Below are 144,179 nucleotides of genomic sequence, written 5' to 3'. Positions count from 1 at the left end.
CATCTTTATCCTAGCCCCTGATTTTCATTACAGCACTTATCACTATCTAAAATTGTCTTAAATTTGTGTGTTTACAATTTATTTTCTGCCTGCCCTTTTAGAATTTAAGTTCCATCGGAGGAAGGAACTTGTCTGTCTTTTCCCCACATGTATCCCAGGACCTAAAACTGTACGGACGCTTCCTGAGCCCCCACTCTGTACCAGCGCAGGGATAGAAAGGAGAACACAGCAGAATCCCGCCCCCCTTGAGGGGGCCACAGTCTGCAGCTGCACTGCAGTGTGAGGGGGTTTATGACAAAAGGAGACACGGGTGTCATTAGGACATCAGGAGTGCTTTCTCACTAGGAGTGAGATGTCATGAGGACATCAGGAGTGTTTTTCTCACCTAGGAAAGTCAAGACGACATCCTGGGACAGAATTGAATTCATTTCATTTCAACAGTTATTCTGGGCCAGACCCACAGTTACAGAGTGGATGAGACCAGTGGTCTACTTCCTTAGTGCTGGGATCACCTAGAGAGCTTATTAAAATGCAGATTGGTGGGGCCCTAACTCCAGAGTTTCTGATTCCCTAGGTCTGAGGTGGGGCCTGAGAATTTGCATGTCTAACAAGTTCCCAGGTGAAGCTGGCATTGCTAGTCTGGGGACCACACTTTGAGAATCATTAGATCGGACCATTTCCTTGCCCCGAACCGCTATGAGTATAGCTCAGCACAACGCTGTCTGCCACTTGCTCTGATAGAAATACAGGCTGACGATGTGAGAGGGGGTCACCCAGCTCACTAGGAGAAGAAGGAATCAGAGGGGACTTCTAGGAGGAAGTGGCACCTGAATTTAGTTCTGAATAATGAGCAGGAATTACTAAGTCAAAGAAGAAAACTAGGAAAAACTTGAGGAAAGCAGCTAGAAGCATGATATGATTTTAAAAAGTAAAATACATTTCAATATTGCTGAAGCATAAAGTGTAAAATCAAGATTAGCTGAAGGTGAGACTGAAGCAAGCACCAGACATAAGTCTCTTCAAAGATGAGCCGCGGGGGCCGGCCTAGTGGCGTAGCGGTTAAGTTCACGCGCTCCGCTGCTGGCTGCCTGGGTTCGCGGGTTTGGATCCCGGGTGTGGACCTACGCACCACTTATCAAGCCATGCTGTGGCAGGCATCCCAAATATAAAGTAAAGGAGGATGGGCACGGATGTTAGCCCAGGGCCAATCTTCCAGCAAAAAGAGGAGGATTGGCAATAGTTGTCAGCTTAGGGCTAATCTTCCTCACCAAAGATGAGTCGCAAGAAGCCAGGCTGAATAAGAGCAAAGTAAACATAACACACTTAGAGAACTTCAAAAATTATGGCCAACACTACAGTGAACAAAGGTGGAGGGAGAGGGTTGTAGGGAGAAATGAGTTTGTAAACAAAGACAGAAGTCAAACCATGAAGGGTCCCGCCTTGGGGCTTTGTGCTTCCTGTTTCCTCTGCCTAGAACGTTCATGTGAAGAGTTCCATCCTGCAGGCACTATGGTGACTGTTGAATGATGTTAAACAGGAGTTAAGCATGATCAGTTTTGCCTTTTAGAAAGATCCCTGCGGCAGAGACCTACAGCCCTCCACCAAAGATTTGTACTCCCTGTTCTTAGTATCAGCTTGTTATTGGGAACCAATTGCCCAGCCGTGAACTCTATTTCCCAACATTACCTCCCACCCGCCCCCACCACCACCTTGTGTCTAAGTGGAGCCTTGTGTCTGAGTTCTGGCCATCTGCAGACCTGGCCCGTGAAAGCTCCAATGTGAACTTCATTCTGTTTTTTTTACCCCACTCATAGGCTAGAAGTAAAGGAAACCAAGGTCCCAGGAGATTGCAGAGCCACAAGATGGAAGGAACCTGGATCCCTGAATCACTGCATGACAGTTGACCACAAAACACTCAACTAAATTCTACAGGAGTGAGAAATAACCTTCTAAGGTGTTGAGTCCCTGATATGTGGAGGGTTATTTGTTACAGCATCTGGGAATATCTTAAAACATCCCTATGGCCTTGCTACAATAATGGACTGGAGGCCAGCAAGGCTGGAGAAAGGAGATTAGTAAAGAAGTTGTTTAGTAACTGGGGAAAAGATTATGAGAAACTGGAGCAAGTTAATGGCAGTGAGAATGAAAAGAAGAGGATGGAACCTGATCACAACTAAGTACAGGGATGAAGGAGAGAGAGGGGTCTAGGATGATGCTCAGGTCTCTGACTTGGGTGATGGACATAAGCAACAGAGAAGGATAGCAGGTTTGGGAAAAGGGTGCTTAGTTTTATTTGGGGCATTAGAGAAAATGCAGGTGGTTGTTCCCAGTGAGCAGCTGTCCACATGAACCTGGAATCCAAGAAGATGGCCATGATTATAGATATATAGATTTGGTAAAAGATGAGGCCAAAGATTGTCATAGCTCTCAGTTGCATAGAATGAGTTGAGAAGAGGGATGAGAACTGAACCATGAAAAAAATCCACATTTAAGGCATGGGAGGTGAAGAGGAGCCTGAGAGAAGACGGGGTGGAAACCACCAGAGAGGAGGAAGGAGAACGGGGGGAGTAGTCTCAGGAAACCAAGAGAAAATCCCTACCAAGGAGACTGTGGTATAATAAAAAATAAATATTTGGTCTTCGCCCATTTCTGGCACAGAGCTCTGAAAACTTTTAGAACTTATTGCCTTTTTTATGCTAATGAGATAGCTCATAGTGGAGCCCTTAGATAGCTTCAGGATGGGGGCTGGTGGCCAGAAAGATCAACCAGGTAATTAGAGGGTTAGAACTTTCAGCCCCGCTCCCAACCTCTTTGGAGGGGGGAGGAGAGATTAAGTACGTGGCCAACGATCTAATCAATCGAGGCTATATAATGAAGCAGTCATAAGAATCTCTAAACGATGGCGTTCAAGGAGCTTCCAGGTTTGTGAATATATCAGTGTGCTGGGAAAGTGGTGTACCTGGAGAGGGCATGGAAGCTCTGCGCCACCTCTATCTCTCCCATTTGGCTGTTCGTGACTTGTATCCTTTATAATGAAGTGGTAAACATAAGAAAGCATTTTCCTGAGTTCTGTGAGTCATTCTAGCAAATTACCTAACCTGAGGGAGAGGTTGTGGGAATTCCCTAATTTATAGCCAGTTAGTCAGAAGTACAGGTGCCTCCTGGGACTTGAAACTGGTGTCTGCGGGGCGGGAAGGAGGGCAGTCTCATGAGACTGAGCCCTTAACCTGTGGGGTCTGCGCTAACTCCAGATGGTTAGTGTCAGAATTGAATGGAATTGTAGGAGACCCAGTTGGTGTTGGAGAATCCAAGAATTGATTTGTGTGGAAAACCCCACACATTTGGTGTCAGAAAAAAGACATCACAGAGATGGAGACGTCAAGGGCCACAGAAACATCAAGAAACTCAAATGACCCCATTAAAATTGACACTAGGGGGGCCGGCCCAGTGGCGTAGCGGTTAAGTGCTCACGATCTGCTGCTGGCGGCCTGGGTTCGGGCCAGTCTTCCTCAGCAAAAAGAGGAGGGTTGACATGGATGTTAGCTCAGGGCTGATCTTCCTTACCAAAAAAAAAAAAAAAAATTGACACTAGGGAACACATTTGAGAGTGATTCCATAAAATGACAGGGTAAAAGCCAGAATTTGGAGAGCTGTGGAGTTAGTGGGAAAGGTGAGGACAATGAATGTAGTAACAAACCATAAATAGAGGGTCGGGTATGCCAGCACTGCCTCCAGATGTGACATGCTTCATTTCATTTAGTCTCCATTTAAACCTATGACGTAGTGTCACAATTCTGGAGAGGGAGAAATGACCCTCAGAAAAATCTAGCAACTGTCTCAAAGTCCTACATTTAGTAAACGGTTAGAATTTAAAACCAAGTCAGTCTGACTCTAAAACCAGTGTCCTTAACCAGTATACCATGGTTGTATAAGTAGAAACCCAAACGAACCTACAAATAAACTACTAGAATTAGTGAGTTTAGCAAGGTTGTTGGATACAAGGACAACATATCAAAACCATTTACATTTCTAAATATCAGCCATTAAACATAAAATAGAATGTCTAATATGATACTCTTTACAATTGCTTCGAAAATATCAAAGTTAGGAATGAATCTAACAAAGAACATGCAAGTTCTCTCTGCAGAAAATTGTATGACATTATTGAAAAAATATGCTTAAAAATCTAAATAAATGGTGGGATATACCATGTTCATCGTAAAAATGTCAATTATCCTAAAATCAGGCCATAGATTCAATGTGATCACAAGCAAAATCGCAACAGGATTATTTGTAGAAACTGACAAGCTGGTTTAAAAATGTATATGGACATAGAAAGAGCAAAAAATAGAGAAGGTCATCTTGAAGATAAACAAACTTGAAAAACACGTTATCCTGAATTTCAATATTTATAAGGCCACAGTAACTAAGACAGTGTAGAACTGGTGCAAAAATACATAAATAGACAAATCGCATAGAGGAGAAAGCTCAGAAGAGACCCACTTCTCCATGGCTCTGCCGAGCAGTGAGTGGAGGACAGGATTTTCAATAAATGGTGCGAGATCACTTGAATACCCATATGCAGAAATAATTACCCTTAACTCCTACCTTCTCACAATACTCAAAAAACTCAATTCCAGGTGGGTCATAGTTCTAAATGTTAGAAGTAAAACAAATAAAGCTTCTAGAAGATAACAGGAAAATATCTTTATGCCCTCGGGTAGGATAAAATTTCTTAAAGTTAAGAATTTCTGTTCACAGAAAGATACCATGAAGAGAATGAAAGGCAAGCCTCAGAATGGGAGATTTTTGTGCTCCATATAACCAAAAAGGGCTTGCATACAGAACGTATTTTAAAATTAAAAAAAAAAAATCTATAATCAATAAGAAAAAGACAAAAGGGCTGGCCCTGTGGCCTAGTGGTTAAGTTTGGCACGCTCCACTTTGGCAGCCTGGGTTCAGTTCCTGGGCACAGACCTACACCACTGGTGGGCAGCCATTGGATGGCGGTGACCCACATGCAAGATAGAGGAAGACTGGCACAGATGCTAGCTCAGGGAGAATCTTCCTCAAGCAAAAAAAAAAAAAAAAACAGAAAATTGGTCAAGAGACTTTAGGCACATCACAAAGACAATATCCAAATGGCAAAAAAAAAAAACAAATGGAAAGGTACTTGACCTCCAGGAAATTTGCATTAACACCATGATGAGATATCACTACACCCTGATAAGAATGGTTGAAATTTTTTAAACTGACAATACCAAGTGGAAAGAAGATATAGAGCAATGAGAGCGCTCCTAACACAGCCTGTGGGAGTGTAAATTGATACAGTTTGACATCAGCTACTAAAGACAAACATACACCCACTCTTTGACCCAACAATTCCACACCCAGATTCAGAACTGTGTAACACGAAAATGCACTGTTAAGAATTCTTGTAACCGCATTACTTATAATAGCCAAAAACTGGAAATAACCCAAATATCCATCTAGAGTAAAGTGGATAAGTACACAGTGACACATTCATTCAACGGAACACTAGATAGCAATGAAAACAAATAAGCTATACCTATGTGCAACCACATGAATGAGTCTCACAAGATATTGAGTGGAAGAAACCAGGTAAAAATGAGTAAATGCAGTATGAGTCCACTTACATAACGTTCAAAAAACAGGCAAAATATAGGGCTTAGGAATACAGTTCCTTGGTGTAAAGCAAGGACATGATTAGCACAAGTTCAAGAAGCTGTTACCTCTGAGGATTAGAGAAGTGATGGGAGGGTGGAGGGGAGCTCCTGGGGGTAGCTGTGTCCTACCTCCTGACCCAGTGGTTGTCACCAGGTGTGCACCCTTGATAAATCATAAAGAGGTAAGCTGTATGTCTTTGTGCATCTGAAATAGATTTCAAATGTTTTTTTAATTTTTTAAAGATATAAGGAGGGCAGAGCTAGGGAAGGGAATGGGAGGGGTGGATGGGAATGAAGCAAAAGTTGCTAAAAGGAGAAAAATAGAAGACTGTGTGGAAGAATTGCTGAGTGTCACCTATAAGCCAACCACTGTTAGACAGCATGATTGTAGGGCTACCAGTGTGTATGTGTGTGCACATGTAATGCTATGGGTGTGTGTGCATGAGTGTGGGTGTAGGTGTGTATGTGGATGTGTGTGAGTGGGAGGGGGTTGTGGGGGGTGTGAGAGAGATTCTCTTCAGCATCAGTGAGGAGACTTTGATTAAGGGGTGGAGAAGAAGAGGAGACAAAGGACCAATGTTGTGGAAAAACAAGGGGGCCCGGGGGTGAGGAGGGTCAGCGTCTCCGTGAGTGTGAGTGAAATAGCGGATCACTGGGCCAGGCTGGGGGAGAAGGCAGCCCCTGGAGATGTACCACGGGCACCCACATCTGTCAAAGACCGGCCATCAGCAGTGGCTCTTAGGCTGTAAGTAGCAAATTGGCCCTTGTCTCTCTAAGGCCGAAAGTAAGTGTCTAAAATCAGAACAAAGTCATTCTTTCCCATGTTCCTAAAAACCTGAAGAATTTCAAAGGTAAAATCAACATTTTTTTTAAGAAATAAACCATCAAAATTGAAAATCAAAGTAGGCCAAGTCTTTCCCAGGCAGAGGGCCTGACCTGCTACACATTCCTGGTGTCTGGTTTCAACTAGGCACTCACTGCAACTTGGCAAACCTTTGCTTCCTTTCTCGGTGACGTTTTGGCACATTCCCCACAGCTCCAACCTCTGTGAGCTGGGGATTCTCCTCCCTTCTCTGTCTGCAGCGGACTCCCCACCTTGCCTTTTACTGGAGGCCGTGGACATGAAGTGGGCCCATTCCAACTTAAAATGCCTCCGCCTCAACAGCCTCCTCTGAGCCTATCTTCCTGCCTGCCTGCCTGTCTGTCCTGTCATCAGAGGTGTGGTGGCCTGAGGAGAACTGGGACTGGGGAAGTCCCATGAGGTCCTGGGGAACAAACACGGCGAGGGTCTAGCCAGGGGCCAGTAGCTGGTGGACAAGTCTGAGCTGAGACGCACAGGCTGGCTGAAATTTGAACAGTGAGGACCAAGTCAGGACCAGGCAAAGCAATGTTTGAGTCAATCAGGCAACAGAATCAGAGGTCAGACGGGAGCCAGGGACCAGGAACCCAATACCATATAGGAGTACAGCATGTGAGTTCAGAGCTTGAACATCAGTGTCAGGTGGTGCTAGGTTGGAGTCCTGATTGTGGCATTTGCCAGCTGTGTAACTTTGGGTTAGTTACTGCCCTCTCGTGGCCCCACTTTTCTCTGGCAAAGTGGGCATTGGATGAGCATGGGGATGGGGATGGGATGGAAATTGGGATGGGAGAGGGATGGGCGTGAGGATGGGATGGGGGTGGGAATAGGATAGGGATGGGGATGGAGATGTGATAGGGATGGGGTTGGGATGGGGATGGGCATGGGGATGGGATGGGGCTGGGAATGGGGATGGGGATGGAGATGGGCATGGGCATGGGCAAGGGGTAAGGCAAGAGGATGAAGATGGGCATAGGCGTTAGGATGGAATGGGGATGGGGATGAGATGGGGATGGGGATGAGATGGGGATGAGATGGGGTTGGGGATGAGATGGGGATGAGATGGGGAGGGCATGAGCAGCATGGGGATGGGGATGGGATGGGGAGGGGGATGGGCATGAGCAGCATGGGGATGGGGATGGGATGGGGAGGGGGATGGGCATGAGCAGCATGGGGATGGGGATGGGATGGGGAGGGGGATGGGCATGGGCAGCATGGGGATGGGGATGGGATGGGGAGGGGGATGGGCATGGGCAGCATGGGGATGGGGATGGGATGGGGAGGAGGATGGGCATGGGCAGCATGGGGATGGGGATGGGATGGGGAGGGGGATGGGCATGGGCAGCATGGGGATGGAGATGGGGATGAGATGGGGATGGGGAGGGGGATGGGCATGGGCAGCATGGGGATGGGGATGGAAATAGTGATGACAACGGGCATATATTTGGGGATGGAATGATCATGGGCAGAAGCGAAGACCTATGGGCCAGGCAAGCCTTCAGGTGTGAGAAGCTGATCCATCTATGTCCCAAAAGATCCTGAGCCCGCCAAAGGCAGAGCCCAGCTCCTGGTCTAGGCTTGGCCCCTGGCAGGAGTCAAATGAGGAAACAAAATGCACGTGTGCATGAGCAATATCATCAGCCTCACTTAAGTGTTTGCTGCCTTTTCAAAGCCAGCCTCCTGAGGCCGCTTCTCTGCTGGGTGGGTCTCATTCCCGACAGTGACGGCACCAGATGCGGGGGGTATTAGCACAATTTCGTAGCTTAGTAACAAGTCCTGGGACGGAGAGCAGTTGTGCTGACATCTATTTTCCGCTCTTAGTCCCACCCTCCTCATGCCTCTCCCGTTCAGCCTCACTCTCTGCCCCCTCACCAGCATTTTCATAATGTCCCTCTCCACTGCCCCCTCCCTTTCTGCTTTTAAACATTCCCAAGTCTCCCTTCCTCTAAAAAATTCTTCCCTTGACCCCGAAGCTTCCCTGACTTCTATTTTTCTCCTTTTCTCTGCCAAAACTCCCCAGGGAGTGGCCTGTACCAGCTGTGGCTTTTTTCCTCACTCCCCAAAGCCCTGGAGCCTGGCGTCCATCCTCGAAACTCTGTGACCGCCTCTGGGCAGGAAGGAGCAGAAGGCATAGCCATCAGGAGGCTCTAGAATGTGCAAGTGGGCGGGCACATACACACACAGATGTACACACACAAACACACTGGCACTCCCACAGACACAAACATACATACATAGGCACACACACAGAAAAACACACAGACGCATACACAAGCACATGCACACACACAGACGCACACACACACACACACAGAGAGATACTTACAGAGACACACACCTACACAGAGACATACAGCCATGCAGACAGACACATAAACAGAGAAACACACAAACGCATACACACACAGGCACATATATGCACGCACGCAAACACACAGAGACACACACACACACACCAACATACAAACATACACACAAACACACACACAGTAACTAACTAACCCATCCCAATATGGCAGCCAAGGGGCTCTCACTTTGATTAGGGGAGATGAGGAAGGAACCCCAGGACCATCCATTGTTCAGCTGGAAGACTCCAGACCCCTGATGGTGGCAGCACCAGGAGGGCAAAGCGAGGATGCTAGAATTGCTACACCTAGCGGTGGATCTGGGTTGTATGCAGCCTGAACGGTCCACGAGTGGGGACGAAGCCATCTTTGTACCTTGCACAGGTCCCAGCTGTAAGCACTCGGAAGACATCCCTGAAATCACGTCAGCTGTGAAGGACGGGGACAAGTGCTTACCAGGAGGCCTGGAGGAAGACTGTGACTTGGGACCCAGAATCTCAACTGTGCAGGAGCCAGCTCTCTGACCCCAGGCCAGTCCATGACCCTCTCCCTGACAAGTGGCCAAGTCTGAATTTGGACCCAGGAACTCTGGCTTCCCATGTTCTCACCCGTCTTCGCCTTTCTGCTTCTCTCATACTGCCTCGATGTAGCTCAAGCAAGGGCGAAACCAGAGCTGCCAACGTGGAGAGCATGGCCTCTGGGGGCTCTGGCCCCCAGAAACAGCCCCCTGGGGTGGCTGCCTGGTGCTGGGCCCAGCCTTTGCCAAGCAGAGGCCAGGAGGGGAGCGCCTCCTCATCCGCAGAGATAGGCTCCTCTCCTCTTCCCCTCCCCCTGTCTACACCACAGCACCTTCATTGATCATAAAGTTTACTAATTGCTATTTTTATTTACTGACACCTTTTATTCCCTGTTCTTAATTATTTTTAAATAAGCAACTTGAATACTCACTATTACTTTTTAAAAAAATCTATTGTCTGTGTGGCTGTTAATGATCTTCTTCCCTGTGGGTTCTTAATAGTAAAGGCATTTACCCATCCTAGCCTAACGCTTCCTTGGTCCCGAGCTCTGTCCAGAGACCATGCATCTCTGGGGGGGAGACGACATAAGCCTCCGCGCTCCCCCACCTCCAGGAGGAAACGTGGGTATATTTTGCGTGCATTCGTTTTGTTTTCTAAGTAGAGTTGTCGCCCTGACTGCACAGTAGAATCATGTGACCATTTTTAAAAACATAGCCATACCCAAGCCCCGTGCAGATGAAGCTGATCAGAACCCGGGCGGTGAGGTTTGGACATCAGCATGTTTTACAGAGTCCCCGAGGGCCGTGCAACCAGAACTGGGAGCCACCGAAGGAAAAGAATGCCGGAGACTCTGGGAATCCTCAGACAAGCAGAGGCTCCTGTGAAGGGCGGGACCTCCCGGTGTCTGGTCCCTGGTTTTTACTTTCACCCTGGGCTCTCCCCATCAGGACCCCTGGTGTTCCGGTGTGTGAAGTAGGGTCCCGCCCCGACTGTTACCTGAGAGGTCTCTGGATTTCCCCATGCTTCCTGCCGTATCGTGGTGCTTCTCCTGTCCAGTGCTTATTTTTTGTCTGCAAATGTCCCCAGTGTCCTCGATTCCACTTCCCACTTCGTCCTCTCTTTGCTGCTGCCAGCCATCCTCTCTCTGCCGCCCTCAGGTGGTCCAGGAGCCTGCAGTCAGGGGTAAATGGGGGCATTGTTACGTCAGCAGTTGCCATGCTCCCCGCCCTTGACTCTTCTGCCCTTGTTCTCTTCCTCCTCGACAGTGCAGTCTGCTGCAAGGGTGCAGTCTCCTCAAATCCTGATATTGGAACAATCCTTCCCGCGCCCATGGGGAACGCCTACTGTGTGCCGGGCCTTAGACCAGGCACATATGTGCATGATTTCTTTCGGCATCTCTGATCCCAGAGGAGCAGGTGAGACACTTGAGTTCACTTCATTTTAACACACACTTTTTCTGCTCCAGACCTGGCCAAGTACAGAGATGGACGAGACCAGGGGTTGACTTCATTAGTATCAGAATCACCTAGAGAGTCTATTAAGTTGCAGTTTGCTGGGTTCCACCCCAGAGGTCTGATTCAGCAGATCAGGAGTGGGCCCCAAGAATTTGCCTTTCTAACAAGCTCCTTGCAGCGCTCTTCTAAAACAAGATGCTCTTTGGATGAACTGGAGAGAGAATTGCTGTCACCAAGAAGCTGTTGGGAATCGGCCCCCTCCCCCTCCACTCCAGTGACCTGTCCACATTCACAACGGGGGCCACGTGCAGCTTCTAACCTCGCCTGCAACCCCTACTCTGAAAACTTCTCCAAGATTCAGGAAGGACCTGCACCGAGCAGGCTGGGTAGTCTGGTGGTTTAATTGCCGATGTCAGCTTGGGACAGCTTCTGGAGGCAGGCTGGACTTCCACATTACAGATCCCTATTCATCACACCCCACTGGTAATTCCTCTGAAATGTCTTTTTCAGGATCCGTTCTTCTCGATCCCCCACCCCTCCAATCTCTGTCCAGCCAGGAATCTAAACTCCCCTGGCCTCTCTGCAACCAAAGCGAGCACATCATCTTCCTCGAGACCATCAGCAGTTTCCTGTTATCTCGTCTTCTTCAGGGTTCTCTGGAATCTTGAGAGGGAGGCACATGCTGGAAAAATCCCAGGACTAGAAGGCAGAATGTCTGTCTCTCTGCTGCAGCGTTATCACTTAGTGGTAGGAAAATGCACATCAGATGTTCCCCAACACGACATCAGCTCTCCTTACTGCCCACGAGCCAAAGCCTCGCTCCAAGTCTTCCTTGTCGCTATCCTTCTCCAAAAGCCCTCCTCTACCCTCTCCGTTCTCCTTCTCTCCAGGCGCCAGGTCCTCTTCATGTCCAGTCCCTCACTCCCTTCGAATCCTCTCCCACTCTGTAACGCCCGCATAAGCAGGACTGTGCCTCGAATCTGTCCTCGGGCATCATGAAAGACACTCCAAACAGGGGACAGAGCATGTGTGGCCTGGCTGTTTGGGGATGCTGTAGGGCATGCATGGGCAAGGAAGAAGATGACATCTGAGAACGTTCTGTCCTCTCTCCTGGCAAGTCTAGGGAAGTCTGTGAACATCTTTGTGTGCAAAGGCCAGGGGCAGCCTGGTGTGCCGTGGGGGGGTGGCAGGCCACCTACCCCACATTTCATGAGAACCTCCAAAGGTGCAACCCTTAAAGCCTTCTGCAGCTTGAAGTGGCTCTTTGAGCTGCTTATAGGCCTAACGTTGCAGGTGACAGGAGCCAAGGCTCAGCTGGCAGCCAGACCCCTGGACCAACCCGTTAAAGAACCATTTGGGAGTGACATCAGCCCCGCCACCTGCCAACACACAGACAGTGCTTCAGAGGCCATGATGCTAATCATGTCTGTGTCTATGTTGTTCATGGCAAGACTCCAAGCCTTGCAAAGGAAATTTATAGACTGAGTTATTTTCCTCCCACGGGCTTGCCTGGCCTTTGTTGGCTTTAGGGAGGTGCATTTTTCCCTCCTCTGTGGGCAGCAAATTCCCCACGAGTCAGCATGATGTGCATCTGGACTCACGCACCAGCTCCTATCGGCTGTGAGAGGGATGGGCTGAGCAAGTGTGAGCCTCTGTGCCTCCCTGATGCTGACCAGCCCTGAGGTGCCCCGTGGGCTTCCGAGGTCCCTCAGTGCATCTCGTTGGCCTCGTCATTGGCACTCCTTGTGACCCCCCAAAAGGCAGGGTCTGAGCATGCCCCTTCCATTCATTCAGCGCAGAGTGAGTTAAGGCACCTGGGGTTCAAGAGCTGGTACCTGGCCCCCCATGCATGCACCCTGTGCCAGGTACTGTTCTCAACTCTCCACACACTGATGCAATGTTCAGAACCTTCTACATGGACCTAACAGGTAGGTTCTACTCTTCTAATCCTCGTTTTAGAAATGAAAAAAGTGAGGCACAGAGACGTTAAATGAGTTGCCCATGGGCATGCAATTGATAAGTAGAAGAAGCAGATGTGCAAACTCCAGAACATACGCCACTAAGGAGGGGAAACCCAGGCGGTTCTCTGCATCAATTCAGCGTGAGAACCCACTCCAAACCCACAGTGGGCTTGCCCAGACCCCCAGCTCCTCCCTCTCCTACACTTGCCCCTCTTTCCCCCTCCCCTTTCCCCAAATCACTGGCTACGTGGACTCAGACATCTTTTCGGCCTGCACACTCAGGTTTTCTATGAAAACTGAAAAGAAAATCAGGGAAAAATCAAAGCTTCGGGTCGGAAGTCTATCAGCTCTCCTTCTGGCCCCCAAGTTGCCTTTCTGGATATTAAACATCAGGACACATCACGCCCTCCTAGTAGGGCCCCCATGGCCCTGCACCTCCAGTTGCATAAGTCCATCTTCAGATGGACATCTGATCAAATCAGACAGTCTATTGCCTGGCCTCCGACCCATGGCATGGCTTGGAATAAAAAGAAGACGGGCCAATCCACCAATCAAGTTCTCTTGGGAAAGCAAGTAAGAGGAAAACAAAGAACTGGTTCTTGGCAGCAGGATCCCAAGCTGAAAGGCTGCCCTGAGTAGCATAAAGGTCATGAGAGGTCACAGCAAACCCAAATGAGGCCCACACATTGCAAGTGGTTGATGTGCCTCTTAAGTCTCTTTTATTCCCAGGTTCCCCTTCCCTCTCTCATTTCGTTTCCTTATTTGGAGGAGAAACTGAGTTTCCTAGTCTGGATGGTGCTGATTACACCTCCATAGTGTCCTTTAACTAGTTCCTCTGTCCCCTGTAGATTGGGCCTAAGATCTAGAGCCTCGACCAGGTCCAGTTTTGCTTTTCCATAGACGGCATTGTAAATATTGGGAGGTACGTTATGCCTGGTTGTCTCTCCTTTTGCAATGTTAGCAGCTGTGGATGCTTGCTGACTAGAAAAGTTATTTCATCAGCACCTTCACATCGGTAATATTCTATCATTCCTTCTTCATTTTTTATTCAGAATACACCCATAAGGAGACACTTCTTGTCAACTTGTTGGTTACACTGAGGTGAAGTTCATGGGAAAAGCAGGACAAATCCTGGAATTTTTTTTCCTTATTTATCAGTTTTAAAAATAATAAATTGGATAATTTGCATGCTCCAAATTTATTGGTTTTTGTAATGGACTTATGGCTTTAAATGTATTTGAAGAGTTTCAATCCATTGCAGTTCTTATTCTTGTGGATGCTCAAATTGTCCCATCTCTAGCCAGTCAGAACCCAGTCAAGCCGGTTCCTGGGTCCTTTTGATATGACCCTAGAAGTCTTGGATAGCTTCCTTGCTATTTTTATGACAAGCTGTTCTGGGTTCATCTACAACACGACATAAGCAATTTCTCTGAAACACCTCTTCCTTTGGTGGGCAAGGATTTTTGGGAGCTGAACAGAGAGTCACTCCCACAGCTGTCTTTGGCCACATCCTCACCCCTCCTCAAGTGTTCCCCACAGGACCTTCATGCGGAGCCCACCCAGGGACAGCCTTACATACCCCATGGGATCTGTAGATTTCCAGAGATCCATTGCTGTGCTACAAACCATGTTTATTTCACTTACACTTTTGTGGGTCTGGACTTCAGGAATGGCTCGGCTGGGCAGTTCATCTCTGATCCATGAGGCCTCAGCCAGGGCAGCTGGACTGGAGGGTTTATTCCCAAGACGACTTCTTCATTACATGCCTGGCACTCTGGTGCTTCCTGGTCTCTCTCTCTCTCCCTCCCTCCCTTTTTTTGCTCTCTCTCTCTCTGTAGTGTCTCGTCCTCCGGGCCTTTCCATGTGGTTTGGGCTCCTCACCAGCAGGGTGGGCCCAGGGTAGTCACACTTCTCACATGGTGGTTGGCTTCCAAGAGGCGAGAAGCAGAAACTGCGAGGCCGGTTAAGGGTTCCTCCTGGAACTAGCATAGCGTCACTTCTGCCATATTTTATTAGTCAGAGGAGTCACAGCCCAGAGTCAAGAGGGGGGTGAAATAGATCGCACCTTCCGATGGAGGAATGACAAGGACAAATTGCAGAAGAGCAAGTTGTTGTGGCTGTCTTCAGAAAATGAAGTCGGCCACAGTAACTGTGCATGGTCACAGCCCTGGGAGTCGTTCACAAGAACACTTTCCCCTGACTCATCCACTCAACAGATAATTCCTGAATTAGGCCAGTAACTCTTGCTAAGGACTTTATACGGAATTTCTGAGAAAATGAGAAAGGTTTGGAAATAATTTTAATTGTTTTAATTGAATTTCCCTTTAATTCCCAACTTATTTTTTTTAAATCTCATAAAAAGCAGATCTTGCCTATCTTAGGCAAGCTCCAGTATCACCTCCTCTAGGAAGCCCTCCCTGGTCTCCCTTCAGGTATATTGTTAGCTCCCACAGCACCTTGTTCACACTAGCAATGCAATGCTTATGTCTGACCTGTAGCTGAGTTCACATCCATCCCAAATAAAGAGTACATTTCCCAACCACCCTTGCAACTAGATGGCCATAACACTAAGTTCTGGCCCACGAAATGTAAGAGGAAGTGGTACGTGCAACCTTCAGGAAAGGTCCCTAAAGAGAAGGAGTGTACCTTTATCTTTTCCTTTCCTCTTTCTTGCTGCCTAGAATACAGACATGATGGCTGGAGCTAGAGCAGCTATTTTGCACCATATGATGACTTTGAGAATGGAATCCACACACAGCAGAACAACAAGATAAAGAGCTTGAATTCTTGACACTGTGGAGAGCCATTCCCACTCTGGACCTCCTATATCCAGGTTTTTACATAAGACAGAAATGAACTTTCATCTGGCTTAAGCCACTGTTTGAGATTTTCTGCTACTCATAGTTGAACCTAACCCTAGCTGATAAAACATGTATCAAGGGGTGAAAAGAGGCAAATGCAATGTGATGCTTCTCCACTGACCTGCGTACAGAACTTGTAGCTATTGGTGGGAAATTCCAATTCTACCATTCTTCCTCTACTTCCCGGCGGGAGAATGGGCACCTGAAATAGTAACATAATGGCCTAAAACTGAATGAGTCTAGTGACCTTGCTTATAATGTCAAGAGTCTGGAAACAAACTAAATACTGGTCAACGAGGGACTGATTAAAATACAGAATATCCACATAATGGAAGGTCTAGTCTCTATTTAAAGGAGTGAGGCCAATCTATATGTGCCATGATCACAATACATATTTAAGTAAAAACGGCAAGACCTTTAAAATACTAGAGCCCAAGGGAAACCAAGCAAAATCAAAGAAAGTAGGTTATAGATGAAACAGACAGCAGAAGTGGATGGGTGTTGAAGCTGGGTGATGGGTACGTGAGGGCTCATTGCACTCGTCTATCCAGGTGTACGTTTGAGAAAATACTGTAACACAAGTCAAAACAAAGACAAGACCACATGGTTCTGAGCCTTGTTTTTATTTTTGTGCTTTTTGTTTTCATTTTTTATCAAAAATACTTTCAAAGGGCTGCCCTTGTGAAAAAAATGAAAGGAATGAGAGGGAGTAAATATACATTTAAATGTTTGAATACGCATAGAAGATTGGTCTCTGGAATGCTACGAAATTCTGAAATTCCAATGGCAACTGAGGAGGGAAAGGAAGACCATAGGCCGGAGACAGCAGCCCTGCTTTTCATTCTGAGGTCGGTTTTACCACGTGCCTGTGTGGCTTATTCAGTATAGAAAAACTAATTTTTACAAGGAAGCACGGGAACAGTGACACTAATCGTGCGGTTAGTCTGTACACCTTGAAGTAAGTAAGTAAGAACTCTCACCACCCTCACCCTGCCCCCTTCGCTTCCTGTCTGGCTAACTCAGAACCAACCTTTAAGTTTTGGGTCAAGGGCCATCTTCCACAGTGGGGCACAGAACTCAAGAGCCTAGAGGAACAGGCTGGGAACATAAATCTCCCAAAAAAAGGAGCTTCATTGATTAAGGAGCGGTAGGGGTGAGGGCCTGCCTAAAGGTGTTGAATTTGAAAGTTTTTACAACATAACAGCAGCCCCAAAACATATACGTGTAGACCAGGTCTGGCTCTTGGCTCTAAGCTGCAATCCTGCGAAAAAGCCTCGCCTGCCCTCCACGCTACCCACCCCACAGAGAATTGCTTGTTCCCTTCACTGTGCCCCATGGCCTTTTGACCACATGTCTTTCCATGCACTTATATTGTATTATAATCATTCATGTTCCTATCAGATTGTAGCTCTTTGAAAAATTAATGACAATTATTGCCAGCCTTTATTGAGGGCTTATGAGGGGCCAGGCAATACGCGAAGAGCTTTACGTCTGTTATCTCTCTTGGTCCTCATAGCCACCCTAGAAATTAGGTACAATTTTTTAATTTCCATTTTTCAGATGAGGAAACTGAGTCTGAGAGAGGTTGACTACCCCGCTCAAGGTCAAACAACTAGCAATGAGGTGGGCGGGCAGAACTAGGATTTGAATCCAGGCAGTTGGGCTCCAGAATCTACCTGCTTATCCAGCACTTTATTTTGGAAGACAAGACTTGTGTCCCAATCCTATGGGGAGATTCAGTGCCTAGACTCTAGTTTAAATAAGGCAAACAATTCAATAATACTTTATTGGGCAAGTACAACATTCAAAGTTTGCTTCCCTGCTGCCACAGAGGCAATTACCGGGGTCATCTTCATGATGTCTCACCTGACCCACAAGTCCTGCACTAGAAAAACAGCTACTATGTGAGTAAACCTTGACAACATTAGGCCAAGAGAAAGTAGCCAGTCACAAAAGACACCATATTGTATGATTCCATCCACGTGAAATGTCGAGAATAGACAAATCCATAGAGACAGAAAGGAGAATGTCGGTTGCTAGGACTGAAAGAGGTGAGGAGTTGGGGGGACGCTGGAAGGGTTGGGAGGTGACAGCTAAAGGCTATGGAGTTTCTTGTTGGGGTGATGAAAATGTCCGAAAAATTGACTGGTGATGGTTCACAACTTTGTTAATATATTAAAAACCATTGAATTGTACAATTTAAATTGGTGAATTATATAGAATGTGAACTATATCTCAAAAAAAAACTATACCTCTGTCTAAAAAGAGAAAAATATCTACTGAATTATCTTTCCAAATATATGCCAAAGATTAGATGAGAAAGAGAATAGATGAAAGATAGTTAATAAATAACAGATAATGATAAATTAGATAGCTAGCTAGGTAGACCTGTATCTAGATAGATAGATCATAGATACATAGATTTAGACATGTTTCTTGTTTATTTTTTTCCTCATGTTCTCCCTTCCAAGATCAGCAACCTGAGAGAGTGGAAGATCTATTAACAAATCCTGAGAGTTACAAAGTTATTAAGAAGACGGCAAACAGCAAACACAGAGCATTAAACACTAAGCCGTATATATACACCAGTGCTCCCTCCGCTAGCTCCTGCAGCACTCTCTTACCAGTTCTGACATCCCAAACCGTTTAGATTGTCTGTTACTTCTCTTAGATGTGCCTTGAAACCCCCAGCTTTGAACTGTGTTGTCATGTTGGAGCTTACAACGTATTTAACCCAGTCAACCTTCAACTTTCAACACAAGGAAGAATACTCCAATACAGTTATCCAGAATAGAAGGCAAACCCATAGGAATTTCTTTTACCTTTGGAAAACTTTATGTAATTTATTTTGCAAGAGGTCCACATACCTAATTCCATCTTTCACTGGCAGCTATTAATATGAGTCTACACTCCCAGAAGAAGCTCCAGAGCTACACAGGGTGCTGGTGGAGGGAGAGGGAGGAGAGAGACAGGAAAGAGCAGATTCTCTGAATCAAGAGTCCTGGAACGCTGAGAGGAAGGGACTCTGGTCAAGCCTACCTCAACTGTGGACCCTCACTGACCCATCGACTATGGACCTCTACCCTTCAACAGCCCCCGGAAAAAGCGGGAGGAGGAACTCGAATGCCTCATAAGGGGTTGGAGGCATGAAAGCAAAATCTTGCCCCATGGGAACTAAATAAAACCTTTCAGGGATTTCCCTACGAGCCGAGCAGTGGTGTCAGTGAGACGCTCCAGAATGCTAACCGTTCCCAGCTGCATCAGGCACGTTCCTGCTGTTCCTCCCCCGGGCGTGCCCTCTTCTCCTTCGCTACTTTGCAAAACTCTACCCATCCTTCAAGGCTAGCTTCACCTCTGTGAGGCCTTCTCTGTTCCCATCACACAAAGCTAGTCGCTCCTTCTTTGAAGCTCCCCTAACACAGCATTCATACTCACCTCTCTGTAATAGCGTTGATCCTTCACGTGCCTGTTTACAGTGGGTCAACGGCTTCCTAGGGGTAGCAACTGTGTTTTAGTTACCGCTACTTCCAAGGCTGGAGGGGCTGGCAATGTGCCTGGCACACCTCCTGCTGTGCATGAGTGAATTATGATTTTTTAGGAAAACTATAATTAATTTAAAATAGTGCAATTATGTTGCACTGCACTCTTAGTATATTGAAAAGCATTACCCTTTTTCAAGACTTTATTTTATATATGGTATATTTTATATGGTATATATATTTTATATATATGGTACAGAGATTTCCCGTATACACCCTGCCTGCACACATGCATAGCCTCCCCAGTTATCAACATCACTCACCAGAATGGTACATTTTTTACCAAGAATGAACTTACATTGACACATCATAATCACCCATAGTCCGTAGTTTACATCAGGGTTCACTCTCGGTATTGTATATTCTATGGGTTTGGTCAATGTATAATGACATATATTCATGATTATAATATCATAAAGTATTTTCATGGCCCTAAAAATTTTCTGTGCTCTGCCTGTTCATCTCCCTCCCCCATTCCCTGGCAACCATTGATCTTTTTACTGTCTCCATAGTTTTGCCTTTCCCATAATATCGTGTAGTTGGAATCATACAGTTTGTAACCTTTTCAAATTGGCTTCTTTCACTTAGTAATATGCATTTACAGTCCCTCCACATATTTTCATGTCTTGATAGCTCATTTCTTTTCAGCGCTGTATAATATTCCATTGTCTGGATGTATCAACATTTATTTTATTTGTGTGTGTGTGTGTGAGGAAAATCAGCCCTGTGCTAACATCTTCCAATCCTCCTCTTTTTTTTTTTTTTTTGCTGAGGAAGACTGGCCCTGGGCTAACATCCGTGCCCATCTTCCTGCACTTTATATGGGACGCCACCACAGCATGGCTTGCCAAGTGGTGCGTCAGTGTGCACCGGGATCCGAACCGGTGAACCCCGGGCCGCCGCAGCGGAGTGCACACACTTAACCGCTTGCACCACTGGGCCTGCCCCATGGATGTATCACGGTTTATTTATGCATTCATCTACTGAAGGACATCTTGGTTGCTTCCAAGTTCTGGCAATTATGAATAAAGCTACTATAAACATCCATGTATAGGTTTTTGGGTGGACCTAAGGTTCAGTTCATTTGAACAAATACCAAGGAGCACAATGGCTGGATCATATAGTAAGAGTAGGTTCCACTTTGTAAGAAACCACCAAACTGTCTTCCAACATGGCTGCACCATTCTGCATTCCCACCAGCAATGTTTGAGAGTTCCTGTTGCTCCACATCCTCGCCAGCATTTGATATCATCAGTGTTCCAGACTTGAGCCATTCTAATAGGTGTGTAGTGGTATCTCATTGTTGTTTTTATTTGCAATTCTGTGCTGACATATAAAATGGATCATAAAAGCATTACTCTTTCAATGTAAGCATCAAAAATATCACAATGAGCTTAGAAAATTGTTTTCTCATTTCTGCTTTTTATGGTTTCAGGTACCCTGAAGTGGCCTGTGGCTCTCTTGACCTTCAACAGACCCTGTGCGTATATCCAAGTCCTACACAGGAGGTGTCCAGTAAATAACACTAATCAATTGCTACTTCATTGCAAAATTCCTTTAAGGTGGACCAATGCCAGAAGATGGTGGTTTTTCTATGGGAAGACAAACTTGATACTTTTCCATTTCTTTTCCGGCCGTAGATTGCAGGACACTCTGTGCCCATACTTATCCCATAAGGTGTGTCTCTGCCTACTGACCCAGCACAGCAGCAATCTCTTCCTAGCGTATTTCTCCTGTGGCTATTGAACACCTGTAAGCCCCAGGCAGTAAGTGTTGCACTTCCAAGCACCTTGTGGCACAGCAGGAAGGGTTTAGGTTCTGCCTTTTACTAACCTGGAAGTCTTAGGAAGGTCCCTTTCCTTCTCTAAGAGAGCAATTTTTTCATTATAAAAGAGAGGTCATAATAACAGCTGTCCTATTCACTTTGCAAGGATGCCTTGAGTGTCAGATTAAAGAATGAACTTGGAAATGTTCATAAACTGTCCAAAGGCCATTTAAACGTAAGAGCTTTGCTATCTGCTTCTCCTCTATCAGTGGATGAGCCGGGCTCAGTATGGAAAATAGTTCCATTTACATGCAAAAAATATTTGACATAGAATATACTCACCTCTATATGAAGCAAGAGCTAAATAATGACCAGGGTAACAGGGAAGCCCAATCTCATTGTGTAGCAGGCAACCTTTTTTAACCTAATCCTTCTTTTGAAAAATGAAAATATGAAATATATATATATAATTCCTTCCTTTAATGTTATTTGAAATTTCAAATAAAAAATAACATAAATTAAATATCATGATTCCAGTACGATCCCCTACCCCCCTCCCCAGCTGAAAGCCACTCTTAAGGTTATCAGCTATTTTCAAATGGGGGATTTATAATAATAGCTAACATTTATTGAAAGTTTATTGTGTGCCAGGCCCTGCTCTAGACATTTTACGAGTGCTAACTCAATAACTAACACCCACTTTATGAGCCACGTACTCATACTCCTCCCATTTTACAGACGAAGAACCTGAGGCACAGAAAGGTAAGTAATTTGCTCAGACACACACCTAGAGGGTGGCAGGGCCTGACTCTGAGCCCCTAAATTCTGATGGGTTTAACCAGCTGCCTGACAAAGCACTGATCATTTGAATCAATTTCAGTTTGGTTTTCCTTCAACAGTGGATAAACATTTTGGGGTATCTACAGATTGAGCTGCTCCCACAGGGAGCCCACCTGGGAACAGGGTGAAGCAGCAACTTCCAGCAGAATAGCTGCTCGGGGGGCACTGGTTCTGAAGCCCCCTTCTGGGACCCACTCAAACCCACAGAGGCCTCCTGTGTCTAAACAATCCCATGAAATTGGTATTCTTTTCAATGTTCCTAGATGAGAAAACTGAGGCCAGCGGGACTGCTCAAACAATGCAGCTGTGAAGCAGCTAGACCAAGATCCACATCCAGGTGTCCGTGGAGTCACAGTCTCTTCCCGCCTCACCTCATCCCCATCCCAGAGAGAGCCTTCGAGATTCCCAGGGCCATCCGTAAACCTGATCAGCCCTGGGTAAGAAGCTGCTCTGAACTCACATTTCCTGGGACGGAAAGGAGATCATTTCTCTTTTCCTGACAGCCCAACCGCCCTCAGGGGAATCAACCTTCGCCCAGCCTGAGAGCCCCAAAGACTTTTCAAGAAAAACTTTAAACACCCTGTGTTTGAAGCATTTGTTACATTTCCAAAATGTTTGTGCTCCATTTAATGGCTTAGACTTTTTCTTTTACAATGGAGCTAAAAGCTGCTGGATGAAAAAGCACAGACACTCTCAGGGTATATGCTGATTTGAGGTGCAGAAAGTACTGGAAATAGATTAAACCGTCAAGATTATGAGAACAACAGCAACCAAAGATTACAGCTAAAAGTCAGACTCATTACTGGACTTTGTGTCCTTTGGGAAGAAGGTCTAGGTGACATAAAATCCGGAGGAGGCGCGGTGAGAGAGAGCGGCGCCAGAGCAAATACAAATGCGCGGAAATGACAACAGGAAACCCAAATCGGGAAACTCTACCTGGGCGTGGGCAGGATGCCATCCTCATCCACGGCTGCGGGGAGAGCGTCCAGCACTGGACCGGAGGAAGCCAAGGCCGGCCCAGGGCCCCCTTCTGGGAGAAGAAGAGCAATGTGACAAGAGGCAAAGGAGAAGCCAGGAGGTCACCGTGGCGTCTCTCGATCAGGAGCTGCACAAGCTGGAGGCGAAGGCAGGCCATGGAAGGACCGGCACCCACACCCTAGGAGCCCGATGAGGAAGACAAGATGACCCACGCAGAGCTCGGAGCACAGTGCTGTCACCCCAATAAACATCCCAACACGAAAGTAAGACCTTGTGTTCTCGCTAAAACATGTGCTGGGGGCTCTTTATGGTATTGAACTGGCTTCCCCAGAATGAGGTGGAGACTCTGCTAACACCCCTAGAACGTAAGCTCCTTAACATCCAAGTCTGTTTCTCTCCTTCATGGTGGCATCCTCAGCACCCAGAGCAGTGCCTGACACGGAGAGATGCTCGCCGTTCTTCTGTGGACTCCAGCTGAAGAGAGAAGTCAGACGTCATTCATCAGTTCAGTCCCCGGTGCATCTGTCACAGGCGAGATGCCAAGCTGTGGCATCAGTGCCCCATGCTGGGCCAGCCCCCAACTCCAGCTTCTGCTCCTCTCTTCTTAGAGCTCGAGCTGCTGGGCTGGGTGACCAGCAGCCTGGGGCGAGATTTTAACAGCATCCCGGTAAATAAGGAGAATCGCTTTTAGGGGGCCCAGTAGTGGTCCAGTTAGGTACGGCGTAGCCTGGGATTAGCGTAGGAGGAAGAAAGCACAGGAGCTGTGAGACGTTCCGTACCATAAGGGTGGAGAGGGAGAAGAGAATTACACAGACGGGATTCATGTACATGAATTCACGCACTCGTGTGTGTGTATATATTCATGGTATATTGCAGGCGATATATAGTGCCGCCTTCTTCCCTTCAAACCCAGTTTGTTGTTTGTTTTATTTCTGGCCTCTTTCCCCCCAATTACATGCAAAAATTGTATGGAAACAAATGGAAATTTCTGCTCTTTATTTGATGGCTCCTTGGAAGACGTAGGATCTGCTTCATGGAACTGAAACATCAAGCATGTAAAGGCTCTGAGCTGCAAGCGATGTGTTATGGCCTGAATTGTGTCCCCAAAAAAGATGTTGCAGTTCCTAACCCCTACCACCTGCGTATGTGACCTTATTTGCAAATAGGGTCTTTACAGAGGTACTCAAGCTGAGATTAGGTCGTTAGGGTGGGCCCCAATCCGAGACGACCGGATTTTGAAGCCGCCCGGTTTACTGTACTTTGTTACGACAGCTCTAGGAAACACAGACGGACACTGGTGAAGCAGAAAGAGCGGTGTCATCACAGCTCCACTTCTCTCGCTTTCTCTAACCCTGCTTTCCTCACTCTGGGCTCCGCTCCCGGGCAAGCTGTCCGCACGTGGTGGCCCCCAGAAGCGACAGACTCACAACCTTCCAACCTCAAGTCCTCTCAGGGGAGAGCTTCTCTTCCCAGGAATTCCCACAAAAGACCTGGAATCAAGTCTTACTGACTTGTGTCTTAGGGGTATGGTTAGCCCCCGCCACACCCAGAGTGGAGTGAGGGCTTTTCCCCAAGGAAAACCAGGGTTCTAATCCAACAAAGGAGGGAAATAGATGCTGAACGCTAGGTAGGCAAAACATAGGAAGGTGTCTGGAATACCTTTTAATGTAAGGGATTCATGCATCCATTCAATCAACAAGTATTTATTGAGTGCAAGGCGTTATTCTAGGTACGTGAGATACATCAGTGAGCAAAATGGACAAAGATCCCTGCCCTCCTGGAGCCTAACTCCAGAAGGAGAAAGAATAAGTCCCTGAAGGCCAAGGAAATCACTGGGGCAAATTCAGGCAAAATCACTGTGCCTGCCATCTTGTGGGCTCTGAATGCTTGTTGAATGAATAAATGAATGGAAATGAGAGCAAGTGGATCTGCCAACTGAATTCCAGCTACCTCTAAAAACCCATGGGGACAGAGGATTGTGGGACTCCCAAAGGCTAGGTAGGATGGGACTTCAGCAGAGATAGAGGCGAGTGGATCCCTGAACCCCAGGAAGGAGGTAATAAATGACATCATCCATACTGGAGAACCTAATGCCTAGTGATGTGACATTCTGTGACAGACATGTGGAAAATGGACACACAAAACCCCTATTACAATGATCCTTTCATGGAGCTAAAACTGGATGTCCCTTAAATACTGTTTTTCTGTTCCTTCAGGAGACTCACCTCCAGGCTGCCCCACTGTAAAAAGAACTGTGCTTATTCCAAGAGGAAAAAAGAAGAGCGTGAAGTCACCCTATTTTGCAATCAGGATTCTTCAACAGCCAAATGTGTTTAAATCCAAAATGCTCCCTCCCTGAATGAGATCACGGATGGAGTGAGTACTTGCGGCTGAGTCGATGAGCTTTCAGAAAAAGCAGAATTTTAAAATAACAGCCTCAACACGTGCAGTGCCCTCTGAAATTCTGAATCATCCACAGTGCCTTTGTTTGCTTTAATCCAAGGACAAATATGATGACCACTAGTGGAGACTTTAGTGGGGATTTACCTCCTTCAAAATCATCAGGGAGGTTTCATTCACTTGTTTATTCACCCATCAACAAATACTTTTTGAGCACTGTGTCCAAGCTTGAGAAAGAATGATCAGCAAAAACAGACTCAGTTAGGGGCCGGCCCGGTGGCATAGTGGTTAAGTTTTCGCATTCCCCTTCGGCGGCCCAGGGTTCGCGGGTTCAGATCCCGGGCGCGGATCTACGCACTGCTTATTGGGCCATGCTGTGGCGGCGTCCCAAGTATAGAGTAGAGGAAGATGGGCCCGGATGTTAGCCCAGGGCCAATTTTCCTCAGCAAAAAGAGGAGAATTGGCAACAGATGTTAGCTCAGGGCTAATCTTCCTCACCAAAAAAAAAAAAAAAAAAAAAAAACAGACTCAGTTCTGCTCTGATGGAGCTTATGGCCTATCCTGGCTTGCAGTTTGTATAGCTTGCAGACTGGCATCAATCCATCACAAATAAACGTGTAATTTCAAGTTGCATGAAGCATAAATGTGGAGATTTGACCCAATTGAGAGGATCAGAGAAGAATTCTCTGAAGAAGTGATAATTCAACTGAAATTTAAAGGATTGAGTAGAAATTATCCAGTGAAGAGAAAGAACAAATTGTTCCAGAAGGAACAGAATGTACAAAGGCTAGTAGTGAAAAAAGCGACCCTCAGCATGTCTGAAATACACAAGGGGGACACAGTGGGAAATGAGCCTGGAAAAGTTGTCAGGGACAGACGTTGAGCAGAAGCCACACGAAGAAGCTTTGTCTTCATCCTAAGAGCAATAGGAAGGCATTAGGTTTTAAGCAAGGAGTGATACCCTCAGATTTGTGTTTTGAAGCTGTGGTAGATACAACATGGAAAAGAATGGGAGGGTCAAGAAGGAAGGCAGGTAGACCACTGAGGAGGCTATCGTGGTAGTCCCTGTGACAGCTGATGAACTGGGACGGCGTGGAGGAGGTGCAGAGAAGACGACGAATTTGGAATTGTTTAGGAGGTCAAAGCAGCAGATCTTGCTGATCACTTAGAATTGAGTGTGAGAAGGTATCAAGGCCAACTCCTGGGTTTCTGGCTCATGTAATTGGATGATTGATGGAACCATCCACTGAGACAGGGCACACTGGAAGAGGAGCAAGTTTTAAGGAGAAGTTATTTGGTGAGTTTTGTTGTTGTTGTTGTTGTTTTAATTAATAGACTTTATATTTTACAGCAGTTCTAATTTTACAGAAAAATTGAGAAGAAACTACAGAGAGTTCCCATACACTCCTCTCCCACCATGTATCCACCGTTGTAGGACCACACAGAATAGTTTCCCTGCCCTAAAAGTCCCCGTGTTTCATCCGTTCATTCATCCCTCTCTTCCCCAAAACGCCTGACAACCAGTGATCTTTTTACTGTCTCCATAGTTTTGCCTTTTCTAGAATGTCATATAATTGGAATCGTACAGTATGCAGCCTTTTTGGATTGACTTCTTTCACTTGGCAATATGCATTTAATGATCCTCCATGTATTTTCATGGTTTAATAGTTAATTTCTTTTTAGTGCTGAATAATATTCCATTGCCTGGATGTATCACACTTTATTTATCCATTCATCTACTGAAGGACATCTTGGTTGCTTCCAAGTTTTGGCAGTTATGAATAAAGCTGCTATGAACATTCATATGTAGGATTCTGTGTGACAAGTTTTAAACTCATTTGGGTAAATACCAAGGAGCACAATTCCTGGATTAAATGGTAAGAGTATGTTTAGTTTTCTAGGAAATTGCCCAACTGTCTTCCAAAGTGGCTGCACCATTCTGCATTCCCACCAGCAGTGAGTGAGAGTTCCTGTCGCTCCACATCCTCACCAGCATTTGGTGTTGTTCGTGTTTTAGATTTTAGCCATTTCAATAAGTGTGTAGTGGTATCGCATTGTTTAACTTCCAATTCCCTGATGATGTATGATTTTGAGCATCTTTCAATTTGCATATTTGCCATCTATAGATCATCTTTGCCGAAGTGTCTGTTCAGATCTTTTGCCCACTTTTTAATTGGCTTGTTTTCTTATTGTTCAGTTTTAAAAGTTCTTTGTATGTTTTGAATACAAATCCTTTATCTGATACATCTTTTGCAAACATTTTCACCCAGTCTGTGATTTGTCTTTTTATTCTCTTAACAGAGCCTCTTGCAGAGCAGAAGTTGGTGAGTTTGATTTTGAACTTGTTTACCTTGAAGAGCCTTTGTGGCATCAAGGGGCAAATGCCAAGCAGGCGAGCAAAGTCCTGGGACAGGAGAGAGCATGGTGAGTTCCAGGAACCCAAGGAAGGGAGTGTGGCTGCAGCGAAGAGACAACGGGACACAGCCAGTCTGTGCAGGGTCCTGTGGGTCTGGGTGAGGAGTTTGGTCTTTATCGCACCGAAGAGTTAATTCCTGAAATTCTGATGAGTCGCCTTTGAAGCCAAGCCTTTCGATTCCAATAGAGCCAAATTCCCTTCTCAGAGGCAGTGAGGCAGTGAAGAGCAAGTCACATCACAGTGTTTAATCCAGTGCCTTGGGTTGAAGATGTGTTTAATCAATATTTGTTGAGTAAGTGAATTAAATGTCTAATAAGTTGTGTGGCATTTATATAAATATCCACAAGATAAAGTCATTGATTTATTCAAGATATATTTCATGAGTGACTAGTATGCACAGTACCAAACACTGTACTAGTTTCTGTAAACAAAAAAAAAGATCACGGCCTCCCTGGAGCTTACATCCTTGAAGGAGGAAATAGTAAATAAAATACAAACATAACAAGTGAATTGTATTGGATGCTAAAGGGATTGTCAAGTTCTAGGAGAGGAGGAACTGTGAAGCAAGGTAAGGGAAGTGTCCGTTTATGATGTTAAATAGAAGGCCATGGCATGCTTCATTGATGAGCAAGATTTAAACAAAGATTTGAAGAAGGGGAGAGAATAGCCATGTGGATGTCAGGGGGAACAGCATTCCAGAGAGAGAGAATAGCCAGTGCAAAGGCCCTGAGGTAGGGAAGTGCCTGGAAAGTTCAAGGAACAGCAAGGAGGCCTGGCAGCTGGAGCAGAGAGAGTGAGGGGGAAAGGAGTAAGAGATGAGATCTCAAGTGACAGGAGGCCAGATCCCATAAGGTCCTGTAGGCCAATGTGTGGACTTGGACTTCTCTTGAGTGCAATGGAGAATTGTTGCCGGGTTTTGAGTGGAGGAGTAACATGATGTGGCTTGCATTTTAAAAGGATCCCTCTAGTCTGTTAAGAAGGATGGGAGGAAGGAGACGAGTTAACAATTGCAGTAATTGAAGCAACAGATGACAGTGGCTTCGTTCTAGATATACACGGAAGAGATACTCGACAGCTTTTCCTGACAAATTGGATATGGGTTGTGAGTGAAAGAGAGAAATCAGAGATGACTTTCAAGGTTTTTGACCTGAGGAACTGGAAGCATAGACTTGCAATCAACTGAAATATGAAAGGATGCGGGGAGAGCAGATTTGGAGTGGACGTGGATGGAGTTCAGTTCGGGAGGTGTGGAGTTTGAGATGCCTTTTAGAGAGCTAATGAGTAGAGACGTCGAGTAAGCAGCTAGAGAGAGTCTGGAGTTGGGAGTCTTAGTACGTAGAAGATAACCCATGACACTGAGTGAGATCCCCTGGGAAGCGAGTGTAGATGGAGAAGAGAATCATGGACGGAGCCCTGGGGGTCGTCAACACATCGCTGCTTACCACCTCCACTGCTACCAGCTGGTCCAGAGCCCACCCTCGACTGCAGTTCAACAGCCTCCAGCAGCCTCCCTGCTTCTACATTTGCCCGCCTTCGGTCCATTCTCCACACAGCGGCCAGGGTGGTCCCATTAAAGTCAGGTCCCACCGCTCCTCTGCTCCAACACCACCGTGGAAGACAGCGAAGACGTCCGCCAACGGACGAACGGAGAAACAAAATGTGCTATATCCATACGATGGAATATCATGCATGCATTGTCTGGCACTTGTCCTGAATTGTTTATTTTGTAATGGAGTATGAATTACAAATAAATGCGTTAAAATAAGGCAGAATAGGTTTGGTAGACTTGCATGTTATACTTCCAGCTCTTGCCAAGGTCTTGTCTACTAAGATGTGGAACTCATAAGCAGCAATCAAGGTGCTCTTTTAATATGTGATTAAATAGAAACAAGATCAGCAATAGCTTGGTTCTCTTTCCTGACTGCTGCTGCACACAGCACGCTGTGTCTTTCAAGGACGTAACGCCAGGTTCTTGCTGAAGCTAAAATGCACTGTGCCATCGTGGGCTGAGATCAGCTCACTCCTTCTGACTACGAGTGGTGGTAGGAAAAGAACTAAACACCACTGCAGGAGCAGGGAGGTATTTATATTTATGGGCAACGGTCTTACAATGGTTTTTTTTCTCACCAAAGTATCAGAATGTCACATAGAAACTCATGTGTGTACTAAACCAACTTTGCCTTTCCGCAAGAATATATTTCAAAAATTGATATGTTTTTCATTAACAGGAAAGGGATACCTTTTAAGGTAAAAACTCACAGCACAGCCTCTTGGTTATGCCTAATTTTGTCAGCTAGTTTCAATCATCTAACAAAATTGTTGAGAAAGAAACAAACAGACCATATAAAATGGCATACAATAACATAGCAGAATTTGAAACAACCAGACAGAATGAGGGGCCCCCAAGTGAGAAGAAAGCAATTTGGCTTCTTAGCTAATTATATGCACTAATAGATTTCCATTGGGCACTCTGGATTTTAAGAGTTCATTTCACTGCTGGATCACATTAGAGGTATTTCCAGACTCTTCTCATGGCCAGGATGTACATGGAGGACTACAACAAAATCAGGAATCAGAGAACTTAAACTCAGTCTCTTCCACTTTCTAGTTTCCTTTGAATACTCTGAGCTTCACTTTCATTACCTGTAAAGTGGAGATAATAACAATAATTTAACCCCAAAAAAACTGTTCTATGAACATGAGAAAAATAACTATAAAATATAAAGAATTATATAAGTACAAATATTATTATTAATCTGAATTGACTGGAAAAAAAAGAATTAAAGTGTGGATACAGGCCACACCACGGAGGAACCTTGAAAACATTATGCTAAATGAAAGAAAGCCAGCCACCAAGGATCCCATATTATATGCTCCATTTATAAGATGTGGCCAGAATAGACAAATCTGCAGAGACAAAAAGTAGATTGACAGTTGCCAAGGGTGGGAGGGAGGGAGGAAATGGGGAGTGATTGCTAATAGGGAAGGGCTTTCCAAAATTACACACTGAGGATGGTTGCACATCTCTGAATATACTAAAAGCCATTGAATGGTACGGTTTAAACAGGTTAATTGTATGGTACGTAAGTTGTGTCGCCACACAGCTGTTTGAAAACCCTGCCCTGACTCCCCATCACATGCAGATGGAAGCCTTGTCGTTCGAGGCCCCCATCCAGCTCACGCTGTCTGATCTCTGATCTCTACTCCTCTTACCTCCTCCTCGCTCCTCCCGCCCCAGCCTTCTTGCTGTTCCTCAAACGTGACCCTCCAGACTCAGTCACTTGCACTTGCTATCTCTTCTTCCTCCGTTTATCTGCATATTTCACTACCTCGCCTCCCTCAGGTCTTCATCCAAACGTCACCTTGTCACCTTGCCTGCAAGGCCTTCCTTGGCGCCCACACCTGCCTATGGGGTCAGGGCCCTCCCCTTCCCGTGTTCGGGCTTCACGACCTTTTCAGCGTCTAGCCCACTGTATACTTCTCTGTTTTGCTCACTGCCTGGGTCCTGCCCGGAAGGTAAACTCCATGAGGATGGGAACTGGCATCAGCTTCGTTCACTGCTGAATCCACAGGACCTAGGAGAGAGCTTGGCACCCAGAAGGCAGTCAATACATAAATATATTTTCCACGAAAACACAGTTATCTCTGTGTTCTCCTTATGTGTACCTTCAGATTTCTTTTCTGAGGTGCTTTTTCCTTTCCTGCAAGTTCTCTACAATGAATGTGCATTATTTATACAGTCAGGGGAAAAAATGTTATATAAGAAAAAAAAAATCTTACCACTGTTCTCCACTGCCCACAGGATGAAATCCTAAACTCTTCAGCAGACCCTGGCTTCCCTGAAAATGTAAGCTCCCCATCCCCTCCTTGCCTGGGCCAGAAGGAGTCCTGTGTGGCTCTGGTTCTCTAAGATGAAAGTGAAAATTTTCTGAAACAAAAAGAAGGGGTTTCCTTTGCTTATAAACGGTTAAACATGCTGTGTCTTATTTCATTTCGTTCTGTTTGTTTCACTAAGAGCCTTCAAAATACTTCTGCGCATGGTGGAACTCTAAGAAGGCCACACAGCAGGCAACGCTCCCTGACTTATTTGACCCAGGAACCTGGTCAAATCTGGTGGCTCATCTCCCATGGAACAAGCCTTAGGAACACCGCCCTAGTCATACAGGAGTCCTGGCAATCCAGAAGCATCTCATGCTCTCTCAAGACGCTGCTGCTGGAATCCTCACCCTTCCCTGCCTGCAGACCCTACTCTTGCTTCAGAACCCAGTCCAACAAGGTCTGCCCGTAGAGTCTTCCCTACCTCCAGCTCTACGTCAGCGTCTCACTCTTCTGTGTTTCGACAGAACTTTATTTATATGATTAAAGCCCGTGTCACAGTTGTTGCTTGAACTGTAATCAATTGTTTAAACATCTGTCTCTAACACTAGACCGTGAGCCCCTGGAGGGCAGCAGTGGCACCTCCACCCCCTAGATTACCCAAGGGCCCCGCGTGCTGCTGGGATCTGGGAGCATTTGTGCTCCTGGAATGGAGCCTCTGCAGGCAGGTGGGCCCCACGCCGTGTGGTGAGCAGCAGGAAGCAGGCTGCAGAGGCATCCAGGCACCCACCCTTTCAACTCTCCCTTCTTGGCCTCTCTGGCAACTTGGGGGTGAGTGTCTCCAAGGTCTTTTTCTTAGTTATTCTCTTTCTTTATCTCTGGAATTTCTTAAAAAGGCTGGTTTTTTTCCCCCAGTTTTACTGAGATATAATTGACATATAACATTGTTATTAGTTTCATGTGTGCAACATGATGATTCAACATTTATATATATACATTGTGAAATGATCACCACAATGTCTAGTTAACATCCATCACAGCACATAGTTACAAATTTTTTTCTTGTGATGAGAACTTTTAAGATCTACTCTCTCAGCAGCTTTCAGATATAGAATACAAGTATTGTTAACTATAGTCAACATCCTGTACATTATGTCCCCAGGAATCATCTGTCTTACCAGAAGTTTGTACAATTCGACCTCCTTCACACATTCCCCCCACCCCCCCCACCCCCTGCCTCTAGCAACCATCAATTTGTTCTCTGTATCTATGAACTCAGTTTTTCTAGATTCCACATATAAGTGAGATTATACAGTATTTGTCTTTCTCTGTCTGACTTATTTCACTTAGCATAATGCCCTAAATGTCCATCCGTGTTGTCACAAATGGCAGGATTTCATTATTTTTTATGGCTAAATAATATTCCATTTTATATATACACCACATTTTCTTTATCCGTTCATTTGTCAGTGAACACTTAGGTTATTTCCATTTCTTGGCTGTTGTAAATAATGCTGCAGTGCACATGGGGGTAGAGATATCTTTTCAAGTTAGTGTTTTCATTTTCTTTGGATAAATACCTAGAAACAAAATTGCTGGATCATACGGGAGTTCTATTTTTAATTTTTTGAGGAACCTCCATACTGTTTTCCACAGTGACTGCACCAATTTACATTCCCACAAACAGTGTACAAGGGTTCCTTTCGCTCCACGTCCTCGCCAACACTTATCTCTTGTCTTTTTAACAATAGCCATTCTAACGGGTGTGAAGTGATCTCTCACTGTGGTTTTGATTTGCATTTCCCTGATGATTAGTGATGTTAAGCACTTTTTCATGTACCTGTTGGCCATTTGTATAAAAGGGTTGTTTTTAAATCAGATGATCTGGGTTCTGGAATTAACCTGGCCTGGCTATGATCATGTCATATTGAGCCTGACGTCTTCTACCAACTTATTTGTTGGCAAAGGATCTGTTTAGAAAATAAAAACTGCCCACTCTGTGGAAGGAGGGTTGATCTGCTGGAAAAACCACTGCACTGGGATTGGGGAAGCTGACATTGGAGCCTGAACAACGTCACTAATATTGTAAGGGTTTGGGTCAATCACTGAACTCTTTTGAGACCCTAGTTCCTCAATTCTAAAATGAAAGGCTCTCAGATTCTTAACAGCTCTAAGACTAAAGGTCAACTTAAAAGGAATAGCCCTCAGGGTATATATTTGCTGAGAACTTTCTTTTAAAACAAAATGACCACAACGTACCATCTCATGCAGTGAAGTTCCACGGTCTCCACCATCATCGACAAGAAAAATCAGACGGGATTTTCATCCCCCTTGCCAGTCCCTTCCAAGGCGGCCTTTGAGGAGGTGTGCAGTAATCTTCCATCTGGACAGGACATTGGTGACTCAGGTGAGAGAGGGTGGAGTGTGCCTTACACCCATCCTACACCTCCTCCCTATGGGCAAACCAGAACCAGAGAGCCCATTCGTAGGCCAATTTAGAACACGTGGTCCTCAGATCCCACCAGTACCCTCTCTGCATCCAGGCATCTTGTCCTGATTTAGTCTGGAAAAAATGGTCACTATAGCAATGGCTCTGTTCCTGCTACAGGGAGGAAGTTCATGGGGAGAATGAGTCAATTCTTCCTGGACTTTCAGGAGCCTCTGCACAGAGGGAGGAGAACAGGGAAGTGGAAACAAATAGAAATCCTGGAGAGACAGTCACCAAGCCTTCGTCATAGGGCCATTTGCTAGGACCCTCCCTGCAGAGCAGTGAAGGGCCATTGATCAGGCTTCGGGAGGGAGTGGCCATGAATGGGTGACATCTCAGGCAAGGGAATGCACAGACGCTGTGCTGCCTGAGATAAGAGGCTCCTCAGGAAGTCTGAGTCACCTTGGGCCGACTCTCTTTCGAAGCATGGAGACCTCGCAGCAGCGCAGCCCGGAGGCAAAGCCAGCGCTTCCTCCCAGCTTGGGGACCCTGGGAGTCAGCATTTCCTGTTGGTGTCCTTTGATCTAGGCAGCCACCACCTCTGGAAAGTTTCCGGCCACCCTCACCCATGCACCGTAAGCCTGGTGTTAAGAGGTCTTTGTCTCTCTGCTCATCTTGAATTTGTTTCCTGTGGAATGTTCCAAGCCCCTTGTATCACCCTGTACCAGGAGTCTGAACATTCCAGGGTGGGAGAGGCCTCGTGTTACTCATGCTTCCATGTGATTTCCCAATGGAGGATCCAGAGACCTGAATTCTGATCCAAGTCTACAAATACTGACAATCATGCCCCTCTTGAAGCCTGACTTCCTCATATATCTAATTGGGGGTGAGCAATTGGATGGAACAATTTGGGAGAACAGACTTTTAGAACTGGAATGATATTAGGACCTTTATGCCTCCTGCAAAGGATTTGATACCTGCTAGCTGATGCCTACCATTCCATCACTAGATGGAAAAGAAATACTTTAAGCTGTTATCATTCATGTACTCTTTAGGATAAATGAAGGATGCCAGAGCATTTCTGATGGAAGGAGAACTAACAGTAAGTTACACAAAGGCACTGATTCCCTCAAGGGTGGAGTAAGGCCTGGCGAAGGCTGGGGAAGGGGTGAAGCACAGAGAGAAGACTCCGCTTCACACATTTCTTAGGATGTGGCCTGAGTGAAGGGACTTTCAGAGATTATGACATAAGGGAATACGTGTTGGAGCAAAAAAAGTGTGGGAAGTCTACCAATCCATGCCGACTTTCCCAGGAGGAAGACCATGACCTCAGCATCTTACCAACGTTCCCACAGCTGGGAGCAGTGCCCACTATCTCAGCTTAATAGATCATGACTTTGAGCAAGCCACTCAACCTCTCGAGTCTCAGTTTCCTCGACTGTCAAATGAAGATGACAGCAGGATTGTGAGAAATAAATGAGACTATACATAGTATGTCTGGCAATTGTAAGTGTGCAATAAATGTTAGCATAATAATAATAGCAATAATAGTAATTATAGAATAATAATAATGCCACTCAGTTCTCCCAACAACAAGCCCTTCCCCCAGAACTAACAGCTAAGCCATCCTCCTAACCAACACTCTATAGCCTTTTGTAAGATTTTTCAAAAATGGAGGCAGTATAAAATAGTCCTTAAATGAACCTAACCTCAATTTCTCACATTCCCGTTTCCCCTAGACCTACCTGTGGTAAAGATGGAAAACCACTGATCATGATCCTGCCCCCTTTATGGCAGTCACTGTGGGGGTCGTTCAAAGGAACAGCAATGCTGGATCCCCCCACAAATGGACCCCCAAACTTCCAAAGAGAAATGGGCATGGTTGTGTGGCCAGACAGCAAAGGGGGCTGAGGGAAATGGAGACAAGTGTGTTCCTGGAGGCCTTTCGCAGGAGGGAGCAGACCACCCCCACCCAAGCCTGGCTCTGGCTCAGAAGCTAACGAGCTGGAAGAGGGCCAGCTGCTGACTGGGGACGACAGCCTTGTGCCCTCCCAGGCACCAGAGAGCGGGGCACGGGGTGCAGGGCCTGTCCCCGGGTGGCTGCCAGAGTCAATGCTGGAGGCCAGCGTCCACTGCTGAGCTGTTCTGCGCCTGAGAGCACTAGTCTTTGTCAAAAGAATGGATTTGTGGAGCTGAAACCCCACAGGGCTTGGGCATTGTGGACCTGTCTGTCTGCATTTCAGCTCTGGGCTTCACCCCCCTGTGAAAGTGATTCTCCGGTCGCACAGGCGTCCAGAGCGGAAAGGCAGCAATATGCAGCCTCACCCTTTTATGCAGACTTTTGTGAGATTCTGGGCAGAGCCCTGTGCTGGGGGCAGTGGGGAGTTCACAGGAATCAGAAAACCTGCCCCAGCCTGCAGGGGCCTTGCTGTCCGTCTGGAGAAGGAGCCCATAAGCATCTGAAGTAACAAGAAGAAAGGGCTGCCTTCCTTGGGCTCTATCACCCTCACCTCAATTAACATTATTGACACTAGGTCGGCCTTTCTTAAAACGAGCCTTGAAAACCACACTCCTGGAGGCCAACAGACAGGAACCTGAAGATGGTAATGACAACGGTGCTATCCTGGGAAAATGTCCTGAAAACAACCATTCACTACATTTCTCACATTTGAAAGATAAAACTAAGTCAGGGTATGTGCCCAGTAGTCGTTACAACCTAAATTGTCAAACCTAACGTCTGGGTACAGGCCACCTGGACTGCGTGAGGTCATTCATCTCGGCTAACGTTCATGTGATGAGGTGCAGTTTTTCTCCACTAACATCGTCTCATTCTTGGCAGGTTATTTCCTATAACGTGTAGCTTGCTTTTTTGTTGTTGTTACTACGTCTCATGGCAGAGCCCGAAAGCACACAGCGGATCAAGGGGTCAGGAGCAACTCACCGTGGAATGAAAGCAGTGGTGGCAGCAGTGACAGAGGATGTGCTCAGAATAACACGAGAGAAACACAGACCACGTCTTACAATAACATAATAACCACTGACTGCGAGCATGAGCCCAGTGGGAGTATAGACTGAGAATTTGAAAGTACTGTGACTAGTAAATCTGCAAAGTCACTGATTTCCTACACACTGCCAAAAGAAAAGAAGTATGTGAATAGGAATTAGAGCGATTTATATCTTATCATTGAATTTCATTAAAACAATGATCCATTCCAATCTCCAGTGGATTGTCAGTTAAGAAACTTTATTAAATCATTCTGAGAAAAAAACTAATTTTGTCACTAAAGGTAAAGTAGAGACCAAACTATAGACACATCATTCTAGGTTATACTTGAGTAGCAAGGGAAGTCCACATTATTTCTAAGATGCTGGGGGAAAAAAAAAAGACAAAGATAATGACAAATGTTGGGCTTAGAATAAAGCCACATGCTTTTATTTTAAATTATCAATAACTTTCTTTATCAGATGATACTACTGGGCACCATAGTATCAGTTTGTAAGAGCAATTACTACTGAATGTGACAGCCAGTGTTTTCATTTGTAATTTGTCTAAACCAATGGTTTTGGGATCAATTTTGTGCCCCACCCAGGGACATTTGGCAATATCTGGAAATATTTTTGGTTGTTATAGCTGGAGAGGGAGGGTGGGGGGAGTATTACTGATGTCTGTGTAGAGGCGAGGGATGCTGCTAAAATCCTGCATGCAAAGGACAGTGCCCACGACAGAATTATCTGGCCCAAAATGTCAATAGTGCTGAGACTGAGAAACCACTAAATGCAGAATATGAATCAGCTACGTAGGTAGATAGAGAAGGAGAGAGGCGAGGAGAAGAGAGGAGGGGAGGGAAGGGGAGGGGAGGGTATGGAGAACTTGAAGACTTTCTGTTCTGTTTTTTTCTTGAAAATCCACGCTACAAAAGAAGAGATATTGTTGTTAAGAAAATGATTATTTTCTGATTCATGATGTCCGTACAGCACCTCAGCCTCCACGTGACGAAGAATCAGACATGCGTGCAGCCACGCCACATACACTCTGCCTGAAGAGCGGAGGCTAGGCCAACAAATCTCCTCCCATCATGACTCAGTGTTGCAGTAAATCATGAAAACTGTGAATATGGTCAATTTGTGGTCACCGAAAGTTCATCTTTTAAGCTTGTCTTGTGAGGAAATGAGCCCGAGTTCAAGAGTCTCCTTTTCCACCCTGCAGAATGCAGGCACTCGGGGGGAAAAGTACTTTCTTGAGGTTTTGGAAGGAGTATTTCATCTTAAATTTTTTTTTTTTTTTGATGAAAATTGTGTCATGAAAGACCATTTTCAGGATTTCACGTAGCTTAGGACGGTGGTGTATCTCACTGATATGTTGAGGATGAATTTCCAAGGCAAAAGCAGCACTCTCACTTGGAGGAAACGGAGTGCAAAAGTGGGGCTGCTGCCTGCCAGGGTCCCAGAGGGCAGCCCTGCGCGTGCTCTCCGCTGTCAGGTTTCCAAACGCATTTGGGGGCTCTCTTATCCCCCTACTTGGGAGTTTTGGAGTTAACCTTGTGGGAGGGGACAGGGTGCCTTCTAAGGGAACTTAACTCTTTCCTTCTTCATCTTTCTCTCCTCCATACCAAAGAGTTTCTGATCCTCTCTTAGGTGAGAATATTCCATTCCCCACTGGGAAAGTGGTCCCCAAGAGAGTGAAGTAGAGACTCCCTCATGGGGTGCCCAGGTGTCTGACTTCCTCATAGAGCCCTGCACACCCCCGGGGTCAGGGGAGTAGCCACGTGCTTTGAGGGGAGCAGGCAGGGTACTGAGAGCTAGCGGACCTGAGATCCGAGGCCCAGAATGCCGAAGTACGTGCAGTAGGGCCTGCGTGACTTGAAACCTGAGAGGAATAAGGATACATCGGTGGGTACCAGTGTGGACTGCAACAACCCTAAGACTGATGCTCCTCTCCACTGGCCTCTGCCCACGGTAGATAATGGGTGCCTGGACTCAGATACCTTTCTGGAAAGACAAAGGAAGTGGGAGAACCCTAGCCTTGAATTTAAGCAAAAGACACAGAAAATTCCTAATGTGACTAAGTGTACTCTGATTTGACAAGGTTGTGTTTTCTACTCTCAGGTGGAATTGAACCTCAGAATGGAGAATCTAATGATGCTAATTATACTAATATAATGATTTTAATAAATAGAGCTCCTTTTCTTGCAAAGCCGAGTACAAAGTCTGAAAATGTGAGCTCCCCTGCACTCCTGAAAACTCAGTGGAAACGTGGAAGGTCGAAGGAAGAGGTGGATTTCTATCCTACAGAGGAGGGCAAGGCTCAAGAGAGGGAATACTTGTCCTTGAGGCACCAACATCAGACGATTAAAAACCCAAGCCTGGGGACAGCTGTTCCTGCATGGCTTTCCCCCCAACTTTCCCCCACAACTTCACATGCTCGATGCACTCACCAGGACACACTAGGAGAGGGGCACGCTAGGAGAGCACTGAGAAGAAACATCTGTCACTTAGAACATTTCCTTGGAACAGATTATTTGGGCACTTGGGGTCTCCAGAAAACATTAGAATTTCCTTTACAGAAAGCAGGGTGAAGCCAGGAACTGGAAAGAGGAGAGAATTAGAGGTCAGAGTTCCAAGGAGCCTGCAGATTCCTCTCAACAGAAGAAAACAAGCAGTTTCAAAGTCATACCTCGGAATTTCCGTACAGAGGCAAATCCCCAGAAAGCTCCAGGTTAACTCTGTTGAGGGGCAGCCATGGCCAAAGCAAGTCCTTCTCTCTTGGTGGGTGGGAGGGGGCATAAGTATACAATCCCAATCACTTTCAAAGCCATCCTTTAAAGCTTACTCCAAAATTAAGCCCACATTCACATGAAACAACAGCCTACAAAGCTCATCAAATGTTAGAGCTGAGAAGTGCTTCCAACATTATCCAGTCTGGCGACCTCATTCTGCAGTTGAGGACTCAGAAACCCAGACATGACATGCCCTAATCTTTGTTACCAAGTTAGGTATCGAGAATAAAACTCTGGTCCTCTAATTCCTAGTGCAGACTGCTTTTATCCATTACCACCACTTTTTAAAACAAAACCAAAAAAAAAGTTGAGCTTTTTGTTTCCCCCCAGTACCGGCCTTCCCCAGGATGACAGCAGGATACAATACGGAAGTAAAACATGACAGTGTGACCTAGAGGGTGGGAAGGGGGCAAGGGGCTCCAGTCTGGCGGGCACTGGCCCCCAAGGAGAAAGAGAGTTGGTCCCAATAGTCTGGAGCAGTGGTTTCCAAATGTTTTGATCACCTATCATTGAAAAGTTTGAGCATTAAATTGTAGACATGTACTACTATACCAATATAGTATATATATTGAAACATGTACACTAAAAGATAGAAAATCTTAAAAGATATTTCTTAAAAATAAACTTTAATAGAAGTTGACTTGGTATAGGCTAATCACTATAACAAATATCCCCCAAATTTCAGTGGCCTGACACCATAAAGCTTATTTCTTGCTCCTGTCAGAGTCCAATGTTGGTTGGTCAAGGGGGTTCTGCTCCTTGCATTCATTTCAGGATTCAGGATCCTTCCATCTCGTTGCTCTTCCCTCCTCTAGGGCATTGGGGTCCTCTTCATTCCACCAGTGGATGGAGAAAGAGAGGGAGCCTGGAGGATTGCACAGTGAGGGCAGCGCAGGAAGTGGGGGCGGGCAGTAAGAACCAGACCTGGAAGGGGCAGCATCACGGCATCATTGCTGCCCTGATTCCATTGGTCCAAATGCAGTCACGTGGCCCTAGCCAACCGCAAAGGAGGCTGGGAAATGTAGTCTAGCTTGTGCCTGGGAGGAAAAGGCAATGGGCTTTTGTGAACACGTAGCAGATTCACACAAAAGTTCAAGTCTCCCCACTCCCTGCTTATCCCCGAAGAATAATGAGCACCTTGAGGGGTACATGCTTACCCACTTTGAAAACCATTGATCTGGAGGACTAGGGGAAGACTAACCCTGTCACCCCGCTTCCCTGTCCCACAGAACAGGACTCCCTGAGGAGAGCCAGATTTGGGGTAACATAGGAAGCCATTAATAATAGCTAATATCACTGAGCACTTACCCTGTGTCCAGCACTAACATCAATTTACATGCATTAACTCATTTAATCCAACAAACAACCCAAAGAGTTTGATGCTGTTATAATCCCCACTTTTCATATGAGGAAACTAAAGCTCAGAGAGATTAAGTAACTTGTCCCAAATCACACAGCCACAGGGACAGGACTTGACCTTAGACACTGGCTCCAGAGGCTGTAACTGTCAGCCAGAGGGAAAATGAGAGATTAACCCCCACACAGAGGCCACACTAGCCCCATCACAGGGCATCCTTGCTCTGGTGGCTGTTAACTTTCCTGAGGAAAACCTCTCACGGGCAGAGCCCCCATCTTGTTCAGGGATCCAAACTGAACTATGGCCCCAGCTTCAAGAAAGAAGGAGATATGTGCCTTTTCTGCCTCTATTTTGATTTTTTTTATTGTCTCACCTATAAAACCAGCAGGTTACCATTTGTTTTAACCAATTTGTATTGGATACCATCTGAATGGGTATAAAGTGTGAAGTCCTGCAGTGCTTTATGGAACATCATCGGCCCATCTTGGAGCACTGCAAGGCTCTATCACCCACATAACCCCATTGAAACCGTACAGCAGTCCTGGGGGTTCCTCTCCCCACCCTGCTGTATGGGTAACGAAACTGCAGCACAAAGAATATAAGCGACTTGGTGAGGATCACAGAGCCAGTCTGCGGCTGAGCTGGGAATCACGTGACTCCAAGTCTCAGCTCTTTACACCTCCTTCCGCCTCATCAGAGAGAAAGAAAGGGTACGTAAGCCAAGGAGAGCTGTGCTAAGTGGAAAGAAAAGAAAGAGGGCAAGTGAGGGGACACAGTCACGGAAGGTCCAACAATCCAGACTCGACAATGTATGATGATTATTATGGTAGGTTCTTAATTATTTGACTTCTTTGAACTTGCAAAATCATTTTTCATTCTGTAATTTATTCATTCATTGTTTCAATAAGAATTTGTTGAAAAATTATCATGTGTGAAAATATCTTGTAAACTCTTAAGGATATATGCAGTTATTAATTTTTAAGCCTTATGGGAGATGCAAAAGATGCAGAAGACATGATTTTTGTCCTTAAGGAGCTTATAACTTGTTTAGTCTATAGTACACGTTTCTCCTAAGTTTCTTAGACCAAGACTTGAGCGTCCTCTAATAAAAATGGGAAGGTACAGGATGTAGCTGAAGCCTTTCTGTCTGGGTCTTCCCAGTGTCTCTCCCTCTTCATCGCTGTCCCATCCCATTGACTCACTTCAACTTGGGATTCACTATGATCACTAGATCCTTTTCTTCTGTCCTCTACTGCTCTTGAAGTTCGTTCTGACCACTTGGAGATTATTTCATTGCATATCCACAATGCCTACCTCCCCAGCCTTGAGCTGACTTTAGCGACCTATTAACAATAGTTTCTATTTCATCCAATGTGTGACTGGGGAAAGAGGGAAGCATCACATCTGTGGGACCGCTGCAGGAGGCCTCCAATCAAAAGCCTCATGACTTGTTACTGATAACCCTTCCTCAGGGAGTCCCCTGGGGACGGTAAGGCAGAAAAGATGACCTTACCAAAAGTCAGCTTTGCCTGCCTCATAGCTCTGAACGCTTTCTTCCACACAATCCCACCAAAACACAGCCTTTGGGAGCAGTAAGAGGATGATGAAGTTGTCCACGATGCGGCAGCCAGCTGCAGTGGGCTTGAGATGCAGACAATGTGGTTTAGGTGGAAAGGTATAAAAGAGCAGATTCAGGGGGTGCCACCGACCTGAGAACAGGTGTGACCCCTCAGTGGGCAGAGCTATACTCAGGTTGGCCTAGCTCCTTTCCAAACCCAAGACACCCCCATCTCCCTCCGTGTCCTTCCCCCTCCCACGTCCTTTCCCACCCAGAGCGGTCTCTGGACCTCATTTGCCAGTTGATCACGCGGCCTGTTAGGCACTAAGTAGTGAAATCAGTCAACTGTTTTCATCACGAAGGCCCAGAAAAAAATTAAAGATTAAATCAAACTAGGGGATGGGTGGGGTGGGTGATGAAAAACAGATATTTTCTGGAACTGGACCCATTTAGCCTTACCTATTAGTCACCCACAGAAGCAACAGTATGTCAGTCTGTAAATCGACAAAGTCTCATGCAGAGGAGGAAAGTGGCAGGCCTCCACCCCTTCCCTCTTTGTCCCCGCCTAGGAGGGACAGTGATGCCAGTAAAAGAGGACTGGCAGGCCCAGAGCTCTGGGGATCCTGTCATGCCATCCTTTCTTTGGAACCCTCTGGCTCACCACTTCCTTCCTCCAGGCGGTGTGCCCCGTCCACCCAGAGCGGACGTGCTGGGGGCTGGACTGGCGGAGAGAGGGGCAGAGGAACATCTTTCCCAGTAACAACCCCAGGGCTGTTCTGCATCTTCTCTGCCCTCTTCCCTTCCCTAATATTTCAGTCTCCCTTCCTCTCTCTCTCTCTCTCTCTCTCTCTCTCTCTCTCGCACTCTCTCCTAAGGAGATGAGATTCAGATTTGTGGGCTGTTGTTAATGCATTCCAGATGCCAGAAGAAATCTTGGCCCCTGCTCAGCAGCTCTTCCGCCATTAGGCCTCTGCCCCCACCCCGCCCCACGCTCAGCCAAGAAGGCCACGGAAAGAAAACAGGCAGGCTAGCGCCATCTGTTGGCAGCAGCCTGAGGCTCAGTGACAAGGAGGCGGATCTTAGGGTGGGGCTGGAGGTTTCCCGTAAGGAGCTCAATTCACCAGTCCTGGGTGGAAGACTTCAGTTTATCTGATGGAAAGTCCTTGAGGCAGAAGCTTTCGTAAATTAGAACGCTTCAGTCCTCAGAAATGAACAAGGAAGGGACTAAAGATTTAAGGAGCGTTTGGACAACCCTCTTTGACTCATTTTGCTATTTCGTTATGTTCTATTTAAAATTTTTCTTTCCGTCTTTCAGTCTGGAGCCCAGCTGGGTTATCTCTAATGTCAGTCCTCTGAAGGGTGGAGATTTCTGCATCCAATCTTGTGTTACACAAGATAAGCCAAGAGAAGAGTCGGTGTAAATTGACTAGGAAGTCTGTGGCTGGGTGAACTCTACTAGGTGGAGGAGGAGGGCGATTTAAAGTAAAGGAAGCAAGTGGAAATAAACGGTCCTCTCACTGCAAGGAAAGAGTGGCCTGTAGGCCCTTGACGTTCTGGTCAAACAGACGGAAATTTTTCAAGATGGTGGATTATGGCAGTGTTGTGCAAGGAGTGGATCCAGAGTCCATTGGAAGGAGGGATGGGAAGGGGTGGGAAGGGTTTGGAGAAGCACAGGAACGAAGCCCCAGAGCCAGGGAGCCAGGCTCAAGGTGGGGCTGGGTGAGGAGCACAAAATCCTAGAAGATAATTTCTCAGGGAAAAGGATAAAGAGCCTGATCTCCCGAGAGCAGAGTGTGCAGCCCTGGCAGTGAGTACACTTCGTCTAGATATGGTCCTGTGTCCATCAAACCAGGCCTGACCAAGGAGCCTGAAACATCACCAGGTCCTGGGCGCTCCCTCCCCGGCCAGCCCAGGACCCCGGGGTCCAGCTTGCATAGTGTGAAGTGTAAAGGGCTTTTTGTTCGTACATTTTCAAGAGGGACAAAACTTTGTAAAGTGGGTTTTTGCACCGTTTCTTCCTTGTCTTCTTGTCAAAGAGACTGTTGCCTTTGCCGGCTTGTCCCTGTGCTCTGGTGATACAGAGAATGCAGGCAGAAAAGGCAGAGAGGCGGAACTGGTCTTCTGGTTTTTGTTTCGGGACAAGGCCAAGAATGACTCGAGTGGGCATATAAAGAAGGGGGGCTGCCTCAAGAGGCGCGCTGTGCAGGCTGAGCTTTTGACGGGGCTGATGCGGAGGCGTTGGGAGTGGGGGAGATGGACAGCGGATTTGGAGATCAGCTGCAGTGATGTGGGAGATGCTGAGGACGGCTCAGTGAGAAAGAAGAGATTTTTAAGGTGATTTGTCGTGCATTAAGAACTACCTCCCTTCCCCACCCCACCTTTAGTGGTTTCTTGAGGAACTAAAACTCAGAATGACTTTCAATTGCTTTTGTGCGGCGAGGAGAGACAAGAGAGACTGCTGTTTCCTTGAAATCAGCATCATGCACAGACTTGGCCACATGGGCCCCCAGTTATATGCTGATTACACATTCGATGCATATATGTTCTGTCGACGCAAAATAACCAATAACCATTCTATAGGTAAGAGAAATAAGGTGAGTTACTTGAGCCAAGTGAGGATTATAACCTGGGAAGGGCTTTTCCAGAAAGGAAGAAAGCGTTCCGGAGAAGCATGGTTTTCAATAGTCATATCATTTTAGAGTAAAGAACATACATTAAACATGCCCAGGATACATATTCATCAAAGTTTCAAGGAGGTATTCAGTTGCAAATTAGCAGGTCAACACGACCCTGATGTCAGGAAGGGACTAATCCGGGTGTTACCAATAGGGCATTACCAATAGGGTGTAGGAGAGGAAGTGTGCATTCTTATCTTAAGAGAGTGTATTCTTTACTTCAATAGTTAAAACAGATGTACAATGTATGTTTGATAGGCCATAAGTCAGGCTTCTTTAGTTCAAGCCGAATCAGTTTGGACCCCAGTAGTTACCCCATATACCTCAATATGTGAGAATCTCTTGACAGTTTTCCACACTGAAGAGCAGTGGTGATAAAGACAGACAGGGAGCTATAGTCTCAGACCTTTTTTTTTCCTGTACTATTTAGAGCAAACATCTCTAATGAAGCAAAGAAGAAAAACCAAATCTCTGTCAGTTTCTTTATCTGGACTGTGTGTCTTTCCAAGACACCTGGAAATCTTTGGTCCAAGGTGCATGACTGTTGATGCGCCTGTGGGTGGGGGTGGGAGTTGGTTAGTCGGCCTGAGGCTGTCTCCACCTGTCTCAGGCACTGGAGCATAGTGGTTAGGAGCACAGGTTCTCCATCAAGACTCCCTGGGTCCCGGTCCCGGCGCGGCGACTGCTTCCCTAGACGACCCAGGCTGGTCACGTCTCCTCTTTGTACCTCCAGTTCTTTATCTGTCAGGTGGGGATAGGAGTCGGTGTCAGGATTAAATGAGTGAAGAGGGGACGTCAGCACAGTGACCGCCGTATTGTAAATGCTCACTAAGTGTTAGTTACAGCTGGGAAGGAGAACTATTTCCTGAAAGGGACAGGCTCGGGGCCTTAGTAAATATCTGTAGCTTGACCTTCCCGATCAACCCAGAGGCCACCTGCACCTGTCCCATGGGCTGACTGCACCCCTCCATCGGGGAGCTCCTCTGTTGGGTCCAAAGCGTGTCTGAGTTGGGAGTTATGAGGGGCCTGGCTCCGTGTCCTTAAGCTGACCCTGGTGCACTCTGACTCTTCTCCACCTCCTGGAGCAGCCCTCCACGTGCCCCTCATTTGGAGGTGGGGAAGAGAGGATGCTGGCAGACAGTTCCAGGCAGCGGTGGTCTTTGTCCCATTCACAGAGCCTCTGGAAGCAATGGAGACACATCACCAATGTCCACTCAGACCCCGTGTAAGTGCTCCACTGTGTGGGCCAGGGCGGCTGCGTCCTGCTCAGGCCCTGCAGTTGCCCACATGCCCTGCTCCGACCTGGCCAGCAGCTCCCCTCCCGTTCCTCAGGAGATTGGGCTCCAACTTCTGGCTGCTCTTTCCATGGGGCTCAAAAGCCCCAGTCACCTCCCTGTGGCTTCCCTGTTGCTTCTCACCACACCCAAAGCTCCACCGCCTTAGTGAGTCCTGCACCTACATTGTGTGATGTTGCTTTGGGACCAGGAAAATGACCCAATAATGAGCCCAATGATAGCTTACAAATGAGTACAGAACACAGCATTGTTGTAACATTTTAAAATATTTGGGATATTTCTGGACCTACTTCTTGGTCATGTCTTTTACAGCCATTTCCTCCCTTGAGTTCCTCCTGCCTCTTTCTAATGTGAAGGGTCAGTTCTCTGCCCAGCCCCAGGTTCTCACCGTCTAGACAGCACCCTGGCCAGTGGGGTGCACTCACCCCGGGAGAGGCCGAGATGAGTCACTGCAGTGTGGTCAGAAGATGCTCTAATTTGACTTCTACTTGTTTTTATCTCATTTTTTAACTTCTGTTTTTGCATGTGTTTTAGATTTTACACAACAGTGCAGTAATAACTGTTTATGTTTAAAAATAAATGCACAGCTCTTGGGGTGCATGCTCGAACATGGAGGTGCACAATGTTAGAGGTTTGGTGACCTCGGTCCTGGCCCAGAGGTCCTGTCCGTCATTCTCTGATCTGCCTCCAGGTGGTTTTTCCTGCTTCGTCAGCCCCCAGAGCAGCTCTCCTTCCAGCCAGAGTGGTTTCACCACCTCTAAGAGTGAGAAGGACCGGGCACCAACCAAGCATCAGAAAGGACCTGGAGGCTCAGGGCTGAGCTGGCATTAACCCTCTGGTTGCTGGAATGGGAAGGTCATCAGGTTCCCGTGGATGGAGGGGGCAGTCCAGTGTCAGGGATGCACTTGGGTGACTTGGGGCAACTGCTGGTTACAACTAGTCGGGAACTACTTCGGAACGTTAGCAGCCAGCCGTACTGAGCATCAACTCCCCCTGCAGGCACACCCTTCCTTCCAACAGGTGGTTCACTTTTCAATCAGCGGCACCTTCGCAAGACTCTCGGTCCTTGCTTATACTGTTCCCTGAGGGTGAAGTGCCCTTCCAACCTTTCTCTACCTATTAAAATTCCACTCATCCTTCAAGATCTAGTTCAGATTCTCCCTCCTCAGAGAAAACCCTCTAGCGCTCCCAGTGAGAACTAAATACTCCTTCCTTTGCTCACACTGCAGTCTCTTACTTAGCACTTACTGTGTCGCATCCATATGGTGGTTAGCTCTTGCCCTCTCTCTCTCTCCCCTCAACCCTGAAGAAACACTGTAAACTCCTTGAGAGGAGAAACTACTGTATTTCCACAAACCTAAGATGTAAACCAATGCCATGGATTAAAAAAATGTATTATTTCACATACCTCTAAGAAAGAAAAGAACCTGTCGATAGACTCCAGATTGTAAGACAGGCTCTGATTTCAGATATGCTGAAATTTAAAAAGAAATAAAGCGCTACTTAAAATTAATGAAATGTGGTACCCAGTTTGTATATGCGTTATGGTGTCTAGAACAGCGTTTTGCATGCAGTACGTGTTCAGGAAATATTTTTGTGTTCTTTGTTGGAAGTAGGGGAGGAGAGCAGGGGCCGGAGGAAGGTGAAGGTGAGGATGGAGGGAGCAAAGACTCAGCTGAAATTTATGAAGCCCTCCTCAAGCGTCAGATGTGTCTGCTCCTTGTGGTTCAGGGGACGAGGTTGGGGCTAAGGGCCCAGTGATCCCCATCAGAGTTCCAGCTCTGAGATGGCCTGATGTCGCTAGAAAGTCACTTAATCCCTCTGAGACTCCCCATATTGAATGATGACAACAAGTTAGTAAAAACTAACATTTACCGAGTGCTAACTACATACCCGGACTTTTATTAACATATTTTCTTTTTTTTTTGGTGAGGAAGATCAGCCCTGGGCTAACGTCTGATGCCAATCCTCCTCTTTTTGCTGAGGCAGATTAACCCTGGGCTAACATCCATGCCCATCTTCCTCTACTTTGTATGGGATGCCGCCACAGCATGGCTCGACTAGCAATGTGTCAGTGCACGCCCGGGATCTGAATCGGTGAACCCCAGGCCGCCGCAGCGGAGCGCGAGCACTTAACCGCTTGAGCCACCGGGCCGGCCCCAACATATTTTCTTAAAAAATGGAAAACCAGTGTCACTGGCCCTTTTTATTTTAAGAAGGATAATGGAAGAGGCAGCCACAGGTCACGTGACCTTGGACAGGCCACTTCCTCCATTTCATAGCTAAGGAAACAGGATCACAAAAGTTAATCACAGGTACCTGGTCTACATTAGAGGTGTTTTATGAAGACAAAATACAAGACCAAATGTCAAAGAGCTTTGAAAACCGCAGAGCCAGACAAATGTGAGAGGTTATTATGGGCAAACAATGACATTACAGATTTTACAGTGCTCAGTGCCCTCAAGAACAAGGATCCTCTTTCAACCCAATGTATCACCATAATAGAGACAGAGTCCCCGATCCCAAGACGTAAATTTGCCCCAATGGAAGCCTTCAGAGAACACCAGAGTCATAACTCATTAATAGAAAAGCATCCTAAAAGGCTCTACAGCTTCCAGGAACCTAAAGGAACTGGTTTTAGGTCTTGGAGAATTGGAATCATTAAGAGCCAGTAGAGGTCCTGGTAGTCCTACAATTTTAGGTCTCTGCACAGCTAATAAGCTGGAGAAGAGAGGGGTTTTTAACTGGTCCCATTTTCCCATTTCTCTTTATTCTAGTTAGAAAATTGTCCCTATCCTTCTCCAAATCAGAATAGCCCTGAGTTTACAGAATGGGCTTCCCTGTCTCCATCTGCTGTCGAGAATACCACTGTCATGCTCTTCATTTCCCCTTTCAATAGTATCTTGTGACTCTGGAAAAATAATTTACTTGCAATATCTAATATGTAAAAGTTAGGCAATCTGATGTCTTTAGAGCTTAATGTCAGACAAATTATAGGAGTATGAGGAAGACTCAAGGAATTGGAGATGATGGTTTCATTAGTGGTTATTTAGAGCGGTGGGTCTCAAACTATAGGGAGCATCAGGATCACGGGACCACTTGTTAAAACACAGACCACTGGGCCCCATCCCCAGAGCAGTTGCTTCAGTAGGACTGGAGTGGATACCAGAATCTGCATTTCTGATAACTTCCCAAGTGCTGCTCGTGCTGCTGGTCCTGGGACCCCACTTTGAGAACCACTGACTTAAACAAAGGTTATTGGAAGAGCCAAGAAAGACAAACCACTGATGCTTCCTCTTCTGTTTTTCTTGGGATGCCCGTTGTTATGATGGTGAAGGGGCTGGGGTTAGGAAGAGACTGGGGAAGACACTGTAATACTGGACAGGGTGATGGGTCTCACTGTGAAATCTGCCAAAGTTTCTTTAAGGCAAGCTGTATACTTGCCCTGGCAGTCTCCTTCAGTGAGCTAGAAATCGTGAGAGCTAAGGTCCTTCTCGTAAGACCAGGCTCTGTCTGTCTCCCTGGGGTCCCAAAGGGACTTTCCCTGACAGGACTCAACAGGGCCAAGGCTCCAGGGGGAATTCACCAGTACCAGTAACTATGACAGTGTCCACACAACCATGCAACGCTAAGGGGTTCATGAAAAAGGAGATTATATTGTCCCATCTGGTGGTACCCAGCCCCTTGTGCATATTGACTGCTGGATAAACATTTTATATATATATACATAAATTTTAAATAGCCCATAGAAGATCAATGAGTCATTTTTCTTAATGCAATATAGTTCAGATTTGGAAATACTGGTAACACTGCTTACCCATTCCTAAAGCAGCCATTGTCTTTCAAGCAAACCAGTCCTACTCCCATTACCAAACCTAACTGGACCAAAGGAAGGTGCCAGATTAGGAACCACACGGAATCGAGAGGGAGACGAACCATCTACTCCCCCGCTTGGGGAGGCTGAAGGAGAGGAAAGAAAGTAAATGGACGGTGTGAGACCTCAAGTAGACGCCCTCTCCTCCCGGGGCTTCATTTCTTCCTCTGCAAAGCGAGGGTGCTAACTCTCATTAGTTCAGGAGCCCTCTGGCTCTGACTGCCACAAACACAGTGACTTTCTGTTCTTGCACATGCCACTACGTGTCCCCTTTTCTCTGTGCTATGCTAGGAACCTGCCAGATCATCAGATTTGAGTTGGGGGGTGTTGGATGCTCAGAAGGACTGAGAACAGCCCCTAGGAAACCAAGGCCAACTTCAGACTGTACGGTCAGACTCAAATGGCAAGGAGCTGAGACAATGTGACATTGTGGAGTTTAAAAACACGCATTTTTAAGAGCCTGGGCTTACTGAGTCAGCGATCTGGAACATTCTCAAGAGACTAAAAATATCCCAAGACTGGACTGAATTTTAAACTATGCTTTAAAAAACTTTCTGTGTGAAAACAATTGGGCATTTCTTCTTTAAAACAGTTATGCATTTTCTTCATTTAGATTTTCACTCCTGGAAATAATAAGAAATATAGAAAGGGTTCAAGCTTCAGACAGGGGGTTGAACGTCATGGCCCAAAGGGCCATCCAGTCCTAAGATTCTATCCAGAAGACTAAGATTCATGACTTGAAATCTCTCAAATAATTTACACTATCACAGCAAAGAGGTAAAATGCTCTCTCTGTTCCTCATGACTGATGGTTGGAGGATTCTCTTTCACAGCATCAATTAGCAGCACAAAGGGCTCTTTTCAACCAGGAGTTAGCATCTGCCAAAAGCTTCGTTCTTGGTGTTGCCTGTCTTCCCCCAGCGAGAGAGGAGCAGGAGATTTGTACACATCTGAAACAGGTCAGATGTACATGTGTATACCACCACCCCCTCCTCCCGCGCAGCCCTTCCCTAATTCATACTAAATACATTTGGAGACACAGGAAAGGCAGAAGTTGATGGTACTGGAAACTGAAACAGATAAATCTCTGCCTGAATCTCAGCATGAGACAGAGGAGCTGGAATGAGAAAGTGCTTCTGTGATTTTCTCAAGTGTGCTCTGAATCCAGGGGCAGAGAGTGAGGGAGACCCAGAGACCCAGGGTCTGTCACCAACCAGAAACCCACAGTCGCTGCTCCCAGCCGAGAGAACTTTCCTCTCAGCACTCATGGGGGCAGCCCCTGACCGTGGGCTTAGTGCTTAGGAGCAGAGGTTGGACCCTAAAGGTGAATAGACCATCAATCACCGGCAAACACCGCCTTTAAAGCTAGGAGAATCTTCTCTCAGGTTGGAGTAGGTTGTTCATCCCTCCCATCTTCCAGTCAGCGAGGGCTGCCACAACAAAATACCACGGACTGGGTGGCTTAAACAATAGAAACTTATGTTCTCACAGTTCTGGAGACAGGAAGTCCAAGATCAAGGTGCCAGTATAGTCAGTTTCCCGTGAGGGCTCTCTTCCTGGCTTGCAGATGGTCGTCTGCTTGCTGTGTCCTCATACAGTAGAGAGAGAGAGAGAGAGACAGACAGGCAGAGAAGATAAGCCCTCTGGTGTCTCTTCTTTATAAGGGAACTAATCCCATCATGAGGACCCTACTCTTAGCACCTCATATAAGCCTGATTTTCTCCCAAAAGCCCTATTTCCATATGATTTCACATTGGGGGTTAGGGCTTCGCCATATGAATTTTGGGGTGGGGGGGACACAATTCAGTCCATAGTACATCCATGTAACATCCATTTATGGAGCACCTGTTACATGCCAGACCTGGCTGGGTGCCAGGGCTATGGAAATTAATAAGACACAGATCCTGACCTGAAGGAGCTCCTAGTCAGTAGCAGCACGAGGGTAGACAGATGATTGCAATTCAGAGCAGGAGTTATGATAACAGAGGCACGCAGGGAGTGCTATGGGAGCAAAGAGAGCCTGAGAGCATCAGAGAAGGCTTCTGAAAGATGTGCATCTAAGCTGAGTCTTTCTTTTTCTTCATTTTACTGGATTTTTTATTATAAAATTTATAATTGTGCCCAGTATAACAAATAGAATAATATGAAAGTTTATTTTAAAAAAAAAAGTATCAATCTTCCCCACTCTGCCCACGGCCCCACCCTGCTAATATAATCAAGGCTGACAATTTGGTCTGGGCCTTTGCTCACTTTTTTCTGTGCTCTTAACAAATAGATATGCACATGTATGGAACACACTGCCTATTTTTTAAATTTTGTAATAAAGATGCAATTGTTCTGTGCACATCACTCTGTGCCTTGCCTTTCTCAGTTAACTCTGTGCCACAGCCTTCCCTCTACAGTGAAGCACCTCGGTCAGACTCGCTCTCTCTAATGAACTGCACCCAGAGTAGCCATGTGCCTTCTAGCAGATCTGCATAGCATTAAAGCAGCAATGCATTTTCTTCATTTATTCATATTTCTCATTCAATTTTGTTTCAATTAGCAATCTCACTCTTCTCAGCTGAGTGATGAAAATCTTGACAGAATGACAGATAGCCATCCCTGACTGAACAGACTTGAGGAGGCGTAAGAAGCACGTTCGAAGTCTGGCTGCTTGACAGGCTCAGCAGTGCGACAATTCTGAATTCACACCTTTCATGGCCAACGCCGTCCATTAACACGGTGACTTTCACACCCCAGCTGAAGTCTGGGGAAACATACCTGAGCATTTGGTGTGGACAGGAGAAGACGGCAGGTTACCAAGCAGAGGCTGCAAGCCCTCTCAGCCAGTCCCTTCCCCAAGCAGGTGGCTCACAGCAGGGCAGAGCAGGCTGGGCGCCCGGGGTCCAGGCGTGTCTGCAGTGCTGTGTGTCTGGTGTGGCTAACCTGTCTGGATAGGGAGGCGAGGGGCACTCAGGGTGCGGGCTCCGCCCACAGCAGTCGATGTAACAGGCCAGTCCACGTGTTGAAGCTGCCACTGTCCACAGTGGTCTGTCCGGAGTGGTCAGTCTGTCCGAGGCAGTTAGGGATAGACCTTACATTTTATTTCTCCTGGAGCTCATTACAGGCTTAGATAAAGTCTTCCGCTTTGGCCGGGTGGGGCTACCAGGCTCCCCTCGCTGTTGCTGGAACATGAATCCCATCCCCGCTGGCAGTGTTCCTCCAGCCTGGCCCAAGCCCACACATCCAGGAAGTGGTCGACTTGACCCAGGCTGCCTGTTCTTGGCAGGCTCACTAGACTACCTCATCCCAGTCTTCACTGTGCCAGTATGACTGTCCGAGTGACGGCAGGGGCCGTGGAGGTCAGGAGACCCTTGGCCATAGGCATGGATGGCCTGAGGGTGTGAAAGTCTGGAGGAGTCCATGGAGGTTGATGAGGGCTATTAGGACACCATGACTACTACAGTTGTGCACTAGCCAAATAACAACAGTTTCAGTCAATGAGGGACCACATATATGATAGTGGTCCCATAAGATTAGTACCATATAGTCTAGGTGTGTGGTAGGCTATACCGCCTAGGTCTGTGTAAGTACACTCTATGATGTTTGCACAACGACAAAATCGCCTAACACCATATTTCTCAGAATGTATCTCCATCATTAAGCAACATGTGACTGTACTGTTCTTGTTCACGTTTGTAATCATCAAACTGAGGCTTAGAGCCATTGAGTGACTTGTCCAAGATGGTGGACAGAGCCAGTAAACCTGGAGACAAGACTCAGCCCCAGATGGTCTGACTCCAAAACCTGTGCCTTTAACCACCATGCTCTCTATCCATAAAAAGGGCAGAGGTGTTTTTCTCCACATTTCAGCTGGGTGTGGTTTTCACAAGACAGAAATTCCGTGTTCACAAGAAAACCATATCTGTGATGTACATGTCGACAAGGCCAGTGACAAATAAGGAGGGACACTGTAAAATAACTGCATATGTTTCTAAACATTGATTTACTTGATCTTGAAAAATGAATCTTAGAATTTCTGTAACATGTAACAGGAAACACATCACTTCTCAACTTAGTCCTGGATGTTACGATGTTTGTAAGATCTGTACAGGTGTCTGAGGATTTCTTTACTCCCTTAAAGAACTTTATGGACTCTCAAGCATTTATTTATTACTTTTGAGAATGACAAAAAAGGCCAAATTGTATGTAATAGAAGACAGAGAACATGAAGGAAAGAGGAAAAAATTGGAAATCAGGAGCACAAATTCCAGTCAATGGGGAAATAGACGAGCTGACATCAATACGGCAGAGGGTAAGGCAGGCAATTTCAGGTAAAACCGAGAGAGTCCCACACTGTAAACTACTGGGGTCAAAGATGAAACACATGAAATAACACAGGAAATCCCGTCATGTTGGGAGGGGTTCACTCCACTCCGCATGTAAGACTTCTACTGGGTTACAAGGGCCGCTTCCTGGAAATACACCTGCAACAAAAAGCTGCAGAGAACAAATACCAGAGCGCAACTGAGCCGTGGGATCCCCTAAGGGAGCCGGGCTCTCGCATGGATCAGACAGCCTCTGCTGTCTCTACACACGGCCGCAACGGACCCTGCTCGCGCCCCACTCCAGCCCCCGGCCCCCAATCCCCTCAGATACTTTTTACTGTGTGGGTGCATCCTGTCCTCCCGCTTCACTGGGCTTTTTCCTTCCAACAGCCCACAACTGCAGCTCTTTTTTGGAGGGCTGCGCTTGGGCTCCGGGATAAGCCAGAACAGCGGGAATCTCCATCCCCCACAGTGGGCGTTGCCCTTAGCCAGTGATTGATGGCTGGGAGGGAAGAAAACTCAGCTCTCTTGCTCCCAAAGACAAACTCAAAACTTACAAAGGCCTAACTTACACTCCTCTTGCGGAATCAGGCTGAAGTTACCCCCATGGGACTTAGCCTCAAGTCACACCCTCTCCCGCCCTGCTTCTCCCGCCCCTCTACAGGTCTCCCCTGGAACCAGGAATGAGTCGCTTGCACAGAATCCTCATCTCAGCGTCTGCTCCTGGGGACCCGACCCATGACAAGCACCCAGGTGAACGAAACACCGCGCCAGGCACTGTGGGGATTTGCCACCCAGAGTAACCTCCTCTCTACATTCAGGAAGCATATGAGGCTCCTTAGGAGGCGGAGACGTGAGCTGCATTAGACATGACTTTTACACTGAAATGTCGCCAAAGTCATTTGGATTCAGAGAAGCGTGAGAATGGAGTATTTTTTAGATTGTTTTTGTTTGTGGAAAACCAGAATCTAGGAAGTCCAGGTAATAAAAGACAAGTCTCGGAACACCACACCAAGGAGTTGAGACCGTAATTATCCTAAAACCCAGCTTTCATCACACACACACCCCTTGATATTGGGGTCTCTTATTGTCTCCAGGGTGGATTGTGGACATGAGCTAGACGAATTACAGGCATAGTGAGGCTCAGGGCCGCCCACAGTAGGGCGCTGGTGCAGAGGTGACGGCAAGAACGGAGAAGAAATACTAGTGACCGATGTGAAGGAAACCCAAGGGGTTTAGTAACTGATGTGAGATGGGAGGTGGGGGAGATGCTCAGCGGACGAGTTTGCTTGGGCTTGCCATAAAACAGTACCAGGGACTGGGTGACTTTAACAAGAGAAATTTATTTCCCCACAGTCTGGAGGCTAGAAGTCCAAGATCAAGGTGTCAGCAGTTGGTTTCTCCTAAGGCTGCTTTCCCTGGCTTGTAAACAGCCGCCTTCCGTCTGTCTACACGGTCTTCCCTCTGAGCGTGTCTGTGTCCTAATCTCCTCATAAGGACACCAGGCATCGGATTAGGGCCCGCCCTAATGCCCTCGTTTTACCTTATTCACCTCTTTAAAGGGCCTATCTCCAAACACAGTCACATGCTGAGGTGCTGGGGGTTAAGACTGCAACATACGAATTGGCGGGGGGGGGGGGGGGGGGGGGGCACAATTTAGTCCCTAACAGGTAGCAATAGGACAATGAGTTTGGTTCCAGAAAGACTGAGCTTGAAGTGATGTTTACATATCCAGCAGGCTGTATTGCAGGTCTGGACAAAAGTGCAGGAGCGCGGCCACGGTGGCACACGACTGGGACTCGGGCGGGCGACTCGGCGCGGGTAGCGCAGCGCGCAGGCGCGGCCTCTCGCCCCAGGTGCGCGGGCTCGGAACCGGGATTGCGTCCGCTCGCCGAGCGCTTGACCCAGCCTGGTGAGTCAGTTCACGCCCGGCAAACTCAAACGAGGCAGCTCTGTCAATGAGAGCGCTGCCTGTTTAATAATGCACCCGCAGAGATTCCTGGGAGCGTAACGAGTGCCCGTCATTACAGGACACGCCCTCCTGTGCACTATTCGGATTTCTCGCCGGGTGCCCATCGCTCTGCGCGGATCATAAGCTTTCTGTGGCCCCGGGACGGTGTCCTGCTCGATGTCACAGCCCCGTTCATTCATTCCTGAATGCATCTTACTGGTGTTTGTGTCCTCCCAGCGTCTAACACAGTTTCTTGCAAAGAGCAGGCGGCCAATAAGTATGTGTCGATGGTCATGCAGGGGAGACGGGCCTCTAAGAGGTGAGCGGTACAGCAGTGAAGAGCACGGGCTCTGGGTCAGACTTCCTGGGTCTGAATCCCGTCTCTACCAAGAACTGGCAATGTGACCCTGAGTGGAATCAACTGCTCTGTGCCTCAGTTTCCTCATCTTGTCAAATGAGAGTGATATTTACAATACCTACCTCTTAGAGTTGTTATGAGCATTAAATGAATTAGATATATTAATGTAATTAATTTTATAATTTAAAATTAATATGTGTAATATATAAATATATTAAATGAATATAATATATATGCCAGCGCCTGGCACATGGTAAGCATTATATAAGTGCTGGTGATTTTTAATATCCACTATGTGCTTGACACAATGCCTAGGTTGTCTCATTAAATCTCCCAACACGTATTTGAGGTGCATATTGCCATCCCTACTTGAAGAGGAGGAAGCCACCGGCCGGCTGCAGCTCAACTGGTAAGTGGCAGAGACAGACCGTGAGCCCAGAGCTGTCTCCTGCCCCTTCTCTTTCTACCACACCACAAATTAGGCTGAAGATAACCCTCAGCCAAGAAGAATGTCCCTGGCACTCACAGAGGGCCCCACAGGCGCTAGGAGTCAGAAGGTGGGGCTCTACCCAAAAACAAGAGGTTCAGAGATGTGATCATGTCCCAACTTCTGCCCTATATGGTTGTAGCCCTGTACACTGTATCAACATCACATTCAAGCTCAGAGGCTTTTTCATTTACATCATCCAGGAGGCATTCCTAGCATTCAGTGCCCCCAAAATGTCCCCCTTGGTGCTCAGCCAAACCGTCAGCGGGCCGGCAGTGCCCACCTAGCTCCTGCGTCTGGGCAGCAGATGACAGTGGGCTCCCCAGCAGCTGGTCCAAAACATAGATCTTGACCAGAACGGGTTGTTACTGCGCCTTAGAGAATCCTAAGCATTCCTTCAGCCCCAGGAAGGCAGATGGTTAAACTGTCAGCACTAATTCTAATTAATTAGAAGCGATTGTCTAGAATCCGTGTTTCCCTCAGCATTTCATGGCTAAGACTGAGCTCAGTGGAGAAGAGCTCCATGGTTGGCTAGTGATGTCTGCCAGGGGTACAAGAGGGAGAGTAGCACAGGAGATGCATGTTCGCCAACCCTTCTTTAGGCCAACCCACCACACATTCACTCAGGTGTTGGGGAAGCACCTGGGATCCCCGTGATTTATTACAGGGGACATGAAACCATGGGTATGACACAGTCCCTGCCTTCAAGAAAAGGCACACAGAGGTGAGAAATCAAATAAAAATATAAATACAAGTGATGTGTGGGGGCAATTGCTCTATTTTAAAACCCTATGTGCTCTATCTTTTTTATGGGGTGGGGTCTTCAAGGACTCTTAGTTTTCTCAACCCGCTTTAAAAACACAGTCAGATGGTGTCACCTGCCTCTTCTAGAGGCCAAGCTATGAAAACCAAGCCATAAAAACTTTGAGAATGGCCCGGATGGCATTGAGCTAAGTCGCCGGCCCACTGCGGGAATACCTTTGGCCGTAACCCGGCATGCTTGTTCAGTCCCTTCAGCAGCCCGCAGGGCACGGCGGCCACTCGCCTGATCAACCACAGTGGCTAGAAAGTGTTTCCTTGGGCTTAGCCAAAAGCCTCTTCCTCTCATCTCCATCCAACCATCCTAATTCTGTCTTTCCGGGCCATACAGAACATGACAGGCCCTGCTCAACATGACAGTCTCTCTAAGCTCTGAAGACAGTTTGCAGGGTTCCCCTGAGTCTTTTCTACTCCCAGTTAAATGGCCCCAGGTCTTCCACTGTTTTCCAGATGACCCAGTTTCAGATCACCTAACTTACCCTGGGCTGGCTTCTCGGGATCCTCTTTGATCTCCTCAACTTAGGGAGGCTGCTAGACTCTCTTTGGGTTCCTCCTCCTTGATCCCATTGCCAGAAATTGCCTCCAGGCAGAAAGTCAGGGCGATTATAAGGCTCTCATCATTTATTTCCCTTTTCTCAGGAACCACAGTCATGCACAGCCTGTTGTCCAATGCCTGAAAAAAAGTTATTTTATGTATCTTGTCCAGCTTTCTAATTGTTTACTATGGGGGGTTAAATCCAGGCCTTGTTACTACATCATGAGTAGAAGTGGAAGTCCCCACAGCATATATTTTTTCCCTACACATTTATCATTTTGAAAGTTATTTCTTATCCTTTGTAGAGGCCTGTCCAATTTAGCATCTCACCAGCAATGCGTCAGAATGCCTGGTGCAGGAGTTCTGCAAAGACTCCTTTATGTCGGAATCTCTGTCTGTGTATTACCAGGCACTTGCACATATATTATCATTTAATCCTCACAATTCTGTGAGGTAGGTATTACCATCCCCATTTTTCAGATGAGGAAAACAGGCTTAAAGAGATTCGCAAGGTTAAAAATGATCTGGCCCCACATCCAACAAGGTAGGCCTAAATACTTAGAGGGTGAGACCAAGTAAAGATGCAGAGCTCTTGCCTCCAAGTCTCAACCTCCTAAACACATACATAATATTACAGTTTAAATGGAAAAATGACTTCACCTGAGCAAAAGAGCTATCTAAAACTCCAGCCTGATCATGTTTCACTCCCATGTTTCATAACTGGGCAAAACGGACAACTCTCTTAAAAACGTATAAAGAATCAAACAGACTCAAGAAAAATAGGCTGAACAGACTAACAACAATAAAAGTAATTAAATCAGGAATTTAAAACACACACACTCTCCCACACATCACCATGCCTAGAGTTTGACAAGCAGGGTCTACCAAACACTCAAGAAACAGATAATCCACATTTTGCACAAATTGTTCCAGAGGAAAGATAAAAGAAGAAATACGCCCAAACTGATGTTATGAGGCTAATATAACCTTGATACCTTCTCACAGAGAAAACACTAGGCTCAAGCAGTTGGTCCAGTGACATGACCAATCATTAATGAAACAGTGTTTCCAATGTTACACAAAGACGTCTATAATATAGGGAAAGAGGGAATGCCTGCCAACTCACTTTACAAGACAATCATACCCTTGATTTCAAAACTCGACAGGACAGTTTGAAAAAGAAGAATTTCAGATCAATCTCGCTCATAAACATAGATGAAAAAATTTCTTTAAAATATAAAAGCAGGGGCCGGCCCCACAGCATGGCGGTTAAGTGCACGCGCTCCGCTACTGGCGGCCCGGGTTCGGATCCCAGGCGCACACTGAGGCACCGATTGTCAGGCCATGCTGTGGCGGCATCCCGTGTAAAGTGGAGGAAGATGGGCACAGATGTTAGCCCAGGGCCAGTCTTCTTCAGCAAAAAGAGGAGGATTGGCAGATGTTAACTCAGGGCTGATCTTCCTCACAAAAATAAATAAATAAATAAATAAATAATAAAGTAAAATATATAAGCAAACCCAATCCAGCTATATATGAAAGTGGTAAGGCGTCATGAACACATTACATTTTTCCTGTAAATGTAAGGTTAGTTCAGCGTTAGAAAATTACTTCATATAATTCACCACTATAAGAGAAAAACAAAATGGCCTTCACAATAAATGCAGAAGAGATGTTTGATAACATTCATCACCCACTCCTGACACAATCTCTCAGCAAGCTAGGAATAGATAGGAACTTTCTTATCTCGATAAACAGTATCCACAAAAATCCTACAGCAAATATCATATTTAATGGTAAAATGTTGAAAGCATTTCTTTTAATATTAGGAACAAACAGGGTGCTTGCTATCACCACATCTTTATAACATTATACTGGAGTTCCCAGCCAGTGTAGTAAGGCATAAATAAATAAATAATATAAAAATTGGAAATGAAAAAACAAATTTGTCTTTATTTGCAGTTTGTATGATTGTCTACATGAAAATTCCAAAGTATCTACACAAAAACCCTACAGTATGTAAACTTAAAACAAACATTTAGAAAATGTGATTGTAAAAGATAACATTGATGATAGCAACAAAAATTTAAAAGTACCTAACAATAAAGCTATCAAACATATAAAAGTTCTCTATAGAGAACATTATACAAACTTTATTAAAAAATTCAAGGAATGAAGAGATACACAATGTTCATAGATCAGAAGATTCAATATTGCAAAGATGGGAATTCTCCAAATTGGTATGTAGTTTCAGTAAAGTTCTAATGAAAATCTCAAAAGGATTTTTGTACTAAACAAGTTGATTCTAAAATTTATCAGAAGAAGGCAAAAAAAAAAAAGCACATAGTACTCCTAAAGAATAAGAACCAGTTTGAGGGAATGTTCCTTACAAGATTAATAATTATTGTATATAAATTTATATTAACTAAGTTAGTGTGGTATTGGTACAGGGATATTTAAATGAAAAATGGACATGAAAACAGGGCCCAGAAACAGACCCTCATACATACAGAAACTTAATTTATGACAGAGTTGGTATTGGAGATCAATGTGGAAAAGATGGACATTTCAATAATTGGTTATCTACATTGAAAATAAAAAGAAATTAAATGTTATGTTAGTCAGCCATGTTGCTGCGATGGTTCTATATAACAAACATCCCCCAAAACCACAGTGGCTGACAACAAACAACATTTATTTCTTGCACACAGGTCTATAAGTCAGCTATGGCCTATATCAGTCAGACTCAGGTCTGCTCCACATGTCTCTCATTCTCTGAGGCAGGCTGAAGGAGCAGTGGCTACTTGGGACACGCACTTCTCACGTTGCAAGTAAGGAATCCAAGAGGGTCCGCCAAGCCACACAGCACACTCGAAATCTCTTCTTGGATGGGGCATACCTTGTATCTGCTCACGTTCCATTCACAAAGCAAGTCACATGGCTAAGTTCAAAGACGGTGGGAAAGTGGAGGATATTCGGCTACAATGAGACAGGGTGAGGGCAGGAAGAATTATGAGCAAATAAGACAATTTACTACAGATCCCTACCTCACACCACACAAAAGAGTTCATCTTAAAGGCTTAAAGACATAAATGTAAAAGACAAAGTTGTGAAACTTTCAGAATATCTTTATATCCTCAGGGTAGAAAGGGATTCCTAAATATGGCACATAAAAAAGAAACTATAAAAAAATTGACAATTCCAACATTAAAATTAAAAACTTCTGTTCATCAGAATTTCAAAGTGAGACAAAACATTTGCAATACATCAATGGCAAAGGATTAGTATCCAGAATATATAAAGCACCCTTCCAAATAAATAAGAAAAATAGACCTGTGCATATGGCAAGCTTGGTATTTGACACAAGTGGCATTACAAATCAGTGAGAAAAATCTGAATTATTTGGTACAAGGTGCTGAGGCAATTAGCTGTCTATATGGGGAAAGATAAAACGAGATCCCTACCTCACACTATACCCCAAAATAAATTCTGGGTTATTTAAAAGCTAAATATGAAAAGCAACAATTTATCACTTTAAAAGAAAATATGGGGTATCATTATGCACTACTTAAGGAAAGGAGTGTTTTAAACGAATACGGAAAAGTCAAGTCATAAAAGGAAAGGTTGGTAAATTTGACTACATTAAAAAAAAATTTGTGTAAGTCAAAAAACACCCTAAACAAAGTTATAGACTAGAAGAAGATATTTTCAACATATGTCACAGACAAAGGATAAATATCCAGAATATTTAAAAGATGTCCTATACGCACCACAAAACACTGCTGCAAACCTGACACATCTGGGGAACAACCAGATGTCTCCTGTGGTTGTAGCACAGAGTGGAGTGTGTGTGTATGTGTGTGTGTGCACGCACCTGCATGCTGTTCTCCACACCGTTGCACAAGTAATTCCTGTGACTTAGAATGCCCTTTCCCTCTTCCTGGAGTTGGAAAAGACTTCATGAAAATTAGTATTGCCTACATTTATGCTTCTCTGGTTCATTTTACATCCTCTATTAGACAAGCTTTAAAATATTACAATTCATTGTGATTAGTATTATATTAGTCTGCTTGGGCTGCTTGGACTGGCTGACTTAAATCACAGAAATTTATTTACCACAGTTCTGGAGGCTGGAAGTCCAAGATCAAAGTGCCAGCCAATTCAGTTTCTGATGAGAGCTGTCTCCTTGGCTTGCAGTTGGCCATCTTCTCTCTGTGTCCTCACATGGCCTTTCCTGGGTGTGTGCATGTGCAGAGAAAGATTGCTCTCTTTCTGTTTTCACAAGGCCATCTAACCTATCAGATTAGGACCCTTCCCTTATGACTTCATTTAACCTTAATTACCTCCTAAAAGCCCTTTCTCCAAATACAGTCCCATTGGTGGTGAGAGCTTCATCATGTGAATTTGGAGGGGGACCCCATTCAGTCCTGGCAAGTATTCTACCTCCCCCACTCCTGTTTTATTGAACATGTCTTTGAAATCTGTACAGTCTTTGAGCATCTGCCACAAGTCCACCTTTGTCCTAGGGATTAGGGTGTCAGGATGAGTGTTGGGTTGTTGCCAGGCTATTTCCACAGGTAAATCTAAGGAAGGGGGTGAAAGACAGGATTCTAGGAGGCAGCATGATGTGATCCCAGAGAGAGGAGAGAGGAAAGGATTGGCAAGTGTTCCAAGATGTATTTAAACTCTCATCAAGTAGGATAGGACACCTTTCTCTTTGAGGTGGAGGGAGGTATGAAATCAGATGCTCAAGAAGTCTCCCCAAGGGAGTGCATTTTTAGCCTAATTTTTGGTAGATGCTTCCACCTTCTGGGTGGTGTCCAGCACCCTGCCTCTCTGTATTTTCTCAGAAGGGGCTGCTGGGCCTCCGAAGGATGCTCACAAGGCTAGTCTTTCAGTGGCCATAAGTGCCCATAGGTCCTCAGTTATTCACTCCTACCTAACCGTGGCAGGGTTTTTTTTTTTTTTTTGCCTGAGGAAGATTGGCCCTGAGCTAACATCTGTGCCTATCTTCCTCTATTTTGTATGTGGGTCACTGCTACAGCATGGCTTGATGAGTAGTGCAGGTCTGCACCCGGGATCCAAACCTGTGAATCCTGGGCTGCCGAAGCGGAGCACACCAAACTTAACCACTACACCACCGGGCTGGCCCCACCTTGGCAAGTTTTGCTGCTTGAAAACCTTTGTGCCTTCGTCCCAAGAGACAGAGTTGGAAACAGCATCAGGAGCTGGCAACAGGTGCCCGCAGAAACCTAAAACAGAGACAGCATACGCACAGCGTCCTACAGGTACCCCCGCCCAGCCCTTGGTGGTGGCAGCCCTGCCCACCGCCCCAGCTGCCAATGACATCGGTTGCTTCACCTCCATCTCCTGCTGCTCCCTCCAAGGGCCCCAAAGAAAGTAATGTGTGATTCGAGAACACTGAGAGTCTGCAGCCAAGCCCAGGTCGACAGTTGAAAACAGGATGCGTATGTTCACATTCGCCTGGGTGTTAGAGGGTGGGAACACACTCAGTAAACGCTTACTGAGTGCCCCCGGGTGCCCGGCCCTGGGCTTCACTGGGAAGATAAAGCTCACCATGAAAGATGGGCTCCCTGCTGTCATAGAATTTACAGACAATAGGATGAGTGTGATGTCCTATTGTGTGATATTCATGTGTCAACTTGGCTAGGCTGTAGTACTTATTTAACCAAACACTAACCTAGGTATTACTGTGAGGGTATTCTGTAGACGTGGTTAACATCTTCAGTCTGTTGACTTTAAGTAAAAGAGATTACCCTCCGTAAGGTGAGTGGGTCTCGTCCAGCTAGTTAAAAGGCCTTAAGAGCAAAACTGCGAGTTCCCTGGAGAAGAAGAAAGTCAGCCTCGAGACCGCAGCATGAGCTCCTGCCCAAGAGTTCCAGCCGGCTGGCCTGCCCTACAGATTTTTGACTTGCCAGCTCCCACAATCGCATGAGCCAATTGCTTGAAGTAAATCTCTTTGTGTATGTGTGTATATGCATACTAGATGTACATATATATATATAAAGAGATTTATTTAAAGGAATATATCCTACTGATATATAAATATAGAGGTAGGGATAGAGACATATATTTCTCTCTCCTACTGGTTCTGTTTCTCTGGAGGACCCTAACTGATACAAGGAGACTCACGCATGCACAAGGAATTGCTAGGCAGTGTCCTAGCACTATGACTCGGGAAGCCCCGCACGTGGTACTTCACAGTGTAAGCCCAAGTCAGACTCTTCAGGTCTGAATCTTGGATCCAGCATGTACTAGAGGCACCATGACCTTGGGTCAGTTGCTACATTCTCTAAGCCTCAGTTTCCTCATCTGTAAAATGGAGATAGTGTCTCGCTCATAGAGTTATTGCAAGGGGTCAAAGAGGTTAAGTATCTTGCCCAAAAACACACAGAGCTGGTAAGTATGAAGCCAGGATTTAAACTCAGGTCTGCCTACCTCCAGTGTGTGTACCCTTAACCCTCTGCCATGTCACCTCACTCCTTGGGAATTACACTTCACCTGTTTGTTCTTTAACAGACACTTTTGCCATCGACAGACCATGTGGTGTTACAGCTTCAACTCTGCTCTGCAGAGATGCCTCTTACCTTTGTACCTGTGGCCCAATCCCAAGGCAGAATTCCAGGTTTCCATTGCATTATGGTACTTGGAGGTGACTGTTGGCTTCAAACCCAACATATCTTAAATTCAAACTCATCATCTTCCCCTGCCGTTGACAAGTCCTGGTTTCACTTTTCTCTAGTTGTATGACCCTGGGAGAGCCACTGACCCTCTAATCTTCAGAGTTCTCATTTGTTTAATGGTGGGAGGAGGGGTGGTGGTGTTTGACAATATGAGGATGGCAGACCCATACCACGTATAGTTCCTATGTCTCTTTGTGTCTGCAGTGCCCGTCTCCGCGTCTGGTACAATGTAGGCACTAAATATATTACTGTACTTATTCATTTAGCATCTATTCATTAATCAGCACTGATTTTAATTGCACAACAGGAAACGTGGATTTACTCCTAACTCACTATTTGCAGGCTAATTTTCCAGGAAAATCATCATTTCCCATTAAACCAAGGTAATAAGGAACTACAGTAGGGCTGTTTCATTTACATTTTATGGTGGTGTATTGCCATCTAGTGGACAATGCACAAGTTAAAAGCAAAAAGAGGAAAAGCACAGGCAGAGAAAGGCAACATCCTAGAAGAAATGTTTACAGTATGAAGACTGATCCATAGCATTGCTGGATTTCAACAACTATCTGAAAAGCATAAATAACAGGACGTGTTTTAAATGTAAAATAAGTTATAAATGAACACTATAGCAAATGCCCAGTTCATGATCTGTGATCTCTAACTCATTCTAAGCAAAATAAAAAATAAGAGAACCAGCATTCTTTCCTTTAACTGACTGCTTGGCTCTGTTGGATTCTTCCACATCATATATTGGATGGGGATCTGAATTAAAGAGAAGCCACTCAACCGGGGGTTATAGTTCCTGACTTCTCTACCTTTAACTAGCTGAGCAACACTGTTTTCCTTTCGGAATAAGTTACCATTCTTGAGTGCTTACCATGTGCCTGAGACTATGCTGAATATTTTACATGGATTATCTCATTTAATCCTTAGGAGTCCCTTTTCTCCCTAAAAGGGTAGGTAATCGTACTTATGACTCTCAGCTTAACTGCCTCATCTGTAAAAATGGGACAACTGGCTTCTTCAAAGTCAAAACCAGGACGTAGAACTGTATCCACAACCCAGGTCTGCCTGAATGGAACACAGTTCTTCACGATTATATTTACATACAACACCTCCTGCATTCCAAGAATGTCGTGAGGATGAAACAAGTCATGGAAAACACTTTTTGGAGAAAGCACAATGTTTGAATGCTTATATAACAGAATGTTAACACCATGAATAGGTGTAAAACGTTTTCTATTCTATGGACAGCCATTCACTTTACGAAAGTATTCAGTAAGGATTACTTGTTCTCAGTAGTGATGTCCCCTTTTTCATTCCTAATTTTAGTAATTTTAATCTTCTTTTTTTCCTAGTCAGTTCTTTCCTTCCATTTACTTTGGGTTTACTTTGGTCTTCTTTTTCTGGTTTCCTAAGGTGAAAGATTAGACTATTGATTTGAGATCTCTCTTGGTTTCTTTTTTAAAACTACTTTTTTAGAGTAGTTTTAGATTCACAGCAAAATTGAGAGGAAAGTACAAAGATTTCTCATATACTCCCTGCCCTACACGTGCATGGCCTTCCCCATCATCAACATTCCCCACCACAGTGGTACATTTGTTATAATTGTTGAACCTACATTGACACATCATAATCACCCAAAGTCTATAGTTTACCTTAGGGTTCACTCTTGGTGTTGTACATTCTGTGGGTTTGGACATGTATCCATCATTATAGTATCATACAGAATATTTTCACTGTCCTAAAAATCTTCTGTGATCTGCCTATTCATCCTTCCCCCCTACTCCAACACCTAGCAACCCCTGATCTTTTTACTGTCTCCATTGTTTTGCCTTTTCCCAAATGTCATATAGTTGGAATCATACAGTATATAGCTTTTTCAGATTGGCTTCTTTCACTGAGTAATATGCATTTAAGTTTCCTCCATGTCTTTTCATGGCTTGATAGCTCATTTCTTTTTAGTGCTGAATAATATTCTATTGTCTGGATGTACCACAGTTTAATTATTCATTCATCTGCTAAAGGACATCTTGGGTGCTTCCAGTTTGGGGCAATTATGAATAAAGCTGCTGTAAACATCCATGTGCAGGTTTTTGTGTGGACCTCAGTTTCATTTCATTTGGATAAATACAAAAGAGCGCAGTTGCTGGATCATATAGTAAGAGTATGTTCAGTTTTGTAAGAAACCACCAAACTGTCTTCCAAAGTGGCTGTACCATTCTGCATTCCCACCCGCAATGAATGAGAGTTTTGTTTTTTAATATAGGGGTTTGTAGTTATAAATTTCCCTCTAACCACTGTTATGGCTGCATCCCATAAGTTTTGGAATGTTTCATTTTCATTAATCTCAAAGTATTTTTTAATTTTCCTTGTGATTTCTTCTTTGACCCATTGGTTATTTCACAATGTGTTGTTTTATTTCCACGTAGTTGTGAATTTCCCAAATTTCCTTCTGTTGTTGATTTCTAATATAATTCTATTATGGTCAAAGAACATATTTTGTGTGGTTTTAATCCTTTTAGATTTATTGAGGATTGTTTTATGGCCTAACATATGGTCTTTCCTTGAGAATGTTCCGTGTGCACTTGAGTAGAATGTGTATTCTGCTGTTCTTGGGTGGAGTGGTTTACAGATGTCTGTTACATCTAGCCAGTTTAGAGTGTTGTTGAATCCTCTATTTCCTTGCGGTTCTGCTTAGTTTGTCTATTCACTATTAAAAGTAGGATATTGAAGTCTCCAGCTACTATTGTTAGATTTCTTTACCACATCACCTTTCAGTAGCAAAGCAATTTAGTTTTTCATTCTAAATAACAGTTACTGTTATTGAGTGCTTACCATGTGCCTGGAACTATGCTGAATATTTTACATGGATTATCTCACTTAATCATTAAAAAATTATTAATAGTGAATCATTAGTAATAATAATTATTGAATTGTCTATTTTTCCCTTCAGTTCTCTCAGCTTTTGCTTCATGCATTTTGGGGCTCTGTTGTCGAGTGCATAAATGTTTATAATTGTTATGTATTCCTGATGGATTGACCCTTTTATCAATATGTAATGTCCTTCTTTGTCTCTTGTAAGAATTTTTTTTGTCTTAAAGTCTATTTTGAATATGTCATCTTACAGCTTTCTAATCTCATGGGTTTTTTCTTTTTTTTTTTGGTGAGGAAGATCAGCTCTGTGCTGACATCTGCCAATCCTCCTCTTTTTTTTTGCTGAGGAAGACTGGCCCTGGGCTACCATCCGTGCCCATCTTCCTCCACCTTATATGGGACGCCGCCACAGCATGGCTTGCCAAGCGGTGCGTCGGTACGCGCCCGAGATCTGAACTGGCCATCCCCGGGCCGCTGCAGCAGAGCACACACACTTAACCGCTTGCGCCACCGGGCCGGCCCCTAATCTCATGGTTTTTAATGAGAAGCAAGCTTTCAATGTTACTGAGCACCCTTCCTATGTGATGGGTTGTTTTCTCTTGCTATTTTCAATATTCTCTCTCTGTCACTGCCTTTTGACAGCTTGACTATGATGTGTTCAGATGTGGATCTCTTTGAGTTTATCCTACTTAGAATTTGTTGAGCTTCTTGGATGTGTAGATCAATGATGTTTTTTTGTTTTTTTTTCAAGTCTTTCATCACATTTGGGAAGTTTCCAGCCATTAATTCTTCAAATATTCTTTCTGCTCCTTTCTCTCATCTTCTTCTTCCTTCCTCCTTCTCCTTCTCCCATAATACGTATGTTAATATGTTTGATGATGTCCCACAGGTCGTTTAGGCTGTGTTCACTCTTCTTCATCCTTTTGTCTTCCTGCTCCTCCAACTAGTAACTACAATTGTCCCATTTTCAAGTTTTCTGCTTCTTTCATCTGACTGCTCCAATCTGTTGAACTCCTCTAGTGAATTTTTCATGTCAGCTATTGTACTTTTCAGTTCCAAAATTTCTATTTGGTTCTTTTTTATAATTTTTATCTCTTTACTGATATTCTCATTTTGTTCATAAATAATTTCCCTAATTTATTTTAGTTCTTTGTCCATGGTTTACTTTAGCTCTTTGAACATATTTAAGACAGCTGATTTAAAGTCTAGGCTTTAAATGTCTGGGCTTTCTCAGGGATGATTTCTGTTGATATTTTTTTTCCTCTGTAAGAGCCATATGTTCGTGTTTCTTTGCATGTCTCATAATTTTTTTGTTGAAAATTGGACAATTTAAATAATATAAGGTGGCAACTCTGGAAATCAGGCTTGTTGCCCTCTCCCTTTAAGTTTTGTCATTGTTGTTGTTGCAGGCTTTTTTAGTGACTTTCCTGAACTAATTGTGTAAAGTCTGTATTCTTTGTGATGTGCAGCCACTGAAATCTCTACTCAGTTATCCTAGTCTTCAGATCATAATAAAATAGGGATTTCCTTAAGTACCTGAAACAGTAAGTCTCCCACCCTCTGCTGAGGAGCTCATGTGTATTGTGGCACATCTTTAACACTCCAGTGGTTTAAATTCTGCCTAAGCCTTTATTTCCTGTTTGTGCAGAGCCTCAGGATTATCCAGGGCTGAGCAATTAGGGCCTTTTCAGGTCTTTTCTGGGCATGCAACTCCTGCACATGCATATGGCTTTCTACATGTTGGGGAATATGTTGGAACTTTTCAAAGCCTCCTATGGACATCTCACTCCCCATATTTTTCTTTTAAGTTTGTTGACCAGTCTTGTTTGCCCCAACTGGTATCACCTCCTCAGACAACTGTGCTATTCAAACAATTGCCACTGACTATTTCCAACAAACAACCTGGGGATAGGGCTTTTCTCATTGAGTCAGATTAAAGATAAGCCCTGTGATTGGAACTTTTCTAGGGAGTTGCCAGACAGATCAACTAGTGACAATTCTCTGAGGATGGGGCTTCTTGAATACCTCCAAACCTATTTGGGAGAAGTCCACACTATTCCAATGGCTGCTAGACTGCTGGTTTTCACAGCTACTGTGGTTCAAGGTTGCTGGTTTTCAAGGCTACCACAGAGTTGAGGGGGTGGGGTGGAATCAGAACAAGTTAAACCACAAAGCTTATCATTCTCAAAGAGATCCAACTATTTTTCTTGAATATATGTTCCTCAGACTGTTACAATCCTTTGGTTAATTTCTGGAGTTTGAAAAAGTTGATTTTGACAATTTCTGCCAGACTTCTCATTGCTTTTATGGAGGATCAGATTTTTAGAGATCCTTACTCCACTGTTCTCAAAATGCTTCTCCAGGATTTCTTTTAATAGAAAGTGGGATACATAGGATTTCTCTTAAATTAATGCAAGCAGCATATATTGAATTCACTTAGGATATTAGACATTCCACCTATGGTATACCATCCAAATGAGAAAATCGTTTAGCTTCTCAAATTTCATAGTAGAATGTCAGCACTGGTTTCCAAAGTCTATGGCATCCCCCTTCAGTAAGCAACAGATGGATAGACAATATAACATCTCAGCCACATTTTTTTAAATCAATAGAATGTCTAACTGTAATATAAGAGGAGAAATAAAAGGAAGTGACTCATGGTAATATGAAATTAAATGACCACAACTACTGAAGACACAATAAAGTAGTCAGAAGCTGGCATGTGTACGTGTAATCGCTGTGAATGTGGCCACTACAAACGCAGACTAATGCAGCTGCAGCAATTTCGACTTGCAATTTGAATGCCAGGAGCAATGTTGTCACTGGTGGCAGGAGTTTTCAAAATGATGAACAATCTTGGTAAAGTACTGAACAAAGATTACCACCTTCCCTCACTTGGGAGTTGCATTTTTGGATAAGTCAAGTATTGCAAATCTGCAACCAAAGAAATGTAAAATTGAGTTTTAAATGTAAAATGGACTTAAAGTCTAGGCTCAGATAATTATTGTCAATGTTCACCAGCTAGAGACCATGAGGAACCTACCTGTGCTTGAAGCAAGTTGGGTTTATTAGCACTTGTTGCACGAGGGAGACCACACACCATGAGCTGTCTCAGTGTGAGGGTGCTAGGTATGGCTTATTATAGGATTTGGGCCTATGTTCGGTGATTTCAAGAAGGGTTCCATGAGCCATAGTTTTACTCTGGATTGGGTGCTTTCAGAAAGTAGAGCAATTTATGAGAGGATATCTTAGTAATTTTCAGCTAGGAGGTAGGAAGTAGAGTGGTCTAAAGCGGTACTTAGTAAAGCAGCAGTAGTCACTCATGTGAGCCAGGAGAGCGGGATGTTTGGTCGTTTTTCGTGGTTTGCACAGCATTGTTTCTATGCTCCAACCTGAGAACAGAGTGTCCTTATTTTTGTCTTGCTCCTTGATGGTCACAGAGTGGCCTTGTCAGATGTTGGTGTTGTATAAAATTGTTTATGTCCAATAGGAGAACACCACAGCCTAGCTGTTAGGGCCAGGTCAGCTTCCAGCTGACAGCTGTCAGGGGTTGCTTTCCTTTCTCACTATAAACAGAATTTTCATGTATATGATTATTCATGAGATATATGGAAATTACTTGAGATGCAGGACAATTTTCAGTTGTACAGAACTGTCCTATGCTCTACAAGCACCTGGCATTCCTAGGCTCTACCCACTAAAATAACCAATTGTTGTGTTAACCAACGCCTCCCTCCCCAAATTACAAAAACACCCTCCCTTGGGGGTGACACCAACCCCATGAGAACCATTGCTCTGAATGTTCTAAATCCAGCACCTGAATCACATTAAAGTAAGGATACATACTTAAGAGTACATCAGCCTACGCCCTCACAGAACTATCTCACCAAGTTGTGTTTCAATGGCTTTCCATCAAAAGTTGGCAGAAAAAAACTGTCCAGATCAAAAGCTATTTATTTATTGTGAAAATGACACTGAGCGTTACCCCCAGTGGCCAGTGTCCTCTACACAGAGCTCCACGTGGGAAGCGTGTGGTCGGCTGCTAGCTGCCTACCCAATGTCTCCTTCCCCTTTTTTTCTCCACTAACAAAAATCTCACTTTTATTCAAGGCAGCAAAGTGCCTACCTGCATACCTGCTTTCCCAGACTCCTTACACCTAGGGGACACCCTTTTGGCTAATGAGATGTAAGTAGAAACAGAAGTCTCCTGTGATTTCTGAGAAAGCTTTTGCTTTTCTTATAAAAGGAAACAGATACAACTGGAGCCTCCGTTCTTCCTTCCTTAAAAATAGATGAGTTGGGGCTGGCCCAGTGGTGTAGCAGTTATGTTCGTGTGCTCCACTTCGGTGGCCCAGGGTTTGCGGGTTTGGATCCTGGGCATGGACCTACAGACCACTCATCAAGCCATGTCGTGACGGCATCCCACATACAAAACAGAGGCAGACTGGCATAGATGTTAGCTCAGAGACAATCTTCCTCAAGCAAAAAGAGGAAGATTCGCAACGGATGTTAGCTCAGGGCCAATCTTCCTCACCAAAAACAAAGATGAGTCATCTTCAGCTGCGACAGTCATCTTGTGACCCTGAGGCAACGAGCATGGAGACAAAAACCAGCTTTCTGAGGAATTGTTTAGCAGCTGCATCAATACCAGCAGCTGCCAACTTCTTTCAGACTTCCATTGTAGAAAAACACACAAACCCTCTTTTTGTAAGCCAGTATTATTTGCAGGATTTTCTGTTACTTGCAGTTGGACAAATTACTACAGAGGAAATTAACAGAACAGATAACTGACGGAATAAAAATTGGAGGTTTATGTTAAGCCTTTAATATTACAACCAATTGGACAAAAACCAGTACTCAAACTACATGTGGAGGAGGGTTTCATAGCAGGAAGTCAACAGCTAATATATAAAGTTGATAAGCAAAGAAACATTGTAAGTACAGTAAGCATATTACTTAGAGGTATAGGGGGTAAAAAAAACACAAGAGAAAAACTGAAACGGTTGAAGATATTTGCTTCTGGGGAGCAGAACTGAGAGTGGGATAAGACTTGCATTTCTCTGTAGCACTTCTGTACTACTGGATTTTCTGACCATGAGCGTTTTAATTATTTTTTATTAATTGTAATGGGGAAATGTTATATATGAAATTACTTTTTTTCTTGGCACCAAATTATAACCTCTTCAGGAAATGATATGCTTCCTCCTTTCTTAACAACAACAATATAAAGGTTTTAAAGAGTGCTTCCTGCTTCTCACAAGAATTAGATATTATTTCAATTTTATTTTTAATTGAAATGTTTACTTAACGTACAATTTGAGAATGTGTTCTTCAAAACCAAGAATAGACTTTGGCTTCACTTTCCTGGCAGTGGTTTGCAAACAGTGGCTCAGGAGGCTCCTTGGAAATTGGTAGTTAGGGCTGAGTGGGTGATTCCAGAACCTTTTTGAAAATCATTTGCCCTACAGCAAGTTAGCACAGCTGAATTTGACCTGCAAACATATTTTGTTGGGCTTCACATGTTTCTGTTTTTGTTTTTTCCCTTTTACATTTAATTTACAAGCACTAAAAGATCAGATTTTATATAAACATACAGAGTCTTCCATTTCACTTGAAAAAATTGAAAATCCTAGCAACACAGAGACCACATTCCTGAGTAGCAACAAATAGCTGGAAATGAGAAGCTTCTGGTCCCTTTAATGGGGTGTGGCCTTTCCTAGTTGACAGTTTTCACCTGGTCAACTTCACCTGTCCAGTCCCACCAGAATTGGCAACACTGCACTAGGGACAAGGAATCCAATTTCTTTCCTTGCAAAAGCAAAAACATGGAGCAGTGGAAAAGTTAGTGAATTCGGACCTAAAAGCTTTCTGAGTGTTACTTATTGGTTGTGCCACTATATTAGTCAGAATAGGCTATTAAGTTACATTATGGAAACAAATTAACCAGGAAATCAAGTAGCTTAACACACCAGAAGTTTATTTCTCACTTAGGCTATATGTCCAACAGGAGGAGGTAGGGAGATCGTGCTCTAAGAAAGTAACCCAGGGACCCAGGCTGGCTGAGGCACCACCATTCTGAGGACGGCTGGTCGCCACACAAGGGGAAGAAAGATTAGAGAATCTCACAGCAGTTTCACCTTCTTCCCTCAGAAATGACACTGGTCACTTTCACTCACATTTCATTGGCCATAACTAATCACAGGGCCTCAATTAATTAAGGGAGCTGGGAAATGCAGAACAAACGGAATATTTGGTTAGCATTGCTGTTTCTACTACATGCAACCTTCAGTAAATTATTTTACTTATCTCATTCTTAGCTAGGCATCTGTAACATGAGGCTATTAATGGTCTTTCCTCCCTCTCGAGGTTATGGGGAGAATCAAATGAGATAACAACATATATCAAAGAACTTCGATGAGCTCTCGAGTTATATACATTTGAAAAGATCATAGTACCTATGCTATGGTGGAATGAACGTGCCATCACCTCTACACACACACACCCTTGCCAATTCACTTCAGAGGTGTGGGTCAAAGAACAGGTAGTACTCTGGGGGCTGTAGAATGTGACACTGCTTTCATTTTAAGTGCACCATTCAGTCAATTCACCTGTATTCAAGGCTGAACCCAGGGAAGATAAAAGGGAAAACACTTCCCACCCCCAGTCTCTTTCAAGTAATTGTTCAGTCTTGATGAAATGTTTAAAGTAAGTGTGACAGATCTTACTTTCCAAAGATGGCTGCAACAGTATCTCCCATCCCACACAAGCTTTTTATAATGTAATCTTAATAGTCCTCTCATCAAGCAGTGGGATCTATGTACCCTCCCCTTGAACTCAGGGGGACTTTGGTGACTGCTTCAACCAATAGCAGAAGTGACATTATGTGAATTCCAAGACTAGTCATAAAAACACACTTTTCTTGCTCTCTAGGGAAGCCTGCTTAGAACCCAGCTGCCAGGTTGTAAAGAAGCCCAAATGAGCCTACACACAGACACTACGCAGAAGTCACAAATGTAGGTGTTCAACAACAACCTAGCCGAGGTCCCAGCTAACAGCCAACATCAACCTCCAGACCTATGGCTGAAGAAACCCCCAGATCTTTTCTGCCCCCAGCCAGCATGTGTGAAGTCTGGCCTTTAAATCTTCTCAGTTGAGCCCCAGACACTTAACAGAAAAAAGCTGTCCCTACTGGGCTCCACACAAATTCCTGTCCCACAGCATGTGCAAGCACAATAAAATGACTGTTTTACAGTGCTAAGTTTTGGGGTGAATTTTTATGCAGCAATATCATCTGGAACAGCTGGACTCATTATCACCTATAATATTAGCTTAATTATTACATAAAAAATGGCGAATATGTATTTACTGAATTATTACATCTCAAATACTATATTAATGGAAACAATTATGGGGGATGTTACTGCATTATAACGTACTATATTGATAAGAATTCAGTTAAGGCTAAGAGGAACAGAAAAGCCAAAACAATGACACTTAAACAAGACAGAAGCCTGCTTCTCACTTAAAAATTCGACGGCCAGTTCAGGGCTGCTATCCCATCAGAGGGAACTTTACCTTAATTCTCTGCTATTCACAAAACAATGCTTCTACCCCGTAGTCCAAGACGGCTGTCCAAACTCCATCTATTATGTCTACATTTCAGCTAGCAGGAGGAAAAAAGGGCATGCAGGTAGAAAATCTGGGAAAAGCTTTGTCGCCATGTCCCAGCTAGTAAGTGGGAAACATGCAGAAGGGAAAAATGGATATCAGGAGATAAGTGGTAGATCCTGCCATATGCATATTCCAAAATTCCCAAATATGCCACATGCATATTTGGTTAGGATTGCACGTTCAAATGACAACATAGTTACCTCAAGAACTACACCAGTGTTCCCTGTTAGACTTTCAACCCTAAACATGCAGGTTAGATCTTTCAGATTAAATAAAAACATGTCTTTATGCAGCATCGACTTTCCTCACCAGATGAGTATAAGTAAAATGGCAAAAAAGCACTTAATAAATTAATGATTCTTAAGAAAAGACATTTAGAGACAAAAACTTCCTCTAAAAACAGTAATGTACCCTGATGGGTCTTCCTCTAATCTGTTTCCTCGGGCAAGTCACTCAATAACCTGAAGCTCCATTTCATCACCTGTAAATGGGCATCACACATAACAGGTTTGTCGTGAGGATCAAACGAGATTACACGTGTCAAAGTGCTTGCAAACAGTAGAGTTTTATACAAAGATAGTTATGCACCTTCAAAACTATCACTCCAATAAAGACATTTATTCCATTAAACAAAACATCTTTTTAAAATTTTTAACAATGTATAAATACATTCACAAAATAATCTGTTGATTCAAAGACTCCAACAAAGTTTACAGTATACAGTAGTTCCTCCTTATCCAAGGTTTCACTTTTCACAGTTTCAGTTACCCACAGTCAACTGCAGTCAGAAAATATTAAATGGAAAATTCCAGAAATAAACATTTCGTAAGTTTTAAATTAGGTGCCATTCTGAGTAGCATGATGGAATCTTGCACCATCCCGCTCCGTATCGTCTGGGACGTGAATCATCCCTCTGTCCAGCGTATCCACACTGTATATACTACTCACCTGTTAGCCACTTAGGAGCCCTCTCAGTTATCAGGTCGACTATCACGATATCGCAGTGTTTGTATTCAAGTAACCCTTATTTTACTTAATGGCCCAAAAGCACAAGTGTAGTGATGCTGGCAATTCGCATATGCCCAAGAGAAGCTGTAAAGTGTTTCCTTTAAGTGAAAAGGTAAAAGTTGTCAACTTAATAAGGAAAGAAAAAAAACCGTATGCTGAGGTTGCTAAGACCTACAGTAAGAATGAATCTTCTATCCATGAAATTGTGAAGAAGGAAAAAGAAATTCATTTTAGTTTTGCTGTCACACCTCAAATATGTATATGTAGGAAAAAACATAGTACATACAGGGTTCGGTACTATCTGCGATTTCAGGCATCCACTGGGGGTCTTGAAACATATCCCCCAAGGATAAGGGGGGACTCTTGTACCTACAACAGAATTTACACACCTACAATAGTTTGTAGATTGTTACATATATTGCTTTAGGAAATACCATTAATACAAATGCATGATTTACAATACCCCCATTATAGTAAGAAAAAATAGATTCATAAAATAAAATGTCTTTTAGGCACTTACCATAGTGAGAAATGATTATTCTCACTATGACATAAGAATCATACTCTTAGTGGTAAAAGATAGATTTCATTAAGCCAAGGACCACTGAAGAGCCTCCAGGAAGTGCCAAGGTAAAATCTGGCTATCTTTTCCACAAAATAAATAAAACAGCAGCAACCCCTAGGTATCCCTTGAACATAAACTATAAAAATTCCATTTATATTAACTGGGCCTTAAGTACATGATTTGTTACAAATAAAAATAAACAAAATTTTAGAAACTAGTTAATGCCACTGGCCCAGATTTGGTTTTTACCTGCCTGTGAATGCCTAGGATAACAAGTTTCATCATGAAGTATATATTACATTGTAAAATTAACAATTATTTCTAACTGATACATGAGTCAAAGTGCTCACTCTTAACATGGAAGCAAAACTTTCTTCGGAAAATAATCTACCGAGGGGCCGGCCCCGTGGCGTAGCAGTTAAGTGCACGCGCTCCGCTGCTGGCGGCCCGGGATTCGGATCCTGGGCGCGCACCGATGCACTGCTTGTCAGACCATGCTGTGGCAGAGTCCCACATAAAGTGGAGGAAGATGGGCACGGATGTTAGCTCAAGGCCAGTCTTCCCCAGCAAAAAAGAGGAGGATTGGCATGGATGTTAGCTCAGGGCTGATCTTACACACACATACACACACAAAAATAATAATGAAAATAATCTACGGAAATAATATGTAAGTACATTGAGTTTTGACATAAACTAAGAACATCCTTCTGTGTTCTATGGATCAAAATGCAAAGGTCTCCATTACACAGGTACATGAACACAAATATTTTTTTTAATTTGGGATATATGGATATTACATGACTATATGCATACATACAAGTATACCATGAACTAAATTCTGACAATGCTTCTAGCAACACCATACTTTCAAGCCCCAAATGCTAGAAAGAAAATAAAAACTTAATACGAAAACTACTTTTCCTTTTTTTAAGTAAATTTTAAAATGGAAAAACAAACCCAACACTCCTCTTTGCAACATGTACTGAGTTCTACAAGGTTCAGAGTCAAGAATCTCTTCAGTTGTTCCCCAGTGGAACAGAACACATGAGCTTTCTCTCGTTCTCTTCAGGAAGTCTGATCATCTCCAGTGTTCTGCAAAAAAGAAAGAGCTCCTTAATATTAAAAGCTATGACTTCAAAGCACTAGGCCTAGAAAAACATTTTGTATTTGTAAGCAGAGCCAACTACTACATTACCTTACATTCAATGGCCCAATTATGTTAAAAATGATAGACATGCTGGAGAAGCAAATCAATGGATTCCCTGAGATGTCCAGCAAGTCAGTCTCATGCTAGCAGCGCATCACCAGGTGCCATGTAAGCCTACTAACCCTACCCACGTTATGTCAGGCTCCAGGTTCAATTTTACCTGTATTCATTGTCCCTCCCCACTTTTCAGAAACACTGAAAATCTTAAGGAAAAAAAACCTATTAAGCACACATTGGACAAGTACTATAAGGTGGACCATAGCAAAGCCATATTGGGACCATGCAAAAATCCCTCAGGAGAAGAATCACGTCCCTACAATATTTGTTTTCTCTACTTCTTATCTTTTATACAAGAGAAACTATAGTACAATGGAAAGAACAACGAATTTCAAGAGAGGAGAGCTGGGTTAAGCCTCAGCTTTATACCACTTACTAGCTGTATATTCTTGAGAAGTCACTTAACCCCACAGGACTTTAGTTATCTAAATGTCATCCTTGGACCAGCAGCATCACTATCACTGGGGAACTTGTTAGACATGCAAATTATGAGACCCTGTCCTAGACCAAGTGAAAAAGGAACTCTGGGGGTGGGACTCAGCAACCTGTGTTTTAGCCCTCTAGATGATTCTCATGCAGGTTCAAGTTTGAGAACCACTGTCCCAAATAACATTACTTGCCCAACCTACTGCACTAAACAAATGTGAGGTACCACTCATACAAAGAGCTACTCAATTTTCCCAAGAGACTTAACCAATACTATTTACCTATGAATACTACTTATCCCACTGAAAACCCTGATTTAAATCTTCATATTGGGGAACCCCAGTAAACTGTGTATGTTCTAACAAAAAAAAAAAATCTGAGCACCATAAAATGATCTTTAATGATACAGTCTTATATTTCTACTTGTTATTACTATAAACCCTAAAACCATATAATATACGTTCTTCAAAACTGTTCATTTAGAGCCATCAGAATTAAGCAACTGAACTTAGGGTAATTTCTTTTTAAATAAGTTATTATCAATGATAGTTTATCCTGCTGGTTTTAAAATAATTTCAGGAGACTGACAATACATTTCTGGAATGTCCTAAAAGCCTCCAAAGAGTAATTAAAATAACTTTATCATCATCATCTCATACTTAAATAAGTGCCTTAAAAAACATTTTTTTAAATATTTCATAAAAATTAAACTCTATAAGAATTATAACTCATTACATTAGTCACTGACCACATCAAAATTACCCTCATATCCAGAAAACACTTACTTGTTTTAAAAACTGTTTTCCAAGGTAAGATGTAGCCATGCTGGTTAAATTCTTTCTGCTGCCCACTTTGCACCTGATGTAGCCATACAGGTTGGCACCTTGTAGCACCACACCCATAATAACCACTGCCTGGGAAAGGGAAAAATAATCAATGGTTACTGGCCTAAAATTGACTGACTATTCTCTATGCCATAACTGAGACAAGGCAGACTGTCACGGGAAAGAGAAGAAAACGAAGCTCTGCAAAGCAGGGGCTATGCCAATGAAACTCCTCAACTTGCCACAACAGACCTATCCAATATCCATGCTCTGCACAAGGCACACTACGTCATCCACCCAACAAATATTTATTAAACACATATGCTATATGCCAGGCACCATGCCAGCCCCTGTGGATGCAATGTGGGGACCATTCTCTCTCTAATATTTTCCATAGGTCTACGAGTAAAGATAAAAAAAGTAAATGAGACTCAGAAGAGACTCAAATGTTAATTATTCCTTTAAGAATTACAAAAAAGAATGGTCAAGAAATAAATCAAGTTCAATAAACTGAGAGCATGCAGAGGTGAATCTCTGTTCTATGCTAATATGTGTGTGACAACTGGCTTCTGGGAAAGAAAACCAGTGCCTCGAGGCAGGAATCAACAGGATTTTGCCTTCTGTGATGAGGGGGATGGAGGAGAATGGAGAGGGATGGAAAGAGAGGGAGATGGAAGGAGATGGAGGGGGAGGAGGGGGATGGAGAGGGAAGGAGTACTGGGAGGAAATGCACTTTGGCAAAACTGTTTCTTCCTTGTGGCCCCATCAGGGATCCTACAGGTGACCCTACTAAGATCATTAAGGATTGAGAATAAGAAACTCAAGCTTATTCTTTAAATATTATGGAAGAAAAGTTAATTAGCACAACATGAGGAGATCCCATGGTTAAATATTCTAGAATAGGGGTTAGCAAAGTTTTTCTGTAAAGGGCCAGATAATAGTTTAGGTTTTGTAGGCCATATAGTTTCTGTTGCAAATATTCAATTCTGCCAGTCTAGCCCAAAAGCAGCCACAAACAATACGTAAATGAACAGGCAAGGCTGTGTTCCAATAAAAATTTACAAAAACAAGTGTTGGGCTGGATTTGGCATGCAGGCCACAGTGTGCCAACCCTCTGTTCTAGAACAAACAACTCATCAACCCATCTGCTATTAAAGGGATTACCCGGGAAACATCTTTATATCCGTAAAAAGCTAAACAGTATCTTTTCCCAATTCAGACTCACTCTCCTTAACCCTTAACAAGCTGTACAGCTGATTTTAAGCAAGTAGAGGATTTAAATGCTTAATTAAGGAAAAAAATTCAAATTCCTGGTAAAAGAAGTAGAGTTGTGCTTTCTGTTCCAAACTCATGCTTCACAGAAATAAACACATTAGAATTACATAAGGTTGCTAGTTACCTAAATAAACATGATCCTGTATTTTTATTTAAATAAATCTCCTTCAACTTCCCATCCTGCTCAAATTGGGGCCCTCTTGGTATGTATGTCCCAACATGCCAAGGGCACCTGAATTCATAGACTGAGCATGGATCCTGCTGAGGCATCACTGTTATTCAATGGTAACAAATTTTAAAATGTATTTATACGTTAAAACAAGCAGATTTCTGGTTTGAAGATGGTGTAGTGAAGCCAGACATCAAGATTTCCCTCAAGATATAAATAACAAATTGGTTTTTTTTTTTTTTTTTGTGAGGAAGATCAGCGCTGAGCTAACATCCATGCTAATCCTCCTCTTTTTGCTGAGGAAGACTGGCTCTGAGCTAACATCTATTGCCAATCCTCCTCCTTTTTTTCCCCAAAGCCTCAGTAGATAGTTGTATGTCATAGTTGCACATCCTTCTAGTTGCTGTATGTGGGACGTGGCCTCAGCATGGCCAGAGAAGCGGTGTGTCGGTGCGCGCCTGGGATCCAAACCCGGGCAGCCAGCAGCGGAGCGCGCGCACTTAACGGCTAAGCCACGGGGCCGGCCCCCAAATCGTTTTTTTTTTTTTAAAACAGGCAAATAAACTGAGACCAATCATAAAAAAGGGCTGATGGTCAGAGAAAGAGCCAGTTTGGTGCTGCTCTACACAGCTCCTAACTCTCCAACGAATCTCTAAGGGAAATGTCACTAATAATCACCACCCTCAACTTAAGATGCAGAAGGCCAGAGGATATAGACAGCCCTAAGGAAAAAATTCAGCAACAGACATGAGAGCAGAAGTGCCTCCCAACCAACAACGACCCAGAAGAGGCAGGAAAATCCCAGCAGCTTGCCAAGTTGACACCTCCCTGGTGGGGAGAAGAAAGAGGGGAAGCACAGAAGGATGAGCATCAAGCCGATCACCTTAAGAGGAAGAGGCTCATGGAGAGCCAGGGAGATGCCCCGTACCCACCCTGTGTCTTAACATAGGAGCCCAAACTACCTTTCACATGACCTTTCCCTGCTCTGTTTTAGGGAAGTGGAAATACTGCTAGAGAAAGACTGGGCTGACTCTCCCAGATGGATGCTAAGGCTCCGGGGCCTCACAAACGTTCTAAAGGAGAAGGGCACAACCAGAACAGAGCATACGCCTAACGCGGAAACAGGAATGCCAGGCAAAACCCAAGCAAGCCAGCCAAGGTGGCCTTCTCCTCCTCACACCTGGGCCTTCAGGCCAGCAAAGACAGCATTCAATCTAGCTCACTGCAGAGCCCAGATGTCCAGACAACATGGGAAAACAGTCCAGGAGAATTCACCCACACTAAACCAGCGTAACGAGAAGGCCTGGACAGAGTTGCCACTGCAAGCAGGAGCAATGGAGAGGGAAAAGAGGGAAAGCATCTATGCCAAACTACAGCAAAAAACAAAAACAAGGAAGGAACACGATGCAAAAGATAGGTGAAAAATCTATTCTGAAAGAAATATAGCTCACCAAAATAAAAGCATTCCTGGGAATACTTCACCATACGGAAGAACCTAAAGATAGGAATTCAAAGAGCATGAAGGTAAGATAAGACAACAGAAGGGGATGAAAATGGAGCGGGCAGAGCTAAAGAAGTACACAGAGAAGCCCTTGCTGACCATGCAGTCTAAAGAAACCCACTGCTCTCTCCCTTGCACTCGCCACTCTGTTACCTCATGTCATTATCTTTCTAACATCCCCCACCCTCTTATTTACTGTCTGTCTCCACTCTGCTCCACTGGAACGTGAGCTCTATCAGAGCAGTTACATTGTTTACCTGGCCCCAACCCGTCCTCAATGCCTAGAACAGCTCTGGAATGTGGCAAACTCTTAAAAACATTTGCTGAGTGAATAAGTAGAAAGGACAAAGATGAGAGATCAAAGCAATTAAAGATGGTAGATAAGAAAAGATAAAAATGATCCATCACAGAAATAACTGGTACCTCAGAATAAGAGAAGACAAAAAATAGAACATAAATCAATTTAAAGACTGAGAAGACCCCATTTTCCTGATTCAAAGCAAAACCTGTGCCTCCATATTAGAGGGGCACACAGTTTCCAGAAAAGTCAATATAGAAAGATCAAAAAAAAAAGACACTCTGGTTATGATATTTTAAAACTTCAAGAATAAAGAAAAAAATTCTTTGTCTAGGCAAAAAAATTATTCACTCACTCACATGGAAGTTAAGGAAGTCTGGCCTTAGATTTCTCTGAAATATTCAACATAAGAAAATGATGAAGCAATATCTTCTAAACGCTGAGAGAAAGAAGCTGTGACCCTAAAATGTTAACCCTGCCAAGTCACCATTCAAGAATAAAGCCAAGGAGCTTGGAATCAGTAATCAAAAAACTCCCAACAAACTAAATCCGGGACCAGACAGCTTCACTGGTGAATTCTATCAAATATTCAAAGAAAATTTAGTATCTCTTTCTCAAACCCTTCCAAAATATTGAAGAGCAGGGAATGATCTCAAACTCATTTTACGAGACCAGCATTACCCTGATACCAAAACCAGACAAGGACACCACAACAAAAGAAAATTACAGGTCAATATCCCTGATGAACACAGATGCAAAATTCCTCAACAAAATATTAGCAGACCGAATTCAACAATACATTAAAAGGATCATACACCATGATTAAGTGGGATTTATTCCAGGGATGCAAGGACGTTTCAACATCTACAAATCCATCAGCATGATTCACCATATTAACAAAATGAAGGATAAAACTCATCTCAATAGATGCAGAAAAAGCATTTGACAAAATTCAACATCCATTTATGACAACAACTCTCAAGGAAGTGGGTAAAGACAGAACATACCTCAACATAATAAACGCCATATATGACAAGCCCACAGCTAATATCATACTCAACGGCAAAAAGCTGCAAGTTTTTCCCTTAAGATCAGGAACAAGACCAGATGCCCACGCTTGCCACTTTTATTCAACATAGTATTGGAAGCCCTAGCCAGAGCAACTAGGCAGGAAAAAGAAATAAAAGGCATCCAAATTGGAAAGGAAGAAGTAAAACTGTCACTATTTGCAGACAACATGATTTTATATACAGAAAACCTTTTTTAAGGGTTTTTTAAGGTCTGACTCCAACAGGGCCAGCCCGGTGGCATAGCGGTTAAGTTTGCATGTTCCGCTTCAGCAGCCTGGGGTTTGCAGGTTCGGATCCTGGGTGCGGACCTACTCACTGCTCATCAAGCCATGCTGAGGCGGCGTCCCATGTAGAAGAGCTACAACTCTACAACTATGATACACAACTATGTACTAGGGCTTTGGGGAGACAAAAGAAAAAGAGGAAGATTGGCAACAGATGTTAGCACGGGGCCAATCTTCCTCAAAAAAAAAGAAAAAGATTCCAACAAAAAACTGTTAGAACTAATAAACGAATTCAGTAAAGTTGCAGGGTACAAAATCAACATACAAAAATCTGTTGTGCTTTTATATACTAACAATGAACTATTAGAAAGAGAAATTAAGAAAACAATCCCAATTGCATCAAGAATAAAATACCCAGGAATAAATTTAACCAAGGAGGTGAAAGACCTGTACACTGAAAACTAAGACAATGATGAAAGAAATTGAAGATGACACAAATAAATGGAAAGATATTCCGTGCTCAAGGAATGGAAGAATACTGTAAAAACGTCCATTTTTACATTGTAAAAATGTCCATATTACCCAAAGCAAACTACAAATTCAATCAATTCCTATCAAAATTCCAATGACATTTTTCACAAAAATAGGACAAGCAATCCTAAAATTTGTATAGAAAACAAAAGATCCCGAAAAGCCAAAGCAATCTTGAGAAAGAACAACAAAGCTAGAGGCATCACACTCCCAGATTTCAAACTACATTACAAAGCTTTACTAATCAAACAGTGTAGTATCAGCATAAAAATAGACACATAGATCAATGGAACAGAATAGAAAGCCCAGAAATAAACCCATATATATATGGCCAATTAATTTATGACAAAGGGGGAAAGAATATATAATGGGGAAAGGACAGTCTTTTCAATAAGTGGTACTGGGAAAACTGGACAGCCACATGCAAAACCATGAAATTGGACCTCTATCTTACACCAAACACAAAAGTTAACTCAAAATGGATTAAAGACTCGAATGTAAGACCTGAAACCATAAAACTCCTAGAAGAGAACATAAGCGGTAAGCTCATTGACATCGCACTTGGCGGTATTTTTTTGGATCTGACTCCAAAGGCAATGGCAACAAAAGCAAAAATAAACACCTAGAACTACATCAAACCAAAAAGCTTCTGCACAGCAATGGAAACCATCAACAAAATGAATAGCCAACCTACTGAATGGGAGAAGATATTTGAAAATCATATATCCGATAAGGGGTTAATATCCAAAATATATAAAGAACTCATAAAACTCAATAGCAAAAAAACAAATGATCTGATTAAAAAATGGGCAGAGGATCTAAATAGACATTTTTCCAAAGAAGACATACAGATGGCCAACAGGCACATGAAAAGATGCTCAACATCACTAATCATCAGGGAAATGCAAATCAAAACCACAATGAGATATCACTTCACGCCTGTCAGAATGGCTATTACCAAAAGGACAAGAACTAAGTGTTGAGGATGTGGAGAAAAGGGAACTCTCATGCACTGTTGGGGATGTAAACTGGTACAGCCACTATGGAAAAAAGTATGGAGGTTTCTCAAAAAAAATTAAAAATAGAACTACCATATTTTCCAGCAATTCCACTTCTGGGTATTTATCCAAAGAAAACAAAAACACTAATTTCAAAAGATATATGCACCCCTATGTTCATTGCAGCATTATTTACAAGAGCCAAGATATGAAAACAGCCTAAGCGTCCATCGCTGGATGAATGGACAAAGATGTGGTATATGTATGCACATACATTCATACATACACAATAGAATATTACTGAGCAATAAAAAAGAATGAAATCTTGCCATCTGCAACAACATGGATGGACTGTGAGGGTATTACGCTAAGCGAAATAAGTCAGAGAGAGAGAGACAAATACTGTATGATTTCACTTATATGTAGAATCTAAAAAAACAAAACAAACGAACAAACAAAACAAAACTCACAGATACCGAAAACAGATTGGTGGTTGCTAGAAGGTAAAAGGACTGGGAGTTGGGGAAATGGGTGAAGAGGATCAAGAGGTACAAACTTCTAGTTATAAAATAAATAAGTCACATAAAAAGTCACGTAATATACAGCCCCGTGACTATAGTCAATAATATTGTATCGCAAATTTGACGGTTGCTAAGACAGTAAATCTTAAAAGTGCTCACTGCAAGAAAAAAAGAAATTGTATAACTTTGTATGGTGACAGACAGTAACTAGACTTATTGTGGTGATCATTTTGCAGTGTATACAAATATCAAATCATTACGTTGTACACCCGAAACTAATGTAATGTTGTATGTCAATTATACTTCAATTAAAAAAAAAAGAATAAAGTCAATAGGCTTGTATTCTTAAACATGACCGAGCCAAAGGAAAATAACACCAATAAGTTTTTTGAAAAAAATCAGCCAGCAATAAAATTTAGCCAACCAGGGGGCAAAAGGAGAAGCTGGAATAAAAGGAGTGATCAATGTATTTAAAAATAGATGAAAGACTGAAAACTAGTAAGAAACATCATTTCAAAAAGTAATTGTTATAAACCTTGACAACAAAAATAACACTGGAACAAACAAAATTAAGGCAATAGAAAGGGAAGAAACAAAGGAGGGAATAGAAGAGTGTTTATTTCATTCCCTTTCTAAACAGAGTCTGTAAGTCAATCAAGAGGTTTAAGCACATTATTTAAAATAACTAAAATAAGACTATAACCAACAAAAATCCAAAGGTGGAAGCAGGGAGGAAAGGTGGGAGAGAGTATGAGTGTTAATTTTACCATCTTTCACAGCAGGAAATCAATAGATGTTAAATACATTTCCTAATTCATGAAAGAGGGTATGATACAAACGTAATAAAGGTAACTACTAGAAAAATTAAAAGTAGAAAATAAACCTTTCAAATCCCAAAAGGGAAAGTATTTATATGTGTGCACACACACAAAAAAAGAGAACCTATACAGCAAAATAGAGACAAGGAAATACTAAAAATAGGAAGAAAAACATAATTAAGGCCAAAATATATCTGATATCTATAAATATTAAGTGAGAAACTCAACTATTAAAAGAACAAGACTCACAGTTTGGGCCAAGTGACCCAAAGATGGTAGCAACAATATCTCCTGTTCCACATGCTCTTCTAGAACCTTCTTACCTCCTGATCAAGCTGTAGAGCCTAATTCTCACTCCCTTGAAAAATGTAGCAAAAGTGATGCTGTGATTTCTGAGGCTAAGTTGTTGCTATGGGCTGAACTGTGTCCCTCCTCAAAATTCATATGCTTAAGTTCTAACCCAAGTACCCCAGAATGTGACTGTATTTGGAGACAGGGTCTTTAAGAGGTAATTAAGGTAAAATGAGGTCACTGGGGTGGGTCCTAATCCAATATGACTGGTGTCCTCATAAGGAGAGGAGATTAGAACACAGACATGTACAGAGGGAAGACCATGTGAAGACACAGGGAAAAGGCAGCCATCTACAAGCCAAGGAGAGAGGTCTCAGGAGAAATCAACCCTGCCAGGACCTTGATCTGAGACTTCCAAGTTCCAGAATTGTGAGAAAATAAATTTTTGTGGTTTAAGCCACCCAGGCTGTGACACTTTGTTCTGGCAGCCCTAGCAAACTAATACAGTTATAAAAAGTTATTCAGCTTGTGAGCTGCAACACTCTCAGTTGGAGCTGTGGCCCTCCGAGTAAGCAGTCCAACTGCCAGGAGGCCACCGGGATGTGAGCAAGCCCGTACTCGCAGTGTGCAGAGAGCACGTGGGAGGCCAGGGGACCTCATGAAGAGATGCCTTCCCAGCCCCAGCCACTCCAGTTACTGTTTGACTGCAGCTGCCTCCCAGATAAGTCCTTTCCAAGCTCATGAACCACAGAAACGGAGAGAGATCATAAAATGACTGTCAATAGTTTAAGGCACTAAGTTTTGGGAAGATTTACTATAAGAAAGATAAGCTGAACAGGTCATCAACCAATATTTTCAGAAAAGACCACTCTGTTAGTTCCAAACTAAGCTAAACATGTTTGTTTGGATAGTGAACATCCTTATCCAACAAAATAATAATATGATACATATGGTAATCTCTGAACAAGGTGGACTATATCAAAATTCTGCTAGGCACTTGGAGAACTGGTGAAATGAGGTCTTTAACAAAACTCTGCTCTCCAGTACTTAGAGAGAGGTAGAGATGGGGACCAGAACTTGAAATACATGATGAAGTGTCTATTCAAGATAATGTTAATACAGATGGTAGTTTATTATGATTACCCATCAGCTATCCTAATGGATTATTCAATAGTTCTACGCTGATACTCACCAACCACTTCACCCTGAAGGAGAAGAGAGCACTAAAGGCAAATATCACCCACAGCACTGGACAGGCAATGAGTCCTAACCAAAAGATCCTTGATTCAGCCTCGGAAATAGCTTTACTCTCTTGAGGGGATGCCTACAAAAGAATATGAATTTAATAACCAATGTCTTGTGATATTTATCAGTAAAAAGTTTATCATTTTTAATGAAAAACACCTTACCTTCAAATTCAAATAAATTAATACAGACAACCCAAGTTCTAAGTTAGAACACCCCCTCCCCAAAAAATAGTTAGTAGATCTACTACCATTGTAATTTTAGAATACAGTTTTAATAAATTTTGTTTCAAATCAATAATTTTGCATTTTCAGGGCAAATGGACAGTTTGTCATGACCAAAGACAGTAAGGGTGGTCTTTGATAGGCTTCTATTCAATTCTTCTTGTGCTGATACTGCTTACTCATAAGGAAGCTTTGAATGATACCTTTTAGGTAAGAGTCAAGGAAATCAAAGCTATAGTCATCCTGGAAACTAAATGGTCAAGTCAAGGTCCGGAGGAAAAAATGGAATCAAGAGATTCTGGACAATGACCACAACATCTTAGCAATATCCAGGAATTTAAAAGGCTGGTGAGTGGTTTCCAAGGTAAATTTTATAATACAAAAGAATATGGGCTCACTGAGTACAATGCTGCTTTCTGAGAAGTATTTGCCAAGGCCCTTCCAAGCAGAAGGCAAGCAATTTAACTGGTACCGGCTCCAAGAATTTTGCCCTCTGGCTCCCAAACTGATTTCCACAGGGAAAGTGCATGTTCACTATAGAGAAGCAGGCTAACCCAAAACTGACCAGGAACCCCTAGGGCTCCTGAAGGCACAGTTTAAAGAATAGACTACTCTGATCAACACAGATTTTCTATCCAGCTGCAATCCTTCTCTTCCTTTTCCCTGCCCACAAATGGAAGAAGACCATGGGAACAAGGACAGAGCAAGCTACTGGAGGCAGTTATACCAGGCAAGGCAACACAAAGCTGAGGCCATCAGAAAGAGATCCTTTATCAGCAGCCCCTGACAGGCCGCTTAGCATACTATATAAACTCCGAGCCAAAGCCCTCTCTCATTGGATTCTCTCCTATACACACCTTGTTTCTGGTCTGAACTAGACAGAAAAATGTAGTAAGTTTTAGAAGGCCATCTGGTTTACCGCTGACATACCAAGTGATTTGGGACAGTACTTTTGATCCTAAATACTTCATCCTTAAATACTCAAATGTAATCTACACATAATCTATTGAATGACACTCAAAAAAAGGGCAATTTACCTTCCTGGACTCAAAGACCCAGTGGCTTTTTCCATCTTCATCAATATGATTCCACCAACGCAGGCCAACCATTAGTCTACCTGTGACATTCTGGTAAATATTAATATAAACACACACATTTTAAAAACATTATTTAAAGATCTACCATAAGGTCATATCTTAGTGTAACATTTTACAAACAAAAAATCAATAGCTTTACCTCCATAATATCCAGTTAAAGACAACTATGTACCAGGCCTGGACAAAAGATTAAATAAAGTGGCAATGGCAGACAGCAGAGGTGGAGGTGACAGGGTAAGCATATCCATAACATTACCCTTCTCTCTTCCCTCATGAACTCTTGTCCTTTCTTCAACTCCCTAATGTGATCCTAAACTCCTTACTCTTTAGCTACTGGGACTCACTTTTTCCTATAAATCCTGACTAGAGCTACATATATTTTTAACTGTATATCTCTAAAAATGGTTGTTATGGACTGTTTGTGTCCCCCGAAAATTCATATGTTGAAACTCTACCCCCCTACCACGTGATGGTATTAGGAGTTGGGGCCTTTGGTAGGTGATTAGGATTAGATGAGGTCATGATGGTAGAGCCCTCCTGAATGGGATTAGCGTCCTTATAAGAGTCAAGAGAGAGCTTTCAACCTTTCTCTGCTGTCTACTCCGTGAGGATACAAAAGAGGTTGGCAGTGGGGAACCCAGAAGAGGGCCCTCACCAGAAGCCGACGATGCTGGCACCCTGATCTTGGATTTCCAGCCTCCAGAACTTGGGAAATAAATTCCTACTGTTTATGGTATTCTGTTATAGCAGCCCAAAATGACTAAGACCACCGTTACAGGCGCTGGCCTTCATTCAGTACCTCAAATGAAACAGCTCTTTTCCTCTAACTAAGGTAACAAATTACTTTGATAGCTCTCCTAATGTTCATTTACTCAACAAATATTTATTGAGCACCTACTATGTGCTGGTAATAAAATGGTGACTAACATATCATCCTTGTCCTCATGGAGCTTCAAGTGTTGCGGGGAAGAGAGCTGGTCAACCAATGCACACATGCACCATCAGCAACCGTGGTAAGTGCTGTGAGGGAGAAGCACGGGATGCCTTAGGAGTCTAACAGGGAAATATGATCTAGTCTGGGAGTGGGAAAATGTCTCCCTGAGGAATCAACACTTGGAATAAAACTGAAAGGATAAACAGGAGTCGATAATGCAGGGGGAGTTTTAATTAGCGGTGTCCACTAATATATTCAGGGGTTCCGTGAACCTGGATGGGAAAAAAATTATATCTTTATTGTCACTAACTTTTGGTTGAAAATTACGTTCTTTAAAAATTATGAATGCAGACAACACACCACAATAGAATTAACAACACCTGTGACTTTGTCACAATAAAAACCACAAATATTTCTCATACTATACTATACTTGTTACAGAGATCACAAAATACCATTTATGCTCATCACTGCTTTCAAAGTAATTAGACCTGCTGTGATAATTTAATGCATTACTAAAGAAGTACATATTACTAAAATCAGAAATTTGTCTTAATATGTTTTCATTATATTTCAATATAAGTGACCTCCCTTGTAATCTTATGTATTTTCTTTTATGTGTTTAAAAATATTATCCATAGCTTTACAAGACTGTGAAACGAGTCCACGGCACGAAAAAGATCAGGAATCCCTGGGTTAAGGTGATGTGGGAATGAGAAGAACATTCCAGGTGGAATAGTAGGCCCTAAGGAAGAAAGTAAACTCTATAGATTTACGGGTGATTAACTGAATATGAGATAGGAAGAAAGCGACTCATATATTTCTTGTTTGCTCAAGTTAAAAAAATAGTGATTCCAGGCCCTGTGAAAGGGAACACTGATGATGGCAGACCAGCATTTTGAGGCTGGAAGATGAAAAGTAGTATTTTACACATGTTGAATTTGAGGTGCCTCCAAGATAACCAAGTAAAAATGTCAAGAAGACAGATGGACAGGTCTGGAGCTATGCGAACAAACCTGGACTGGGGATATAGATCTGGGAGTCAGCCTGGCTTAGAGATGAGCAATTGAAAAAGAAGCATAGACGACACTGCTCAGGAAAGGAATACAGAAGGAGAAGAAAAGGAGGAGCCTTGAAGACCAAAATTCATTTTACAGAAATGCTAACAGTTAAAGGCTAAGTAAAAGGGAAGAGCTGGCAATGAAGACTGAAAACAGCCAGAGGTCTATTTTATTGGCATTTTCAAATAACAATTTTTAGAATATTTTCAAACTCCTCCATTTTTCCATTCTTTACTTTCTGCTTTTATCATTATTAATTTTCCTAATTTCTCTCAAGCTTATTATTTTTTTTTTGAAACTTCTGGACCTCTAATAATAAAAGCCTTTAGTCTATTGTTTTTCCTCTGAATTCAGCTTTAGACACATTCTAAAAGTTTCAATGTAGATGATCACTATAATTAAGATGTAAATAATCTATATTCACAGTTTTTGTTTCCTTCTTAAGCCAACATATTTAGCCGGTTGGTTTTTTAAAAAATTCCAATTTTGACAATCATTCTTTATTAATTTCTAGTTTTGTTGCATTAAATATCTAGTGATATTTAATCAATTTTTGTAAATGTTCCACAGGAACTGAACAAGAAGGTATTATCCTTGTACATACAAAGTTTCAAACGCTGCTATTAAATTGACTTTGTTATTTCATTCAGATCCTTTAGACCTTATTTACTTTTGTCGCTTTGATCTGTCAAAGACAGTGGTTTATTAGATTCGTATCACAGTAATGTTCCTTCCATCTTCTCCTAGTGTTTCTCATAGCTTTTCACTACACATAGTTTGATGTAATGTCACTCTGAGAATGATCCTCACTGTGATTCATAAAATGACCTTTTTGTTCCTTTGAATGCCATCTCACTCTCATCTCTATTTTGTCTGATAATATTATTATAATGCCAAGTTTCTTTTTCTTTGAGTTGTATGATGTTATCTTTGCCTTCTTTTACTTTTTCCAATGTCATGATTTTAGTTAGATCTTTTTGGTTGGACTTTTGACTTTTGACCCAATTTTAGAATTCTTACCTTTAAAAGGAGAGTTTAATCAAATTACATTTACTGTTATAACTAATTTGCTACTACTTGCATCACCTTGCACTAGGCCTTGTGACACTTGCTTTCTTTTCCTCCTCTTGCTCTGTGAAGTATGTTTTAGTTGCTCTCACCTTCCCCAATGTTGTAGAAGACACACAACTTGTTTAAATTTTACTAATAGTTACCATTAAAATTTTAAAACCATTATTTAACCTTTTTTACTCTATTTGTCAGAGTAAAGAATAAAACAAAAAGCCTCACAGAGGCTATAACATTAAAAACTTTTTATTTTTTAAATAATTTCATCTCTTTTTTAAATTATATCTCTTCTTTTGACAACTGAAATGAGATTTATAATAATTATGACACATCTCTGTCCTAACTAGGTTCAGAACGCTGCCTACTCCCTTTCCCAAGTCCATTTAATAATTTCCCCATTCTTGACTTCTTAATTTTGCTTCATATCTCAATTGTTTGAATATCTATAAGTAATTTTGCCACAGATAAAAGGGTGACACTTTTTAAGCCCTTGTTTTAGGGAAAAATAAAGACAGCTTATCAGAAAATATACTTTTTGGCCACATGTTTTAAAACCCTTAACTCAGAAGGATTTAAGTATTGCACTTTGAGAGTTTGGAAATTACCAGGAAGAACTGACTGAAGGCTATGCTCTATTTGGTAAAAAGAAATTACATGAACAAGAAGAAGAAACATTCCTCAAAACAAAATTGTGATCAGGATACAGTAAACACTTTAGAGTACAAAGCAACAGAAGAAATTCAAAGAACTACAAGCCAAAGATGACTGTACAAAAGAAAAGCCTAAAGAAAACAGACCTTTGTAATCTTCATTCTCAGCATTTTGTGGCCTGTGGAAACCAGCCACCACCAAGCCAACCATTTCTGATATCTGTAAGAATTAAAAGATCTAAAAATGGCTGGGTTGGTGGGTATGAACAAACTTGTAACATCTTACTAGTTTTTGAATCAATATATACATCTCTGAAATTCCAAAATTAGCTTCTGCTTTTTTTTTGCCTTTGATTATTCCCCCCACCATTTAACTGTGAAAATTTCTAAACACACAGGAAAATCAAGTTTACAACGAACACCCATATACCTACCACCTAGAGACTACATTTAATATTTTACTGTAGTTATTTTATCACATGCCCATCTATGTACCTATCTACCCATCCATCTCTCTACTCATCACTACCTTTGAATTTAAAACCATATCTCAACACTCCTGTCTATCCCCTACAACAGGGTTTCTTAGCCTCGGTACGATTTACACTTTGAGCCTGATCATTCTTTGTTGTGGGGCTGTCTTGCGCATTGCAGGGTGTTTAGTAGCATTCCTGGCCTCCACCCACTAGATGCCCCCACCCCAGCTGTGACAACCAAAAATTGGTCCTGGTTGAAAAACAATGCCCTAGAGTACACATAGGAACCGTTGCAAATGGTGGGTATTCCTGAAGTATTTGTGGACAAACTATCCTAGGGTCTTATCTAGAATCATACACGGCATAGCTGGAGGTGACCCCGAAGCAAAATCAGTGGTATGGATTAGAAGCAGCATGCAGGGTCTGCAGCTGCTAGTCACATTTTATTTGTTTGTTTGTCTGTTTAATTTTAAAGCTGATGTAGGTTGACATAAGGCACAGACAAGTCAGTAGTGTAGTAACCAGTAACATGTGATCTGATATACCTGTACCTGGCACTTTAACACAGATGAGGCCTGAGGTAACTGAAAAGATAAACACCAATCCAAAATGCTAAGTGTCATTTTTTTTTTTTTACTGTCATTCAATCTCATCATATTAAATATAATTTTAAAATAAAAACAGTCAAACCTACCTTGACTGCCCAAAAGTCACATGACAACAACAAGATAATTGTCACCATACAGGCAATAAAGCTGCTGCTGAACAATTCACAGAGAAGGTAGACTACAATTGCACTGACTCGAAAGAATAAATGGAAAAATGATGCCACCGGGTGTCTGAAAACCAAAACACAATAAAAGAAATGCAATTACACTCTACTACAGGTACTGCAGATGTAGATGAAAAATGTTTCAGCCACAACATAATCATGCAGAGTTTTGTCAAAATAAAAGAGATGACTTGAGGAAGAAGCAAAGTGCCAACCTCTCTTTTTCGTAAGTCCCATTATTTGACTAGGCCCTGTTGTCACAGAAAATACACTATGTAAACATGACTTCAGCACCTCATTGAAAATAAACTTTCACAGCATATATAACAAGAAACTTCATCTAACTTGGAGAAATAAGGAAACTATACCCTGAGGACTGAATCCTATTTTAAAATGTCCAAAAATCAGGCCAAAAGAATTTCTAGGCCCTCAGAAATCACTGCAGGCATTAAGACAAAGTAACCATCAGGTAGATTTGTTGGTTTTTTAACAGCTTTATTTAGCTATAATCCACATACCATACAATTCAACCTATTTAAAGTGTATAATTCAATGGTTTTTGGTATATTCACAGAATTGTGCAACCATCAGCACAATCAATTTTAGAACTTTTTCATTACCCCCAAAAGAAACCCTGTACCCATCGGCTCCCCTGTACCCAGTCACTCCCCATTTACCCCCAACCCCACCCCTCTCCAGCCCTAGGCAACCACTAATGTACTTTTTGTCTCTATAGAATTGCCTATTCTGGACATTTCACATAAATGAAGTCATACAATATGTGGTCTTTTGTGACCAGCATCTCTCACTTAGTGTAATGTTTTCAAGGTTTAGGTAGAATTTGATTTCATTACGTGAATTTCTTTAGAGAGAACTAAATTTGGAATAGAAACACTGTTGGCTTGTATTTTCATATTAGTTTATACAAAAGATGCAACTCCAAAATTTGCACAATAAATCAAAATGTAATCTATCTACAGAAACTATCTAAAGAAATGGTGCATTCTTGGTAAACAGTAGTTAGAATTAAAAACACCAGTGTTCACATAATTGGATTTGTGTGCAGATTTGAAAACTCAGTGTTGAATAAAATTCCATAGGCTAGTTATTCCCAAAGAAAATCTGAAACGTCATCTTTGTCTCAGACTAAAGATCAGACTAGCAATACACAATATTCACAAGCACATCACAACCAGTCTGCCTGGAATCCCATCGCTAGCACCAGTCTATGGACAGAACACCACTGGACAAACACAACTCTTAAAACTTATTCTCATACCTGATTTTGGATTTTTTTGGTCTATTTGCTGTCTCCTCTTCTGCATCAAACAGTGAAACATCTTCAATGTCATCATTACTGTCCTAAAAAGAAAATTAAGTATCCATGAAGTAAAATGAAATTCAACATTTGCATTCCTACTACATGCAAGGCAACACACTAGTCAAAATGGAAGACAAAATTAAGATGTAATCACAGCCATCTGGAATTCACAACCTAGGGAAAGGGCATGTGCAGTTCCTTCACCCCAACCCCAATCAGCTGACAAAAACCCCAGGTGGTAATCCAAGCATCTGCTGTCTCCACCCCCACCCAAGCCGCTGAGCCTGCGAGAGACCACTGGCGTGCAGACAATGCTCCTGCCACTCACAGAGAACACAGAGGCTATGGGGGATAAACTCAATGTTTTTGGCCCCTTCACAAAATCACCTGACAGCATCCTTGTTTCCGTGATCCCTCCTCATAACTCTCTTTTTATCCAAGGCTAAACCAACTCTTGGTACTTGGAATTCCTTCTTTTTCTGCCTCCTTGGGGGCTCGTTCCATCAATTTTCCCTTTTATTTACACTTTCCTGTATCTTCAAATCTTTCTGTTGGATCTTTCTAATCAGCATATAAACTTCTTCAGGTGTCCTTTATGAACACAAAAAAGATACTTTAAAACCTCCAATTCTGAATCTCCCCTTTCTATCTTCTACTTCCCTTCTCATAGCGTTCCTTCCTTTCACAACCTTAGGCTTCTAAGAGTGGTTCACACCTCAACTCACTGCACATCACCTTCAGCCTCAACCACAGCAAATAACACATCTACTCTGGATAGCTTCACTAGCGCCAGCCACTCCCCACTCATCTGCCTTTACCTCCCGTCTCACTCCTGCTCTACTCCAGCCCCTCACTACCCACAGAGGAATCTTCCTAACATGCAAATCATACCATGTCACTCCTTGCCCAAATTTCAATGGTGCCCCTACATGTACAGGACAAAACTTAACTCCTTCTCACGAAGCATAGGAGACCTCGTGATCTGATCCCCCTACTTACCTTCTGACACTCCCTCCCACTGGGCACTGCAGCAATACTGTTACTACACATTCTCTGAAATCACTATGGTCTCTCCCCTCTTCCTGCCTTGCACATGTGTTCTCTACCCAGAAAGCTCTTTTCCCTTCCCCATTGCCTACACAGCTCACCATCAGGCAAACACCAAATCATCTTTAAAATGTCAGCTCAAATACTAAAATAGCTCAGAAACTTTCCCTGAAATCCCCAGGCACACCATTTCCCATGTTCCCACAGCACTTGACAAATCTCCATTTGAACAATCATCTCAGGATATTCTTCCTGCAAGTCTACTCCTCCTCTCTCCATCTAGACTCTAGTGGAGAAGACTACTGGTGGACAAGGTCTGTCACTGCAGTGTCATAAGGCCTAGTGTCTAGAGAGCGCCAGGTCAGGCAGTACAGTATTTGTGGAAGGCATGAGTGAACAAACAAAGGAGACAATCACCCATAAAACACAGCAGACTGTGATCAGTGCCAGGAGAAACATAAATGCAAATGGGAGCACAGGGAAGGAAGAGGCTCTGGAGAAGCTTCCTGAAGGAGCGTTTATCAGCTGGGCCTTGACAGAGCAAGTAGGCCTCCCGCTCACTCTAGCCCTTTGACTAGGTATATTTTCAAAGACACAGACGTAGGAAGACACAAAGTATGTATAGGGAATGGCCAAGAAGCCCACATAGTAAGTGAAGGGGGAGAGAAGTGGGGTAGGAGCTAGCTAGAGAGGCAAAATGGATGCAGATCTACAAAGACCAGTGGTTCTCAATCTTGGCTATAGGCTGGATACTTTAAAAAAAAAACTAGGGTACTTTAAAAAAAAAACAAACCCGATACCTGGGTCCCACCTCGAAGTTCAGATGTAATTGGTCTGGGGTGTGGCCTGGGCATCTGGATTTTTTAAAACTCCCCAGATGATAACAACGTGCAGCCAAGACTGAGATCAACTGTATAATGCTACAGAATAAAAAGCTAAGACCTTCCACTCTTGATCTCAATAGTCCAATCTCTATCCAGCAGCCAGGATGACCTTTTCACATCAGATATATCATTCCCTTACTTAAAACAGCACTCTGACTGAAAAACAGGCTCCTAATCATGACAGATCACCATCTGGTCTTCAGGCCACTCCCCCTTCATTAACTGCGGTAGGCTGAATAATGCCTTCTCTCACTCCTGCCAAAGCAGTCCAGGTTCTAAGCCCTGGGAACCGTGAATATGTAAATTTACTTGGCAAAAAGAATTTTGCCGAAGTGATTAAATCAAGGATCCTGAGATGGGGAGACTATTCTGGATTATCCACGTGGCCCCAATGATGTAATCACAACAGTCCTTATAAGACGAACACAGGAGGGTCAGATCAGAGAAGGTGATGAGACAATGAGAGTAGGAATCAGAGAGAGAGAAATTAGAAGATGTTATGCTGCTGGCTTTGAAGATGAAGGCAGGTACTATGAACCAGGAATCCAGGCAGCCTTTGGAAGCTAGAAAAGGCAAGGACATAGATTCTCCCCTAGGGCCTCCAGAAGGTACACAGCTCAGCCAACACCTTGATTTTAGCCCCTTAAGACTCATTTTGTACTTCTGACCACCAGCACTTTTAGATAATAAATTTGTATTAAGCCACTAAATTTATCATAATTTGCTACAACAGCAATAGGAAACCTATACAGTAGCTAAGCCCCTGACAGACTGGCCTTTTTAGTTCCTTAAATATGTCAAACTTGCGCCCCACTGCGTCCTTCTGCACTTGTGGCTCATTCTATCTAGAACACTCTTTTCTCTTACCCTGCTCTTTGCCAGACCGGCTTCTTCTCATTCATTAATACTGAGTGCCTACTATGTGCCAGGTGCTGTTTTAAGTGCTACAGCCAGAAATAAGAAAAAAGACAAACAGCTCTGCACTCTTGGAGTTGCACTTACTAAAACGGAGAAGACTGTGGGCAAAACAGATTTTGGGGTGAAATCAGGAGTTTGGCTTTAGACATACAAGTTCAAAATGCTAGCATTCAAACTTTAAAAAAAAATGTGAGTGGGGGGAACCATTAGAGTGTTCTGAGCATAGGACTGACACATTCTGACTCATGTGTTAAAAGGAAAATTCTGGCGAATGTATTAAGAATCTGGGGGGAAGGGAGAAAGACAAAGGCACAAAGCTGGGAGACTGGTCAGGAGGCTAATGCAATAAAGGAGCCAAGAAATAACGGCTTGGTCTAAGGTGGATGCAGTGGAGGTGGTGAAAAGTAGCCAGATTCCAAACACATCTTAAGGTAGAACTGACAGGATTTGCTGACAGGTTGAGTGTGGGGCTAAGAGAAAAGGAGTCAAGGAAGATTCCAAAGTTTCTGTCCTGAGCAGCTAAAAGCATGAAGATGTCAAAGACAGACTCGAGGCACTCCAATATTTAGAGGGCAGGAAATTGAGACGGAATAAGCAGAGGGGGCTAAAAGAAGTGCTAAGGGGTCAGAGCCGAACCAGGAGAGGGCGCTGTCCTGGAAGCCAAGTGAGGACAGTGTTTCCAGGAGGAGGATCCGATCAACTGTGTCAAATGCTGCTCACAAGCAAGATGATAACCAAAAAGTGGCCACTGTATTTCTAACAAGTCATCAGTGACCTCAATATCAGCAGTTTCAGCATGGCAGGGGGAGGAGGGAGACAGCCCGACTAGAACGGATACAGGTAGAAGAATTAAGAGACAAGCATAGACAAGCCTTTTAAGGAGCAAAGAATGGCATGATAGCTGAAAGGGCATGTGGAACGGAGTTTTTATTTAAGACAGGAGAAATTAAAGCACGCTGATATGCTGATGTGAACAACCTTTTAAAGAGAAAAATATATAGTGATGCAGAAGAGAGCAGGGAGAACTGCTGGACCAATGCCTTCCAGCAGGCAAGAGGGGATGGAAACCAGAGCGCAAGCAGAGGGCACAGCGTTAGAATGGAGCACAGACCGTCCGTCACAGTCAAAGAAAGGCAGAGCATACGGGAGACGACGGGCAAAGACGCAGCCGGGAGGGGGTGTGGAAATCCTCTTCTGGTGGCTTCCATTTTCTCAGTGAAACCAGAAGCAAGGAAGAGACGCTGAAGGTTTGAGAAGGGGCTTCGCAGCGGCCTGGGAGGGGAGAGCGAGGGGACTGTGGCAACGCAGGGACGACCGCCGCGCCGCAGCAGGCTCGCCTGAGGCTCACGGCCGCGCCTTCGAGCGGGACGTCAGCATGCGGGGCGTCCTTCTCCAGCCTGGGCGCGGGTCCCGAGGGCCGAACTGAACCATCCCCGGGTTTCCCGCTCCACGCATCTCCTCAGAGCGGTCTTTTCTGACCATAAACCCTCAGCCTGTCCTGCTCTGAGCTACCCGCTATCTGGAAACGTCTTTAGTGATGTAACTCAGTCTCCCCGCCCGACCCCTCGACGAGCCCCCAGCCCCTAGCACCGTCCGGCTCAGCCGGCAGTCCAGGCAGGACACCTGTCTGGAGCGCTCACAGTGATCCCTCCATGAGAAAAAGCACCCACGACGATCTAAGCGCAAGGGCACTACAAACTAACAAGTCCGTGCAAATAGTAAGAGATTACTCTTCTCACGAATCCCGGGTCGTAAACTTGTGGACTGCCACTAACTCCAAGGGCGCAGATGTGACCATCGAAGCGGACCAGCCGTCACCCACCATCACTGTCTGACCCGGAACTGGAGCGCAAGGCCCCGGCGGCGTCTCCGATCAGCGCCCCAGGGCTCAGGCCGCCCCCCGGCCTCGCCCGCCCGCGAGAGGCTGAGAGGCGACCGCCCGCCACTCCACACACCACGGCGTCTCCGCAGCCGCGCACGGCAGCCACCCAGCGCCCGCGCCGCTGACGACGCGCTCCTCACACCCCTGCTCCGCGCCGCCCGGACAACTGCCCGCGGCCCTCCGCCCGCACCCCGCTCCTCCTCGGGCTCGCGGCGGGCTGGGGCTCCAACACAACGACCCCCAGACGCTGAACTCGCGCCCTCGGACCGTGCAGGCCGCCCCCGCAGCCCCCGCCCCCCTCTCACCTGCTGCAACATGGCCGCCCTGCGCCGGCCCCACTTCCGGAGCCACGTCGGCTCGGCAGCGCCGGGCGGGGACTGGAACTGCCGCGGCACGGTTACCACAAGCCCGGAGGAGCCAACGTACAAGCCGCACCCCAGCCCCACTTCCGCTTCCAGACCCTCGGGGGAGGAGCAACTGCAGGGACGGGGCGAGCTGTGGGCGGGGCGAGAAATAGGGACCGGGCGGGGGCGCGAGACTCGGGGCGGGGAGAGAAGTGCAGACCGGGCGGGGGCGAGGGCGGGGCGACCCGGGAGGCCGGGCGAGGAGCGCGGACTCTGGGCGCGCGGGGCGCGGGAGGTCCGGTCCAAGGAGAAGCGAAAAAACGAGCTGGGAATGGAAGTGTGTGCAGCAGTTGGCTTTAGGGAGAAACCATCGTGGTTTGTCGCGTGAAAATGTTGCTGTCTATGAGGTGTCATTCCCGTCATGTCCTGAGGGCGGGGAGGGGGCTTTATTGTTGCATAGTTTCATGTTGTTCGAATGTTCTACAAAGACATGTATTCCTGTACAGTATTACACTTTTGTACCTTAAATTTTAGAAGCAATTGAAAAAATGCACTCCTGCGAAAGGGTAAAAAGTTACTAAGAATAACAAGGCAGGAGGACTCTACAGTAAACAATGGAGGGTTTTATTATGGGAGGAATATAGACGCCAGGAAGATCCGCTCTTCCGGTTACAATTTTCTAACTAACCTCTGTGTACGTCTTTCCTCAGTCGTAAGGTGGGGATGATAGTGGTATCCGTGCAGGGTATCTCGTAAATAGCAGATGTTATTCTTATACTGTTTGAAGTTTAGCTGCTAATAGTGTGATCTTGCCCGGAATGAAGGACCTGCAATTCAGGGGCTTTATGTCATGTTTGAAAGTGTGATTATAACAATATCCTCCAACCGACATCAAACTGCTGTTGCCCAGATAGGGCTGTTGGAAGATTCATGAAATAATATGTATTAGCACATTTCTTTGAGGGAATTCTTTCCATTAAAATCACAATTTTTACAAGGTTATTTGCTAGTGCTACTTTAAACCTAATATCCTAATAATGGGGAAAAACTTCTCAAAGGAGAGAAAGCTTGGCAAACAATTCTATTTCTGCACTTGGAGGTGAAAAGCAGAGGCTGTGAACAGGTGGCCTGTGCATCTAGTCTGCCCATGCCATGTTTTTGGTGGCCCACCCAGTGTGTACGTTGTGGGGTTTGTTGTTTTTGTTGTTTTTGTTTTGCATTCTATTTGAATTCATTACCATCCTATGGCCGTGCTGAGCGACTGAGTAGGATCTCTTCTGTTTGGATGGGGCTTGAGCCCCGCAGTGGGCCATAGCTCCCATGGTGGGCTGCACTCTTCTAAATTACATGCCTGGTCGCTGACACCAGCCTCAGAAGGTTTAAGTGGAAACCTCAACACACTCAGTATTAGTGGTCTTCTTTGTAGAAAGGATGAACATGATTCTCTTCTGTAGAAGTTAGCCCTGAGAAGGAAAAGCACACATAACGGTCTCAAATGCAGTAGGTCTACCCCATTGAGGGCTTCTCCTTTTAGGTTCGTAATTGAACTCACTGAGCCTCATCAGGCTTCCATGTGACAATACCAGGGACCTTCAATGCATTCATTATTTTGATATAATCCCATCAGTTCATCTGCTAAGAAGAAATGATGGCACTGAATTGGTAATGGTGAGTGGTATTTAATTTCCAGTGATCACTTTCCCATCCCCCATCAACGAAACTGGGCTTCCATATGCCTCATTAAATGGTTTTCAGTGGGAATACAGATGCCAATCTCTCCCAGCCTTCCTCTGTTTTCTTACTGTGATAAATATCGATTCTTTGGCTTATAGGAAGAAAATTATGAGTCCTCACATTAAGTGCCTGGGGACAGTCAAAAATCAAAACCAAAAAAAAACAGAGGCCAAACACCAACATCCACTTGGTATTCTGTTTATCGTAAGACATTGTAATTTCCTAAGGCTGGTTCAGATAAATATGTTTTGTCCAAGTTCAGGGGCTGCTATTTTCCCTTGCTTCATGAAATTATCTATAGGCAGGCCTTTGATCTTCCTGATCCATGCAGCCTTGCTGGCTTTTTCTAGATTGACCACTCCAGTGGGCTTTCCGACCTGATACTCCTTCATCTTGGCTTCCCTGTGCTCTTTCTCCTCCCTCGCAGTCAACAACTTGAACTCAGTGTTCACTTTAAAGGGATTGAGGGTTGTGTGGAAGCGAAGCCGTTCTTTCTTGACAGGCTGGGTTGTCACGCCCACTGGTGAAGCCAGCATGTGGTTTGGTTTAATGACATGCATACTAGTTAAGGGGCCAAAGCTGCGCACTGTCCCATCAATTGAACTGGTCCCTTGGTCTTCACCCTTCAGGGTGCCAGAGAATCTGGAACGGATAATCGTGGGCTGGGGTATGGTGGACTGGACTCTGGGACTGTGCAAAGATTTCTTCAAATTGGGCTGCAGTTTCTGGATTTCAAGGGGAACATTAGTTCGTTTCACATCTATGGGAGGATTGCTGCATCTCAACCGATCAACTGCATGTTGGACTGATTTTCCTTTGAAACTCAGGACCTTCCTTGGGTGTGAAATTGAAGGTCCCCAGGCATCAGTGACTGGGGTTTGGGGCCTACGGGGATAGGCAAACTCCGCTGAATTATGGCCTTGCTGCAGGGCGTTAACGGTCAGGAGGAACAAGTCAGGCGACATAGGGATCTGCCAGGACTTTTTCTTTGGGCAATTGATCAAGTCTCCAGGAGTTTTCAGTTGTCCTCGTTTTTGTACTTCCTCCACATCATCTGGTTTTTCAAAAAAAGAAAACAAAAACGAATCAGTGTCCGGTGAAAATCATTAAGTACTTATGCATGAAAGTTAAATCCATTCTAACTGCTATGCAAACTAAGGTCTTTGTTTCACAGTGGGCATGGCACCATCATGTGAGTAAAAATCCTCTATGAGACCAGAAATTATGACATAGTTAACACAGCAAGTTTTTAACAAACATGATAGTACTTGTGTTTAAGTGTGTATTATCATTAACCTCTAGTTATGCATATTTTGGAAGGAACATGTGTAATCCCTCTGCTCCACATGTTTTTGAAACTTCCCTGGGGGAATGACCTTCACACCTCATTTATGATTCACACAAAATAGGCCTTATACATTTATACAATAATCGTATCACAAAGTTTGATCTCTACCTTATTAATCAAATTTGACTCCAAATGATCTTTGGATGTTTCCCAAAATCAAAACTGCTTTCAAAAAATATGTCACCCCTGGGAAATGGAAAATGTCACATGACCAAAAGGCAGTTCCTGAGCAGGAGTTCCCAAAATGTTTGCAACATAGCAGCAGGTCCAAAAGCCACTGAGAAGGACCAGAGATTCATTCTGGCATACTACAGTATGGTCAAGACCTCCCAGGTGGCTAGCAACCTTGAGTTAACAAGGATGTCTTCATAGGCGAGCAAATCTATTATATCTCCCTCATCTGGGCTTTTCAATCCCTACAACACCTCACAGATACACTGAAAACATTATCCCCATTTTACAAAAAGAATAACTGAGTCATGAAAAGTAGAAGTCGTTTGTCTAGTCTGACCTAGTAAAAGTAAAAGTATGCACCCCAAACTACACTAATCTATAACCAGCAAAGAAAATGCAATGGTGGGTTAAGGATAAATTTTCCTTGACCAAATAGGTTTTATCCCAAGATATCTGTATATAGGCATACTAGGATGGAATGAAACTCCAAATTTCTGCCTGACCTTTACTTTGTTAATTAAAGAATGTTTGATTAAAGCATATAAAACTGAATGAAATTAAGATTTAAAAATCTTCCCCACTCCTTCCAATCCCAGAATAAACCACTCTACACATATGTGTGTGTGTGTAGGACAAAACAGTTTTTCTCCTTTTGTAGAAAGGAACTGTGATGAGCTCATTGTTCATTAACTTGTCTTTTTTCGTATAATAATATATTGTGGATCTCTTTCCAAGTTAATATATGTGGATCCTCATCATACAATTTTTAGCTGTTGTATAATATTACATAGTATAGGTTTTTCATTATCTACTTAGTCATTGCCCACTGATGGCCATTCAGTTTATTAGTGATCAACCTTGAAGAAATGCAAATACCATTTTTACTTATCATATGAGCAAGTGCAAAATGATGGCTAACACCCAGTGTTGGCGCTGGTGCAGTGGGAGCCCTCACGTATTGTTGGCGGGAGTGTAACTTGATAAATCATTTTTTAAGGACAACCATGCAACATCTTTCTAGTTTTTAAATAGTTATCCTTTGGCTCAGCAACACTAGTCCTAGGACTTGACCCTGCAGGTATGCCTATATGGGTACACAGACATAGATATATACAAGGATGCCCACTGTTAGGATAGCCCTCACAAAACTTAGTCGCTTTACCCTCACCTTGAAGCTGGTCTCTGCAGGCAGTTTAATTCATAAAAACACTATTTTATTAGCCAAAAATATTTGAAAGGCATTAGAGTATCTCAAAAACCACAAAGGGACATCTCATTCGTGATGTCCAGTAACTCTTCTTAAAAGCCCCTTCCCCCTGTCTCTTCCTGATCTCCTTATTTCCCATGCTTAGCACCTGCTCCCAAATCTACCTTCTCCCTCATGAAATCCCCTACACCGCCCTCTGAGACCAGCTCCGATAGCCTCTTCTCTCTTTTGCTGTGCCCGTTACCCAGGCCGATGACACAACAGTCCAAGAAGTGAGGAGGCCGAATGGCAGGGAAGGGAGGCAGGCTGTGAGCCCAAAACTGGACACTCAGCTCTGAGAAGGGTTCTTGCTCTGTGGCCTCAAGTTAGCAAGGGGACAATTAAGGAAAACCAATCACTCTTAGGAGAAGCTGCGCATTTTATCCATTCTGAATTCTCAAAGATAAGCAAAGTTATTGACTTTCTGAAAAACTAAACTGAGCAAAGAGAGAGATGGGAGGAGGGGGGTTGGATCTTGCCACTGACTCAGAATAAAGTATCACCGTTCATCTTACCTCCCGTGAGAGATTTTTCTTCCAAAGTCTCTTGCCCACTATCCATGACATGTGCTTCCTTAGAAACAGGACTTGTTCTCTTCTTGCCCTCTCTTCTAGCTAGTTTTGGCTTTCCTTGACTTTGAGATGCCTCTGTTAACACTGCTAAATTAAGATTGAGGAGGAAACTGTAGTAATTATATAATTCAATTAGGTCTGCATAACAGGGGCACAACTGATAATTCAACCGATTTTCATGCAAACCATCACTTTGCGGTTGTGTGAAACTAGGTAGTCACCTGGAACCTAAGGTCCAGATCACTTCCTGACTCCTTCCCACTCACCTTTCCTACTGATTGTCAAGCTTTTACGCATTATCTGAAACTACGGTCCTCTCTCCTCAAGAGATAGCTGACCGTTTGTAGTGTAACACACGTGGAGGCGATCCGTTGATGTTCTCTATAGACCTGTGGATCCAATTTCACATGCCAAATACAGAGCAAGTAGAAGCAAGGAGTCTGACTACTCCAGCCACACACAATTTATTCTTTGTGTGTCGTAAATGGCAGGAGCCATGCTGCACACCCCCATCTACACGCACACACACACGCACACACACACACACGTATGTACCTGCTTTATAACTAATATTTGCCAGGTACACACATTATCAACCAGTGGTCTAGAGAGAATACGTTCTGCATAGAACGTTTTCCCACAGTGTCATAAGATCTTGTCTCTGTCCTAAGGAAATAATTATGTACTTGTATGTTTGGATGGGGGGTATGGGAGAAGGGTGTTGGTTGCTTGTTTTTTGTTTTAATGGCAAGTGTTAAGGGCTAGTGTTAGCTACTGTACAGAGATTCTGATATGTTTGAAAACTTAGGCCTTGAAAACCAGGAGATTCCCTTGAGCTGGCTAACAACTTGGTGAATTGAAAAGAATGGCTCCCCTTCTTTAAAAGTTGGGATTTATGTCATCAAGAAACCATTGGCCAAAATATCCCTCAAGGAAACTAGTCCTGGCACCCCCTCCCCTGCTCCGCTGGGTACCCCTGAGACTGCCTGGGATTCAGCTCTCCTACCTGTAGGGAACCTGGCTGCCCTCAGGAGAACGCGGGACCTGTGAGGTTTACTCATCAGGGACTCCTGGGCCACGATGTGTTTACTGGGCACGGAGTCCCTCCAGCCGTAAACCTGAGCGTTAGACCTGGAGAGGACGCCTGTGAGGCCACGTTCTTCCCTGTCCTCCTCTTTATTCTTGGTCTTCTTTTGTTTGGCCTGTTCCAGGGAGTACTGCCACTTTATATTCTCAAACTGGAACAGGAGAACATTGCTCTCCATGTTGATCACCATCCTGCAACCGAAACAACAAGATTGCCCACAAGAGGAGCGCGGAGGCCATCACCACCCGCCTCCAAACATGCATTTCAACTACTGCCCTGTCCAATCCTGAGGCCAAGGGAACAGTGCCCGGGAAACGACTGTACAAAGAAGGCAGCATAGGTTGTTGGAGGGTCTAGAGCAGCGAAAGGTGGCAGGCCATGCAGCAGGGGTCATCAGCTCTGTAGCTCTTTTCTTTAAAAATTACATGTGAGCAGAGCACAAATGTTCTGATTACTTAGCTTCTCAGGTTAAAACATTTGTAAATGAATTTCCATTCCTGGAGTGCGTGCCAAGTGCCTAGGGTGCTCAAGGTGGAAGGCTTAGGTACTCTACACATACATGTCTTGAAATTCCCCCTTTTTCTAAAGCACAGCATCCAAACCCATGTTTCTGTTGCTGAGAGGGGGATGAGGAAAACTCCTTAATGAGGAGGCCTTCCCTCCCTCGCTGACCGTCCTCACTCCACCATTCCAGGGTCTCTGTGCATGCTCAACATTTAGACAGAACATTTGTACTTTATAAAGCAGGAGATTTCTGTCTTCCCTCATCCCCACTTTAATGCCCTAGTAGGAAAAGAGTTCTGAACCTGGGGCCCCCCAACACTACCTCCCACTCATTGGTTTCTGTCATTCACAGTGTTCACAGAGCACGCTGCTTTCCCCCTCTGCTCCTAGATCTCCTATAACCATAGACAAGACATGGTAATACTATGCGTAGGTTCTTTTCTGCTCCGAAAGGCTGCAATTTTAAGGCCTTCACCGTCAGCGTGAACTCTGTAAAAAGGACTTGTTTTGGTTGAAAACACTGCAATGGAATTTGGGGAATCATTCCAATTAGAAATCTCTTTCAGGTTTATTTTTACTCAAGCTCAAAGGAAATCGTCTCTCTTTGGATGTCACGAATGAGAAAAGGTCAAAGGTGATTTTCTTTTTTACGCAGTATTATTTAGTAACTGTAAAGTGTTAGTTTATTGAGACTTATTACCTACCCTCCCCCTTTAAGATGGTAAACAGTATTAAAGTTTCATTAAAAGGAAGACAATATGGTTCAGGGAGATTAACTGATGTCTCAAGGGAGCCTGTGGTCGAATTTAAAAGTTAATTCTATTTGGGTAGTTTTGCATACTGTATCACCCTGAACCTAGCATATAACAAACACAGTACTATATACAATTAGTTTGGTCATGGTTTTGGCTTCTCTAAATGCACCTGCTCGGTGCTGTCCCACTGGACACTGGACCCCCTGCTGCTGCCATCCCCCACCCTCCTGTGAGTGTCTTTGCCTCGGAAGTGGGGCACCAGAGACAGCTGCTGGAGCTCTCACACAACAGCGTGTGTGATCAGGGAGCAAGCGGGGACTGCACATTTGCAGAGCTGTAGTCCTGGCAGCAGAGCCAAATTGCCCCCGTTGCATGATTTTCCCAGACGTCCAAAACAAGTGAGTAATGTGATGCCTGATTGCTAAGGTTTGTGCAAAGTCCAGTTAGCCCCCCTAAGACTATTACTCCACTATAGCCAAAATGGGAGGGGAGCACTGTCTACTCTCTCCTACTGCCAGCAAATCCAGGGCTGGTGTCCCAGAGGAGAAAAAAATCATCCAAACAGAATTGCTCACAGCTCTGACCTCCACACCTACCGCGCACCTGTTGCCCTTAATAAAGAAGGACAGCACAGGATCACCTCTGCCATTGGCCTTCATCACCTTCAGACAGGTCCCATTTAGGAAATTGTAAATGCGGATCTTGCCATCTGCACAGGCACTGATGACCCGGAGGAAGAGAAGGGCCACGTGGAGCACCTCCCTGGAAGGGAACAGAGCAATAGGCAGTACCCAACTTCTGGTAAACTGCTTGGGTTTGTTTGTAGTTTGAGATATTTTGTGTATGGTTGGGAGGCAGTGGTCACAACTGTCCTTGAAGTGATGTTTGCTATCATCTTATAATTCTGGATGTAAACCATTAACCCTCGAGATATGGCTGTACTCTCTCCTCCCATTCTCCAGTTATTTTTCCTGCAACTTGGTCACAGTGCCACCAGGTGGCAAAACACAAAGGCTTATGTCACAGATATTTTTTTGATCTGATATATAGATGATCATGCTCTTCTCTTACAATTTGATTCCTAGCTACTGATTTCTACAAAACTCATGCTGAGATTTATTTAATGTTTTGATTCCTTTCCAAATAGTATTATTATATAAAGAAAGAAAAAAAGCAGAAGAGGAAGGAATAAAAAAACAGAAGGGAAAATTATCATCTTCATGTGAAGCAAAAACCTGGTATTTGAGCAGTTTCTTTTAGATCTTAAATTAGTGGCTTTCATTCTTTCAGTGAAATATCCTGAAGGAAATTGTACCCAAGGATGAGATTTTTGAGTTCCCCTTCATGATGACCAACAGGAAAAGAGAGGGGATCAGGGGAAGACTCAGATAGATGCCCCCAACAAAATCCTCTCTACAATTGCTGGGTCCAAGTTGGACTCCAGATACGTGGAGTATTTGATTCTGACAAGTGTAATGACTTCATTCTCATTAATGATACTGAAAAGTTGATTTGATGCCACCAATTTGTTAGATCTTATCTGCAAAGCAAGTCTGTTGATCCTTGCCATCTCTGCCCATCCAAGTCCATTCATGGCCTAGCTCATATGCTACCTTCTCCATAAAACCATCCCTGATCTCCACCTCCCCTCCCCACACATACACGTACGCAAACTCCAGGTCTACTGTCAGATTCTCTTGGATACAACCCATGTCTTATTCATCTTTGCATGCCCAGCACCTTGCACAGGGTCTAGCCCATAGTAGGGCCTCAGTAAATATTTGTTGAAAAAGTGAGTGTCTGCTCATGTTGCAGAGTATGATCATTGCTGTAGTGTGTTAAAAAAATGACATCCACCCCATACCATTTAGCCTTAGCCTTGGTCAGATCCCAGGGCCAAATTAAGACTTTTCAAGGCCCCAACCACTAGCAAAACAGGAATAACAAAAACCTTAAAAGGCAGGAGCATCCTAACAGGTTCAAAGAACAGCAAAGAGGCCAATGTGGCTTGAATCCCTCCTCATGAGATAGATAGATAGAAAGATCAATCGATTGATTGCTCTATCTAAAGTGTAAAATAAGTATAAGAAAGTCCAACAAAGTCCTAATTTTTTTCCAAGGTGGAAATACGTAACTCCATTGGTTCCCTGAGAGCATCGTAGTCCACCTATAGGGGAATCCAGCACCGGGAGAGATGTCTTGTGATAGAAGTGTTTGTCACTTTCTATGCCTCTTTTGATCTTGCTGGGCTGGGCCTGCATTCCTGTGACATTTGATAGTTCAGTCTATGCCATTACAGCCTAATGATTAAAAGCACAGGCTTTGGGATCAGAAAATCTGAGATCAAAACCTGATTCTACCACTTACTGGCTGTATAACCTTGAGAAAGTAACTTAACCTCTCAACCTTCAGTTTTCTCTTTTATGAAAACGGGATAGTGATTTCTGCCTCAGAGGACTGCTGTCAGGATTAAATAAATAAAGGTATTTTTTAAAAAACAGCCCAGTACTTGACACAATAGTGGTTATTATGATCCTGGCGTAGCCCAGTATCCTTTTAGATGTTATCTCTGCTCTAGAAATAAATCATGTGTCTCCTTCTTTGTTCCTTCTTAATCAAAAGACACTGCAAAAAGTGATGTCAGTGATAACGGTGGAGGAAAGAACTCCAAAATTCTGCCCTTCCATAAAAGTAATGAAAAAACTGGCCAAAACTGTCAGAATCAACTTTTTTGGAACTCTGGAAAATAACCAAAGGCTTGCAGCAACCCAGGGAGCACTTAGACAAGAAAAAATGGCTTAGCCTCAGTGAGAACAGTGAACTTTGTGGCATTTTAACTTGCCTTAGTCCAATTCCTAACTCCCCAGCCCAGTGGTAGCCATGAAAACAACAGCCCACATTCCTGGTACAAGAGGAAACAGAACAGACCTCATTCAAAATGAATTATTTGACCTGTCTGGTGGCTTCCTGGACTACTGGCTCAAAAAACTGGTCTTTATTTCATCCTACTAGGAACTCACCTAGTGCTACAGCGGCTACCTGGGGGGCATTTGTTGTAAATATTTATAAGCAAATGTTTTAGTCACTGCTGCCTAAGGCAATAGATATCTGTTGGGGCAAACAATACATTAACCGAAAAGCTTTGGAGGAAAAGCTAGGAAATTAAATGTCCATAAGGACTTTGAAAAGCTCAGACATATTCCTGCAACTCTGTATGGCCACATACAGGGCTGTGCACATGCCTGGGAAAGACCTGAAAAAGTCCTAAGTTCTCACTCTTGGCTGACTTTGATGTTCTGCACAAGCATAAAGTGAAAGCCAAGGCAGAGTTGTAAACTGCCTGGCTGAGCATTTAAGGCTTCCCTCAACAGGCACACACAGTGTGTTGGCAAAGAATCAGAGATATTTTATTTCCAGGTGTTCAAGTAAATCTCTTTCCTGTCATTAGCACACCACCAAGGCAATAGAACAGAGATTTCAGTGGCCAGACAAGACAAAGAATACAGACTTACTAAACAAACAAACAATAAAAACTACCACAAGCAACTACAAAACAAACTCTTGGGAGGGGGGGAGGAGAACTTGATTTCCAGAGTTGTCATATTAAAATATATTCAAAATGTCCACTTTTCAATAAAAAATTATAAAGCATAAAAAGATACTAGAGAGTATGGCCCATATACAGGGAAAAAGGTAATCAATAGAAACTGTCCCCAAGGAAGCACAATGGTTGGACTTTCTAGACAAAGACTTTAACTCATCTATTTTAAATATGTTCAAATAACTAAGGGAAACAATGCCTACAAAATTAAAGGAAAATATGAAGACAGTGTCTCACCAAATAGAGAATATCAATAAAGAGTTAGAAATTATAAAAAGATCCAAATAGAAACTCTAGAGTTGAAAACTACAATAACTGAAATGAAAATTCACTAGAGGGGCTCAACAGCAGATTCAAGCAGGCAGAAGACGCAAAGTACTTGAAGAGAGGTCAATTGAGATTATCCAGTCTGAAGAACAGAAAGGAAAAAGAATGAAGAAAAATAAACAGAGCCTTGGAAATCTGTTTGACATTATCAAACATCAACATATGAATAATAGGAGTCCCAGAAAGAGAGAAGAGAAAGGGGCAGAAAGAGTATTTGAAGAAATAATGGCCAAAAGCTTTCCTAATATGATGAAAAAAATTAATCAACACTTCCAAGAAATTCAGTAAACTCAAAGAGAAACTCAAAGAGATCCATACTTAGACACCTCATGATCTAAATGTAAAAAGACAAAGAGAATATTGAAAGCAGCAAGAGAGAAGCAGCTCATCACATAAAAAGGATCCTTAATAGGATTAATAACTGATTTCTCATCAGAAACTATGGAGGCCAGAAGGCAACTGAATGACATATTCAAAGTGCTGAAAAGAAAAAATACCTATAAACCAAGTTATTAATCAAAACCATCTTCAAAAATGGAGAAATTAAGACATTCCCAAATAAACAAAAACTGAGAGTTCATCACTGGCAGACTTACCTTACAAGAAATGCTATATAGAGTCCTTCGGGTTGAAATGAAAGGACACTAGACAGTAATTCAAATCCACATGAAGAAATAAAGAGGATCAGTAAAGGTAACTACCTAGGTAAATATAAAAGACAGTATAAATGTATTTTTTGTTTATAACTCTTTTTTTCTATCTCATTTAAAAGGAAACTGCATAAAGCAATAATTACAAGTATACGATGATGGATATACAGGATATAAAGATTTAATTTGTGACAATAAGAGTATAAAGGAGGGGGAGAAGGAGTTGTATAGGAGGAAAGTTTGTATACTATTGAAATTAAGTTGATATTAATGTGAACTAGAATTTTATAAATTAAGATGTTAATTGTAATCCCCAGGGCAACCACTAAGAAAATAACTCAAAAATATATAGTAAAAAAAAAGTAGAACAAGGGAATTAAAATGGCACACTAGAAAATATTCATTTAACACAAAAGAAGGCCATAATAGAATCATTTAGAAACCAAAAAAAACCCATAAATCTATAGAAAACAAATAGCAAAATAGTAGAGTACATCCTTTTTACATTAAATGTAAATCGATTAAACTCTTCAATTAAAAAAGCAGAGATTGGAAGAAAAGATAAAAACAGCACGATCCAACTATATACTATCTACAAGAGACTCACTTTAGATTCAAAAAAACCAATAGGCTGGAAGTAAAAGATACTCCATACCAAAGGAGAGCTGGAGTAGCTATGCTAATAACACGCAAAATAGACTTTTAGACAAAATTGTTAATAGGAACAAAAAAGAACATTATATAATGATAAAAGGGTGAATTCATCAAGAAGATATAACAGTTATGAATGCATATGCACCTAACAACAGAGCCCTAAAATACATGAGGCAAAACTCACAGAATTAAAGAAATAAATAGATAACTCAACAATCGTAGATGGAGACTTCAATACCACACTTTAAGTAACAGATAGAACACTAGACAGAATATCAGCAAGGAAATAGAAGACATGAACAACATTATAAACTAATTAGACCTAGTGACAAATACAGAACATTCCACCAAATAGCAAGAGAGTACACATTAATCTCAAGAGCTTAAGGAACACTCTCCAGGACAGACCTTATGTTAGGCCACAGAACAAGTCTCAATAAATTTTGAAAGACTGAAATCATACAAAAATATGTCCTACAACCACAATGGAATTAAATTAGAAATGAATAATAGAAGGAAATTTGGAAAACTCATAAATATGTGGAAATTAAACAACATGCTCTTAAATAACCACTGGGTCAAGGAAGAATTCAGAAGGGAAATTTGAAAATACTTTGAGATGAATGAAAATAAAAACACAACATATCAAAACTTTTGGGATGCAACTAAAGCACTGCTCAGAGGGAAATTTATAGCAATAGATGCCTACATTTCTCCAATCAATAACCTAACCTTTCACCTTAAGAAACTAGAAAAGAGGGGCCGGCCCGGTGGCGCAAGCGGTTAAGTGCACGCCCTCCGCTGCGGTGTCCCAGGGTTCGCCGGTTCGGATCCCGGGTGCGCACCAACACACCACTTGTCAGGCCATGCTGTGGCGGCGTCCCATATAAAGTGGAAGAAGATGGGCATGGATGTTAGCCCAGGGCCAGTCTTCCTCAGCAAAAAGAGGAGGATTGGCAGATGTTAGCTCAGGGCTGATCTTCCTCACACACACACACAAAAAAAGAAACTGGAAAAGAAAGATCAAACTAAACTCAAACCAAGGAGAAGGAAGTAAAATAAAGCTTGGAACAGAAATCAAGGAAATAGAGAACTGAAAAACAATAAAGAAAAATCAATGAAACCAAAAGTTGGTTCTTCGAAAAGATCAGCAAACCTTTAGCTAGATAACCAACAAATATTTACTTAGACTGACCAAGAAAATAAGAGAGAAAACTGAAATTACTAAAATCAGAAATGAAACAGAGGACATTACTATTGACTGATGGAAATGTTCTGTAATTAGATAGTGGTGATAGTTGCACAACATTATGAATATAATAAAAACCATTGAATTGTACACTATAAAATGGTACATTTTATGTTATGTAAATTATATCTTAATTTAAAAATTGCAAAAAATATTATTATAATACTAGCTGTGAAAGAGACAGTAAAGATTTTAAAAAGAAAAAGAGACTATAGAGTACAGAAGCTTTTCTAAGGATCATCATTCCTGTCAGCCCTACTTTGCATCCTCTAATTTCATCCTTCATATCCATTCTCTCTCACACTAGATATAGAATCTTAATTTTGGATGAAAAAATGTTGGATCAAGAGAACAAACAGGAGACCTCTTTCTTCAGTCCTTTTTCCACTGAAGGACAGATAGCAACTATATCTGTTTTTTCACCTATGTCATATTCAAAAGATGGGTATCAGTCCAATCATTAGACTCTCCAGAAAGACAATCTGTCAAATTAGTCCTCATCCATCAATTAATTAGAAATATTTATTGAGCACTTACATATACACAGCACTACAGATGAGTGGGAAGAGGACCCTTACAAACAAGAACATTGACCATGTCTTCCATATGTCTGTGGATTTGCTGTAACTGTGCAAGGTATCAAGAACCAATATGAATGGTACATTGTGGCTGTCATTCAATGGGACTGAGAATGGTCTGAGAAGGTCTCATAGCTAAGGTGGAATGGGAGGCTCGTGGATTGATGGAATGGTTACCGAACTGCTGTGTTTGCTGGGAACAAACTATTTTCCAACATCTAAACCGAATCCTACTGAATCATGCTTGGAAATATGTTTTTGAAAACATATAGTTACAGGGGCCAGCCCGGTGGCATTGCGGTTAGTTTGTGCACTCCACTTCAGTGGCCCGGGGTTCGCGGGTTCTGGTCCCAGGCGCGGACCTACACACTGCTCATCAAGCCATGCTGTGGTGTCGTCCCATAGACAAAATAAAGTAAGATTGGCACAGATGTTAGCTCGGGGACAATCTTCCTCAAGCACAAAGAGGAAGATTGGCAACAGATGTTAGCTCAGGGCCAATCTTCCTCACACACACACACAAAAACATATAGTTATACAATTTTCAGGTGACATCATAAAGTTTGACTCCCTCCTTGAGGTCAAGGTTTGATAATCCAGATGACAAGGTAAGAGGCTTACTGATAATCATCTAAGGGTTGGATAAATCACTTGAACACAGGCCCTTCCCAGCACCCACTGGTTAATAATGCAGTCATACACCACAGAGAACATACACATATATACCCAAATCCCCTTCCACCTCCCACAGAGCCAGTGTGCCTGCTCAAGAGGTTCCTACGAGAGTAGAAGGAAATCTAGGACCATATTTTACTAAACAACTATCCCCTGATGGATTCCTTGAAAGATCTATTTACTCTTTTAATCAATTAAGATAGCACTTAGTTTCCTGGAATTTTTTGTAAATGCACTCAGGGGAAGAATCATTATTCATGTAGTACAGGAATGGCATAGAGCAGCCTGTAAAGCCCACGGCGATGGCAGAACCATTAACTAGCCACAATACTCTTTCCAAATAAGCCCAGTTGAGACCTTAGACTACTTCTCTATTGGCTCCAAACAGCCACCACCACTCAATTGGGATTGGAATTGTAAAATGAAATTCCAGTATTTGCTGTCCTGGAATAGAATCCAGCCCTACAGACTTGTAAGTAAGCTCCCTCTTTAAGCCCTTAGTTATTTTTAAACCTTTGGCACTTAGATAATTTTAAGCTTTTGTGAACATAAGCTTCTTAGGGTAAAGAACAATTCCAAGAATTTAAGTTTACTGGAATTGGCATCATTTGGGACAGTTCTGCCAATATTCATAAGGTTGGTAGGTAACAGATATAAATGTATACATGTGTCATAAGTATAACACTTCAATAACTTCTCAAAATCCACACCTAGTATTGTTATTTATTGAGAGGAACAAGTGAGGGTGAGAGAGGGAATGGCCAAAAGTGGGAGGGGTGGGAAGCAGGTGGAAGTGGAGGAAAGCAGAAATGGGGGAGGAGCAGAGGGGACAAAATATCAGCAGAGAGCGGAAGGGACCGATCTGCCAAAAATCAGTCTAGGCTCTGACAGGAAAAGGAGATTGGTCAGTCAGGGCTTTCCTGGCACCTACTTTGGATGCTTGAAGGCCATGAGGCATCGCTCGTACTTTCCCACCATACTCCAGGCCATGACCAGGCCGTCAGTACTTCCCGAGAGGAGGTGCCACTGGTCAAAGCACAGACACTTCACGGCTCCCTCATGGCCACTGAGAGTCTGTGAGAAAAGATGCCTCTGATTTCAGCCTGTCTTCAACTCAGATTGTGACTCCTCCAAGGGTCCGTGCTGGAGGCTTCTTTAGATGAATCCCAAAGCCACACTCCACCAATCCATCCATGACTACACTCACTTGGTATTTACCTGAGCTGACTGTACTTTTGCTCTAAAAAGTCCAGTGGAGTCCATGCCTCCCTCTCTCCAGAACTCTCTCCCCAGTTAAGGAGAATGTGATCAGGGAGAGACTTGGCTCCTGGTGGGTCTGTGGCAGGGGCAGGCCCATCTTCCTGGAGTACCAGAGGGGACAGAATTCACCATCCTCTGCTGCCACAAGGTGAAGGGTCAGGTATTCCATCCCCGGCTCCTTCCTCAGACCCAGAGGGCACCTGGGACATCCCTGTGCCTGCAACTGCTGGTTAAACCACAGTGACAACAAGATCAGTGGGAAAAAATCCACCAGCCAGGCCAAGAGCTTCTCACTGTGATCCTATGTTCCTGGTACAAATGATATGTCACCACCACCCACTAGGACCAGGGAGTTTCAAATCCAGTAAGAATATTTTGTGTGTGTGAACATTCAATCACTTTCAAGACAGCCAATGTTCTCTTCTTATCAGAGAGTAAAAAGAAAAACAACTGTGGCTTTGTTCATTCCCTTACCCCAGGCCAGAATCAGGGTAGAATATTCTGGAAGAGGAAAAGGTACTTTGCCTATGCGGCTGTTGAAAGACCCTGAGCCTACATATCGTGTGGAGTCAGAATGCAGCCTTCTGCCACCACCCCCATGACAGTGTGGCTCACATGGGCCCTGACCCTCCACTGACTCAGAATGGCCGATTTTTGGGGAGGCCTTCCCCTTCAAGTCTTCAGGACCACTCTTTTGGTGACTGTAACTCGATTGCTTCAGGGTGGTCTGGGTAGCTACATGGGGTGAGACCATCAGTCTCCTCCAATTCGTCACCACCAGTGCCCCATTCCCCCCACGGCCCACAGCCCTCTCACCTTTACCAGCTGGGCCGTAACAATGTGCCACACTTTGACTATCCCTCGCTCACAGCTGCTCACGATGTAGGTGTCATTGATCCTGATGGCCAAGATGGGGTCTTTGTGTTTAAATGTCTTCAGGCATTTCCCTGTCTCTACATCCCACTCTGCAAGGGAGAGGGAGAGAGAGGAAGAGGACAGGGATGAAGGAGGGTGACACTGGTGTTCCCCACCCCATCACAGGATCTAAGACTAGCCAAGCACATCAAGTCAGACCCTAAAAGGCCTTTGCCTGGCCCAGCACCCCGACAGGCTCACCAACAGCTCCATGTACCTGCAACACAGAACTCCCTGATCACAGGCCTTTGCGAGGGCCAGCAGTGCGTAGACCTTGGCTCTGACTCTGGTACTTAGCCTTGGGGTCCAAGTGCTGGACAATTCATCTCCAATAAGCCTCCTCCTCAAGTCTGAAAAATGCTTGCTATTGAGTAGATTTCAGGAAAATCGTGGCATATGTTTAATGCCGTCATTTCTCCCAGACGCTGTTTTCCTGACCCACACCTTCTATCCCCCAAAGAAAAGAAAGCTGCCTATTGTCATTTACATTTTAAATATTTCTGAATCTGACTTTGGGATTTTACTAGTTGAGAGGTTGTCACAGCTGGGGGCAGGCTTAATGCTGTTTCTACGTAGACGGCACTAGAGCAACTGCCTAGCGTACTGTGAGTGTTGAGATATGATAGTAGATGGGTGGGTGGGAGAACAGAGCTTAAAGGAGGAAACTGAAAGTAAGCGTGGCATATTCAGGGATGAGAACGTTCAAGTTGGCTTCATCAGCCCTCAAAGTACCTTCTTCCTTGGGCAACAGAAGGTGAAACCTAAGACAAAACAATAACCACAGCTGATTCCTACATTAACTCACTAACACTTACAGTGAGCCAGCCACCATTCAAAGCGCTTGACATGTATTAACTCATCTTCACAAGAGAGGTGATATTATTATTCCCCACTACACAGATGAGGAAACTGAGGCATAGGGAGGTTTGGTAACCTGCTCAAGATCACACAGGTGGTGAGAGGAGTGAGCTGGGATTTGAAAACAGAGAGTCTGGATCCGGAGGCCATGCTCTTAACCATTTACACTAGGTTAACCCTAATATGTAAGTATGCTTTTCTTCACTTTTTTTTTACACATATATATTGGTCCTTTTATTAAATTAGAAATGGGAAAATTGCAAGGTGAATTAAAAGACTCATTGGTAAGGTTCCCTGGTTTAAAGAATTTAAAAAGTTGGGGGTTACCTTTCAGGTCTCTAATTGTCTCCTTTTTTCATTCTGTGTTGGTAACCCAGGCTAGTGGCTGCAGCCAGGATTAGGGTAAAATGAGAGATCCTTTTTTCATTGTGTATTTTGTGCATTAATTTAGACTTTCTAAATATTGCATTAAAAGGTCTATATTTTGAGCTTTTTGGTGCCCCCTGAAATTTTACACTGCAGGTGAGCGCCTAACTCCCCTCGCCCTAGTTCCAGCACTGCCAGTGGCCCACAAGACTCTCTCAGCTGGGTTGGAGGCATTGTCTGCCCTTCCATCTTCAAAGCCTCATCTTTTCATCCTTTCTGCTCCACTCCTCAAAGGAATCATGGCAATGAGACTTTCAGTCAGGTGGAGGAGGGCAAAGAGGGAGGGAGTAAGATTTCTTAAGCAGGTCTGAGTGTTTGCGTTGGACCACTCCATTGTCCCTTTCCCACATTTTCCTCCACCTGCCCCTAACATGCTGTGGTTCCCCGGGTCCCTCGCTTCTCTTTTCTTTTCACTCTTCCCCCTGCTTTGCAGGGGAAATCTCATCCACACCTGGGGCTTCCACCTTTCATTACAATTGATAACCACCAAATCAACATATTGGGAGCCCCAGACCGGTATAGCCACACCTGCCTCCGCCTCCTGCAGTCCTCACCTGGACGTCCTCAGGAATCCCAGACTCAGTGTACTAGCTTTCTATTGCGCTGTAACAAATTACCACAAACTTAGTGGCTGAAACCAACACAAATGCATTGTCTTACAGAAGTTCAACATGACCCCACAAGGCTAAAATCAAGAGTCAGCAGGGCTGTGTTCATTTATGGAGGCTCTGGGAGGAATCCATTTCTTTGCCTTTTCTACCTTCTAGGAGTCACCCACATTCCTTGGCTCACGACCCCCTTCCTCTATCTCCAAAGCAAGCAACGTTACAACTCTCTGACCATTCTTCCATAATCACGTCTCCCTTTGATCACAGAGAAGAAAATTTTTCTGTGTTTAAGGATCCATGTAATTACCCATGGGCCCACACTGATAACCCAGAATAATCTTCCCATTTTAAGGTCCTTAACTTAATCACATCTGCAAAGTCCCTTTGTCACACAAGATAAAATAGTCACAGGTTCCAGGGATTATTACATGAACATCTTTGGTTGGCCATTATTCTGCCCACCACACTCACCGGGTCCAAAATTAAAGGCATCATCTCCTCCTCCATTCCCCACCCTACCCTCCTCTTCCCTGTAATCTCTATTTCCATTAATGGCACTTCCATATACCCATTGGCCTGAGTTAAAAAGTCTGGCCATATCATCTGCCCTTCAACCTTTCTCACTTTTCATATCCAATTGGTGGTGAAGCCCTGCCACTTCTGCCTCTAGAAATCTCCCTTCAGTCTGGGCCAGCTCATGTAAACTCACATCCATTTGAGTTTCTTCATACTTGCCTATTCTCAGATATTCTGAAGACACCACAGCAATTCTCCAGTGTCTTAACTTGTCGCCTGTCTCCACACAATCACTCCTCCCCAAATCCTTCTTCCACACTGTCACTAGAGTTATCTTTCTCAAATACACATTTGATCATGTGAATCTTTAGTTTAAAATGCATTTATAGCCTCCCATATCCTATAGGATAAAGTTCAATTTTCTACTGTGATGCAGAGGCCCTTGATAATCTGGCCCCAAACAAATTTACCAGCCTTATCTTCAACACCACACGCTGCAGTCCAGCCACACCTAGCAATGGGAAATTCCCTGAATACACCATTTTCTTGGACTGTCTGTGAATTTGCCTGTGCTGTTCCATCTGCTTAGAATGCCCTACACTCTCCCTCTGCCGGTAGAACTACTCATCCTCAAGAGCACACTCAAATAGCATTCTATCTGCAGTGCTTTCCTTCTTACTCTTATTTCTATGGTCCCTTAGAACTCCACATGTTGGTTAGGAGCACAAGATTTAGAGCCAGACAGCCCTGGATTCAAATTCCCACTCCACCCGTTAGCAGCTTTGATTTGGGACAAGCTGTTTTTCTCTCTGAGTTTTGTATTCCTCATCTGCGTCCAACTCATAGAGTTCTTGTGAGGGTTAAATAAGATGATATATGCAAAGCACCATCACAGTGCCTGTCACCAAGTTAGTACTCAAGAAATGGCAGCTGTTCTCATTCACATATTTATTATATCCCCCATCATATGTTTGTATATCTATCTCCATTAGGAGACTACGAGCCTCTTGAAAAAATAAAAAGCCATATCGAAAGGGCCAAGTCATATTCAGTTTTTTCCTTAGCATCTAGCACAGTGTCTAGTTTATTGTAGGTTTTCAACAAATCGTTGTTGAATGGATGGGTCAATAGATATACGGATGGAAGGATGAATAAAAGAATAAATGACTGCCTATAGAAATAAGTAAAACAAGAATTGTGGCAACCTATGGATTTGGGGAAACTTCTTAGAAAATTTAAGGCACTTCTTTCTCACCTTTCACCTGGCAATCTCTTGCTCCAGATACCAGCATCTTCTTATGTAAATCCATGCAAGTGATTGTCCCCTGGTGGCCACTGAAGATTCGTATGCAAGCCCCACTTTTCAGATCCCAGTATCTGCAGGAATCAAGCCAAAAAAGATTTTTTGAAATTTTCTGAGGGCCCAAGGGATAGTACTGCATAGAGTTCCTTTAGGTCAACAGGTAGTTGGAAGGCAGAAGATTTTCATGGTTAAGCTTAGTCAGAGGCCTGGAATTGAACTGCAGTTGCAGCACCAATTAGGTGTAACTTTGGGAAAGTTACTTAATTTCTGTGTAAATTTCATTTTCTCATTGATAAAATGGAAATGATAAAAATGGTAGTTACTTCATAGAGTTTTTGTGAAGAACTAAATACCATAAGCAGCAACTGTCAACCAGGGGTGACTTCCAGCCCCTGGGGGACATTTGACAATGTCTGGAGACACTTTTGGTTATCACAAGTCGGGAGGGAGGTGCTACTGGTATCCAGTCCGTACAGTCTGAGTTTACTGCTAAACGTCCTACAATGCACAGCCCCCACATGAAGAATTTTCTAGCCCCAAATGTCAATAGTGCTGAGGTTGAGAAACTCTGCACAAAGGCATGTAACAGAACAGTGACCAACATGTAGAAAATACTTGATAAATGTTAGTTGGTGGAAGGGTCCCTGAAATGATCCCCAGGCTCAGAATCCATGGCACTAATTCAATGGTAGAGCTGATCTTCAAACAAGAACAACAGAATAATTTACCACAGCCACTTAGATCCCAAATATTTTATGTAGATTCCTAAAGCATAGCTAAGAGATATATGGGAACATATATGAGTCACACTGTTTATTAATAAGCCAACTTGCCTGAGGTCTCTCAACTCTCATTGATACCGACTTCCACTTCAGCCAGATTGCTTTCGTGACAGTGCAAAGTGTAATGTTAAGATGGTGGGCTCTGGAGCCAGGCTGCTTGAGGTCTGATCCCAAGTCCATCACTTACTAGCTGTGTGATCTTGGATAAGTTGCTGAACCACTCTGTCCCTCAGATTCCTCATCTATAAATTGGGGATAATAATGGTACTTTCCTCATAGAGTTATTATGAGACTTGATACATAATAAACAATTAATAAATGCTTCTTTTGTTTTTCTTTGGATGTGTTAAGCTTTTTCTTCTAATATTCCCAAAGGTCCTATAGCCTTATCTGTTTGTTAGAGCCTACTATGCATCCACAGTGCATTTAATGATGTCCCAGTGGTCTGAAAAAAGCATGGTTTGAATTTCTGTTTCTAGAAACATGGCAGACTATGTGTCTAGGTTGTTTTTCTTAATTTATGCAGAAAAGTTATTTGATAAACACTTTCAGAAAAATAAGAATAGAAATAACTTCCTTGATTTAGTAAACTTATAAACTTATTAAGCATTATGCTTAATGGAGAAACTATAGATGTACTTCCTTCAAAAAGGGGAACAAGGTAAAGATGCCTACTCTCACTGCTACTGCTTAGCTGGAAGGCCTAGGCAAAGTTAGAATGGAAGAAAAAGAAAAAAGTAGGATAAGTATTAGAAAAGAAGATGATATGTTGTCATTATTTCCATTTGTTAAGATCATCTACACAGAAAAACCAAATCAACACACATACAGTTAGAACTAATAAGAGAGGTTAGCAAGGTTGCTGGATACGAGATCAACCTACAAAAATCAATACCATTTCTCTATACCAGCAACAACCAATTGGAAAATATAGACGAAAATAAGATACCGTTTACAATAGCAATAAAATTATAAAGTTTATAGGTATTAAATAAGAATAGACAAGACTTTTATAAAGAAAATTTTAAAGCTCTAAGAAAGAACAAAGAAATGAATTGTTGCCCAAATTATTCTGTGAATTCAATGCAAGCCCAATCAAAAGTCTAGTTAGATTTTTTTAAAGCTGATAAACTTACTCTAAAAACTCAAAAAATATATACCATAGCTGTTACATAAAAAGGAAAATGAAGAGTAGAACTTGCCCCACCATCATATATTAAAACATTCTCCAAATGCATAACTAGAAACAAGACAAATCAATAATTTTAAAAACAGGGTGGTTCCAATCAAAATCCCAGCAAGTTATTTTGTAGATGCTGACAAACTTATTTTAAAGTTTATATGGAGAGTCATAAGACCCAGAATCACCAACACAATATTGCAGGAGGGGAACAAAGTTGGAGGAGTGACACTACCCAACTTCAAGACTTACTATAAAGCTACTGTAATTAAGATAGTGTGGTATTTGTGAAAAAAACAGACAAATAGATGAATGGAACAGAATAGAGAGCCCAGAAATAGACCCACATAAATATAGTCAACTGATTGCAAAGGGAATACAATGGAGCAAAGCTAGTCTTTTCAACAAATGGTGCTGGAATAACCGAACATCCACATGCAAAAAAATGAATTTAGACACAGACCTTACACCCTTCATAAAAATTAACTCAAAATGGATCATAGACTTAAATATAAAACACAAAACTATAATACTCCTAGAAGATAACATAGGAGAAAACTAGATGACCTTGGGTATGGCAATGACTTTTTAGGTACAACACCAAAGGCATGATCCATGAAAGAAATAATTGATAGGCTGGACTTCATTAAAATTAAAAATGTCTGCTCTGCAAAAGACAATGTCAAGAAAACGAGAAGACAAGGCACAGACTGGAAGAAAATATTTGCAAAATGCACATCTTATAAAGGACTGTAACCCAAATTATACAAAGAACATACAAAACTCAACAATAAGAAAACAAACAACCCAATTAAAAAATGGACCAAAGGGCCGGCCCCGTGGCTTGGTGGTTAAGTGCGCGTGCTCCGCTGCTGGCGGCCCGGGTTCGGATCCCGGGCGCACACTGACGCACCGCTTCTCTGGCCATGCTGGGGCCGCGTCCCACATACAGCAACTAGAAGGATGTGCAACTGTGACATACAACTATCTACTGGGGCTTTGGGGGAAAAATAAATAAAATTATAAAAAAAAAAAAAAAATGGACCAAAGATCTTAACAGACACCTCATCAAAGAAGATATGCAGATGGAAAATAAGCATATGAAAAAATGTTCCACATCATAGGTCATCAGGGAAATGCAAATTTAAAACAATAATGAGATACCACTACACACCTATTAGAAGAGCCAAAATCCAAAATACTGACAACACCAAATGCTGGTGAGGATGTGGAGCGACAGGTACATTCATTCATGGTGGGAATGCAAAATGGTACAGCCATGCTGGAAGACAGTTGGTGGTATCTTACAAAACTAAACATACTTTTACCATAAGATCCAGCAATCGTGCTCCTTGGTATTTACCCAAAGGAGCTGAAAACATATGTCCACACAAAAACCTGCAAACAGATGTTTATAGTAGTTTTATTCATAATCACCAAAACTTAGAAGCAATCAAGATGTCCTTCAGTAGATGAATGAATAAACAAACTGTGTACCTCCAGACAATGGAATATTATTCAGGATGAAAAAGAAATACGATATCAAGCCATGAAGAGACATGGAGGAACCTTGAATGCATGTTACTCAGTGAAAGAAGCCAATCTGAAAAGGCTATATACTGTATGATTCCAACTATATGACATTCAGGAAAAGGCAAAACTGTGGAAACAGTAAAAAGATTAGTGGTTGCTAGATGTTGGGGTACGGAGGAAGGATGAATAGACAGAGCACAGAGAATTTTTTAGGACTGTGAAAATACATCGTATGATACTGTAATGATAGATATGTGTCATTATATATTTATCCAAATTCATAGAATGTACAACACCAAGAGTGAACCCTAAGGTAAACTATGGACTTTGGGTGATTATGCTGTGTCCATGTAGGTTCATCAGTGGTAATAAATGTCCCACTCTGGTGGGGAATGTCGATACTGGGGGAAGCTGTGGTGGGGGGGCAGGGAATATATGGGAAATCTCAGTACTTTCCTTTCAATTCTGCTGTGAACCGAAAACTCCTCAATAAAAATTGTCTTTTTCTTTAAAAAAAAGAAAAAAGTGGTTTTGGTGCAAGAACAGAAGAACAAGCCAATGGTCTAGAATAGACAGCTCACAGAGACATTCTCACATATATATGGGAAATTACCATGTGATAAAGAAGACACCACAAATCATTGGGGGAAATGGCAGGTTATTTAATAGTTGCCATGGGAGAAACTGCTCACTTTATTTAAAAATAAATAGATAAAATGGAAACTCTACCTAATACCACATACAAAGTTAGACTGCAAGTAGATTAAAGAACTGAATGCAAAAGGTAAAACTATAACAGAAGAAAATATTTAAAAATACCTTTGTGGGGCCGGCCTGGTGGCGCAAGCGGTTAAGTGCGTACGCTCCGCTGCGGTGGCCCGGGGTTCGCTGGTTCAGATCCCGGGCGCGCACCAACGCACTGCTTGTCAAGCCATGCTGTGGCGGCGTCCCACATAAAGTAGGGGAAGATGAGCATGGATGTCAGCTCAGGGCCAGTCTTCCTCAGGAAAAAGAGGAGGATTGGCATTGGATGTTAGTTCTGGGCTGATCTTCCTCACAAAAAAAAAAAAAAAATACCTTTGTGACATAGAGGGGGGAAGAATCACAGACATGAAGCCCCCCTAAAAATTGATTAATGGATACATTTTATTCATCAATATTAAGAATTTTTATTCAACAAAGGACACTATGAACAAAGTTAATAGATTGATGAAAGAATAGGAGATGACATTTGCAATTTTAAAACTGACAAGGGACTAATATGGCCCCAATAGAAAAATGAGCAAAGAGTATAATCAGGCAATTTACAAAAGAGGAAGCCCCAAAAGTTAATAAACAAATGTATTAGTAACCAGAGTAATATAAATGGAAATGATTGTACGTACAAGTATCCATCTGGCAAAAATTTGAAAGCTGGATGATGCCCAATATTGGTAGGGAAATAGAGATACAGGAGCCCTGCTGGTGAGAGTGTAGACCCATATGGTCATTCTGGACTTCAATCTGGTACTTCTTAGTCAAATTAGGGACTGCCTACCCTATGTCTTGGCAAGTCCACTCCTGGGTACATATCCCTGAGAAATCTCACAATGTCCATGAAGGGACAAAGATACTCAGTGCAGCATTATTTGGAGGCAAGGTAGTGACCATCACTGGGACAGCAAGCAGGTAAAATGTATATGCAGAACTCAGAGTAAAACTACACAACAGTTAAAAACAACTGATTAGATGATAACATGGATGAATCTTTGAAACATAGGGTGAGGCGCAAAACTCAGATACCAAGAGAGGTTTAAAATAATACCACGGGTGAGAATTATAAATACATGTACAAAATATATCAATACACGTTTTAAGAGAACACACATAAAAAAAGATACACATTAAGAAAGATTTGAGGGCTGGCCCGGTGGCGTAGCAGTTAAGTGCGTGCGCTCCACTGCAGCAGCCCAGCGTTGGCAGGTTCGGATCCCGGCGTGCACCAACACACCACTTGTCAAGCCATGCTGTGGCGGCGTCCCATATAAAGTAGAGGAAGATGGGCACGGATGTTAGCCCCGGGCCAATCTTCCTCCGCAAAAAGAGGAGGATTGGCAACAGATGTTAGCTCAGGGCTAATCTTCCTCACAAAAAAAAAAAAAAGGAAAGAAAGAAAGAAAGATTTGATGGTAGGCCGTGGGGGAAGAGAATAGGAGTGAAGAATGGAGATAAAAAAGAATTAACAAATAAATAAATAAAACAAGAATGGAGCCTTGTACGAACCAATGATAATAACATGACGTGAACAGAGAAGTATAATTAACTCAATCCTCTGCACCTGAGGTCTGAAAAAGAATTAAAACAAATCTCCTCACCCACCCCCTGAAAAAGAGATTTAGATGGAAGTGTGAAAGTCCAAGAATAGCCAAAACATCTGAAGAAGAACAAAATGGGGGGACTTGCACTACCAGATACAGAGACTTTAAATACCAAAAAAAGTAATTAAGACAGTGTGGTATTGACCAACAGTAGTCAAACAGACAAACGACATAGAGTAGAGAGTCCAGAGATAGAAATATATAGATTCTCGTCTTATGACAAAGCAAGTAGTGCAGAGCGGTGGAGAAAGGACAGTCTCTTCCATAAATGGTACTTAGATAATTGGATATCCAAATGCAGAGAGAAAAAAAAGGAATTGGACTCTCACCTCATATGATAACAAAAATCAGTTTCAGGTAGATTTAAGACCTAAAGATGAAAGGCAAGGCTATTATTAAAAAAAAAAAAAACCTTTAAAAAAGACACTATAGGAGAATGTCTTTATGACTTTAAGGTAGGGAAGGATTTCTTAAACATGTCAAATCAACAAAGTTGACTACATTAATGTTAAAATTATCTGTTCACCAAAGGACACCACAGACAGTGAAAACATGAGTCTTAAAATCTAAGAAGAGGGCCGGCCCTGTGGCTTAGTGGTTAAGTGTGCGCGCTCCGCTGCTGGTGGCCCGGGTTCGGATCCCGGGTGTGCACCGACACGCCGCTTCTCCCACCATGCTGAGGCCGTGTCCCACATACAGCAACTAGAAGGATGTTCAGCTATGACATACAACTATCTACTGGGGCTTTGGGGGGAAAATAAATAAATAAATAAATAAAAGATCCAATTTAAAAAAATAAATAAATAAATAAAAATAAAATCTAAGAAGAAATTTGCAGCACAAAAATAAACAGAGAATCAGAATCCAGAAAATATAAAGAACTCCTATGAATCAATAAGAAAAGGATAAGTAAACCAACAGAAAAATAAGCCAAATAAACAGAAACTGAACACGAATTTCAGAGAAGAGGAAGCACAAATGGCTCCAAAACATACTGTGATGGCTAATTTTATGTGTCAACTTGGAGGGTGTTTTTGGACGAGGTTAAACTTTAAATCGGTGAACTGTGAGTAAAGCAGATTGCCCTCCATAATGTGGATGGGCCTCACCCAATCAGCTGAAGGCCTGAATAGAACAGAAAAACCAGCTTCCCCTAGCAAGAGGGAATTCTCCAGCAGACTTCCTGCAGACTTCGTCTCCTAGATCTCCAGCCTGCTGGCCCAGGCTGCAGATTTTAAATTTTCGGGGTTCCATAATCACATGAGTCAATTCCTTCTAATAAATCTCTTTATATACATGTATATAAGAAGGGATCTTCTCAGACCCTGCCAGTGGGAGTGTAACTTAATACAACCACCTTGAAAAACAATTTAGTACTCCTAACTAGAAATTCCACTACTAAGAATATACCTTAAAAAAAAACTCAGGCCCTATAGTCAACAATACTGTGCCATATATTTGAAAGTTGCTAAGAGAGTAGATCTTAAAAGTTCTCATCACAAGAAAAAAAAATTTTGTAACTATGTGTGGTGATGGACATAACTGAACTTATTGTGGTAATCATTTTGCAATATATACATATATCAAATCATTATGTTGTACACCTAAAACTAATAGATTATATGTCGATTATATCTTGATAAAAATTTTTTTTAAAAAACTCATGCACATGGGCACCAGGAAACACATCTAAGAACATCTATGGCAGCACTTTTGAAAGAATAAAAGACTACAAACAATGCAAATATCCATCAACAGAAGAATAAATAAATGAGTTATGATATATTCATCCAATAAAATACAATATCTCAGTGAAAATAAATTAATTATTGCTATCTACATCGTATGTGTGAATCTCAAAATCATAGTTCAGTGCAAGAATCAAGTACAGATGAATTTTTAAAATATAATTCCATTTATGTTAAGTTCAAAAATGGACAAAAGTAATCAATATATTTGGAGATATATAAATAGGTATCAAAATTATAAAGAAATCTATGAAGAAATACAAGGGAATAATTAGTATAAAATTTAGGATAAGATTACCTCTGGTTGGTAGGAAGGAAGAAGCAAAAAGGAAAGGCACACAGTGGGATTTGGGGAATGGTCATGTTCTATTTCTCCGCCACAGTAATGAGCACATGGGTGCTTATTATATTGTTTACAAATATACGTATACATACATTGTCAAACACTATTTTGCTTCTACATCGGATTTCCCACCCACAAAAAACTACTTTCCCATGAAGGAATCTATAAAAAGAAATATAAATTACGCCTTCACCTAAGAACTCTAAGAAAGATACTTTCTGATTCACAGTCTTCAACTAGAAAACAGATCTGAGAATTGTTATAAATCTATGTCATTCAGAGTTTAAACAATATACAAATTCTTGGTTTTTACCTTGCCAAAAAGAAGAAAATGTTGTGGGTTATTCTAGAAGTCAGTATCATTTAGGGTAACTTTTCAATAAACACAAAAAGGAAAAAGCGCGTGTGCTTCTTCCACAAGCTGACTTTAGGCCCTGGGTGGGGACCACAACTTCCTTGGACCACTCACCTGATGCTCAGGTCATAACTCCCGCTCAGAAGAAAGTTTTCCTCCTCACACAAGAAGAGGGCTCGGACACTGCCAGCATGGCCTCGGAATTCAACAGGCATCTCCTTCATTTGTCTGAGGTCCAGAAGCCGGATCTTCCGATTGGATGACACAGCTACCAAATCTCCCCCTGAATAGTGAATCACTCTGTTTCGGTCCCACCTGAGTTGCAGGGGGACAAGGATGATCCATGAAAGGAGAGTTAGTGTCCTTCCTGAAACTCACTGAGCACAGTGGCTCTCACCTGCAGCAATGGTATAATGGAAAATTCAGGGCCTTCCAACAAGGGATGTAGCAGAAGGCAAGGTCTAGTACTAATGGGCCCTGATGAATCCCTACCTCATACCATAACAAAAATCCATTTCAGGTAGATTTAAAACCTAAAGATAAAAGGCAAAATTATAAAGAAAAAAATCTGCTAATGTATGATAAATCCCCAAGAGAGAATAGAGTATGCAGGATTTCCCAAACTTATTTGACGGTGGAAATCTTTTTTCATGGAAAACCTCAGAGGAACACAGTTGGGATGCCCTATACCCACTGCATATCCCTCTTTTCTTCTTTTTTTCTTAACCAATATCCTATGAGCATATATTAGATTAAGTCCTGGGCTAATAGGTTCCATGGCATATACAAAGATGAATAAGATATGGAACAAGCCCTCAATGAGCTTGTAGTCCAAGAAAACAGGGTGAGTTGAATTAATTTTCCAATCATAAGATTATTAGCAAGTAGATAAAATATGAGCAGGATGACCAAACAATTTATTGTCCAAACTGAGACATTTTTTATTGTGAAAGGGGACACTGTAATTCATTACTTGAGGACCACAGAGGAAAGCAGGATTGTTTCAGTGAACAGTCACTCTAACTAGGAAGAGCAACTCTTGGTCTTTTTGTGCTCGTTCCATTTTCGTCATATCTAGAGTTCAACCAGTCATCTTCTCTTTTAAAGAGCACTTATCACCAGACTATCCATAAAAACTCGACTTTGCCTTTCCCCTTTCTGCTCTGTCTTCCCCCTACTGACTGGTTAAGATACAATTTGATAGTAAGATTCACGGCCAAAAATAAAATAGAGAAGACCTTCACAAACCCCTGTGAGTAAAGAGTGAAGTCCCAAAGTTTGGCAGGAAATTGATTATTAAAGGATCTTCTTACGGCATATCCAAATGATGTCACACTATGCAGTTATCATGAATACCATTTTCATATTTAACATGGAAAGATATCCACAGAACTTTGCTGGAGTGGGTTACAGAAATATGTGTAGATTGACCCCATTCCTACTTAAAATATGTATTTATACATGCAAAGGAAAAAATTCTAGGACAGACATCAATATTAACAGCAGTTATATCTAGGTGACAAGATTATAGGAGATCTTTGCTTTTCTCTATACATTTTCTGGCATTTGGTAGATTTTTTCCCAATAAGCATACATTACTTCTAAAATTAGAATAAAACAATAAAGATATTTCAAAACATCAACAATAGGCTGTTGGTCAGTGTACCCAAAATTTATAAGGGGAATGTGTCCTCCACCCACTGCTGAGAACTGTGCAAAAATCAAGCACCTATTCTCCAAATGGGATATCGTGTTAGTTTGGGGCTGGAGCTTGAGGTGAGGAAGAATTGCCTTGCCAACTGAACATGAGTCTTGGGAATCCTAAGACACCAGTGTGGGCAATTCAAGAGCCCCTGAAGACCTGGATTCTCACCCCGGTACCTACGTGTCAGAGAGAATGCGGATATTGTAAGTCCCACAGAAGACATTTCTCTCCTCCATCAGGACCTGCTGGGTCTCCTGGTTCTGGTATGCAGCCCACAGGTTGTAGTCACTCTAACAAAGGAACACATGGAGTCAAAGTACAGTGGCAACTTTACCCAGGGTCCCAGACAGGCATCCTCTAGAGTCTCCCCTGGCAAGGGCGCAAGGGCCCGTGGATTCCTTTTCAGGCTGTGGCTGCTGCTACGTGGTGATGGGGAGAGGCAAATGAGCAGGCACTAAACTAATCCATGAGTTAGAAAATATTGAGTCAAGGGTCCTAATTCTTCTTCTACCTCTTTTTATTTTCTATGTGTTCTGATTCCATTAACTTTCGAAGTTGCTGATAGCACAACTTTCCCAAAAATGAGTTCACAAAGGGTATGCTCACAAAATAAAGTCACAGGTGCCCGTTTACCGACCATTTCATGGAAGCCAGGGTTTCACATTTATACTGCGTATTCTTGACAGTACAAAGCATGCTCATGAGAACTCAAGCCATGAGTGAAATTACTGTTACACACTCTATCATATATGCTTCAAAGTTTTCATACATCTGCAACCTTAATTTGTTCTTACAGCTGCCTCACAAAGTACATCATTTGCCCCACAAAGTATTCTCATCATTTTACAGAAGAGGTATCTGAGCCTCAGAGAGGGGGCATCAGTTTCATCCAGTTCCAGCAGGAGTGCTTCTCTTTCTTTTCCAATTGTTCCTTTCCTCATTCCTTCTTTCTTTTCTTCCTCCCTCCCTCCCTCCCTCCTTCCCCACCTCTCTCCCTTCATCCCACACTTTCTGAACAGCCATGGCTGTTAGCATGCCAGGCATGCTAAATTCAGGCATAGATGACTCAACTTGACACCCAGTTCCACTCTTCTTCCCATCCATACTCTCCACCCTCAAATAGCAGGAATACCAATGACCCTAGCAGGAAACCAGAAAACAGGGTGGGTTTATCATGAAAGCAAAGAAGACCATAGCATTGTGTTTGCATCTGGGAGTCCTCTGGGGGACATCGCTTCTTAAGTCTCCTTCCAAACCTTAGCCTTCTCTTCCACGCCTGTAGACTCTTCCTCAGGATGCCTGCTTTCCTCAGCTCACTCTCCTTCTTAATCTTTAAGCAAGTAGTGATATCCATCTAGAAGTCTCTCCCCAGAAAAATCTGTCAACCTGCTTCCCTTCCAGTGTCCAAGCAGCTTTGATATCCTGCCTTGAATTAAATGAGGCCTTCTCGGCTTCTCACGGCCCAGGATGGAATTCCTTAGCTCTTGCTCATCAACTAAGTTTTGAAAACCTAGAAGCCACATGGCGGAGTCAGTGGGAGGACAAAGACCTGGGTTCAAATCCCAGCTCTGCCACTGACCAGCTGTCAGACCCTGGGCAAGTTTCTAACTTCACAGTCTTCATTTCCACACCCATAAACTGGGAGCAATGACATCTACCCAACTATAGTGAAGATCAGGTAAATGACGTATACAAAGCTCTTGGCACAGTGGCTGGCACATTGTTGAGCTGAATGGAGAGTGCCCATTGAGATCACCACCCCTCAGACGCACTCACCTCCACTTTTTCCTAGCAGACCCCTTAATTGCTCAGTCTCGCTGCTTCACATGTTCTCTTCTGGTCTCCACACTGCTTTACCTGTTTCTCTCTTGTCTTAACTTACACATTTCTAAAATATGAAACACTGTCCGGGTAGCCCTTTTTTGTCAGGCGATTACTAACTACATCACCTAAGGAAGAAGTGTGTTGGTCTTGTTATACTTAACAGAGTGACAGGCTTCGAAAAAGCGGGTCAGCGTTCAACTTGTATCTCTGTCACTCCACTGGCTGGGAGACCTGAAACTCTCTGTGCCTCAGTTTCTTCCTCTATAACATGAGTGAATGGGCCAACTCAAAAATTAAAATGGGCAGGTCAAATGAGGTCCACAAATGTGATTTCTTTGGCCCACATAGTTTCTAAAAATTCTTTTAATTTAGGAAAAGCATTTAAGAAAAGCAAAAGATGTCACATGGTAATTCAGATTTCTATCTTCTCTTGAAAGCTCAGATGGTCTGGGAGGTTGAGGTCCACAGTCTCCCATGGCAATAATTAGCTGCAGCTGAGTAGCAACTGGCCCCTTCAGATGGGGAGTGAACTCTCATGTTCATCACGGTCCATTGTCCTTTACTGCTTACACCTCCTGCCTCCCTCATTTGTGTGACCTGTCTGACCTCTACAGACGCATAAACTAGATGGTTTCTCCGGACGCTTCTGTTTCTCAGATTCTAGTTTATACTGCACGGTTTCCTTTGGGGAAGCTTCAGTCTGACCACCCCTTGTTAAGTATCCTTTTTGGGCCCATTGACTAGATTTCAAAATAGAAGGCCCTTGAACAGAGAGGAGCGGGCAGGAATCTAATGGTTTTAGGAATTACCACCATTCCTAGACAGGCAGAACATAGAGCTCAGAGTCTTCCATCTGCTCTTCTCTTTTATTGCCCAAGATTTGGTAGGGACGTCTAAGGTTAAGTGACTCTCCCCTTCCATCCTAGAACCAGAATGAATCTGGAAGTGAGAGATGAGACAGTTCAATTCATTCTGGACTCTGGAAATTCTGGACCAGCCCTGGCTCTCCCCTCATGTCCTTCCTCTTCCTGAGCTGCAGATACTCACAGCCCCTAGATGCATGGATTGACAGGTGTCAAGGAAAATCCCAGCTATCACTGACATTGCTCCTGGCTCTGAGCTCTCCACTAGATGACTTGGTGCCATAGATATAGGACATGGCCATGGGATTTGAAGCAAGGAAGAACCCTGAGAGGACAACCAAATCAATCTACTCAATGAGGAATTTAAGGCTTAAAGAAAGGAAGTGACTTGCTTTGACTTGCTTAAGGACACACAGCTCAGAACTCTGGTCTCCCTTAGGGGATGTCGGCTCCCATATCCTATACCCATATGCTATATCCTATATCCTCTTGTTTTCTATATCCTCATGTGAGGGCTGAGTCTAGACCTCAGCCTTCAATAGCCAATAAGAACGTGACACTGACAGTTACTTGCCCCGATGCCATCAGAACCCACCTTCGTTATCAGTTTCCATTTCTGATTTTTCATACGCATGTGCTTTCCATCATCTGCCACTTTAGGAACCGGGACAAAAAACTTGTTGGCATAATTAGGATCTATTCCCCTTGTGTAGGACCCCTGGGGAAAAAAATAACAGAAAATGGCTATTCTTGGTTCCTACTCTCCAAGAGGAGGGGAAAATCTAGTGCTTGGCAAGATCTGAAAGATGGGTGAGCTCTGGCTAAGGAAGGCCTAGGCCTGGCCAGTTAGGCCGGTAGTGTGTGCCGACTGGTTCAAGGAGGATACGGAATACCAGACACCTGGAGCAAGACCAGCAAGAGATGGTTAGCAGTTGCCAGCTTTCCAGAGTATGGTCTCCTTCACAGTGCCTGCTGCTTCTCGTCTCTGTCATCTGTCTGCTGGGAAAAAGCCAAGCTACCAAGAACCCATAATTTAGGGTTAGGGTGCAGGCAAGAAACAGAAGTAAAAATGCCAGAGATGGTTACTATTGGGGGGAAATTACATTTTAACCTAAAAATATACTTTGTGGCCTTGTAAACATCTGTGTACCATACGAGGCTGAGCCAGAAACACACTCATGGCTTTCTTATTGCAGAGGCTACAGTACAGCTCTCTGGGAAAAAATTCCCTGCTTGGTGAGATTTCGGAAAGGCTCTGCCTCCCTCTTCTTGAGAGGTTTCTATACATGTTGTCCCTGCTGGATGCACTGACAATGGGAGAGTAAGTGGTGATTAGCGAGGAGTTCAGACAAAAAGGAAATGACTGCTGAAGCCTACACAGCAGCAAATGTGGAGCAGGAGGCCAGCTAAGGGTCTGCCGAGCAGACGGAAAGGCTCCTGGTGAGGCCAACCTCAACACGGAAGTGAGGCTGGTCTCCAGATGGTCCCCTCCCAGACAGGAAATACCTGCAAGATGGCAATCTGGTTCTGAATGAATGTGTGCGTCGACAGGTCCATCTTGACCTGCTGTACCAGTGCGGCCCAGTGCTGGCTCACAGAGGCACACCTGTTCAGGGTGTTTTTATCCAGCATACCTGAAAAAAGGAGATGGACTTGGAAACCTCCAAACAGGGCCACAACGGGAGGTCTCTTAAGAAATCCCCCAGTCCAGCCCAGCATACTTAGAGTATACTTGGAGAGGTGGATGGGCAGGAGACGGATGAAGTCCCGGTATTTGCTGACCCCAGAAGACAGGCATCTGACAGCATCCAGGTCGACCAACAGATCGGAGGGGGTGCACCCTGCTTTGGGCATGTCTGCTTTTCTAGAAAACAGCCTATTCATCTCGGAAATACACTGGAGCGAACTCTTCCATTCTCCTTCTAGAGCGAAGCCAGAAAAAGTTTCATGGTCGGGTTGTCTCTGTGCTAAGTCCAGACCAGGAGAAAGTCCTCACCACAAGCTCTCCCCAAAAATAGAGCTCATCAGAGTCTACCCTTAGGCCACGGGGTTTGTGTCATTTCTTCTGCCAAAATGAAAGTAGAACCTCCCAAACCAAACACACAAGTACTTTTCAGCCTTCCCAGCTCAAAGAGATGTCTATAGTATCATAGCCTGCCCTGCTTGGGGGAAATGGCACTGTGTCTGGAACTTCTTTTAAATACCACAACAAGGAAAACTTTTACACAATTTTTTGAAGGGGGAATGAATGAAATAGATTGGTAAATGTTGATAATTATTGAAGTTGGGTGATGTTTATGTGGGTGGTTATTATAATGTTCTATCTTTTGAAATATAGAAATTTTTGAAATTTGAAATTTTCCATATAAAAAATGTTTTAGAATCTATCCTTTGTGTTTCCTGTAATTATTTCACATTTATGTCTTGCTTCAAAAACCAACTTAAGAAGGCCTTGAGTTCAGGCCCAAATTTCCCACTGCTTTTGTTTCCTCCTAAAGACTGACTCCAATGCTGTAAAAGTAGCCCCTGGTAAATCAAATCCTAGAGGTGCCCACCATGCCAGAGGTCAGGGCCCAGACCAGGGATTGTGGCCTGGGGCAGAGGGGGATTTCAAAGGGCACTGTTGATAGTTTCCTCCCTGATCTCTATTTTCAGGTGTCTCTCAGAGGCACCACGGTGGAGAGGTGGAAACACGGACTTTAGGGTCATACTGACTGATTTTAATCCTTGCTTCTTCCCCACCAGATGTGGGATTAAATGGGAGAATAAATTTCAGAGAGCCCAACACACACTGTAGGTGCCAAATGAATGTTAGTTCCCCAGATCCGCCATCCTCGGAGGCTGTTGCCCTGCCAGCCCCTCCAACTCCATTTCCAATCTCTTACCTTTTGGCTTTCTTGCTACGAGCTGACTTACCAGTATTAGATGTGTCCCGCACCATATTTTCAGGCAAGTTTTCTTTTCCTGAAGCTTTGGACAAAGGGAAGGATATGTGCCTGACTCTGATTCCCCGGTAGACACGCGAGGTCTTAGATCGGGGGTTGGAGTCTTTCTCAGGGAACAAAAATACATTGTTGGAGTCTTGATTGAGCCCTGGAAAACAAAAGACCAAGACAAGATTGCTCTGTAAGCGGGTGGGTGGAGGAGAAAGAGAGAGAAACAGTTTTATTTCTACTTGCTTCTTTAAATCTACACAAAATGGACCAGGCCAGTTACGTCTGTTTTTGTTTGGGGACTCCGAGTTTCTACACAAAGATCGCAGACAGCCCCCTGTTAGGTTTTGCCAGCCCACTTACAATGCAAAATTTATCAGAGCTTTATATACAAGGAGAGAGAGAGCTCAATGGGCAGGAGCCGGAAGAGAGACTGCTTTTCTGAAGCCCTTCCTTAATTGTCTTCAGCGATATGAATAACTGCCCTGAGTCAAATTAGAAAATTTAACTTTTTAAGAAAGAAGCTCCCCTAGGAAGAGGGGGAGGTCGCCACAAGCTGTACCTGGACTTACACATCTCCAGTATAGTTGGCTGATTCCTAGAGTGGGTGATGGAAGCCTTAGAAAAAGACTACAGAACACTGCGTGTGCGTGTACATGCCGCGCCCACCGTAGTCTCCTGCCCCTGTTGAGGGGGTAGCACTACACAGTGGGAGATGCTCAGGGGGAGGCCTGCTCAGGAGAGGTCACATTGCTGGGTGACCTAGGCCAAGTCACTCCAATTCCCTGAATTGTGGCTGCCTTACTATAAAATTAAAGAGTTGGACTGGTTGCTCTCTGATCTAATTTACAGGATTCTCTGATTTTTTCCACCACTTCTTCGTTCCAGAATATCGTTCTTTTACTTTCCTGACCCACCAAAAAAATCAAGTGGCATATATCAGGATCTACTGCCCCTAGGTCATCTAGCTTTAAAATTCTTTTGGATTCTATTAGCCTAAAATATGACCACAAATCAGGTCTCAGGGACATTAGGAATTCCCCACCTTCAAGAGCTCCAACTCAAACTCATCCACCTGCCCGCTCCCTCCCAGCCCTCTCCCACCCCTCACTAACACTGTGCTTCCCCACACTGGACCTTCCACGCCAGGACTCCTCTGTCATCTCCAGTCTCTTGCCACCCTTCTGGTTTCTTTTGCTTCCCTGATCCAGCTGGCAAAACACTTCCAAGATCTTCTCACCGACATCCTAGACCGATGGCTCTCAAAGTGAGGTCCCCAGACCAGCAACATCAGCATTAGCTGGGAACCTGTTAGAAATGCAGAATCTCAAGCCCACCTCAGTCCTGCTGAGTCAGGAGCTCAGGAGGAGGACCCCAGCCCTCTGGGTTTTAATAAGCCCTCCTGGTGGTTCAGATACAATTGAAGTTTCAGAACTACCGCCCTAGCCTTATTCGACCCTTTCACTGTCTCCAGCCTTGGATAAACTCCACTTCAAGGTTGGATTTTATGTACAAGCAAGGAATATGATGGAATGAATGAAAAAAAAGCCCTAAGTTCTAACCTCTTGGCATGGTTTCTGTGCAGTGCAAGCTGAAAGGTAAAACAATTCCATGGCTTCCCCTTACATCCTTCCCAAACCCAGTCCAATCTGCAACCCACGAATGTAGGAACCACACTAGCATTAAGAGGCCCGGATCATTTCTGGGTCTAAGGGATGCAGAAATCCATTTTAAATGCCTGACAGTTAAAAGTTCTGCGCTACTTCTTTCTGCATTTGTGGCTTTATAATTTTCTAGAAGGAAGTCACATTCAGCAATTTCTCCTTTGGTAAACGGGATCAGGTGTCAGGACAAAGAACACTATCCTGCATTCTGGAAAATCCCCCTCTACTTAAGCTTGTCCACACCACTGGTTCCTTTACAGGCCCCTGAAGTCTGGCTACCTGATCTTGGGGGGCCCTCTGCTCTCTACCTGTAGCCTTGTTTACCTGAGATGTTGCTCTGCTTTCTCAGAACCAGGGCCCTGAGGACATCAGCTGCGGTGAACAGTAACTTGGGGTTACACATCTGAAGCAGCAAAAGTGTGTAATTTGCCTTAGTCCGGTGGGTGCTGTTCCTAAACCAGTACAAAATCTCCCTCATCTTCTGTTCTGCTGTGCTATCCAACATTTGTTTCAAGGAGGACTTCACGATTTTTCCCTCCTCCTTGCTGAGGTTGATCCGGCACCTGTTATAGATGAAATCCTTCCCCTGTGTGGCCTGAAGGATATTTTGAAAATAGTGTAACAAATATAAGCTATCCAACTGATCGAGGGTGCTAACTAGAAACCTCCGCTGGGATATCTCGCCGACCCTTTGGAACCACTCTTTGGTAGAGAGGATTTTCCAAGCCAAGATACACGTTTCACACTTCTGGCACATGGGGACAAAATCACTTCCCCTCTCACAACGAAAATAGGGGGCGTTCTTGAGCCTTGATTCCAGGTTTTCCATGATCCTGAGACGACCAGCTCATTTTATCCCTGTCTGTCGTCAACTCCACCAAACTCCAGAGGAGCAGAAACTGATGAATATCCCAACTGAGCCTTTTCTATTAGAAACATCTCCCGAGGAAAAAGTCAACCGTCGCGATGAATAGAAATCTTATCTCTCCCAGAAACTGCCGGTAGAAGTCTGACTTTTTGAACTGACCTTCTAGGAAACATGGCTTTACCGTAAATCTCCTAAACCTAACACTGCTAACGTGGAGGCAGTTGCTGTATATTCTGAAAGAGCTGGTCATCTCATTTGTAGAACAACAAGAATAGTGTTAGGTAAATTTAAGTAATGTATGGGCCCCTTCTAAAGGAAAAAAACATGTTGTGAAGCCTGATGTTGAGCTTCAATTGTTGTCGTCATGAACGACTTTCAATTTTCACGAACATATAATTAGATGTAAACTTCTTATGCTTATAGCTTTTTGGTTATAAGGTGGCTATCCCAATGCTCCTGAATATGTTTATATTGATTTTCTTAACTCATCATCAAAGTAAAGACACAAATGTTTAATATAAATTTATTTAACTGCTTCAGAATGCTAACCAGAAACCTCTGCAGGAAACTACTCCTTAGTGGAAAAAATTTCACTAGGCCTGAGAATATATTTGGGGACTTCCGACCTCCATCACATGCCCACCCACGTGCGGGAGGCAGTGCGCTTAGCAGTGAAGAGTGTGGGGTCAGGGTCAGACTCCTGGGTTTGGACCCCGGCCCAGCTGCTTACCAGCTCTGTGGACGCAGGCACGTTGCTTAGTCCTCTATGCTTCAGTGTCCTCATCTGTAAAATGGAGACATAGCTCCTATTTCATAGAGTCGTTGTGGGGATTAAATGAGATATTTTATGCAAAACACTTAGAAGATTGCCTGGCACATATTTAGCCCTGAATAAATGCTAACCGTTGCCCTATTGTTGTCATCATCACAATTGTCATTAGGATCATTGTTCTGGGTGGCCAAACAACGTCCACTACAATGTTTATATGTGTATACATACATACACCGAGATGCATATAAAAAAATAATGAGAGTGTATGCACATAGTTTTTAAAAGAAAAATGACATGAAAATGACTTACCTATTTCACAAGGTCTTTACCAGTTAGCCCTGGCTTATGGCCCATTCAGGAGTAATGACTAGGGCCATGAGAGCCAAGCCTGTGAGTGCATAAGGCCCCTGGGGGTCCCAACCAGAAGCCTTCTGCTGCCAATTATGGCCAGAAAGAGACAGGGGCTCACTGGGCTTCTCCAACAGTTTTTTTTTTTTTTTTTTGTGAGGAGATCTGCCCTGTGCTAACATCCGCCAATCCTCCTCTTTTTTTGCTGAGGAAGACGGCCCTGGGCTAACATCTGTGCCCATCTTCCTCCACTTTATATGGGACGCCGCCACAGCATGGCTTGCCAAGCAGTGCGTCAGTGCGCGCCTGGGATCCGAACCAGCGAACCCCGGGCCGCCGCAGCGGAGCGCGCTCACTTAACCGCTTCCGCCACCGGGCCGGCCCCTCCAACAGTTTTAATGGCGAAATCCTGTTTGCAAATCACATCTTCTATAAAATTTCATTATGTAACATAGACAAAAGTGATATTATATTAATACAAATTTCTAAGTTCAAAACTCTGCTTGCTAGCAAGGCAATTATTGAGAACAATGGGGCTATTCTGATGAAGACAAAACCTTTAAACCTGAAGTTAAAGATGACATATATTGTCTTATATCAGCTTCAAAATCCACAAAATTTAAATTAGCAGCTGCTCCAGGAACCTAGAGTGCACAAAAAACAGTTTGAAAAATCACTATTATGTGCTGACATATTCAGGATGATCGTCTGCAAATAATTCTCAAAAGGCTCCACCAAAAAAATACACACACACATACAAAACACACATATACTGTGTGTCTGTATATATATACAGACAGAGAGAGAAAGAGCAAATGTAACAAAAAGTTAATCATCGGTGAATGTGGGTAAAGAGTATCTGAGTGTTCATTGTTCTATTCTTTCAGCTTTTCGTAGGTTTGAAATTTTTCAAAATAACTCATAAGGATATACCGCTAAGTTGGAAAAAATTATTGTAAAAGACTACTTCCTAACAATAGCCACCCAGCTTGCCACTGCAGCCAAAATGCCCTTGGAAATGTTAGGTAGCCCCAAAAAGAGTTTCAAAGGCACGCTGAGACAATTCTACATCAGACAAGATGAGATTCAAACATTGATTCTGGTACTTAGGAGCTGTATGATCTTGAGTAATCTCCCTGGCCTCTGAGCCTCGGTGTCTCCAGCTCACGGAGGAGGATTGTTGAGATGAAGGCAGGTAATAAAAATTATAGCTACCTTCTAGGATTAGACCACACATGTGAGACCAGTTGTCACTGCTATTGTTGTTGTTGTTGCCCTAGATTAAACCAAAAGGTTTGTAGTACTGTGAACGCTTCTAGTGCCCACGTCTGGAGACCTAGCACAGTTAGAGAAAGGAGATAGAAACCATCGCTGGGGTTGGTCAGCAATGGCAGTCTCCCACAAGGGTCAGGTGGGGACGGGAATCAGGCTGGGAAGGAGAGCAGTTGTAACAGCTTGGCCTCCTCTATCTGAAGAGCTTTCTGGAGAAAAGGCGAGAGCAGAGTAGCATCTAATCAGGAAGGCCAGACAAAGGCTGGTGGCCAGGAGGAGGGAGGCCCCAAGTGCTTGCGTATATAAGGGGGGACACAGTAACCCCAGAAGTGCTACCAACTAAAAGGAACTTGATTTTAAAGGTCCAAATAAATTAGGATTTTAATCTGTGAGACTGACACCCATCAAGGAAGCAGTTTTACTCACCCAACTCAGCCTTTATTCCACACTTGAGGGCGGACTGTGGCCCAGTGGAGGGGCACAGACTTGGGAGTCAGAGACTAGCTGGAATCCCATCGCTGTTTCTCACTAGCAATGTGGCCTTGGACAAGCTACTCAAGCCTCTCTGAACCCCCATTTCCTCATCTACAGAAGACACATGATAATCCCTACCCTGCAGGGTGTCATAGTGTGATGATTACGTTAATTAACGTGGGTGAGTATGGTAGTTAATTCTGCGGCCTCTCCATTCCATTCACCACTACTGCATGCAAATGCGTGTGCGCACACACACAGCATCTCACTCGGCTCAGGCAGGGAAGTTGGAGCCATTTGGGAT

At 43.4% G+C, this 144,179-nt stretch overlaps 2 protein-coding genes across 7 annotated transcripts; both read right to left on the bottom strand.

Annotated features, from left to right (window-relative positions):
- Positions 1 to 76,711: 76,711 nt before the first annotated feature.
- Positions 76,712 to 101,879, bottom strand: TVP23C (trans-golgi network vesicle protein 23 homolog C). Of its 4 annotated transcripts, none has more exons than XM_058559675.1 (7): positions 101,776 to 101,879; positions 96,698 to 96,780; positions 95,341 to 95,485; positions 90,398 to 90,487; positions 89,084 to 89,215; positions 80,157 to 80,285; positions 76,712 to 78,773 (listed from the first exon to the last, which is right to left on the bottom strand). In XM_058559675.1, the coding sequence occupies exons 1-7, from the start codon at positions 101,785 to 101,787 to the stop codon at positions 78,747 to 78,749; spliced, it is 618 nt and encodes a 205-aa protein (XP_058415658.1). In that variant the 5' UTR covers positions 101,788 to 101,879; the 3' UTR covers positions 76,712 to 78,746. The 4 variants fall into 4 exon arrangements, with proteins under 4 accessions (XP_058415658.1, XP_058415659.1, XP_058415660.1 ...); XM_058559676.1 differs by lacking the exon at positions 101,776 to 101,879 and adding an exon at positions 101,411 to 101,456; XM_058559677.1 differs by lacking the exon at positions 101,776 to 101,879 and adding an exon at positions 100,733 to 101,019.
- A 1,879-nt stretch (positions 101,880 to 103,758) lies between these two features.
- FBXW10B (F-box and WD repeat domain containing 10B) lies at positions 103,759 to 140,970 on the bottom strand. 3 transcript variants are annotated; one of them, XM_058559255.1, is made up of 14 exons: positions 140,466 to 140,970; positions 138,461 to 138,637; positions 137,266 to 137,466; positions 137,051 to 137,178; positions 136,140 to 136,262; positions 133,038 to 133,147; positions 131,267 to 131,467; positions 122,807 to 122,928; positions 119,045 to 119,193; positions 117,900 to 118,042; positions 109,838 to 109,996; positions 107,895 to 108,166; positions 106,919 to 106,975; positions 103,759 to 104,605 (listed from the first exon to the last, which is right to left on the bottom strand). In XM_058559255.1, the coding sequence occupies exons 1-14, from the start codon at positions 140,968 to 140,970 to the stop codon at positions 103,782 to 103,784; spliced, it is 3,171 nt and encodes a 1,056-aa protein (XP_058415238.1). In that variant the 3' UTR covers positions 103,759 to 103,781. The 3 variants fall into 3 exon arrangements, with proteins under 3 accessions (XP_058415238.1, XP_058415239.1, XP_058415237.1); XM_058559256.1 differs by lacking the exon at positions 109,838 to 109,996; XM_058559254.1 differs by lacking the exon at positions 106,919 to 106,975 and having other exon boundaries at positions 103,759 to 104,602; positions 137,051 to 137,466.
- Between the last annotated feature and the right edge of the window lie 3,209 nt (positions 140,971 to 144,179).

The sequence above is a fragment of the Diceros bicornis genome, chromosome 18 (assembly GCF_020826845.1).
Source record: "Diceros bicornis minor isolate mBicDic1 chromosome 18, mDicBic1.mat.cur, whole genome shotgun sequence".
NCBI classification, from domain to species: Eukaryota; Metazoa; Chordata; class Mammalia; order Perissodactyla; family Rhinocerotidae; genus Diceros; species Diceros bicornis.
Note: the sequence above shows the minus strand (reverse complement) of the source record. Positions and strands in the feature narration are given on the sequence as shown.

Bases quoted from the DNA above. Each gene is read 5' to 3' on its own strand.
- FBXW10B (XM_058559254.1), bottom strand. From the start codon at position 140,970: ATGGAAAACCTGGAATCAAGGCTCAAGAACGCCCCCTATTTTCGTTGT. The intron at 138,638-140,465 runs GTAAACAAGGCT...TTTGTTTTCCAG, and splicing joins AAAGCAGAGCAACATCTCAG to GGCTCAATCAAGACTCCAAC. The intron at 104,603-107,894 runs GTAGGAGAGCTG...TTGAAAAACCAG, and splicing joins GGCAGCCAGGTTCCCTACAG to ATGATGTGGAGGAAGTACAA.
- TVP23C (XM_058559674.1), bottom strand. From the start codon at position 98,640: ATGCCCAGGCCACACCCCAGACCAATTACATCTGAACTTCGAGGTGGG. The intron at 96,781-98,586 runs GTATCGGGTTTG...TTTTCTTTTTAG, and splicing joins AACTTCGAGGTGGGACCCAG to GACAGTAATGATGACATTGA. The intron at 80,286-89,083 runs GTGAGTATCAGC...TCCCTTTCCCAG, and splicing joins CCTTCAGGGTGAAGTGGTTG to GCAGTGGTTATTATGGGTGT.